This window comes from Trichomycterus rosablanca, chromosome 11, assembly GCF_030014385.1.
Source record: "Trichomycterus rosablanca isolate fTriRos1 chromosome 11, fTriRos1.hap1, whole genome shotgun sequence".
NCBI lineage: Eukaryota > Metazoa > Chordata > Actinopteri > Siluriformes > Trichomycteridae > Trichomycterus > Trichomycterus rosablanca.
This window is the reverse complement of record NC_085998.1, coordinates 12308425-12434949: the sequence shown is the minus strand read 5'-3', so window position 1 is coordinate 12434949 and position 126525 is coordinate 12308425. Positions and strand designations below refer to the sequence as shown.

Below are 126525 nucleotides of genomic sequence, written 5' to 3'. Positions count from 1 at the left end.
TCTTACATTTACTTTGACTTTATTTCATTGCAGACTAGGCTTCAAGGGCAGTTGTAGAAAATTGCTTAGACAATATACTGTCACAGTACTATAAGTTGCTTTGGATAAAAGCGTCTTCTACATGCTGAAAATGTCAATGTAAATGTAAATGCAGACACATGAACTTAAGATATCACCAAATGATACAAGCAAAGGTGAATGTTTGAAACTGACTTCTTTTTTTTTTCTTTTTTTTCAAATAAATCATTTAAAATGCTCTAAATCCACCATGAACTACTTCAAGAGACAAGTAAAGCTACTGGAATAGCTGCCAAAGTCCCTGTACCTAAGAATTATTTAAAATCTTTAGGTAGAACTTAAACATGCTGTGCAAGTCAAACAGCTTGTGGATATATTAGAAGAAGAAACATTCTCCAGGGACTCCTGGCTGGCTGCAAGCTGTGATATTTGCCAAGAGAGGTGATTCAAAATACTGACTAAGTAGAGTGTCCAAACTTTTGTTCATCCCTAAAGAATATTAGTTTTTTAAATATGAAATAATTGTGCGTTAACATTAGCAAAACTCATTTTAAGAATAATTTGCTGCAGAGGTTATGTTTATCATTTTATAAGAGGTGCCCAAATTTTGCATACACCATTGCAATGTTGATACCTTTTTTAACCTGCCTTTCTGCCTATTTCATACAGATACAGGCAGTCAGATATGCATGTCACATGCAGGCCTGTTAGCTATGTGCCAACGCTTAATAAAAATAGATATGATAGTATTTTTTGTATTGTTGGCATCCATCAAATAAACCTCTGGGAATTAAATGATTAAAATCACTAATACCTAATAATAAAACAGGCAAATACCTGCTAGTTTAAGTAGCTGCTAGCTGCCTGCCTGTTTTTGTATTTATTTATCTACATTTTATGGTATATGTTGATATAAATGGCTACTGTTAAACAAATCTCTTGAATTTATGATGTAAGTCAAGACTAAGTCAAGAAATCACTCACATGCAATGTGAGTTCAGAACTAACTTAAGTATTATTAAGTAAGTCGTAAAATGCACATGGTGTATAGATCCAAATTGGTGGGTGATTTGTTTTAAAGGAAGACTAGGCTCTGGTTTCTTCCCACAGTCCAAAAACATGCAGTCAGGTTAATTGGTGCTACAAAAATTTCCCTAAATGTGAATGTGTGTGTGTGTGTTTACCCTGTGATGGACTGGCGACCTGTCTGAGGTGTTTTCTACCTTTTGCCCATTGATAATGTACCCATTGCGACAGTGGTGAAACAGATTGTATGAATGAATGAAATTAACCTGTACTCTCTTTTGCTGTGGTTCTTTGCAGTCCTACAAAAATCATATATTTTAAAAATGTATCTATAACCCAATCAGCCGTAACATTAAAACCACCTCCTTGTTTCTACACTCACTGTCCATTTTATGAGCTCCATTTACCATAGAGAAGCACTTTGTAGTTCTACAATTACTGACTGTAGTCCATATATTTCTCTACATACCTTTTTAGCCTGCTTTTACCCTGTTCTTCAATGGTCAGGACCCCTACAGGACCACCACAGAGCAGGTATTATTTAGGTGGTGGATCATTCTCAGCACTGCAGTGACACTGACATGGTGGTGGTGTGTTAGTGTGTGTTGTGCTGGTATAAGTGAATCAGACACAGCAGCGCTGCTGGAGTTTTTAAATACCGTGTCCACTCACTGTTCGTTCTATTAGACACTCCTACCCAGTTGGTCCAGCTTGTAGATGCTGTAGTCAGAGACGATTGCTCATCTATTGCTGCTGTTTGAGTTGGTCATCTTCTAGACCTTTATCAGTGGTCACAGGACGCTGCCCACGGGGCGCTGTTGGCTGCATATTTTTGTTTGGTGGACTGTTCTCAGTCCAGCAGTGACAGTGAGGTGTTTAAAAACTCCAGCAGCGCTGCTGTGTCTGATCCACTCATACCAGCACAACACACACTAACACACCACTGCCACGAGAGTCCTGACCATTGAAGAACAGCATGAAAGGGTTAACAAAGCATGCAGAGAAACAGATGGACTACAGTCAGTAATTGTAGAACTACAAAGTGCTTCTATATGGTAAGTGGAGCTGATAAAATGGACAGTGAGTGTAGAAACAAGGAGGTGGTCATAATGTTATGCCTGATCGGTGTATTTGTACTATTACAATTTTAGAATTATGCAGAGGCAAAACAACTTCAAAACCTATAATGTGATTTTACAAAATCGTTCCAAAAGCCCCAAAATAATAACATAACATATGCAAACTGCCTAATCTCTGTTCTCAGAAAACAACATAACCTTGGGCCATTTTAAAATTATCAATATACGTAGTGGTTTACAGAACAACACCTGGTTTTAGGAGGTAGAAAAACATCCAAAATGATTGCCAGTAATTGCCCAAGTAAACTAATTATATAATCAGCCCAAAACATCTCTACCCTGTCTTGCTTGGACTTTTAGTGCAGTGCAATGCACTCTAATTAACATATGTATTCTGGAGCGAAGAACATTTTGCATACTGCCTGAACATTTTGTGTAGGCTACATGACACTATACCCCTAGCCATAAGCCACTGTCCAATTTTAGAATCTAGCTTTTGTAAGGCTATGTTTTAACCTTCTGTGTGACAGAAAGCCCCACCTGAGAAAACCTGACCTGAGTCAAATTTTCAAGTTCAATCTTGCAACTTTTGAGAAGCCAGATATTCTGTCAGACAGGAAAGCACAAATGCAAAAAGACACTGATGTATTGAGATAGTGATGTGTAGAGACAGACAGCCCGGGGTCAGACATGTAGACGAGGACCCATGTGGGCTACTCAGGATGACAAGTGTGTTCTGAAAAGGTCTTTTGAGACAATTTGGGTTATGATTGTCTCTGGATACTTGAGGAAATTTTCTGAGGAGGGCAGGTATTGATTGCATGATTGGACCCAGCTTAGAGAGGTTTTGAGAGTTAGGTGAAAGTTTTTATTCTTTCTAGAAAAAAAGGAAAAGCTCAACGCTTGGAGGTCGATAGCGGTGGAGGAGTTTAAATCAGAAAGGCATCAGAGAAAGACAAACCAGAAAAAAACTGCAAACAAAAAGTGAGTGAGGAGGATTGATTAGAGGGTTGACTGACCTGACCGAGAAACCTGGTCATTAGCGGAGGCAAGAACTGTAGTGCATCAATAACACCAGTCTACTGCTGTCAATCAAGTCTGGCTATCACACCACTTAGTCTTTAGCCCCTTTTACACATGGAGTTTACTGGGAAACCTGGCTGTTACTTGCCAGAAAGGGGTTAAGCATGAAGTCGAGTCAAATTTAAAATCCCAGGAAGCAATAAACGGTGCAATGGAAATGAACTGAGCCCCCTATTTTATATTTAATTGCACTGGATATTTTAAATATAGCATTTTTTCAGTTGATCTCTAAAATGTGATGTTAACCCCTTTGTCAACCAGATTTAATTAAGCAAATTACCCTGGGAACTTGGTGGATCAGCTGTTTTAATTTACTTGAAAAAATACCCAATTGTTGATGAGGTTTATTGATGTGATACAGATTTTTTACAGAATACATTAAAATGAATTTAAAGCATTTAAAATATAGTCACTAAAATACTCCCAATTGAAGAGACAGAAATTGTTGTGGTCTGGCAAGACTAAAGACTGTTGTCTGTTGTAGCTTAATTCCTCAGACAATGTACAGATGTGTTTTGCAAAACCTTACTTGATCAATCAGCCAGGAATATGCCTCAATTCTCCTTTTTTATTGTCACTTTTATTTTAGTTCTAATTAATAATCATAGATTTATAATACACAGTGGCTCATTGGGTAGCACTGTCGCCTCACAGCAAGAAGGTGCTGGGTTTGATCCCCAGGCGGGGCGGCCCGGGTCTGGCGCCCAGTCCGGGTTGTTACTTTGTGCCTTGCGCCCATTGAAAAGCTGGGATAGGCTCCAGCAACCGCAATTATATAACCGCAAAAATAATAATAATAATAATGGTAGTAAAAATAACAATAGTAATAATAGAATTAATAATAATAATAACAATAATTGCTATGAATGTAAATTGAACAAACACCATGTTCTATTTTATATTTCATTATGGCAAACACATACATGTGTACACATTCGCTTTCACAAGGAGCCTGACTAGGTGAAAGTCCCCCTGGCAGCATGCATTATTCTGATTTGTGGTTTTCATAACACAAGAAGTCCTGATTCCAATTGGGAGCGCTCCCAATTTTGTGGTACCTAATCTCGGCCTCACACCATTTGCTTTTGTGCCATAGCACTGACCCATGTGGGAGCGCTGCAGAAGTGCTGGTGCAGGCAGTAATGAAATGGGTGGCAGTGATTGAAGATTAGGTTTCACACTAACAGAGCCCAGGCTCACACACGACAGGCTGTAGGTGATGGATCTGTGTTTGGTGTCTGGCACTGCCGTCACTTGTTTATGCAGCCAAATTCATTTTCTGGCATGAGACTAGCAGTTGCAAATGTATTTTGGCCAATATGTGTTTGTCTCTGGTTGGGTTTGAGATTTAAATGGCATTTGGCAAAAGGGGAAGTAGTTACTTGTCTTATGCTGCTGTAAATCTGCTGATGTGGATCTAAAATCAGATTTGATTCCCATAAACAGATGACTGACTCGTCTGTTCTCCTGTTCATGAAATCCCAAACAGGATGGTGGTCTGAACCATGGTCTTTTTAGATTTGAGTAAAATTTGTGTTTTCATGCATAACAGCTAGAATAATCCTGAGAACCTTGGCTCAGTCCTTAGTCCTGTTCCACGTGTTTGTGTGAGTTTCGTCCCACCATTTGTTTTCTATTTTATTTATGCATTTTCTCCAATTTTCTCCAATTTTCTCCCACCTCCTCCAACCCGCGCGCAGCCCTTTGCGGAACCCTTTTTCACCTATGCACAGGCGTCTCTCTATCTGCCAATCAGGGTCATCCCGCCCTAGTAGAACCGTGTCTGCTGCAGGCACTGCCAATTATGCCCGCTAGATGGCGCCCAGCCGATCGGTGGCAATGCCGAGTTTCGAACCGAGGAGTTCAGAATCTCGGCGCTGGTGTACTAGCGGAATATCCCGCTGTGCCACCTGGGCGCCATGTCCCACCATTTTTATATTACTAATAAGCTACTCTTATTGCCATTTTGCCATGCTTTGTTTAAAATCAGTCACCTTAAAGTTATCACATAAATCCTGGTAATTTGTGGTAAAGAATCAGCTATTGTTTACGTGTAAGCCCACTAAAAATCACTACTAAAATCATGTTGCAATACAGTAGATTTAAAATAAAAGCAAGCAAGAAGTGGATTGTACCAGACAATAAGCTGTTAGTTAACACAAATCTATATGAAATGTAGGTGCATGGTTCACAGTATTTTGGAGGACAGTATTAAATGTTTTAACTGTCCTTTATGGTGGCGTTTTTTTATTATTATTATTATTTACACTTGCTAAGCAATTAAATAGATTAACTGAGACAGGCTGGCAGGCAGGATAACCTGACAACTAATTACCACTGTATATAACTTTAAGTACATCCAGGGCTTAATTCATCCTACAAAATAATGTAAAAGTTGGCAGAACCAGAACTCCTCTTCAAATTACACACCAGCGCCATTTAAAATTCTAACTCAAGTCAGTTTTAACTGAGCTGCAATGGAAGATCATTTAACAGCTGAATCAGTACTGCTTAGTTCACTCCACGGCTAGAATTGGTAGGGTTTGTTTTTTGCCTGCCCAGTGCATCTGATGTTTGTTAGTTACAGAGACTCCACGTGATTTTGATGGAGGGCTCAGATATGACTTTTCTTAGCTTTGTTTCTAAACCGTATATCACTAATCAATGTACATTTATGTAAACAGATTTTGTATTGTATCTACATATTTACAGTATATCTACTGTTGTTTTTTCTGCATTTATTTTACAATAATAATGAAATGGTTTGATTTAGTGTGTATTATTACTGACTTTTTACTTAGCACCATTAGCATCGATAGCATTATACTTACAAAGTCCTTTGTAAGCAGAAAGGCTAATTTTAATGTCTAGCTAGCATATATAAATCTAATCATTTGTTATTTTGTTTTACTACACATGTAAACTATGGGAAATAGCAATAAGTAGGATGTGCAGGTGTGGTGGGAACTGCACACTGCCCACACCCAGTCTGCGAATGGATGCTTTTATAAAACATAATAAAGGTATAACTGATAACACAAATGTTATTAAAATATTATCAAATAAAACAATTGTATTGTTAGTGGGCTTATTTTAATATTGCATAATTGCTTAAATGTTTAATCACTTGTGTTTTTGAAGGAAAAGTCATTTAATTAAAATGAAAAAAAGATAGAAGTTAAAGACAAAAACATGCAATTCAAACAGAGAAAATTTGTTGATGATTTCCAATCAATGTTACTCTGTGTTCTCTAACCATGTAAGATGTTATACACTGATCAGCCATAACATTAAAACCACCTCCTTGTTTCTACACTCACTGTCCATTTTATCAGCTCTTTGAAGTTCTACAATTACTGATTATAGTCCATCTGTTTCTCTACATACTTTTTTAGCCTGCTTTCACCCTGTTCTTCAATGGTCAGGAGTCCCACAGGACCACCACAGAGCAGGTATTATTTAGGTGGTGGATCATTCTCAGCACTGCAGTAACACTGACATGGTGGTGGTGTGTTACTGTGTGTTGTGCTGGTATGAGTGGATCAGACACAGCAACGCTGCTGGAGTTTTTACATACAGTGTCCACTCACTGTCCACTCTGTTTGACACTCCTACCTAGTTGGTCCACCTTGTAAATGTAAAGTCAGAGACGATCGCTCATCTATTGCTGCTGTTTGAGTTGGTCATCTTCTAGACCTTAATCCATGGTCACAGGACGCTGCATACAGGGCGCTGTTGGCTGGATATTTTTGGTTGGTGGACTATTCTCAGTCCAGCAGTGACAGCGCTGCTGTGTCTGATCCACTCACACCAGCACAACACACATTAACACACCACCACCATGTCAGTGTCACTGCAGGGCTGAGAATGATCCACCACCCAAACAATACCTACTTCGTAGTTGTCCTGGGAGAGTCCTGACCATTGAAGAACAGCATGAAAGGGGGCTAACAAAGCATGCAGAGAAACAGATGGACTACAGTCAGTAATTGTGGAACTACAAAGTGCTCCTATATGGTAAGTGAAGCCGATAAAATGGACAATTGTGTGTAGAAACAAGGAGGTGGTTTAAATGTTATGGCTGATCGGTGTAGGTACTAAGTGTTGTTTTATTGACAAAGAGGGGTTGCACAAGTTCACAAATGCATTTCTTTCAATATGGGATTAAGCTAATTCACCAGAAGGTGTTTTTACTCATCTTTACCAGGAGTGCCAATTACTGTGAAGGGAACTGTATGTAAAAACAATCCCTGCCTCTGATCACTGTGAGAAGTTCATATGGGTTTACACCAAGTACTCTTTTGCAGTAGATTTAAATGGGTAAGTAATTGTAAGTGTGGATTGGTGCCCCTCCAGGGTGTATTCCTGCCATGTGCAATGTGAAAGTAATGAATGAACTGTATTTTTATCCCTTGCTACATTTTCATACATAACACAAAAGGTTTTTCACTCAAAATGAAGCCAAGTGCTGCCTTACACTACAGGCAGCAGATTACCCAACATGCACATTATTTAATAATTGTAGGTATACACATAAGCATAGGTTATGGCATAGGTAGCTGGTGAAAGCAGAAAAGTGTAAGTGTGCCACTGAGAGAGCTCCTCTGTCTGCCTAATTACAATTCCCCCTTCGGCTAACCTTCCTATCATGCTCACCGACTCATTCCAAGTGAAAAGTCTTTGTTTTAGATTGTCAATTATAATTACCAAGGATTCTTCTGATGGCCTAGCTAAAGGGGTGTGTGTTTGTGTGAGAGATGCAGATTGACTCCTGAGGCAAACTGTAACAGGATAATGAGATTTTTGAGAGAGATGGGGGTAAACTCAGGCTGATAATTACTGCTGCAATGGTTCTTAAAAAAATATGAAGCAGCCAGTTGGTTTAATGTAGGTATGTTAACTTACACTGATCAGCCATAACATTAAAACCACCACATTGTTTCTACACTAACTTTATACCATATAGGAGCACTTTGTAGTTATACAATTACTGACAGTAATCCATCTGTTTCTCTACATACCTTTTGAGCCTACTTTTACCCTATTCTTCAATGGTCAGGACCACCATCAGACCACCACAGTGCAGGTATTATTTAGGTGGTGGATCATTCTCAGCACTGCAGTGACACTGACATGGTGGTGGTGTGTTAGTGTGTGTTGTGCTGGTATGAGTGGATCAGACACAGCAGCACTGCTGGAGTTTTTAAATACCATGTCCACTCACTGTCCACACTATTAGACACTCCTACCTAGTTGGTCCACCATGTAAATGTGAAATCAGAGACGATCGCTCATCTATTGCTGCTGTTTGAGTTCATCTTCTAAACCTTCATCAGTGGTCATCGGTGGATATTTTTGGTTGGTGGACTATTCTCAATCCAGCAGTGACAGTGAGGTGTTTAAAAACTCCATCAGCGCTGCTGTGTCTTATCCACTCGTACCAGCACAACACACACTAACACACCACCACCATGTCAGTGTCACTGCAGTGTTGAAAATGATCTACCACCCAAATAATACCTACTCTGTAGTGGTCCTGGGAGAGTCCTGACCATTGAAGAATATCATAAAAGGGGGCTAACAAAGCATGCAGAGAAACAGATGGAGTACAGTCAGTAATTGTAGAACTACAAAGTGCTTCTACATAGTAAGTGGAGCTGATAAAATGGACAGTGAGTGTAGAAACAAGGAGGTGGTTTTAATGTTATGGCTGATCAGTATATATATAACTATAGTTCTACACAATAACACCAAGAAGATGACTGGCAGATACAGCCCTGTTTACCTGTTTATAGGTTCTCTTTTTATTTAAAATGTAGACAAACCAATATTAATATTTAAGGGGGGTTAAACTTTCAAATATTGCAACCTGTATCAGTATTAATGATAACATTTTAATATCAGTGTATGGAACAAAGTTCACACAGACAGACTACAACCCAAGCTGCTAGAACTTGGCCACCTGAACACTATGCTGTATTACCCAGTTCCTTAATGTTGATCCTTGACAAGAAGGAACGCTGGTTTGAACAGGGAGTCAAAGAGACATCTATGTGAAGAGGGAAAGACCTTCCCTGAACCGAGGAAGGGGCCTGAGAGTACATCTATCACCATCTTACAACGCCGTAATAGGAGCTATACCCCAATCATGTGTGAAAGGCACACATGACCATTGTAATTAATGGTCATTGTGATTCGCATATGGACCTGATCAGTCGTTATGCAAATCGTCTGCATATAAGGTTGGGTTATTCACCACCAGCTCAGACTGAAGAAGTCACTTGGATGAGTGGCGAAACGTATCTCTACAACAAACTTGTGTCCAGATGAACTGATTCAACTTTGTGGAGTTGATGCAAAATGATTTGTTTAATAAAATGCAATATTTAAACCAAAACTGATTTTCTCTAGGGTTCCACTGCCTGAGTCACTAAATCACAACTGGCACAGATGGCTAAACAAGGTAAAAAGCACAGACATCGAATAAAATTTGGATCATAGTAAAATTTTAATGTAAAAGTCTGCTGAACTGGAACTGAAATACTGCAAGAAACTTGAACAATTTCTATAAAGACAGTCTGTTTATAACATGGTTTTAAGCTCAAGTGGACATCTTGAATTTCCTTCAAGGTCTTCTCTAGCATTTTGAAAAAAGGATAAAAATAATGATTCTAATCTAACTGAGTCATATGGGAAGACAGCACAGGGTGATTCATCTATAGCAGACAGGACTATCCCTCTATTCCTCCACTTTTCCTCGTTTTATCAGTTAAAAGCGTAGGAGTGAAATAAGACTGCCCATTGCCCATCTCAATAAGAGGGAAGCCAAAATGAAAAGCGTCATTTGTAGCCTGAGAAATTGAGTGAATCAGCTCAGATAAAGCAATGATGCAGACAAAATCTGCTAGTCATTTATTGTGGACTCCTCCATGCATAAGTTCCATATTTAGAACAAACCGCACCTGGACTCTTCTGGGCGTATGGATTCTTCTGTTTTAAAACGATAAAACTTTTAGGTATCATATGTTTAGCAACTACTGTACATACTTGAGCTGGGCAAAATATCAGGTGCTCAGGTGGCACAGCAGTAAAGTATGCTAGCTCACCAGAGTTGGGGTTTCGAATACATCGTATCGAACCTCAGGTCTGCCTCTCCGACTAGGTTGGGCGGCAGTATGAACAACGATTGGCTGTTGTTCAGGGTTAGGGGTAAGAAAGTCGGATCATAGGTCCTCATAACTGGTGCGACTGCGGCCCCTGCTGGCTGACTGATGGCGCCTGCACAGGGCTGAGGAATAATGCTGATGGGGGTGTGGCCCTCCGTGCACAGTGCCTGTCAAGTATATGAACTCGACTCGTGCAGGCAATCAGGGTAATTGGACATGACTAGCCTGGGGGATAAAAAATGGGGGAAAAAAGAGGGGAAAAAAAAAATATATATATGTATATATATATATATATATAAAAAATATCAGAAATAGATAAAAAAAAAATTTCTATTTTATTTATGCATTTTCTCCCAATGTAGTGTAGTTCATTTGTCTTCCACTGCTGGCGGATCCCTGATTGCAGTCGAGGTGGGTATTTTGCTGCTCATGCTTCCTCCGACACAGCGGAACCCTTTTTCACCCATTCATTCTGCACAGACGCCTTGCTATCTGCCAATCAGGGTACTTACACAGTGTTTAAAGACCTCGCCCACATAGTCCGCTCATACTGCCCTAGCAGAACGTGTCTGCTGCAGGCACTGCCAATTATGCCCCTTTAGATGGCACCCAGCTGACGGGTGGCAACGCCGAGTTTCAAACCAAGGAGTTCAGAATCTCGGTGCTGGTGTGCTTGCGGAATATCCCGCTGCACAAACTGGGCATAGATAAATTATTTTAAGTAGCTAATAGGAAGTAGGGCATGTCTTTTCAAGAACAGCTGTAATCATTCTACTCAATAAGCCGTGAATTGTTCGAGGTGGGATGTTCTTTATAAAGAAAATCAAAATTGTATTTTAATTGTATTTAAAAGGCATCCTTTGGCTTCCTCAAGACAAATCAATGAATCTATGCTTTCACGTCATTCACAAACTCTGCTTAACGACTGCTGGTTTATTTCTTACCTCCCTTATCATCGGTCTAAGAGCATTTTGTGAAATCGTACACAGTGAGCCTATCTAGGTACAATTTTCTGTTGTTGCATGAACTTTCCCGATGACCTAAAAGGCAGAAATAACTGCTACAGTACACAGTGAACAAAATGCTTAAAAAACAAGCAGACTGGCGCCCAGGTGGCGCAGCGGGATATTCCGCTTGCACACCAGCACCGAGTTTCTCAACTCCTCGGTTCGAAACTCGGTGTTGCCACTGGTCGGCTGGGCGCCATCTAGCGGGCATAATTGGCAGTGCCTGCAGCAAATACTAATTGTCCACCATATCTGCATGGTGGGGACCGGACTATGTGTGTGTGTGTGTGTGTGTGTGTGTGTGTGTGTGTGTGTGTGTGTGTGTGTGTGTGTGTGTGTGTGTGTGTGTGTGTGTGTGTGTGTGTGTGTGTGTGTGTGTGTGTGTGTGTGTGTGTGTGTGTGTGTGTGTGTGTGTGTGTGTGTGTGTGTGTGTGTGTGTGTGTGTGTGTGTGTGTGTGTGTGTGTGTGTGTGTGTGGGTGGGTCTTCATACTCTGTGTAAGGACCTTGATTGGCGGAAGACACGCCTGTGCAGAATGCAGGGGCGAGAATAGGAGGGCTGTACATGTCAGAAGAGGCGTGTACAGTGACGTGCTCTCCTTGGATGCAATCTGGTATCTCTCAGCAGCGGAAGACAAAAGCAGAATAATGTGCATCTTAAATCTGAACACAAGCATCTACCATTTTTGAACACTTGCGTATTATCAATGCAGTTGCACTGGCAGAGATATTCAAGGTAATTTGTATGGCTCCATTGATTTTTTCATTTATGTTGTTTAATAGTTTTGTCCCTAGATAACTTCCTTCACCATGATTGCTAGTCATTGCGTAAAATCTTTCCGACCAGTAGCAAAATTTTTATTAATGAAACCAAGTGCAGTTTGCACAAGAACAGTTTTGTCTTTTATTTGTAGCAATAAGGGCGGCAAGGTGGCTCAGTGGGTAGCACTGTCGCCTCACAGCAAAAAAGTCCTGGGTTTGATCCCCAGGTGAAGCAGTCCAGGTCCTTTCTGTGTGGAGTTTGCATGTTCTCCCCATGTCTGCGTGGGTTTCCTCCGAGATCTCCAGTTTCCTCCCACAGTCCAAAGACATGCAAGTGAGGTGAATTGGAGATACAAAATTGTCCATGATTGTCATTACATTGACATTAAACTTGTGAACTGATGAACCTTGTGTAAAGAGTAACTACCGTTTCTGTCATTAATGTAACCAAAGTGTGTAAAACATGATGTTAAAAGCCTAATAACTAAATAAAATATAGCAATAAAGTCTAAAACCTGCAAACAGTGGATTTAAAAAGTATTTAGAATGCTTAACTCTTTTACACATTTTATGTATCTAGTGTATTAGATTTTGAATGCTTATAAATGCTATTTTTACACATAAATCTTGTTCAGCCAAAATTATAAACATTTGTTTATAGAGTTTTTAGAAATGTAAAATTTAAATCCACTGCCAGTTTTTTTCAATACTGTGGAGTTTGTTTATTAGGATTTTTAACATCATGTTTGACACTTTGCTTTCCTGACAGGAACGGTAGTTACTCATTACACAAGATTCATCAGTTCACAAGATTATATCAAACACAGTCTTGGAAACCACTATAAAATCAAGTACAGCTGCAAGTCATTTTGGTTACTTATCCAAAAGTTTTGAACATCTGGATTTGGGCAGTTTTTCTCATTCTTATGTCAGATCCCCTTAAGTGTCTGGGAACTTTCATCTTCAGATATTCAAAGTCTTGCTCTGAAGCCATTTTAGTGTTGTTTTGGCTTTAGGCTTTGGGTCATTGTTATGTTTAAAGTGAGCTTAAGTGTTACCAGTCTCTTTACCCTGCTAAGAAACACCCCCATAGCATGATGCTAACACTACCCTGATATACCATAAGGATAGTGTTAGTCAGGTGAGGTAGAGACAGGTTATCTTTTTTCTGATGTTGGCCAGATTTTCTTACATGCTATTTAACAAACTCCAAGTAAGCTGCCTTTTAATTAACAGTGGATTCCATCTTGCAACGGCGGCACAGTGGCTAAGTGGGTAGCACTGTCGCCTCACAGCAAGAAGGTCCTGGGTCCGACACCCAGGTGGGGTGGTCCAGGTCCTTTCTGTGTGGAGTTTGCATGTCCCTGCGTGGGTTTACTCCGGGAGCTCCGGTTTCCTCCCACAGTCCAAACACATGCAAGTGAGGTGAATTGGAGATACGATTGTCCTTGACTGTGTTTGATATAACCTTGTGAACTGATGAACTTTGTGTAATGAGTAACTACCTGTTCTGTCATGAATGTAACCAAAGTGTAAAACATGACGTTAAATCCTCATAAACAAACAAACAAACCATCTTGCAACTCTATCATAAGGGCCTGATTTATAAAATGCTGCAGAGATAGTCCATCCAACAAGTTATCCTATCTCTGCATAGGACTGTATATTTTAGAATGACTGTTGAGTTCTTTATTACCTTCCTGACCAAGAACCTGCTGGATGCCAAATGTGGCCAGATGGCCAGCTCTAAGAAGGTTCAAGGTTGTGTCAAGCTTCTTCCATGTTAGAATTATTGATTTCAACAGAGTTCTGGAAACACCCAAAGCCTTTGTTGTGTTGGCTTGTGTTTTGTCTTGACAATGCAGTGTAAATTGTGGCCCTTATAGACCCAGGTGTGTGCTTTTCCTAACTATGCCTTATTAATTCAAACCGCAGTAGGTGGGTTCCAGCTGAGTTCTATAAACATCTCAATGATGATTAAAGCAAACAAGATGCAACTCACAATAATTTGAAGTGCCACAGCTGACTACTTTGGTGAATAAGATTAAATTCTGCATAATTATATCTATAGTTAATAAGACTTGACATTTTAGTTCTTTATTTTTGTGTGTAAACTTGAAGTTAATATTTGCATTAAAAGGTATTAAAGATGTTAAACAGCCAAGACAAATCTGGATGAATGGGTGTTTTCTCTCATTGTAAATAGGGTTTAGAAGTTGTTGAGTTACAAAAACCACCTGCTTTACAACTGTCATCTTACACTGACCAGGCATAACATTATGACCGGTGAAGTGAATAACACTGATTATCTCTTCATCACAACACCTGTTAGAAGGTGGGATATATCAGGCAGCAAGTGAACATTTTATCCTCAAAGTTGATGTGCTAGAAGCAGGAAAAAAGGGCAAAAAACTGGGTCAGAGCATCTCCAAAACTGCAGCTCTTGTGGGGTGTTCCCGCTCTGCAGTGGTCAGTATCTGTCAAAAGTGGTCCAAGGAAGGAACAGTGGTAAACCGGCGACAGGGTCATGGGCAGCCAAGGCTCACTGATGCACGTGGGGAGCGAAGGCTGGCCCGTGTGGTCCGATCCAACAGACGAGCTACTGTAGCTCAAATTGCTGAAGATCCATGGAGGCCCCACCTTGCAACTTAGAGGAGTTAAAGGATCTGCTGCTAACATCTTGGTGCCCGATACCACAGCACACCTTCAGGGGTCTAGTGGAGTCCATGCCTCGATGGGTCAGGGCTGTTTGGGCAGCAAAAGGGGGACCAACACAATATTAGGAAGGTGGTCATAATGTTATGTCTGATCTGTGTATATCTCAGCCAGTGATGGCATAGTTAACTTGAAAAAGTAATCTGATTTCTGATACTGATTACTCCTTTAAAAAGTAACTTAGTTACTTTATTGATTACTTGATTTTAAAAGTAACTAAGTTAGATTACAAGTTACTTTATTAGTTACATTTAGCAGCTGCCGTAATGCAACTGGAGCTGTGTAGGCGATTGAAGCGGAATAAGAAATAAGAAAGATAGCGGAAAACGGAGTCCTCTGTTAAAGATAGTAAGATAAATAAAATAAAATTTTTTAAAGACAAATAAATAACAAAAGGACGATAAATATCCAAAATTTTGGCGAGTGGGGTTTGTAATGAGTCTGTAACTATGGTGATATTACGTCATCACGTCCCCACGTCATCACTTGACGTTGGTAAGATGGCGGATGTAGTACGTATGTAAGTATGCAATTTCAGACACAGCTCGTTACTTAATTGTCGCATAGGCCAGACGTCACTCCCCGAGACGCAAGAAGAAAGCAAAAATATATTTTTTTACTAAGGAAAATAACAAAAATAGTAACGCACAGTAACTTGGATAAGTAACTTTAATCTGATTATTGGATTGGAAATAGTAACTCGTTAGATTAATTGTTACTGAAAAAATGTGGTCAGATTAGAGTAATGCTGACATCAGTGATCTCAGCTGACAACTGTCACATGGGCAAAGAAAAAGCTAAATAATAGACTTCTTACTTTTACTGCAGCCTTTAAGCCCATGGTGATGTAAAGCTTGCTTGACTGTGGACAGTATTGAAATGGGATGTCCAAATAGCTCATGGTCGGGTGTCCCCATACTTTTGGTTATATTAGGTATGTATATAGCAACATGTTGGGCGGAAATGCGTACTCACTATTAAATTTAAACAATATAGCCATGCTGACTAATGAGCATCTTAGTTCATTTCATGCCTCATGAACCCACAGGATATTAATTTATCTGATACTAAAAAAGTTCTAAAGTGATGTGCTTGCTTGAAAAAGTACAATATGAGAATATTTGGCCGTCATTATTTCAGTCCGTTTGGGTAAACATAATAAAACCTATTTTGAGCCTTGTGGTGTCAGTGAAGAAAAACAGTACTTTCCAGATATGCAGTGTTGAAAGGGAAGGACATCAGTTCTCTGACCTGTTCTAAATTTGTGAATCATTCTAGAACTTTTCACCTGTTTTTCTTATCCATGTCTACTTTCACTATTAAGCCCAATGTCTATATAAAACTGCCTTAAACCAAAGGTGTTTTTTTGAACCTAAGCATATATATTTTTTGTTACTTCTAGAATTTCCTGAGCCATTGATGAAACATCAGCAGTTCGGCATTAGTAAATATATATACTCACTGTCCATGTTATCAGCTCCACTTACCATATAGAAGCACTTTGTAGTTCTACAATTACTGACTGTAGTCCATCTGTTTCTCTGCATGCTTTGTTAGCCCCCTTTTATGCTGTTCTTCAATGGTCAGGACTCCCAAGACTACTACAGAGCAGGTATTATTGAGGTGGTGGATCTCTCTCAGCACTGCAGTGACAATGACATGGTGGTGGTGTGTTAGTGTGTGTTGTGCTGGTATGAGTGAATCAGACACAGCAGCGTTGATGGAGTTTTTAAACACCTCACTGTCACTACTGGACTGAGAATAGTCCACCAACCAAAAACAGCACCCCGTGGGCAGCGTCCTGTGACCACCGATGAAGGTCTAGAAGAATACCAACTCGAACAGCAGCAATAGATGAGCGATCGTCTCTGACTTTACATCTACAAGGTGGACCAACTAGGAGTGTCTAATAGAGTGGACAGTGAGTGGACACGGTATTTAAAAACTCCAGCAGCGCTTCTGTGAGTGATCCACTCATACCAGCACAACACACACTAACACACCACCACCATGTCAGTGTCACTGCAGTGCTGAAAATGATCCACCACCTAAATAATACCTACTCTGTAGTGGTCCTGTGGGGCTCCTGACCATTGAAGAACAGGGTGAAAGCAGGTTTAAAAAGTATGTAGAAAAGTAGATGTACTATAGTCAGTAATTGTAGAACTACAAAGTGCTTCTATATGGTAAGTGGAGCTGATAAAATGGACAGTGAGTGTAGAAACAAGGAGGTGGTTTTATTGTTGCAGCTGCTAGCCGCTGTCAAGTTTTACCATTTGTTCTGCATAATAATACTTTATGGCAAAATTGAATCTGCAGTGACTTTGTTTTTGGTGATTTAAATGCAGTACTAATACACGTTATCCTGTTTCTAACCTTCTAGGTACAAACACTACTTACATTATGCAAAAGTTGCCATTAGAACTGCAGATTTGGTCGAAATATAGGCTAAGTGAGCAACAATTTATTAAACACCATCTAACACTGACTGTGACATTTTAATATCTTAGATGTCATTTAAAGCTGATATAAAGTCTGTCAAAAGACAAAATGCAGAAAAAGAACAGTGACAATGTGTGTGTGTTTTTTTTTGTTTTACAGATGTGACACCTAGAACATCTCAGTGGTGGCTGTCGATAGTCAAAAATAACTGCAGACAGAAATGACAGACACAAAAGAGCTGTGAATATTGAACTAGCTCTGCAGAATACAAAGGAAAAGAAAAATTCATTTTTTCCCTAAAATGCATGAAACATTGAAAAAGCACAACAATACAAAACTGAAAAGTACAGGGACACCAACAGCCAACATTCATTCATTCATTAATCTATGTAGTCTGAATACTTCCTTATGATAAAACATTTTCTTTTAAACACACCAAGGCTAACTTCTTTGTAGTACTACGTAAAACCGAGTCAATTTTATTTAAATAATTGTATAATAATAATAATAATAATAATAATAATAACAATAATAATAATAATAATAATAACAATAATAATAATAATAATAATAATAATAATTATTATTATTATTATAATTATAATAATAATAATTTGTTTCACTTCATAACAATAATAATAATAATAATAATAATAATAATAATAATTTGTTTGACTTCATAATAATAATAATAACAATAATAACAATAATAATAATAAGTTTGACTTAATAATAATAATAATTATAATAATAATAATTTGTTTGACTTCATAATAATAATAATAATAACAACAATAATAATAATAATAATAATTTGTTTGACTTCATAATAATAATAATTATTATTATTATTGTTGTTGTTTTTATTATTATTATTATTATTGTTGTTGTTTTTATTATTATTATTATTATTATTATTATTATTATAATTATTATTATTCGATTTTCATCAAACAATTGGCACAAGGCATACCCTGGTCAGGGCAGCAATATATTGCAGGGATTCAGCCATTCCACCTTAGACATTCATGCCAATCCTGTCTGAGTAAACACCTGGCCAGCTGAGATTCAAACCCATCTAGCGTAATAGACTGCTGCACCATTAGAGTACCTATAATAATAGATACATACGAATAATAATAATTATTATTATTTTAAAACAAAAAAGAAATCGTAACAAAAATGCCCTCCACGCAATGACCTGACCGATGCAGTAACGTTTACAGTGTGATAGAGGGCAGTATAGGGTAGCGACTTGCCGGACTGACGCCAGTTTGTTAGGTTGAAGCATACTTTCCTACTATATAGTGTTTGTAGCCTGCAGCTCCATAGGTTTACACATTCTGTCTTAGTGAACTACTTAGTAATGTAGTATGCAGGAGTATTAATCCAATATAATTTGGACGCAGCTTTGTTATCCGTTCTGTGAGTTCGGTGAGAAATAAACCGAACAGAGAGGAATTATAAAGATATGTCTGAAGAAAGAGAAGCAGTCTCGGCTTTTTGGAAATTAAAACGTTATGGACGTTTTATACCAAAGTCCAAAAACTCTTCATGGAAGGTAAAACTTGAAAGTAAAAACTCATGGAAGCTAATTAGCTGGCTAACGACCTTTAACATAATTATTTCGTTTGACTTCATTTTACTTTATATTTAAAACGTTTTTAATATTTTTAGCAACTACATAAAAAAATATTTCAGTATATAAGTTCAACATTGACGACGGTGAAAGTCAAAAGTTTACATACACTTGTGAGGGACATGTACACCGATGAGGCATAACATTATGACCATCTCCTTGTTTATACACTCACTGTCCATTTTATCAGCTCCACTTACCATATAGAAGCACTTTGTAGTTCTACAATTACTGACTGTAGTCCATCTGTTTCTCTACATGCTTTTTTAGCCTGCTTTCACCCTGTTCTTCAATGGTCAGGACCCCCACAGGACCACCACAGAGTAGGTATTATTTAGGTGGTGGATCATTCTCAGCGCTGCAGTGACACTGACATGGTGGTGGTGTGTTAGTGTGTGTTGTGCTGGTATGAGTGGATCAGACACAGCAATGCTGATGGAGTTTTTAAACACCTCACTGTCCCTGCTGGACTGAGAATAGTCCACCAACCAAAAATATCCAGCCAACAGCACCCCGTGTGCAGCGTCCTGTGACCACTGATGAAGGTCTAGAAGATGACCAACTCAAACAGCAGCAATAGATGAGCGATCATCTCTGACTTTACATCTACAAGGTGGACCAACTAGGTAGGAGTGTCTAATAGAGTGGACAGTGAGTGGACACGGTATTTAAAAACTCCAGCAGCGCTGCTGTGTCTGATCCATTTATATCAGCACAACACACACTAACACACCACCACCATGTCATTGTCACGGCAGTGCTAATACCTGCTCTGTAGTGGTCCTGTGGGGGTCTTGACCATTGAAGAACAGAGTGAAAGCAGGCTAAAAAGGTTTGTAGAGAGACTACAGTCAGTCATTGTAGAACTACAAAGTGCTTCTATATGATAAGTGGAGCTAATAAAATCGACAGTGAGTGTAGAAACGAGGTGGTTTTAATGTTATGGCTGATCGGTGTATGTACTGTATGTGTCTAAATGCTTTAAATCTTTTTTTTCCTAAGATACCTGTAATTTTGAATGTGGGAGCAGTTGAGGTATTAAAGTATATTTTAAATTTTGCCTTTATTAAAGGTTTTTGAGTCCAGTGAAAGTAAAGGAAGTTTGGAGCTAAGAATCCTTGAATCTGGTCATCTAATCATCACGCAGGCTCAGGAACTACTGGTAAGCTCTGCCAGTGCCACAGCTTGGGTTATTCGTTTAGTGTTTACCCAGTACAATTAATACAACACAGTACAACACAGTTTACTGCAAACGTTTAAATACCCTTATTCAGATGTCATGTTTTGTTGATTTCCTAAATTAAATAATACTAGAAATAAGGGCTGGGCATTATGACCAAAAATTTGCATCACAGTATTTATTTAAGATTTGCGGTATATCACGGTATGTTTTTTTTATTTTTTTATTTTTTTGTGTATAACTGGGACTTTTTATTTGTCTGTGGCTTATTTTACTGTTATAAGTACATAGAATATAAAACATTTAATTTCACCATGTATATAATGAAGGTTTTGAGTACTATAAGCTTTGCTTAGCCCCACAAAATTACACAATATATGATGGACATGTGAAACAGTTGCGATCAATACAATTGTTATTGTGTATTTAATATTTAAGCATTGTACAATTACCGTTAGCTCTCTTTTTAACAAGTAAAACTGTTAAACTCCACTGTACAACTTGACTGGTCTGTTGTAGAAAAGCGGACGACTTTAAATATCTCCGATTCCGGTTCGTTTATAACGTTTGTTTAGCAACTGACCTGAAGTATTTTTGCGTCGTAAGACCTGGAATCCACTGTTTTAATAATTTCTCTAAAAGCTTCTTTCTCAACTGTCTGTACAGGAATCGTGTCCTTGCATATGTGGATTGTTATTGCATTTGTAATGAGTTGTTTGCAACAGCCGTGGCTCGACAAACCGTACAGTGTATATGAGAGTGTTTTAGTCTGTCCTAAACTGCCAACGCCTCATTTCTTTCGCAGTTCTTCCGATGCATATTTGGTCTTCCCATTTTCACCCTCCATCTGTTTTTTTTTTTTTTTTTTACCATATTGAGAAAAACCTCTCTCATCTGTTAACACTGTCATGCTAACGCTACCTGTGAGCTAACTCTTGAGCTGTACTTAATCTGCATGTTGCTCCCTAGTGCGCTAGTCCCTTTTAGCGGCAAACAATATTATATGATTTGCTGCCTTTTAAAGCCTACAGCTGTTGTATTAACTATGTTACAGTATGGCGGTATATGAAAAATCCATACCGTATGAGCAATCAAAGACGGTATACCGAATGTACAGTCATTCCGCCAAGCCCTACTAGAAATACTACTACTGTTAACCTCTAATGTTGACATAACATTTTGGTACCAATACCTGTAAAATTTTACAATAGTCTTAGGGATGTAACAATGCACCACAATACAGTTAATAACCGATTTAAAAATTCCACGATTTAAATCGATTTGACATGTAAAATGAATCGATATTCATTTTAAACAGCAGAGGGCACTGGTGCTATACACCTCGCCTGGTTGATGTCACTGGCGCTATACACCTGGTTGCCAAATTCGGGGGTTTTCAGCCAAATTGGGCTTAATTCAAAATTGTTTTGCATAGTTTGTACCTACCTCAGAAATAAAAGGACATTCATTATTGTGAACCCAGTATCATGAATCGCATCGCATCGTGGGTAGAGTGTATCGTTACATCCCTAGTCTCAGTACCAAATCAGTGTAAATGATGTATTTTATAATATAAGGGTGCTTAGGTGGTGCAGTAGTTTAACATGCTACCCCATGACTGCTGAGACCAGGGTTCACTTCACATAGAGCCATTGTAACTGATTTCCTGTTAGCCTTAGCCTTAAGCAGCTTAGCTTGCTGACTTGCTAAACATAAGAACAGTTTCATTAATGGGGTTTTAAATTACATACAGTGGGGCCAAAAAGTATTTAGTCAGCCACTGATTGTGCAAGTTCTCCTACTTAGAAAGATGAGAGAGATCTGTAATTTTCATCATAGATACACTTCAACTATGAGAGACAAAATGAGAAAAAAAAATCCAGGAAATCACATTGTAGGATTTTTTAATAATTTTTTTGTAAATTATGGTGGAAAATAAGTATTTGATCAATAACAAAAGTTCAACTCAATACTTTGTAACATAACCTTTGTTGGCAATGACAGAGGTCAAACGTTTCCTGTAAGTCTTCACCAGGTTTGCACACACTGTAGCTGGTATTTTGGCCCATTCCTCCATGCAGATCTCCTCTAGAGCAGTGATGTTTTGGGGCTGTCGCTGGGCAACACGGACTTTCAACTCCCTCCACAAATTTTCTATGGGGTTGAGGTCTGGAGACTGGCTAGGCCACTCCAGGACCTTGAAATGCTTTTTACGGAGCCACTCCTTCGTTGCCCGAACGGTGTGTTTGGGATCATTGTCATGCTGGAAGACCCAGCCACGTTCCATCTTCAATGCTCTCACTGATGGAAGGAGGTTTTGGCTTAAAATCTCACGATACATGGCCCCGTTCATTCTTCCCTTAACACGGATCAGTCGTCCTGTCCCCTTTGCAGAAAAACAGCCCCAAAGCATGATGTTTCCACCCCCATGCTTCACAGTAGGTATGGTGTTCTTGGGATGCAACTCAGCATTCTTCTTTCTCCAAACATGACGAGTTGAGTTTTTACCAAAAAGTTCCATTTTGACCACATGATATTCTCCCAATCCTCTTCTGGATCATCCATATGCTCTCTGGCAAACTTCAGACGGGCCTGGACATGTACTGGCTTAAGCAGGGGAACACGCCTGGCACTGCAGGATTTGAGTCCCTCTCGGTGTAGTGTGTTACTGATGGTAGCCTTTGTTACTTTGGTCCCAGCTCTCTGCAGGTCATTCATCAGGTCCCTCTGTAGTTCTGGGATTTTTGCTCACCGTTCTTATGATCATTTTGACCCCACGGGATGAGATCTTGCGTGGGGCCCCAGATCGAGGGAGATTATCAATGGTCTTGTATGTCTTCCATTTTCTTACAATTGCTCCCACAGTTGATTTATTCACACCAACCTGCTTGCCTATTGTAGATTCACTCTTCCCAGCCTGGTGCAGGTCTACAATTTTCTTCCTGGTGTCCTTCGACAGCTCTTTGGTCTTGGCCATGGTTGAGTTTGGAGTCTGACTGTTTGAGGCTGTGGACAGGTGTCTTTTATACAGATAACGAGGTCAAACAGGTGCCATTAATACAGGTAACGAGTGGAGGACAGAAGAGCTTCTTAAAGAAGAAGTTACAGGTCTGTGAGAGCCAGAAATCTTGCTTGTTTGTGGGTGACCAAATACTTATTTTCCACCATAATTTACAAATAAATTCTTTAAAAATCCTACAATGTGATTTCCTGTATTTTTTTTTCTCATTTTGTCTCTCATAGTTGAAGTGTACCTATGATGAAAATTACAGACCTCTCTCATCTTTCTAAGTAGGAGAACTTGCACAATCAGTGGCTGACTAAATACTTTTTGGCCCCACTGTAATTTATCATTACGTTCTCAGCAAGTTGCTTAATGCTGTCATGAGTTATTCCCACCATTAGGAGGCATTGTGAGTTATAGACTAACAAGTGACACACATTATGAAAAAGAACAACCATGTTTACAGCATTAGCACAGCAGGCTACAGTTGTTATTTAATATTTAATAACTACTCTTATTCTCTGAGGCCTCATGGACTTAAGGGGCCGCTGACTTTATTGTTGTTAAGAGATGGGAACTTAGTCTGGTTCCTAAAATTTTCACTTTTACAGTGGCACTGTGGTTCCAACTTAGGTTGGCACTACCCATACTGTAAAGAACCATTTCTTTTTGTATCACACACCAAAGTATATTTTTATATTGACATTCCCATTTCCTACTGTCTACATACATTAAATATTGCATTATGTAGGGTCCAGCATAATAGTTTTTCTACACTATAGGTAGTGCACCATGTAGACAGTTAGAGAAGTCTTTGCCCTGGATCTGTCATTTCATGTAATTGTTTTACCACCGCTTTATCCTGGTCGTGGTGGATCCAGTTTCCATGGAATTACTGGGTGCAATGCAGTGACACACCCTGGACAGGACACCAATCCATTGTGGAACGGCACTAACTTGTTTACTCCTCAACTGAAGTGTAAGAATAAGATTATGAGATATTGGCTCTTTATTGAAGGTCGGGACTCCCTGCTATACAGCCATTATTAGCAGTATGTGCAGTCCCATTGAACAATTGCCACCACCATGTCTTGCTTTTGGTAGAGAGTATGACTGATCACATGCTTTCTGTGACAGGTGTTCAATCCACCTATGATTTAAGGGGCACATAGAATCTGTAATAGCTTAGTGGGGTGTTGCTCTTCATCCAGAAACAGAATTACCTAAATCCCTTTCCACTTTGGCTTCTTAAGGGAATGTCAGACCACGAGCACCTCTGATATCCTCAGACAATGAGCTGGAATCATGAACAGTGAAGCACAATAGTCTCTGCAGCTTGGTAAGAGAGAGAACAGCTTTCTGATCTGTGGTGCCAAACAAGGCAACATGACAACAACCCAGAGTATTTACCAAACTAGGGACAGCACACATGAAGGGTTTAGGGGTTTCCGTGGTAAATGCAACATTCAAGCCATTAGGAGAATGACCTAGCGTCACACCTTTAGGTCCAGATAAATGATAGTTTCAACTACAGGCATTTGTTAGCCTGTCTTTTCTATTCACCTACCCTGATGTAAAATGGCAGGTACTATACAGAAATCTGCTGTCCAACTGTAAGGAAAAACGTTCTTTAAAGATGCTCACGTGGCTCAGTATCACTGCTCATCACTCATCACTGCTGTGATTTTAAGCTCTTAGGTTTGAATCTCAACTCTGCTACTGTCCAGTCTAGCATATACACAGACATGTTTGGCTATGTCTGAGGGTGGGTGTGGGATTGTGGCCTCTGCTGGCTGGTTGATGATGCCTGCACAGAGTCAGGGGAAAATAGCAATCAGTGTGTGACTTTCCACGTGCAATACTGGTCCCTGTCTAAAGCCGCCCTGTGCATGTAAAAAGAAGCAGTTGGCTACAAAACTCATATAGAAAGATCTCTGTGTGAGGTATGGCCCTACTTGGTCAAGGAATGGGTCTGCAGCTGTAGAGGACAACAAATGGATTGTTAAATAGTGGAGGGAATAAATGGGGAATAAATCTTTAAAGAATTTTATTTTTAAACTCCTCTTTTTTAATCTCATTTTAAAAAAATGACAAAACACAAAAAACCTTTATGCCAAGTGCTTGTTTTTGGCAAAAGAACGGAATGCACTGATTGACGCAATCATAACGTTATTTTATCATAAACCAACTGCCGCTGTTCATTCCATACCCATGACTTGCCTATATGGCTCCAATTAAATAGTGAATGTTATTTTGGTAAAAGGTAAAGAAATAATGCGTATACATAATAAATGTTTTATGGCTTGAGAGCTGCATGTAAAACTTTAGCCAAATCTTTTAATCCACAGCTTTGTTTAAAACACTGTGGTTTGTGGCAACAGGCCATTCATGATTTTGGAAAGCTCATTTTTGGCATCATTCATGTAGCAAGAGAGACTCAAACGTGTCCCTGTGCCTCCAGATTTGGCAGGTAACATAGACATTATGGATTATATGAATAGAAAGGGAAAGGTTTATTTATTTATTTTACCAAAACCTTATTTTTTTGGCATGAATATTATTGTTGGGAAGTGAACAGACATCAGTATTAACGAACTGGGAACTCTCCAGGCATCTTGTTCTTGCCATCATGGTTCCTCTCACTGTATCGTTAAAGCTCAATTTGTACACGATGTTTAATTTTGTTCCTCTGTTTATTCAGGAAGGATTTTCTCTTCTTAATGCTCAGAGCTTCCTGAAAATCCAGCAGAAATCAGACAGTTTGCTTGTGAACATCAAACTGAAGGTAAAACACTAAAAACATGCCATGTAGTGAAACACATTTGGCTTATCTCTTGAAATTACTGATATCAATTAATCCTATAAAGAGACTAAAAACCCAGAGTGTCTTTAATAAAATTAATGAAGCATTATTTGCTACAGTGAAATATTGGGTTTTAAATTACAGGTTGTATAATGTCTATTACTTATCAAAAATCTAAATAACTATTATCAAAATGATATTTGGTAAATGTCAATATTCAGCATTTAAAATATTTCACATCATTTAATTTTTCATTTTATTTTTATGTTTTACCACTGCTTTATTCTGGTCAGGATCACAGCAGGTCTGGCCTTCCTGGAGGCAGGCCACCAATCCATCGCAGTCCTCAGTAATGTCTGTATAAGTCCTCCAGTAATGTCTGTATATAGCTGTCCTACCATCCAATAGCACAGCTTGGGATTTAAACCCTGGATCCCAGTGGTAGTGGGCTTGAGTAATTTACACATTTAATATAAACACATTATTTTTTAATGTATATAAATATTAATATTGGCCACATCCCATGTGCTTTTGCCTTATAATAGCAAAACAGCCCAAGGGCTTAAAAAATAAACAACATTCACAATTTTGGCTGTGTTTCAAACCACATACAACTGTTCCTAATGGCATGCAACCAAAAACAACTAATGGGCTAATTACCTACATTCGTTTAAGATTAAAAGTAGTTTCATAATTACGAGGGGTATAAAATTTTACAATTTACATTTTGCTTTTTATTTACTTTGCTTAAAAAAAAGAAAGAAAGAAAATAGAATAATGAAATGAAATCATTAAGTGTTTGGTACTTTTACTGGCCAGTGTGTAAGTATGTTGACATCCAAACTAATTCTCACATATTTATTGGTGAGCCTGTTTGTGTTTGTATTACATCTGTAGAAATAATAAACAGAATCAGATCTTTCCAGGAGCAGACTCGGCTGTGTAGCAAGTGCAGTTTCTGAGTGACCTTTATCTGACAGCTCAAAGTCATATGTTGTATAACAAGTTTGTGGTTTGTTAATTAAGCCATTTTTTTTTACACAAAGTGGAAGACTACACGTAGAAATGATTGCTTGTGTGGAAATGTATTCAGTAGAAATGATAGTGTGTGTACATGTGCGGGTGTGTATTTCCACAGGAAGAAAGCCGTATGATAAGGCTGCAATTTGAAGGCAGCACCAGGTCTGAAGCAGTAGATTTATGCAGGGCTGCAGTACAGAGACTTCAGGAATATCTACCCACAGGAACCCAGGAATCAACTGGTCCTTCTTTAGCAGACACCAGTGGAATCTTTAACCAGCAAAAGGAGGTAAAAACATAAAATCAGTTGTATGGAATTGGAAATGACTAGATTAAGAGAAAAAAGAGAAAATATATAATAAATAAATGAATGAAACTCAATCGCCACAGTCACAAAGGTGCATTGAGCAGTTAATAAAAGAAACATATTCTCAAATGCATTGATGTTGTGTGGCAGCCAATGGTACCAAAACATTGTGCAGGCAGAATCCACTAAATATCAGCAAATGTCACAGTGTGTCAAGAAACCTCAGTTGAAAAGAGACAATCGGACAATTATAAAGGAAAAAGGAACTACTTCTTGAAATACCAAGCTGAAGGTTTTGGAAAGGCTCTGACAGCCTCCTGACTGAAACATTATTAAAAATCTATAGAGGTTGGTGCATGCAAGACAGCTCGAAAAGAGTCTTTGAAAATTCCTACAACAGAAGCAAAAAACCCTGGCTGGTTTAAAAAAAAAGCACTTGTAAGCTGTGACACTTGTTAAATTTGGTATTACTAAGAAAATAAGGTCCCTACTTGCCACTAGAGGTACAGCTTCACAAGTAATAATTAGTAATTATTTCATTTCCATCAACTGCTTTATTCTGGTCATGGTCGTAGCAGATGGAATAGGTGTAGGGTATCAATTAATGCTGGTGCTTTTTGTGTGTGTGATTTATATTGATACCTTTCCTGTACTGGTAAACTGTGCACCCACAGTAACGTCTCTCTAGGGTTTTTGACTTTGTACACTTCTATGTAGGGCAATAAGAAGCATGTATCTTTGCTTTCACTAGATGGTGCTCAAGAAACATTTAGCCAAAAGTGACAAACGTTCGAGGCACAGATTTTCATTTGATTTCATGAGCAGACTCATTTGACCATCTGGGATGTCAAATACATTACAAGTTTGTGGAGAACCAAACACATTTAGAATCTAATCCGAAATGCAATATTGTAATATTCTAAGAGACAAAGCAGGAGGAGATGAGCCGTTTCAATTAATAATGAGATTATTGATTGGTTGAGTTGCCTCTCAGCATGACACCCGCAAGTGGAACGAATTGATCTATTTCTGTGTCTCCTAAGACTCCCACAGCAGCACAGCAGGCCATCCATGACGTCATTCAGGAATCTCTGTCCATCAAGGAGCTTTCTCAGGTACTGCTGAAGACTGGCCACCTGATCCACAAGTCACTGCAGAATTGATCATCTGTTCACACTAGCACTTAATCGCTACCTTGAGGTGAAGGGTTTCTCTGTAATGTAATCATGACAGTGGAGGAGAAGAATAGCATTTTCATTTATATTCCAAGGGGACATTTCTTAAGTTTACCCCCTCAGTATGTGTTCTATTTATATATATAATATCATTTGTTCTTTCTTCAGTATTTCCTGGGTGAGCGTGGGCTGTCCCTACCCATGGCGTATCATCACTTTACTCTGCCTGCTGGTGATATGGAGGGTCTACTGCGCCTTTGTCTGCTTGACTCTGGCTTCCCTGCGTTTGTTGAAGAGGTAGAGAACAAGCTAAAAAGGCTGATCCAGGAGTAAGGAGTAAGGAGTATTGATGTCTAATCAATTATTTTAACCATTAGATTTATGTTATTTTAGATTACTTTAGATGATTGAAATAATTCATCAGGTTCCACAATTTTGTTTGTTCCTTCATTAATTTATCTTCATATTGTATCACCACTTTATTCTGGTCAGGGTCACGATGGGTCCGTTGTCCCCAGAATCACTGGACGCAATGCAGAAGCACACCCTGGACAGAATGGCAAATTATCCCCAGGGCTCGGCCATTTTACTTCACAAAACAACCCCACCAACACCACCCTATCCCACCCCCAGACATAGCCAGTTATGTCTGTTTGTAGACGCTAGTGTACAGTGAGCGCTAATAATTACTCATAATATCATTGCAGTAATATTTTAATTAGTGTTGTGAGTCAGGGCATTTAGACTACAGACACATTTTCCTCTTGTCGTCTTTGTCTGGCCTCCCCCCAAAAACATGCAGACGGTAGAATAGAGGCTCTAAATTGCAGTGAGTGAATGTTTAAGTTTAGGTTGCACTATGATAGATTGTGCAGCCCTGTCCAGGTTGTTTTTCTGCCTTCTGTGTATGATTCAGGGTGATGCTGGACCTTGACCATGAGCATAATGGAGCTGTTAGTAAGAATATTTTGTGTTTTACTGATACAGACTGTTACAGATAGAATTTAAGGTTTTATTAGTAAAAACCCCTTTTCTTACTGTCCCAAAATCACTTCTCATCCACCAATTACTAGGTCCACATTATGTCATTTGACTTATGTATTTAAACCCAGCCCAGGATTTGAATCCTGAAACTCATTCTCTTACCATTATGGCACATGAGCTGACTAGCTGAAGGGAAACGTATCCCCAAGTCATGTTCCAAAATGTTGTAAAAAGCATTTCACTAGAAGTAACTTGTTACATTAGCAAAAAAGGGGGAACAAGTTCATATTAACACCTACCAGCAAGCATACACCGACCAGCCTAACAGTAAAACCACCTCCTTGTTTCTACACTCACTGTCTATTTTATCAGCTCCACTTACCATATAGGAGCACTTTGTAGTTCTACAATTACTGACTGTAGTCTATCTGTTTCTCTGCATGCTTTGTTTGCCCCCTTAATGCTGTTCCTCAATGGTCAGGACTCTCCCAGGACCACCACAGAGTAGGTATTATTTGGGTGGTGGGTCATTCTCAGCACTGCAGTGACACTGACATGGTGGTGGTGTGTTAGTGTGTGTTGTGCTGGTATAAGTGGATAAGACACAGCAATGCTGATGGAGTTTTTAAACACCTCACTGTCACTGCTGGACTGAGAATAATCCACCAACCAAAATTATCCAGCCAACAGCACCCTGTGGGCAGCATCCTATGCCCACTGATAGTCTAGAAGATGACCAACTTAAACAGCAGCAATAGATGAGCGATCATCTCTGACTTTACGTCTACAAGGTGGACCAACTAGGTAGGCGTGTCTAATAGAGTGGACAGTGAGTGTAGAAACAAGGAGGTGGTTTTAATGTTATGGCTGATCAGTGTATGTACAGGAGCTGTTCAATAATCACACACGTTATAGCATGTAGGCTTTATGTCCAGTTCAGTTAAGCAATACAAACTACACGTTCATTCATGTTTTTATATCTTTATTTTAAAAAGAACAGTTGGTCTCACATTATTGTAATGGCTTTAGCTCCAGCAAGTGCCATCTTTAATTATTGGTCCAGTTGCACTGCAACACACTTATACATCATTATCTGTAAGAGTAGTCATGCAACTACAGCAGTGCATTTATTCTAGTCCTGAATGAATCCCGATGATCTCACAACATTAAAGCTTAGTCTGTAAAACAAACGCGCCCCACCATACAATTGTCATTAATTCTATTTGAATACATATTGCATAGGATAATAGCCATGCTATACAAGAATCATATCTAAAAACAAACAAGGTTGGAGGACATGGAAGTTAAAAAAGGAATATATCCTTTACTTTTTACAGATATGCTAGTATATTATTTGAACACTTATAGCTCAACCTGTACAAGACACCTAAGTAATTCTAGAAAATAAATAACTTTTATTCCTCTTTTAAAATTATTTAATACATACAGTTTTCCGTGATTAAATACTGTTCTGCCAGTCACAGCTAGGCTCTCATAGTCCAGCTTTACATAGAACACCTTTTGTTTAATTTTATGATCTAATGATAAACTGTACAAAGAATTCAATAAGTGGACTTCTTCATGAAAAAAAAAATGCACACACATACACATACATGGGTAATTCTCTTTGATGCAACACCACACAAAAAGATAACATTAGAAAAAAGGTGAAGTGTCATTAGATTATGTCACTGCATGCATTCGACACGATATGTAAGAAAAAGGATCACCTCTGCAGGATGACGTGGTAAAAAAAGAAACAAATCAGCACAGAGGAGTAAAAACTATGTGCACACCTTTTACGTGGATTTGATCATTTGTGCTCACACACACCATAAGACTGAATAAGGCATGCTTAAGACAGTCCTTATTGTTCTTTTCTGCCAGTGATATGCTGTCGTGGTTTCTTTCGCCAAGTGAGGCAGGATATGCTTTATTAGAAATGCAGGAGCTTTTGCTCTCCTTGGATACCTTCATACGGTCAAGATGTGCTGTCAGTCATCTGTAAAACAACATGCACAGGGAACGTATTTAATGCAGGAATGCTGCACTTGATAGGGATACCTTTGGTCTTTTTTTTAATAAAAATTTTCTCTAGCTTACTGGTTCCAATCCACCGATCAGCCATAACATTAAAACCACCTCCTGGTTTTATCAGCTCCACTTACCATATAGAAGCATTTTGTAGTTCTACAATTACTGACTGTAGTCCATCTGTTTCTCTACATACCATGCCTGCTTTCACCGTTCTTCAATGGTCAGGACCCCCACAAGACCACTACAGAGCAGGTATTTTTTAGGTGGTGGATCATTCTCAGCACTGCAGTGACACTGACATGGTGGTGGTGTGTTAGTGTGTGTTGTGCTGGTATGAGTGGATCAGACATAGCAGTGCTGCTGGAGTTTTTAAATACCATTTAAAAAAACTCCACTCACTGTCCACTCTATTAGACACTCCTACCTAGTTGGTCCACCTTGTAGATGTAAAGTCAGAGACGATCGCTCATCTACTGCTGCTGTTTGAGTTGGTCATCTTCTAGACCTTCATCAGTGGTCACAGGACGCTGCCCACGGGGCGCTGTTGGCTGGATATTTTTGGTTGGTGGACTATTCTCAGTCCAGCAGTGACAGTGAGGTGTTTAAAAACTCCATCAGCGAGCGCTGCTGTGTCTGATCCACTCATACCAGCACAATACACACTAACACACCACCACCATGTCATTGTCACTGCAGTGCTAAGAATGATCCACCACCCAAATAATACCTGCTCTATAGTGGTCCTGTGGTGGTCCTGACCATTGAAGAACAGGGTGAAAGCAGGCTAAAAAAGTATGTAAAGAAATAGATGGACTACAGTCAGTAATTGTAGAACTACAAAGTGCTGCTATATGGTAAATGGAGCTGATTAAATGGACAGTGTGTGTAGAAACATGGAGGTGGTTATAATGTTATGCCTGATCGGTGTATATTGCTTCATTATTTTGTTTGGACATTTTACAATAAAAAGCACACTGCATACCAATATGTATGTGGACATTACTTCTAATTCATTACCTTGGTTGTCAGGTAATGTACATTTACACTGATTAGACTTTTCCTTTTTTATGTTTTTACTGTCACAGTTCTTTACTGAAAGTTTATGAACCTGCCTGTTTGATCATCTGATTTGATCATAAGGATATACAGTGTATCACAAAAGTGAGTACACCCCTCACATTTCTGCAAATATTTCATTATATCTTTTCATGGGACAACACTATAAGACATGAAACTTGGATATAACTTAGAGTAGTCAGTGTACAGCTTGTATAGCAGTGTAGATTTACTGTCTTCTGAAAATAACTCAACACACAGCCATTAATGTCTAAATAGCTGGCAACATAAGTGAGTACACCCCACAGTGAACATGTCCAAATTGTGCCCAAATGTGTCGTTGTCCCTCCCTGGTGTCATGTGTCAAGGTCCCAGGTGTAAATGGGGAGCAGGGCTGTTAAATTTGGTGTTTTGGGTACAATTTTCTCATACTGGCCACTGGATATTCAACATGGCACCTCATGGCAAAGAACTCTCTGAGGATGTGAGAAATATAATTGTTGCTCTCCACAAAGATGGCCTGGGCTATAAGAAAATTGCTAACACCCTGAAACTAAGCTACAGCATGGTGGCCAAGGTCATACAGCGGTTTTCCAGGACAGGTTCCACTTGGAACAGGCTTCGCCAGGGTCGAGCAAAGAAGTTGAGTCCACGTGTTCGGCGTCATATCCAGAGGTTGGCTTTAAAAAATAGACACATGAGTGCTGCCAGCATTGCTGCAGAGGTTGAAGACGTGGGAGGTCAGCCTGTCAGTGCTCAGACCATACGCCGCACACTGCATCAACTCGGTCTGCATGGTCGTCATCCCAGAAGGAAGCTGACGCACAAGAAAGCCCGCAAACAGTTTGCTGAAGACAAGCAGTCCAAGAACATGGATTACTGGAATGCCCTGTGGTCTGACGAGACCAAGATAAACTTGTTTGGCTCAGATGGTGTCCAGCATGTGTGGCGGCGCCCTGGTGAGAAGTACCAAGACAACTGTATCTTGCCTACAGTCAAGCATGGTGGTGGTAGCATCATGGTCTTAGGCTGCATGAGTGTTGCTGGCACTGGGGAGCTGCAGTTCATTGAGGGAAACATGAATTCCAACATGTACTGTGACATTCTGAAACAGAGCATGATCCCCTCCCTTCGAAAACTGGGCCTCATGGCAGTTTTCCAACAGGATAACGACCCCAAACACAACCTCCAAGATGACAACTGCCTTGCTGAGGAAGCTGAAGGTAAAGGTGATGGACTAAACCCAATTGAGCACCTGTGGCGCATCCTCAAGTGGAAGGTGGAGGAGTTCAAGGTGTCCAACATCCACCAGCTCCGTGATGTCATCGTGGAGGAGTGGAAGAGGATTCCAGTAGAAACCTGTGCAGCTCTGGTGAATTCCATGCCCAGGAGGGTTAAGGCAGTGCTGGATAATAATGGTGGTCACACAAAATATTGACACTTTGGGCACAATTTGGACATGTTCACTGTGGGGTGTACTCACTTATGTTGCCAGCTATTTAGACATTAATGGCTGTGTGTTGAATTATTTTCAGAAGACAGTAAATCTACACTGCTATACAAGTTGTACACTGACTACTCTAAGTTATATCCAAGTTTCATGTCTATAGTGTTGTCCCATGAAAAGATATAATAAAATATTTGCAGAAATGTGAGGGGTGTACTCACTTTTGTGATACACTGTATCTTCAGCTTTGTGGGGACAATTTAAGAAAGGCTCTTTCCCATTCTAGTATACTCTCAAAGTGATGATGAGGTTTGATGAATCTGTTGTTGAAAAAATTCAAAAGCATGTAAAGAGCCTCAACCCCAGTGAACAATTTAGTAATGAATTGGAAAGTGAAAATTGATTTTCTAACTGAAATATAATTTATTTTTACAGCTGTTAGAAATGGGTGTGGCTAAAACAATGGATGTGGTCAATAAGTATACAAGGGGGGTCTATTAATATGTTCTCTAAAGTAAAATGTCTAATATAACATGTGGTGATGGTACTTACTTTATTTGCTCAGTTAGTATTGCGTTGTCTCAGGTTTTTGTCTTTGTGGTTGTTAGTGGAATTGGTTTTTCTGCCAGAGAGAATTAAAAACAACTTACTTAAATACTAAGAGTAGAAAGCCTGTATATGTTGGAAAAAGTAGTGTAGTGGTGAAGTATATTCACTTCATATTTGGTTAATATTAAGTACATTTATTTGATTAACCCTGTTTCTTATGTTTAAAAATGAAAAAATAAAAAGATTTAGTTCTTACGTTGATCCAGTTGGTTCTTCATCTTCATTCAGGTTATCAAATGAAAAAAAAAAGAGAAAACAATAAGAAATGTAATACAACTGAAGCAGTTTGATACAAATTTATTGCTTTTTCTTTATTGTTTATTTGCATTATGCATTGAATTTTTATTGTTAGTTGAATGCTAAATTAACATGTATTGACCAAGACATTTTATACTTTAGCTTAAACGTTCACAGCTGTAGTGCCAAAAAGAAAAAAAAAATCCAGTGCATCTGTAAGCAGTAATCGTATATATAAAGAAGTATACATGTTTAAATAGTGCACAAATGGGGTTCTGAAGGACCGGAGGCTAGCACAGATTTTCACACACACACACACACTTCACACACAAACCACCCCATCTGCTTGATGCAGGGTTTAGTAGGACAGAACAGGGAAATCACCACACTGTGCTGTACTCCAATTCCCCAGGGCCATAGTGGTAACCCTCTGTACTGAACCCTGCCTTCCTGATGAAGCCAATCATTTAATTATTTGAGCTGACATGTATAAATATTACTCATTAGAAATCTTCAGGCACACTGAGGTTTGGATGTGCGGAAGTGTGTTTTAATATGGAGCGTTCATCCACAGTCTGAGGGCAGCACTATTTAATAGTTCATTACACCACAAAGCTTATAAGGTTCAAAAACAGAACTGCAATGCTGCCACTCTTAGATAGACGCCCAAGCATTACTAATACATGGTTAACTGATATTTCAGCCTGAAGAAAATAAATAGTTTTCTAATTAAGTGGATAATAAATTGTGGGTTATGATTAAAATATTAATTCGAGGTTTGACTCTGAAAAAATAATTCATGTCCTTTTAGAGAATACAGTGGATTCAGTAAGTAGTCAGACCCCTGAAATTGTGTACACTTTATGTTGCAGATTTGATGCTAAATGTATATAATAGTATATAATGTTACCCATTCATCTACAATTAATCAATACTAACACTATAAACACATATTTTTGTCCTTCATGGCAGATTCTGTCAAACTCAGCCAGACTGGATGGTGTGGGTCTGTGAACTGTCATCTTCAGGTTCCTCTACAGAGGTTCAAAGAGATTTTAATAATAATACGTTTTATTTATGTAGCGCCTTTCAATATCTCAATGTCACTTTACAGAAGAGAGAGGACAGAAATACTTCTTCAGAAGAGACGTAAAAAAAGAAACAGTAGAGCAGTCATGCAAAGGTTACGGCACAGAGTTCCAAAGCTCAGGAGCTATGGCACTGAAAGATCTGCCACCCGTTGGGAAAAGTCTAGTAAGAGGCGTAGAGATGAGCTGCCACCAGAGGACTTCAGGGAGCGAAATGAAATGTAGGGATGTAAGAGCTTTCCAAGATAAGCCAGAGCCAAATTATGGAGGGCTTTAAACGTAACGAGCAGAATTTAGTATTTTATATGTGACATTACCGGAAGGCAGTGCAGTTTATTAAGAATAGGGGTGATGTGGGCCAATTTTTTGTTTTGACACTCACCACAGAGTTTTAAATGTTTTGCAACTTGATAGTTTTAGTAGGAAGACCCGTGTATAGAGAATTACAGTAATCAATGTGAGAGAAAATTAAGGCATGAACCAGTCTTGGCATCGTTAATGGAGAGTAAGGGTCACAGCTGGCACTGTTCCTGCCACTGAGAACAACCCCAGAGCATGATGCTGCTACCACCATCTTTTACCGTAGGGATGGTATTAGCCAGGTGATGTGCAGTGCCTGTTTTTACCAGACATAGTGCTTGCTGTGCTGTCCGAAGAGTTAAATTTTCATCTCATTATACCAGAGAATCTCACTGACCAAGGCCCTTCTTGACCAGGTGCCCAATTTGGCTGAAAGTTAGTAACAATCTCCTTTCATTTCAAAATCATTAAGGCCACTGGAATCCTAGGAACACTCAATACCTCAGATATTATTTTATACTCTTGCATTGACCTATGCCTTGCCACAGTTTGATTGCTGACAACTCTAAGAGCATGTTTTCACTTTATCATTTTAGGTTATTAGGTGTAGACTGATGGGTAAAATGGCAATGATATCAATTCAGAAGTAAATGGCCAGAGACAAGGGGTTTAAATACCTCTGACTCCACTGTAAATATACACCGATCAGCCATAACATTAAAACCACCTCCTTGTTTCTACACTCACTGTCCATTTTATCAGCTCCACTTACCATATAGAAGGTCTTTGTAGTTCTACAATTACTGACTGTTGTCCATCTGTTTCTCTGCATGCTTTGTTAGCCCCCTTTCATGCTGTTCTTCAATGGTCAGGACCACCACAGAGTAGGTATTATTAGGTGGTGGGTCATTCTCAGCACTGCAGTGACACTGACATGGTGGTGGTGGTGTGTTAGTGTATGTTGTGCTGGTATGAGTGGATCAGACACAGCAATGCTGATGGAGTTTTTAAACACCTCACTGTCACTGCTGGACTGAGAATAGTCCACTAACCAAAAATATCCAGCCAACAGCATCCTGTGACCACTGATGAAGGTCTAGAAGATGACCAACTCAAACAGCAGGAATAGATGGGAGATCATCTCTGACTTTACATCTACAATGTGGACCAACTAGGTAGGAGTGTCTAATAGAGTGGACAGTGAGTGGATACAGTATTAAAAAAACTTCAGCAGCGCTGGTGTTTCTGATCCACTCATACCAGCACAACACACACTAACACACCACCACCATGTCAGTGTCACTGCAGTGCTAAGAATCATCCACCACCTAAATAATACCTGCTCTGTGGGGGCATTGACGAACAGGGTGAAAACGGCTAAAAAAAGATAGGAAGAGAAATAGATGGACTACAGTCAGTAATTGTAGAACTCCAAAGTGCTTCTATATGGTAAGTGGAGCAGATAAAATGGACAGTGTGTGTAGAAACAAGAAGGTGGTTTTAATGTTATGGCTGATCAGTGTATGTGTATACACAAGGTGAAGACAGGGTCCCTTAATTTGATTTAGTAAGCCGACTGGAAAGTAGGTCAGAAATCACAATAGTATTTAGGCACTGAGCCTCTCTGTGATTTCATTATAAGCTGACAAGCATGTTTTCTAAATACAGATGTACCTAGGGATTAAAATGTTTTTGGAGAATTTTTTAACATTTCTCTGCCCTGCAGACAGCATTTCTTTAATACTTAGCACCAACTGTTAATAAAACATTACAGTTAATAGAATTAATCTTAAAAGCATTCATTTATTCATTCATTGTCTGTTTTACTCCTGTTTTATCCTATTTAGGGTTGTGGTGGGTACAATTCACTGAGCGAAAGATAGGAACACCCTGGACAGGTCGCCAGTCCATTAGAGGACCAACACACATTCACATCTGACTGCATGTCTGGACTGTGGGAGGAAACCCATGCAGACACGGAGCGAACATGTAAACTCCACACAAAATAAAAAACCCAGACCGCTCTACCTAGAAATTGAACCCAGTACCTTCTTGCATTGAGACGACTGTGCTACCCATTGAGCCACTGTGCCATGTTAAAAGCTGATCATCCAAAATGTTAATACCAGTGTCCATTCCGTAAGACATAAAAAGAGACTATTATGTACCACCCCCCACTTTGTGGCTTTACAGCCCCCAAGTCACTCCTCTCTGAAAAGGCGTTTAACATGATTTTGAAATGTGTTTGTGGAAATGTATGCATTTGTGCATTTATGAGGTAAGACATTGATGCATTGTTGGTCAAAACAGCCTGGCTCACACTGTCACTTTGTGCACAGGAGTAGTCATGCTAGAACAATATAGGCCCTTCCTCAAACTGTTGCCAGAAGAAATTATGTTTTATATAATTCATTTTATACACCTGTTAACAATAGCCATGTCCAAAACACCTGAACTTGGGAATTAGAATGGGTGGCCATATACCTGTGGCCATATAGTGTATCTTGGCCAACCCATCTAGGACAATGTGATTCCACTGGTATCGCACTGATATTTTGTTTAAACAGATGGCACAACATATGCTGTTATTTATTATTATAACCTGTTTACTACCTGATTTGTGTTTGATGGACATCTAATCTCCCGCTGTTCTGTTCAAATATAAAAACTGGTAGCCAACAGAAGTCTTGAAAAAAATCTTCCATCTGTAGCACTGTCTCCCAAAATGTTCTCATGCTGATTCCTCCTGTTCTAACCAGCTAAATCTCTGCTTCCTTCTGTAGCACTTATTTGTCACAGTCTGTAATCTGCCAGAGGTGAACAACTGGCCTGGTTAAGCCTTGCTTAGGGAACTTTCTGACCTCAAGATCTGACAAATTTAATCTTTGTAAGCACAGCTTGTTATTTATTTATACATGTATTTTTTCCTCAGCATAGACTATATCTGCATGTTGGAAAATGAACAGTTGCACAATGTTAAAATTGTATTCAATTAATGTATTTACACAAACAGTATGAAATATGGAATAATAAACCCTGTAACAATATATTCATCTTAAGAATCTTATAAGAATCAATTGGCTTCAGCTTCATTACTACTTGAAATGCTGTCTGCAAATCCTGAATGGTCTGTGGTGGGATTTCAGACCAGTCTCAAAGACGAATATACACTGATCAGCCATAACATTAAAACCACTCACTGTCCATTTTATCAGCGCCACTTACCATATAGAAGCACTTTGTAGTTCTACAATTACTGACTGTAGTCCATCTGTTTCTCTACATACCTTTTTAGCCTGCTTTCACCCTGTTCTTCAATGGTCAGGACTCTCCCAGGACCACTACAGAGTAGGTGTTATTTAGGTGGTGGATCATTTTCAGCACTGCAGTGACACTGACATGGTGGTGGTGTGTTAGTGTGTGTTGTGCTGGTATGAGTGGATCAGACACAGCAGCGCTGCTGGAGTTTTTAAATACCGTGTCCACTCACTGTCCATTCTATTAGACACTCCTACCTAGTTGGTCCACCTTGTAGATGTAAAGTCAGAGATGATCGCTCATCTTTTGCTGCTGTTTGAGTTGGTCATCTTCAAGAGCTTCATCAGTGGTCACAGGACGCTGCCCAGAGGGTGCTGTTGGCTGGATATTTTTGGTTGGTGGACTATTCTCAGTCCAGCAGTGACAGTGAGGTGTTTAAAAACTCCATCAGCATTGCTGTCTTATCCACTCATACCAGCACAACACACACTAACACACCACCATCATGTCAGTGTCACTGCAGTGCAGAGAGTGATCCACCACCCAAATAATACCTGCTCTGTAGTGGTCCTGACCATTGAAGAACAGCATAAAAGGGGGCTAACAAATCATGCAGAGAAACAGATGGACTACAGTCAGTAATTGTAGAACTACAAAGTGCTTCTATATGGTAAGTGAAGCTGATAACATGGACAATGTGTGTAGAAACAAGGAGGTGGTTTTAATGCTATGGCTGATCGGTGTATTCTGTTCTTTGCCGTACAGTCTACGCTCCAGAACTTTTCATGAAGGTTTGGTGATAGCATAGCTGAGATTCAGACCCGGATCTCAGTGGTGATGGGCTAGCATAACAGACCAGTGGGCCACCCAAATGCTTCCTTTAACTTGTAAAGCATCTTTTCATTGTGCATTTAGCAAGAAATGGCTGCTTGAACTAATCATATTAACCTGAAACCAGCAGCCTTAGCTTTGAAATGCACAAACTGAAGATTATTTTAATAAACACTACACACGCAGGTGTCAGATCATCTGCTATCTGTTTTTACTATTATATATTACTATTATATATGTATATTACTATGCTCATCGAAAGGGTAACTTCAGCCCACTGCTGGCTCACAGATGCCCTAATGTGTAGCTGCAAATGTCAAATTAGCATGCATCCATGCCTCATGACTAGCTTTTGAATACAGTGCTGTGATTGAAATGTCTAATCACACAATCTGTCCTTGTTACTAAGATTATTTGGTCTTTTCTTTTTGTGGTATCATCACTACAAAGGTGAGAAAACCACTGAGGTGACACAGCATATGCTTGCTTTTCAGTTTCACATTTATGATCGAGTGACTATAAATCTGACGCTTCGAGATCCTAAGCTAATCGGTCGTTTTATTATTACAAAGGCTGGGAGTGCTTGGTGTCTGATTCAGCACTAGGAGGGTCTGCAATAAATAATTACTGTCACTGTCCTCTTAAAAACGTCAATAGAAAATGTGTAAACACATTTCATGGACACGGAGGTTAAAACTAATTGGATATTAAGTCACCACAGCTGAAGGTTTCCCGCTTCTTCTAGTCACCTCATTAAGTAAATGCACATGCAGATCGTTAAGGCAATAGTTTTTCCTCCCCATCACTATTACCCAATCATGTAGTCAAGACATGCTTTGAGTTCTGAATCTTTTTGTTGTTGGGCTCAAACTACACGTCAAATGCTGCTTAAGTGTTTTCTTGTTTTCCTTTCAGGTACTTGTTTATTTATGGGTTGCCACAGCAGATCATTGTAGTCTGCATACCTGATTTGGCACAAATACTATTCCTGATGTAAACCACAAGCAACTAGTTACATTCTCTCGAAAGTGTCTGAAGGCTTTGAAATTGTCAACAGGAAGTAACAGTACAGTGCATTCAGACCCTCTGATTTTCTGCACACTTTGTGCTGTAGATTTGATTTTGAATGAAGATAATTGTCATGTTTACCCGTTAATCACCCATACTATCAATATGGCAAATTTAAAAAAAAATTCCCCGAGTTAAACATAAAAAAAACTAAGTCTCTTATTCACAAAAATTTTCAGCCCCTTTATTTTATACTGTTTTGAAACTTAGTGTGATTTTTCATAAGCATTGCACAACTGGAATTTGGCAATTTATAACATTCTTCATGGCAGATCCTATGGCAGAAGCCCCATTGGATCAGATAATCTGTGAGCATCTGTGACCCTTCATTTTCAGGTCTCTTCACAGATGTTCAACAGGGTTTAAGTGTGGGCTTTGGCTAGGCCATCTCAGTGTTGTTCTGGTTCTATGTTTCGTGTCATTGCCGAGTTAAAAGGCGAACTATCATCCCAGTCTAAATTTTCTCTCTGCCACTGAGAAACATGATGCTACCTCCACCAAGCCACGTGATGTGCAGTTACTTTTTATAACAGATGTAGTGCTTAATGTTACCCAAACTGTTCAATTTTTGTCTCATTAGACCAGTGAACCAGTGAGTTGTTTACATGCCTTGTAGCAAACTTCAAGCTTCTACAATTTCAAAACTGTTGAGGTTACTGTGTGAGGTACTTTGCACGTTCTACACTCATTTCTAGAATAATTAAAGCAAACAGGATGCACCCGACCACAACTTCATGCACAACTTCAAAGGGTCTAAATATGATTGTGAAAGAGATTTTAGTTTTTAATTTTGAAGCTATCAGACAGGAGAAGGAAAGGAAGGCTAAAGAGGTAGTTTATGGGTATGGTGAGGAATTACTTGTACGTGGTTGGGGTGAAAGGATGGGCAAGATCGAGATAAATCATCTGCCAAATATTTTCTGAATCCACCAATGTACTTGTGTATTTACTGTATTTTATCCTGCTACTTAATTTATTCTTATTACCAATTAACTGGTAATAACAGACTGTTTGACAGTATATATATTTGAAAGGTACAGAATGCCTCAAATCTGTATCCTGTAAATGCAAATGCAGTCAATTTGTCAAGACATTTGACAAACTCAAAAAGAAGACTGGTTCCTGGCACAGAAAACAAAAAAACCTCAAAGAAAAAAAGAGGGTGCAGAGCCGAGAGAAGCCTCAATGAAGTTGTTGAATGTAAATCATCACAGGCTTTGAATCTGCAGTCCTGTATTTTTCAAATATATATATATCCTTAATTATCACAAGTCATCATTTTTACTGACTGGGTATCTCCTTCACGGTATGTTTTAATTTACTTTATTTAAATATGTAAAAATGTTATTCTACATCCATTCTTTCACTAGGGCAAAATGCTTTGGGTTAAATGATTTACATGGGTAAGCTCTAACATTATAAAAATAATAAAAGCCTATAAAGCTTATTTAGCTTATTTAATAAAATACTGTACTTCTAACTAATCATAGAGACATCTCAACCAATAATGTACAAAACCCCATTTCTGGAGAACTTGGGACATTTTGTTGTTTAAGGGATTAAAAGTCAATCACATTAAGATTTCTTTGGATTTTGTATATTATTTAACAATGTTTGGACTGTAGATGGTAAATTTTCAAAACTGATGCATAATGAAATATTGGTGTGACTATTTGCTCATATGTTTTTTCACAAAGTGAAAAACCTCAACACTAGGGCTGGCTCGATACCACTTTTTTATGTCCGATACCGATACCAATACTGCCAATTGAGTATCTGCTGATACGATACCAATCCGTCATTTCTCCTGTCAAACAACTAAGCAGTAATAATACATCTCTCAATGCACCATGGTTAAACTAGCTATCTAAATAACAATGCTCAGACTGTGAAACGAATATTCTAAAGGAATAAATACAGAACCTACAACATCACACTTATGCAAAATCATGTTATGTCACGTTTTTAGATGATTAAAACCAAAGCGCGCTTAATAAAAGACTTTGCTGAATTTTGAAGAAGACATCTGTGGATAAACGGGAAACGGTGTAGTTTGTTTTATTTTATAACACTAATGGATTAATCGTTGAGGATGTGAGAGATCTCCAAGCCGGGATGAGATGAGTGGCAATAAACGTTGAGTTGTCATGTAATGTGATTACATATATATTGTCTGGCCCTTTGAAAATGTTAAGTATACAATGCTAGGGTATAGGGAGCGAGTGTGTAGGGAAGAGATTAGAAAATGATAGTCTCTGGCTGTGCTATGTTTGCACTGAGCGTAAATTGTGACGTTAAAGTAGCGTTCTCATGAAACCCCACTCGAATGTTTGAACATTGAATTATTTTACAACAGTCTGTTGGAACGTATCTTTGTGTGTTATTTGCTTTACACACAAACAATGGCCTTATTTACATTAAGTGTTATTTACGTTAAGTGTTATTTACATTAAACAAGAGTATCGGATCAGAATACACGTTTTTTACGTTTTGGACCGATACCGTGCCAGCCCTACTCAACACATACTTTTCGGTAACTACTAAGTTGTTCCTTAAAGCTCCTTTCATACTCTGTTATAACTTGTGAGAAGTTCCAAAACTGGTGATTTTGTTAATTACACAAAGTTCACATATTGCCCATGTAGGCATGTTTTGAGTTTTTAAGCATTGCATTGTAAATTAGCTTTGATATATTTATCAAAATTAATAAAGCTAAAAAAAGGTAAAACAACAAACAAATCCTTTTTTACTTACTGTTTCATTTTCAGGAAAGGTAGGATTGTAAACCGACTATGAAGCTTTGAAGTCGATTTCAGACAAAGGTGATTTGCTTCTTTAAAACGTTTCTGAAGTGCCTCCCTATGCACCATATTCGGCATTATTATTTAATTTTAAGAAAAACTGAGAACGTTACTAATTATAAATGTGAGAAAACTAGCCTGCAGTAGAACAACCTTGTTACTAAGTATGTGAACAAGACATTTACAAAGGAGAGAGAGCAGCAGGTTTAGCTTCTGTTAGAATGCTAAATATATGTGTGGTAGCTTTCCAGTTTAAAATGTGTGGTTTATTGAGAAAGGACTGATTGGTTTGTGGCGGCACAGTGGATAGGACTGTCGCCTCACAGCAAGAAGGTCCTGGGTGTGTGTGTCTGCCCTGCGATAGACTGGCGCCCCGTCCAGGGTGTTACTGTGTGCCTTGCGTTCATTGAAAAGCTGGGATAGGCTCCCTCCACCCTAATTAGATAATCGGTTAAGACGGTGAGTGAGTGATTGGTTTGGAAATAGATTATAGTGGAAAGTTCAAATACATAATAATATTCTCACACTGTCTGATAGTCTATGTAATGGTAGGTGACTTTAAAGGGTCAAGGATAGCACAAAAAAAATACATTTTTTGCATGTACCGCATGTTTTTTCCAGTATAAAAAACAATAAGTGGGCATTAAACTGTGCTAAAGTTTTTACATATTTTAATTATCCTGTATTTTTTATAATATATTTATAAATACTCAAAAATAAGTAAATACACTAATGTTAATCTATACATACAATTTTTTATTAAATTTTATTAAAATCAGGTTTAGTTATGAAATCAGGAAAGTAAGACAAGCTCTACAAAGAAAACACGGCTAGGAAGCTTAACTGTAAATACTGAAACGGAAGCAGTAAGGAAGTAACCAGCAAGTTGCAAGGCGTACAAAAGGGTGCAGAGAGAAAACAATGCTTGCTGACAGTGTCTTTTAAGACAAATGTGAGATTATTTCGATGTGCAATTTGCACAACGCTAAACTGCCATCTACAAGCTTTTCTATCCTAATAGTTAGGAACATACATCAAATCTTGAATTGCTTATCTGGATTAAATTTTTTGGGTTTGTTCTTATTTCTTTCAGTTAAGTCATTGGCAATTTCCAAACCAAACTGCCCTGATATTGAACAGCAATCAGCCTAGGATAATAAGTCGTAACACATGCTTTACTTAAGATCTGCAGAGCCAGCCACTGCTTTTTAAACTGTTTTCTTATATACACAGATCTAAATGGTTTAAATCTACAATGTTGCTCTGATGTATAGGTGACATAGGAACACCATTGCTGTCTTTGACCCCCAACCATGTATAGGTATGGCACTGTCTGAGATTGGGCAAATGCTTTCAAGTTGCATCGCTAGGAAATACTGGTTTTGATTTTAACCTTATTTGATGTTAAATGTGCCGCTGGTTAGTCTGCTACTTCTATGCAAACTAGCTCAAAACATTTGAGAAGCAAATTTGTTTTGTACAATTTCATGTGGATTTTTAAATGACATTGATTGTGTAAGGTTTGGCAGTCAGGGACCATGTTTATTCTAATGCAGTGAGGGCATTTTGTCAAATGTTGTTAGGAGAGACAGCTGTATTTACAGTATTACAGGGCTGAAATGTGTCAGACCACCAGCTAAATGTGTTTTTAAGTTTGTCTTGAGGGTTTAAACACCCTCATTCTAGTCAGAACTTGATACTTAACACACAAAAGCAACCAGAAGCAATATGTCTTTGATTATGAGCTAATATTGCAATATAATCTTCTATAATGTTCTTCCAGATGTTAGAGACTCTACCTTCTACAGTAAATTGCAATGGTTCAAGCTGTCCTTAAATGTATTATCTATCGTGCTAGTATTAAGCAGAAAAAAAAAAAGAAAGAAAATGTGTAACCTACCGTCTGGTTCCTCGTCCGTCTTTTTGCGTTTCTCGTAAACCACAATGATGACGACCAGAATGAGGATTTCTGCTAACACTCCCAGAAATGGCCAAAGTGGGGCCAAATGACTGCGCACTCGCAGGATCAACATTGATTCTTTAGTTCCAATAGCGTTTGAGGCGATGCAGGCATACTCGCCAGGGTCTGTACTGATGTCTAGATTGATAACGTTTAATTCTGTGTAATTGTCCTTGTTGAGGATGAAGAAACGTCCTGTACTGTTGTCGATGTCCTGGAGAATGAAGGTAATGTGTATTAGAAATACAAATTTAAACATGTACTTACTATCACTGGTACAATCAACTAAAAAAGTTATACTTTATATATCTGGGGATCCACCCAGTTAAGTTGAGGTCACTTGTAAAAGACATGCATGCCATGGCAGTCTTTCAATAATCTATGCGACACATGATTTATAATTAAAACAAAAATCATTCATTTGTAAAATTGAGTTTATTTTTGGTTTCCTGAAATAGTGTAAAATCTGCAGGATAATAAATATGCACACAACAACCTAAATTTCTAATTTGGTGTTGAAATAGAGCTGCACCAATTAAAGGTTACATGGAAGAGTGGTTTCTCTAAAGGTAGAGAAACGGAAGTCTCTAGAGGTTATTGAAATTTATCAAGGTCTTAGAGGCCTTCATGCCAGAAAGAAATCCCTCATTCAGCAATATCTTTGTCTATATGATCAGCATCAAACTTTCCTTCTTGTGCAGCAGCCTTTCAGTCGATGTGAAGTTCACTTGACTTTTTAATTTTACAGACTAAAAAACACATATAATGATGGTCTGGCTTGTTTTTTTTTGTTTTTTTTTTAATGCTATGAACTTTTAAGGGCTTAACTTTTCCAGCTGCATTATATGGCCAAAGGTATGTGGACATAAGCTTGTTGGACTATTTCAAGATCATGGGCACCAATATTTTTTTTAAATGCTATCCACATTATTTTGTGTTTGGAAATGCCTGTGTAGTCTAACAAACATTTATATTTCAGACACTGATTGGGCAAGAAGGTCCTGGGTTCGATCCCCAGGTGGGGCGGTCTGGATCATTTGTGTGTGGAGTTTGCATGTTCTCCCCGTGTCCACGTGGGTTTCCTCCGGGTGCTCCGGTTTCCTCCCACAGTCCAAAGACATACAAGTGAGTTGAACTGGAGATACAAAATTGTCCATGACTGTGTTCGATATAACCTTGTGTGAACTGATGAACCTTGTGTGTAATGAGTAACTACCGTTCATGAATGTAACCAAAGTGTAAAACATGACATTAAAATCCTAATAAACAAACAAACAGACACTGATTGGACAGGTAGTCCTGGTTTGCTTTCTAATCGACTTCAAAAGTGAGGGCTTTGTACAGGCTACTGAAGCTCTTCTTCTGAAGCCAAACTCTACAAACCACACCTTCATAGACCTTACTTTGTGCACAGTGGTGTATATAATCCATTTTTCATACCTCTTTGCAACTGGTGTGACTAAAACACCTAGACTTAATAATTAATACATAATTTAAAAAATTTAAGTCATACACTGCATTTTTAGACACACCCAACCACCAGTGTTTTGAATAAAAATAAAAAGATACAGTAGTTGGGTATAGCAAAATGGCACTGGCAGTATTGCAGTCATATTGGAGTGCAATTAATAAAAATGTCCAGCAGAGAAACTAGTTCACCTAGAAACTGTTGGCATTAATGTTTTCAGTACAGGAACAATCAGGAGAAGTAAGGTGTCCTAGTAGTGTCCCAAACTTTGCTTAAAATATGAACCTTCACCAGGTTCTGGATGGAAATGCCACATAGTTTTAATTAAATATATGTTCTTTATTCGGTCTTTGCTGAAAGTTATTGCAGTAGAAAAAAGTATGTGCAGTTGGTTTATTTTATAGAGCAATAAAACCAGGTGGATGTAATTAATTGTATTTTCTTTCACTTTATGAAATTAGAATTTGTTTTTTTGCTTTAATTTCAATAAACTTGCTTTTTATGTTAATAAATAACAATCTGTAATAAGGTTTATATTAATTGTCCCTCCACTGATGTGTTTATGAGTTTTTAGCTCTGTTTGTTTCTTTATTAGGATTTTAACATCATGTTTTACACTTTGGTTACATTTGTTACAGGACAGGTAGTTACAGGTTACACATGATTTATCAGTTCAAATTTAATGTCAAACACCATCACAACCAATTTTGTAATTCCAGTTCACCTAACGTAAATGTCTTTGGACTGTGGGAGGAAACCGGAGCTCCTGGAGGAACATGCAAACTCCACACAGAAAGGACCCGGACCGCTCCACCTAGGAATCAACCACATGACCTTCCTGACGTGAAGCAACATTGCTACCCACCTTGCCACTGTGCCTCTGTACTAAGGAGAATGGCAACCACGAAGAGGGAGCCACCATGCTGCCCATTCTCAGCTCTGTGTGGTCCAAGACAGTATCTCAGTTTGGTGCTGTACTAACAGTTGTACACAGCCAGTAACTGTCTGTGCTTCTCTAAAACTGTATTCTAGTTACGCATGTATGGTTTCTAAATACAACATACTGTATATCCTGCATAATATAATCGGCAGATAATCTGTTTTTAGTTTGCAGTCTGTGTGTGTGTGTGTGTGTAGCTGGACAGGAATACAGAACTATTTACTGCACTACCTCTAGCAGTTTCAGATCCTACTGATTTAAATCACAGAAATGTCACAACAAGTCAAAATTCTGTCAGTGAAGAGGCTTTTTCTGGATCAACAACATGTTTAAAATGATTTTCTGACAAGTAGCTCCTACTGCTGATGACTCTGACACTTCATTTCATTAACCACTTTATCCTGATCAGGGCCGTAGCGAGTCCGGTTCTATGGGGAAACACTGGCTGTAGGAGAGCAGGAATACCCTGAACTAGATGCCTATCCATTGTAAGGCTTCGGCCATACCGCCTTCCCACCCCTTCAGACACAGCCATGGGTTTGAATCTCAGCAGTGCACTTGGCCGGTTCAGTGTCTACACAGACTATGCTGATGGGCTGTGTCTGAAGGGGTGGGGCAGGAAGGATGGCCAAAACCTTACAGACGGCTGAAGCACCCGAGTGCCCGCTTCTGGTTAAGAAGAATGTAAATGAAATTACATTTACAATTTACATTTTATGTTTCTAATTATCTGATGGTAAAATTTCCTTTTTTGGATTCAGAATTTTCAGCAACTAAAACATTCTACTCCTCAGAACTAGTCTTTATTTAGATCCTTAACTATACTTGTTTTATAATGCGCGTAATAAAATAAAAACAGTTTAAACCCACATTTCTAAATCAATATAAATTACAATTTTACAGAAGATTCTACAGATCGCATATCAGGCCTTAGGGTTTGTAATACTGTGTGTGTTGTGGTGTGTATGTAGGTAACACTAGGATAGAACAACATGCTACTTACTACATATGATCCTTGGCCGACTTTTTTCCGCCATGTCCAGATGGGATGTGGGTATCCTACAGATTTGCAGTACAGGAGCGCACTCTCTCCTTCTTTTTTATTCTCACTTCGCTTGTGACTGGTGATTTCAGGAGCCGCTAAAAAAATAAGAACACAGTCCAGCATATTACATTTTGACACAGATTTTAGTGCATCTACTGTAGAGAAACTGTTTAATTCTCTCATACTGCAGATTAAAATAGTGTGTATTTTTACAGACATTGTACTTATATTAAAAAAAGAATTTAGTGGTACTGAGAGATTACTGACAAGATTATTACATGGAATATTATGGGTATGGTACTCATTTGGCGCAGCAGTAAAATTGCATTAGCCCACTACTACTAGGATCCATTGTTCGAATCCCCAGGGGTGCTACCAACCGATTAGGTGTCTACATACATGCATGATTGTCTATAATGGCGGAAGGGAGCATTTCAAAGCCCAGCAATAGAATGTAGTCCTGTTCTGATTTTGATACTGCATTGCACCTAGTGATTCCGGGAAAGCCAGACTCACTGCGACACTGCCCAGGATAAAGTGGTAGTAAAACATGAAAATGACTTAAGGAATGAATATTTTAGGCAATATTATTAAGCACTCAAGTAGCTGAATTATGCAAGCCCACTGCCACTGAGATCCAGGATTTGAATCTCATTAGTGCTATTGACAGGTTGGGCATCTACACAGACATGACTAGCCTAGCCATTGGTAGGGGAAGGCCATCCAGGATAAAAACTGTACAAAATCAATCATATGGATAAGAGCAATATACTGTGGCAACCTATAAATGTAGAGGAGCAACCAAGTTCCCAAGAGCTATTAACATACTTTGAAGGTTATAAAAAGGAAAGAAAATGTAAAAATTAAGCCAGACTGCCTAGGTCAGGTAAGCTTTCCCAACATGGTCAATCAACTAAATGGCTTTTGTTAAAACAACTACTCGAATACATCGTATCGAATCTCAGCTCTGCCTGCCGGCTAAGGCTGAGTGGCCACATGAACAACGATTGGTCTGTTGTTCAGATATGGGCGGGACTAAGCCGGATAGGGTCTCTCTCTTATGACTCTGCTGGCTGATTGATGGTGCCTGCACAGAGATGAGAACTTGAAACTACCTGTCTACGTGTATTTGAAATGCTTAATGCTAAATCATCAGTTTTACATACAGTCGTTACAACATTCTGTATTTCTTATAAATTGACATCTGCCATGTTGGCACCAACCTGAAGCATGCTTTTAAACACGACTCTACCAAGGACAACAGCTTTTTGCTAATCTCTAAAATTACGGTAATTCCTTTCGTGTAATTAAGCAGGATCAGGAAGAGACCTGGATTGTTGTGCGAGGCAAACATGGAGGACAAGCCAGGCGTGGCCTGGGACACAGCTGACATCACTGCTCTCTAATTATGGTGTACACGTGCCATCTGAGGATTGTGTGGATGCAGGAATAGGATGAGCTTAGCTGGGCATTATCCTCTCTCGCTTCTCTCCTGACAGGGAGTGAACCACCACCCCCTTTTTCTTATTCTAAATGGATACAACTTTCTCTGCTGCTTAGTGTCATTCTGGCTTCCCTCCAAAGCCGATCCCTAATGGAAGCATGTCTTGTGATCACTGATAAAAAGAGATAGGTAACATTGCTGGATGCTATTTAGAGAGAAACCTCATCCGGCTGGATTCTTTTTACCCCAAAAGGTGTAGTTTAAACCAAAAGAAATCAGCAAGACTGTCATGTATGGAGCAAAGGAACCAATATTCAGTAGAATAAAAGGAAACTGCATGAACAAAGCTGATCTTTTAAGACCCAAAGATATAAAATGTTATAAACTGTTTAAACATACATGAAGTCAAAAATTATTTTTATATAATTTATCTGCCTGGACTAAAATATTCATATGTTATTCCCTGATACTTGCATACATCTCCACGTGTAACATCAATCTTGTCAGGTGTAGAATTTAGATACAGTTTGTGATTGCCTATCAATAATCCCACACATTTTTGGACGAACAGGTCCAGTAATTTTGCTGGCTGGTGTTCCAGTGTCTTTTTTTAAATCAATTTTTGATCAATCTAGTCCTATCCAAATACCCAATCGTAATTTGTCTCCACTTCTGCAGACCTTCTGACCAAGGAGTCACAACCATCAAACGCCCCCTATGACACTTGTGCCACCCTTTACACACGCCCCTTCATGTGTCTGCATAAGCACCGGGCTGGCTGATTCAACAGCTAAGATTCAAACTGGTGGGCTAGGGTATTTTACCACTGTTCCACCCAAGCGCTGGTGTTCCGGTGTCTTATCATGCTTGAACAAGTCACACACACATTCAACCCAAGACACCATACAGTTGGCACGATTTTGTAACGACCCATTTTGCACACCACTGTCTCTTTTGATATCACTATTTATTTGTACTGCAAATCTAAGGGAGTTGCCAAACTGAATTAATAACTGGGTATACTTAGATTAGGCACGACCAGGCTTCATTACTACAGTCATGCAGAATCTAATTATCACTTAAATAGAACCTTTCAGCATCTGATGTAAACTAAAAGGTCTAATAATGAAGTTATTTTTAACTGTCAGTGTGATATTGTTTGATAGCTTTAAATTATAATTAAGATAAATCAAAAACATAAAAAAACATACAATTTCTTTCTTTTTAAGCCCAAAATGCATGCATTAAGAGCAGATTATCATCGAGGACAATAAACTCTTAGCTATTAGAAACACTGGGAGTAGATACAGGCCTTAATCCCACCCCAGCACACAAGCCTCCATCTGTTCCCTCAGAGCTGAGAGCTACAGAGCTAGATGTGCCAAGGACATCAGAGCCAGGGGGGTGGAGCGCAGGGTAGAGATAAATACACCTCACCTTTCTGCTTTTTGCCTCTGAGTTTGGAAAATGAATCAGAAGGTGTTACCTTCATGTATGGCATACATGTACTATATATCTATTTTAAAGATTATTAATTATTGTTATTGAGATAGAACCAATTATGTCAAACTGTTCTTCCATTGAGCTATATGTGCTAAAGTGAATCTACACTGACTAATACAACAATATGTTTATAAATTTAACATCATATTGTAAAATAAGCATTAAAGAGTAATAAAGTAATAAAGAGTAATTGTACGTCCGTTCTACTTGAATATAGAAAAGCTTCCTAATTCAACAGCTAACTGAACAACAAAATACAAAAAATGAGAATAATGGCTGCTAAATCACACTGGATCATCATTACACACTGAACATGATTTAATATTTTGAATCAATGAAAATTAAATTAAAGTAATTAAATACCAAACACTTTTAATTCATAAAGAATTAACTGATATAAGGTTGCCCAACATGACCAACATGTAAGAAAACACCCAAAGCTAGTAATTTTTACCTGTCTCACTCACACTATTCCAGATATGAGTAGCACTTCTTATGACAACAGTACAATTTCCAGTACCAAGCCTAATGCTAGTTTTAATTTCATCCACTTTGCTGGAAAGCCTTTCTACAAAACTTACAGAGTATGTCTGTAGGAATGTGTGCCAATACAGTCAATAGAATCAGTAAGGTTAGGTGCTAAAGTTGGAGCACCCGGCTCACAATTCAAATTTAATTCATCCTAAATGTGTTGAGTTGGGTTGAGACCAGGGCTCTGTTAGAATGGTTCTTGAACCGGTTCTGTTCAGGTTTCTTCGAACCTTGGTGTTTTGTAGAGAACCGACCCGCAGTTCCACCAGTTTTTGGAAACCAAGTGTGCGACTTCTTCTGTCTGTTATTACTGGTTATAAGTGCTCTGTACTGGGCAAATTCATCCGTCATTGTTTCAACAAGCCACGTTAAGCTTTAATACTGTCCGGGTCACTTTTACCACATCATATCACACAGTTCATCACTTTGAAAATATCAGCGAATATCAGCGGCAAACTGGATCAAAATGTAATCAGGTGAACTTTAAAAGATAAAAGTGGTTTAAATTCTATATAATTTTATAATGTCTCGTGTAAAAGCATCCAAACCTCTACACTGTGACACGCATCACGGTTCACGCTGAAAAACCGAGTATTCTGTGGTGCCAGATTAGAACGCTAGTTCACTGTCTGGAACCTCTTTTTTCGGTGGAAACATGTAGAACCGGTTCAAAATCAAGTTCATGAACCGGAACAGAGCCGGATCCGCGTCGGTTGAAAAGGGGTATGTGTAGGTAACTGGAGCTCCTTTGCAGACAGCTAGCCAAACCATGTCTTTATAGACTTTGCTTTGAGCTCAGGGGCATAATCATGCTGAAAGAGAATCATGGGGACTTCACAATGTTAAAAGCATATTATTTTTTATACCTGTTAGAAATGTATATGACAGAAACAATTATATTCAATAGTAATAAGGGTTGTCCATATACTTTTGGCCATGCTTTTGTATTTTTGGATGTTAAATGTCAGATTGTTGTCTTGCAAAAATAATGGACCTTATCTGGGGTTTTATCTGAGTCCTACATCAATGTAAACTAGAATGCTTTGGAAAGACTTCTTTGATTATAGTATTATTTAAGTAAAGGTCGTGTGGTTGTTGGTGAAATAAGAACTGTAGTGTGTGTTACAGAAACGTTCCTGAAGTAGCAGTCAGAGCTAAATGGACCTTCCCACTTTATAAGCTTTGCTCGAACTGTCCAGGCATGCTCAGTGTGCACTATGCTGGTGTCACAACAAATTGGCTTAAGTGTGCTCTGTTTCACAGGTCCGTGTCTGCAGGGGTTTATTTCTGTCTGCTTGTGATAGACTAAAGAACTGCATGTGCTTAATGTAGTTACCAGCTGAGTGGTGATGGCAATTTATTTATTAAAATCTGGTATGAGTTTGATCCGATGTGATTGTGCTACTTAATAGTAATAATTATGTGATGGAGGACAGCTGCTCTTTTGCCATCTTTTTATTCACATGGAAAAGACACTTCTGCATTTTTATAGTTTGTTGTTACTGTTGAAATGTGAAAGCCTTTTAATTAAAGATTTGTCACTTATTACATTGTATTATTATAATCTGATTATATCTGGTTAACTAAATGGCAAACTGGACAAGTAAACTAGTTAATCCAAACATTGTTATCATATAAAACATAACCACTGATTGCAGCTCTTAAATTTTATAGATGACCATACATAATATAGTTAATGTACACTGACCAGGCATAACATTATGATCACTGACAGGTGAAGTGAATAACACTGATTAACTCTTCATCATGGCACCTGTTAGTGAGTGGGATATATTAAGCAGCAAGTGAAAATTTTATCCTTAAAGTTAATGTGTCAGAAGCAGGAAAAATGGGCAAATGTAAGGATTTAAGCAAGTTAGACAAATTGTGATGGCTAGACGACTAGGTCAGAGCATCTCCAAAACTGCAGCGCTTGTGAGGTGTTCCTGGTCTGCAGTGGTCAGTATGTATTAAAAGTGGTCCAAGGAAGGAACAGTGGTAAACCGGCGACAGGGTCATGGGCGGCTTCATCTACAAACACTGGGTGCAAGACAGGGATACCCTGGACAGGGCACTAATCCATCTTAGACAAAGATGTTTGTGTAGGTGCCTGGGCAGCCAAAAGCACCAATGGGATTCGAACCCAGATCTCAGAGGTGGTGGTTTAGTATAACAGACCATTGTGCCACTCATGCACATTATTTTCATTTGCAATTGAATATACATTTAAATAGTAGAAATTAGCATAGGGTAATAAAAATAGGTTATACAACAAAGAATACAGACAGGTTTCATTTATAGCACATATCAAAGGATAATCTAGGTACAAAAAGGTAAAGAAAGTAACATTTCAATAAATAGATATTAAATACAAAAGCACAAAGTTCACAAAGACAAAAATGAAATATAAATGTATACAAGTTTTTTTATTATTTATGAGTCAAAACTTTCATGCATTAATTTAGTTTCCGCCTCGTCCCAATCAAAGTCACAATTGGTTCTGTGCCATCTGGAAACACTGAGCTAAAACTAGAACATGATTGACTGACTAGGGTGCCAATCAATTACAGTGTATAAAACACATATTGGCTTTATAGAGTCCTAGATACTGTGGCAGTTCATGGCTGGGAGTCCAAGAGAGCATGATTTGTCAATGACAAGCATTGTCTATCTTTCTGGGTCAGCACTGATTTACTCACAGCTAGAGCTGTATTTGACTGTCAAACTTTATTGCTCATATGAAATATTCTTACAGTTTCACTTTCATGATGAATTACATCATAACTTTTTCAGCTGTGTCTAATTTAGAAGCTATTTGATTGGTTGTTGTCTTAGTAATTCACCATGCAAATTGGGTTTTGATATGTGTAGCAGCTATTATATAAGCTATGATGTAGTGAAATCAGTTGTGGTTTTGGTCATGTTAGAAAAGATTTCTGACATTTAATCAAATGTAATGCATATGAGATTTTATATTTTGAATATCCTACCTTTGACTTCAATAGAAGCGTTGGCATTGGGAGCCATGTCAAAGGTGTAAACACACATGTATTCTCCTGCATCTTCTGCTCTTGGTTTCTTCAATCTGAAAAATAATTGAGATAATTATTGTTATTGATAAATTTATTTAGACATTTGGTGATATAATAGAGGTTTATAAGATATATGAGAATACAGAGAAAGCAAACTGCATATTTCTTCTGCACTATAAACAAGTCCAACCCTATTTTGCCATTGTACTGTGCATGGTGTGCCTTGGCAGAATCAGAGCGATGCCTGGGCACTCCGTGGAAATGCTGTTGGCATGATGCTGTCTGCTCGAGTCGTGACTGTCATTTGAAAATACTTGCATGCAATCTGACAGGATATTAGCTATTAGGCACATCATATCACACTATAAAAGCTCTTAAAAGGCCTATTGCTGGTAATCAAGATCAAATAATACCCAGGTAACTCATTATGTCAGTATATTTTTGGAAACGGTGGGGTAATTGTATATTATTATACTGTACATCACATCGTGTTTAAGAGGTTCATTATATTTAAGAAAATAATATTTTCACAAGCAGGTCACTAGAGAAACCTTAAGGAGTTCCACATTCTCCGCAAATGGCAAATATATTTCTTTCTTTTCTCATTTACAGTTATATTACAGTTATATTTTCTCATTTACTCCAAAATAAGTTGCATTCCTCATAAAAATGAGTAAAAACGTTTACCAAAAATGCGTGATTTTATTAAAAAAAGCAAATATTTAACAAAACCACGTCACAATTATTGGCAGCATTAAAAATTCATAAGAATAAAATGTAACTGACATGTTTGTATTAACAGTATATTTTAGACTGCACACATTAAAAAGAAACTCACGTTAGCTCTGTGTTCTTTAACCCTTTTCTTGTATTGGGGATTTCGTCATTGTTCTTCATCCAGAAGCTTTCTTTATGGGTGGTGTGAGAGTTGGTGAGGTTGCATTGTACAGTTACAGGAGGATTGTCTTCATGTGGCTTCTTAGCTGGCAAAATCTCCTGATCAGAGGCATTGATCTTTGGCTCTGCAACAAATTCAGATCTATAAGTAATCACAAAGGTGATAAATAGGTAAGAAGTTCATTGACACTCAGGCTCTTCTATTATTAACAAAGCTGTTGCTGACGCTGCACTCAATGTGTTAAAGTAACCAATTGGAACAAAACTGAGTTACAGCAAGTTTAGATTTCCTTTTATTTTTTTATAATTAGAAGGTCTAGTCTAAATTTCAGTTTCCTATTTTGGATTTACTGAAACCTATTTTAGATTTAATTAAAAGTACCCAGTTATCTTAACTTTTTATTCATTCATTCATTTTCTTATCCGCTTATCCAATCAGGGTTGCGGGGGGTTGCTGGAGCCTATCCCAGCTTTTCAATGGGCGCAGGGCACACAGCAACACCCTGGACAGGACGCTAGTCCATCGCAGGGCAGACACACATACACACACACTACACGCACACACACACATCCATTCACCTATAGGGCAATTCAGTGTCTCCAATTAACCTGACTGCATGTTTTTGGACTGTGGGAGGAAACCCACGCAGACACGGGGAGAACATGCAAACTCTGCACAGAAAGGATCCGGCCCGCTCCGCCTGGGAATCGAACCCAGGACCTTCTTGCTGTGAGGCAACAGTGCTACCCACTAAGCCACCATACTGCCTATTATCTTAACTATTTAATATTTAATGCTAATCTCTACAGTATTACAACAAAATAAACAAAAACCTTTTCAACACTTGCAGGAAGTGCTAAGACTACAACTGTTGTGATTCTTATGGTATTTTTGGCTACTGGTTAATAAATATGTAAGAAAACAAGCTGCCAAACTGATACTACAATATTGAAATATCACTTATACAGTGTATCACAAAAGTGAGTACACCCCTCACATTTCTGCAGATATTTCATTATATCTTTTCATGGGACAACACTATAGACATGAAACTTGGATATAACTTAGAGTAGTCAGTGTACAGCTTGTATAGCAGTGTAGATTTACTGTCTTCTGAAAATAACTCAACCAGACCAAGATAAACTTGTTTGGCTCAGATGGTGTCCAGCATGTGTGGCGGCGCCCTGGTGAGAAGTACCAAGACAACTGTATCTTGCCTACAGTCAAGCATGGTGGTGGTAGCATCATGGTCTTGGGCTGCATGAGTGTTGCTGGCACTGGGGAGCTGCGGTTCATTGAGGGAAACATGAATTCCAACATGTACTGTGACATTCTGAAACAGAGCATGATCCCCTCCCTTCGAAAACTGCTACCATAACGACCCCAAACACAACCTCCAAGATGACAACTGCCTTGCTGAGGAAGCTGAAGGTAAAGGTGATGGACTAAACCCAATTGAGCACCTGTGGCGCATCCTCAATTGGAAGGTGGAGGAGTTCAAGGTGTCTAACATCCACCAGCTCCGTGATGTCATCTTGGAGGAGTGGAAGAGGATTCCAGTAGCAACCTGTGCAGCTCTGGTGAATTCCATGCCCAGGAGGGTTAAGGCAGTGCTGGATAATAATGGTGGTCACACAACATATTGACACTTTGGGCACAATTTGGACATGTTCACTGTGGGGTGTACTCACTTATGTTGCCAGCCATTTAGACATTAATGGCTGTGTGTTGAGTTATTTTCAGAAGACAGTAAATCTACACTGCTATACAAGCTGTACACTGACTACTCTAAGTTATATCCAAGTTTCATGTCTATAATGTTGTCCCATGAAAAGATATAATGAAATATTTGCAGAAATGTGAGGGGTGTACTCACTTTTGTGATACACTGTATATATACTGTATACAGGTCCTTCTCAAAAAATTAGCATATTGTGATAAAGTTCATTATTTTCCATAATGTAATGATAAAAATTAAACTTTCATATATTTTAGATTCATTGCACACCAACTGAAATATTTCAGGTCTTTTATTGTTTTAATACTGATGATTTTGGCATACAGCTCATGAAAACCCAAAATTCCTATCTCAAAAAATTAGCATATCATGAAAAGGTTCTCTAAACGAGCTATTAACCTAATCATCTGAATCAACGAATTAACTCTAAACACCTGCAAAAGATTCCTGAGGCTTTTAAAAACTCCCAGCCTGGTTCATTACTCAAAACTGCAATCATGGGTAAGACTGCCGACCTGACTGCTGTCCAGAAGGCCATCATTGACACCCTCAAGCAAGAGGGTAAGACACAGAAAGAAATTTCTGAACGAATAGGCTGTTCCCAGAGTGCTGTATCAAGGCACCTCAGTGGGAAGTCTGTGGGAAGGAAAAAGTGTGGCAGAAAACGCTGCACAACGAGAAGAGGTGACCGGACCCTGAGGAAGATTGTGGAGAAGGGCCGATTCCAGACCTTGGGGGACCTGCGGAAGCAGTGGACTGAGTCTGGAGTAGAAACATCCAGAGCCACCGTGCACAGGCGTGTGCAGGAAATGGGCTACAGGTGCCGCATTCCCCAGGTCAAGCCACTTTTGAACCAGAAACAGCGGCAGAAGCGCCTGACCTGGGCTACAGAGAAGCAGCACTGGACTGTTGCTCAGTGGTCCAAAGTACTGTTTTCGGAAATCAAGGTGCCAGAGTCTGGAGGAAGACTGGGGAGAAGGAAATGCCAAAATGCCTGAAGTCCAGTGTCAAGTACCCACAGTCAGTGATGGTCTGGGGTGCCATGTCAGCTGCTGGTGTTGGTCCACTGTGTTTTATCAAGGGCAGGGTCAATGCAGCTAGCTATCAGGAGATTTTGGAGCACTTCATGCTTCCATCTGCTGAAAAGCTTTATGGAGATGAAGATTTCATTTTTCAGCACGACCTGGCACCTGCTCACAGTGCCAAAACCACTGGTGAATGGTTTACTGACCATGGTATTACTGTGCTCAATTGGCCTGCCAACTCTCCTGACCTGAACCCCATAGAGAATCTGTGGGATATTGTGAAGAGAAAGTTGAGAGACACAAGACCCAACACTCTGGATGAGCTTAAGGCCGCTATCGAAGCATCCTGGGCCTCCATAACACCTCAGCAGTGCCACAGGCTGATTGCCTCCATGCCACGCCGCATTGAAGCAGTCATTTCTGCAAAAGGATTCCCGACCAAGTATTGAGTGCATAACTGAACATAATTATTTGAAGGTTGACTTTTTTTGTATTAAAAACACTCTTCTTTTATTGGTCGGATGAAATATGCTAATTTTTTGAGATAGGAATTTTGGGTTTTCATGAGCTGTATGCCAAAATCATCAGTATTAAAACAATAAAAGACCTGAAATATTTCAGTTGGTGTGCAATGAATCTAAAATATATGAAAGTTTAATTTTTATCATTACATTATGGAAAATAATGAACTTTATCACAATATGCTAATTTTTTGAGAAGGACCTGTATATATATACTGTATATATATACACATATATATTTATTTGTTTTACACAGAATTACTATGGCACTATTATTACTATGAATTACTATGGCACTATTATTATTTATTAATTTGACACTAATTTTAGAATCAGTCATTCAGTGCATCTATTTTAAAACCATGTTTTTTAAGGATCTGAAAGCTCATGTCAATAAGCATTTGAATAAGTTGACACCAGGATTTTTGTCTAGGAGCTGAGCTTTTCCCTTTCTATTCCATGGTGGCCCTTCCATAGCAACCAGAATACCCAGATGGAAAAAAGGATGGAGAAAGGGGGAGTAATCTTTATACTCGCTCAACCTCCGTGATCACTTTTGCTATGGAGGAAGAGGGAGGGGATTAGGAGTGACTCCAATTAGCAATCCTAACACCTTCTCCTGGAGTTTAGCATACTCAACAGTCAAAGGAGATCTCAATGTCTTTCTTACTCGCTCTCTGTCTATTCCTCTCTCACCCTCTCTCTTACACTCACGTCTTCCTCGCTCCCTCCTGGGTGGCATCAACACACCACCTCTCATCTAAGACTGGGTGGCTGAGCATAAACCACTCAGCCTACGCATGCACAAAAAAATAAAGCCAAACAAATTTATTTATTTAGTAGAAATAGCTAAAGGAGCTAAGGTTAGGCTAATATAGTCTAATATATACAGTTGTTGTAGAAGGTCATTTGCTCAGAAAAACAGCTACAGTAAATTAAAACATTAGTTGTACCGTTGGTCTGTCACTATTACTAATCACATTTATATATATTGGTATATATAGTTTGTAATTAAGTATGGCAATTATTTAAAAAATAAGAATTAAACAGTAAAAAATAGTTAAATTCGCTTTTTGAGACACTTGGGAAGTCTGTATATAGGGGGGCAAAAAAGTATGCACTTTGAATATATATACACTGAATCTATTATTAGCCCTTAACAAATCATTTCAACAGGATTTAAGGATGTAAAGTCTTTTAAATACACAGATCAGCCATAACATTAAAACCACCTCCTGGTTTCTACACACACTGTCCATTTCATCATATAGAAGCACTTTATAGTTCTACAATTACTGACTGTAGTCTTTCTATTTCTCTACACACCTTTTTAACCTGCTTTCACCCTGTTCTTCAATCACCACAAAGCAGGTATTATTTAGGTGGTGGATAATTCTCAGCACTGCAGTGACTCTGACATGGTGGTGGTGTGTTAGTGTGTGTTGTGTTGGTATGAGTGGATCAGACACAGCAGCGCTGCTGGAGTTTTTAAATACCGTGTCCACTCACTGTCCACTCTATTAGACACTCCTACCTAGTTGGTCCACCTTGTAGATGTAAAGTCAGAGATGATCGCTCATCTATTGCTGCTGTCTGAGTTGGTCATCTTCTAGACCTTCATCAGTGGTCACAGGAAGCTGCTCACGGGGCGCTAGTGGCTGGTTATTTTTGGTTGGTGGACTATTCTCACAGCGCTGCTGTGTCTTATCCACTCATACCTGCACAACACACACTAACACACCACCACCATGTCAGTGTCACTGCAGTGCTGAGAATTATCCACCACCTAAATAATACCTGCTCTGTAGTGGTCCTGACCATTGAAGAACAGGGGTTAAAGCAGGCTAAAAAAGTATGTAGAGAAACAGATGGACTACAGTCAGTAATTGTAGAACTACAAAGTGCTCCTATATGGTAAGTGGAGCTGATAAATGGACAGTGAGTGTAGAAACAAAAAGGTGGTCATAATGTTATGCCTGATGGGTGTACATGCCACAGTGATTAGCTAATTCAGTAGAATCAGTAATAACACTACAGTTTTCATTATGATGTGTTTTAATCCAGATGTTTTATATTTATCAACGGCAAAAATATGCAAAAGCTGCACAAGGAGTGAATTGGGTCTTGAATTTGAAGTTGATCTTGTTCTTGGCACAGCTTGGTCTGGCTCAAGTGTGGCTTAGGATGCATTAATAAGAAACCTCTCGCAAGAATTCACAACAATAGCTGTCATAAGAGGAGATGTCCCAGATTCTGCACTTGATCAATATTATCTATTTCACATAGATTCAAGGGTCGGTATGCTGAGCCATGCCCGAATGAATAAGTGAATTGTTATTGCGGAGGTTTGCAGGCAGCACTGTGGGTGATATGTTATTACTGAATAATAGTCAAACATTTATTATAAAAAAGGCACAAGGTCATACAGGTTTATTTATTTGATACCAGATGCTTTACTGTCAGCATGCTTTGTGGCTGTTCTTACACTTGTAATACCTTGTGTCTTTTTTACTCTTCAACAGAACACAACAAAAATGCACAAAGCAACAACCAAAGATCCTAAGATGTTTTAAGGCTAAAAGGCCCTTGAGGCTAAATGTTACAGCCAAGGCACATTATTTCATGCTCTGAAGTGAATACAACAAAATAAGTCAAGTAAACCAAAAGAATACAATCCCAACATCCAATAAAACTAAGGATTAAGCTTTTTTTTAATGCCAGATAAAATATGACACAAGACAGAAGGGGCACAAAAACAAGCAAGAGAGACTGCAGACAAAAATTTGTTTGGGTATAAGAGGAAGGATGGGAGATGAATGTCAGTTCTTTGTACTCAATCCTTACATTTTAGTACCAAATCAGGACCCCCACAGGACCACCACAGAGCAGGTATTATTTAGGTGGTGGATGATTCTCAGCACTGCAGTGACAATGACATGGTGGTGGTGTGTTAGTGTGTGTTGTGCTGGTATAAATGGATCAGACACAGCAGCGCTGCTGGAGTTTTTAAATACAGTGTCCACTCACTGTCCACTCTATTAGACACTCCTACCTAGTTGGTCCACCTTGTAGATGTAAAGTCAGAGACGATCGCTCATCTATTGCTGCTGTTTGAGTTGGTCATATTATAGACCTTCATCAGTGGTCATCAGTGGTTCACCTGCTTATTGTGGAATGTTTTCAAACGGTGTAAATCAATGTTCTATCAGCTTTTTTACTCTTATTTTGTCCCTGCTCCAACTTTTTATGAGTGAGTTGCAGTCACTTCTTAAGTCATTTCTTTGTACTTTTGTACAAAAAAAGGTTCAAGAGAATTAAAAAATATGCTTCTTGCTTTTATTACATTTTACAAACTGCCCAAACTTTTTCCAACTGGGGGTTTGTATACACAGTGCATTAAAGATTTCAGTTTACTTATATTTAATTACTAAAATGTATATACCTTAGGATAAATAAAAATCAGCTAAGGTGTCCCAAATATTTCACTCTTATTAAAACAGTAATAATATACAGTAGTTAATAGTGCTTTGGACAGGGCAATATGAATTTGTATCATAACTAATATAAACCCAGAACTTTTTAAAGTATACCTGTGTAGGTTTTCCATCATATAACAGTCCCCATAAGATAGGAAGGGCATGTCAGGAGGTTGGGGAGAGGTTATAATTAATCAGCATACATCCAGTAATCAAGTACTTGTTATGTAACCTTCTAATTGATTGATGATAAAATACACAAATCCTGTCATTTGCTATTTTCACATCATATCACTATTTAAATCACTAGCTAGGAATTAAATGCCAATGATCAAAGTTAAATGACATTGTTCCTTTCCTTAGCAAATACAAAATCTAAGTTGTTTTAAGTATTTGTAATCTACATTGTCAGAAAACCTAAACACATCTTGTAAAAAGCTTTAGTAAACAGTGCTGGATATGAAATAAGATTTAGAAGTTAATAGTAAAACATTGGTTTGTAAACTACCCACTACAGCACAATTAGACCACTCACTCTGCAACACGGATATGGTGGCCTGAGCTCGGATCCAGGTGATGGCAGGATTTTGGCGCAGGTCATTGCGTCGCGGGTCGTTACTGGCCCTGCACTCATAGGTTCCCGAGTCCTCAAGTGTAAGGCGCGTGACACCCAGCACACTTACGCCATTGGTCCCGTAGGCCGTGGTGATGGAGACTCGCCGCTTCCGGGCACCATCCCACAGCTGCTTGAAAGAGTCAGCTCGGTTTATTTCGGCGTACCACCACTGGATCTCCGGCGTGGGGTTACCAACCACGTCGCAGTAAAGCTCGAAGGTGTCTCCTGTGAGCTTTGTCTCAGACATTGGCGATTTCACAAAGCCAGCTAGAGAAGAAGGAGGATTCAAAGTGACAGGAGGGGAAGGGATGAAAAGGGAGAAATAAATTAGGGAAGGGAGGGGAGAGGGAATGGGAAAGGCAAAGGAATGCAAGGGTAAAAAAAATGGGTCAGGTAAGGAAGACAAAAGAAGAATATTTAAAAGCAAATTAATATGCAGCATATATGAAGAATATAATTACATACAAGAATTAAAAGTGCAAGAGTGTAAATGCACTGTTCAAGTGATAAAATAAGAAGTAGAAACAGCATCTTTAATTCATCATGAAAGAAGGCTTGAATTGAAATCAAAAGCATTACCAACATTTTTAAATAAAGCCTAGTTATTAAAATCATTACATAACAGTATTGAGTGGTGAACCCTTTTTGAGATATTGTAGGTAAAATGACATTATGCATTAAAGAGTAATTTCACATTCAGTCCTCGGTAAAAATAAAAACTCATTAAAAGTAATGAAGGTAAGGAGGACAAAATGTCAAATTTTATGTAAAGAAACATAGCTCTGTGGCTCAAGTATATGCCCACTTCTGAATTATTTACTTGGTACCATTTTCTTGTCAGTACTACAAAAGCTTAATAGATTGTAAAAGAAAATTGAGGTAAACTCGAAGCTAAAATGGTAGAGTTATGGGCTAACGTACTTAACTACAGTGGTTGCGTTTACAAGAAGGTAAATGTCACTTGGTGTTTTCTTTGCACATTTAAAAGTAGGAACTGGACCAAACTAAAACCAATGGAAGTCTTAATGCTACTTATTTATTTACTTAATTAATTATTATTTTTATTGCCATTATTTAGTTTAACAATTAACTGAAATGTAATTTCTCAGAACTCAGAAGTTGTGACTTGCCATTTGACCATTTGTTCATTTGGATTTTAACGTCATGTTTCACACCCTGCCGCCTTTGGCCATTTAACTGTTACGAATTTATGAAAAATATTAACCATGCCGCTCAGGTGGCGCAGCGATAAAAACACACGCTGGAACCAAAGCTGGGATCTCGAATACATCTTATCGAATCTCAGCTCTGCCTGCTGGCTAGGCTAAGCGGCCACATGAACAACGATTGGCCTGTTGTTCAGATGGGCGGGACTAAGCCAGGTGGGGTCTTTCTCTCATGACTGGTGCAATTACGACCTCTGCTGGCTGATTGGTGGCACCTGCACAGAGATAAGAAAAGAGTGCTCTTAGGGTGTGTCTCTCCGTACACAACGCTAGGTTGCACTGCACTCATCAAAGTGTAGGTGATAAGATGCTGCCCACGTGTCGGAGGGGGCGTGGGTTAGCTTCGTTCTCCTCAATCAGAGCAGGGATTGGCATTAGTGGAGAGGAAGCATGATGCAATAAAAAGGGAGAAAAATGCATAAAGAAAAAAAAATATATATAAAAAAAGTATTAACCACAAAGGGCTGGTAAATTTCTTCTTTTTGCACAGCGATTTTTATTTAAATGATTTGTTAGGATAATGAAAAGATGGTATGTAACAAATTAGACACATACTCACATTGTGTGTAATGGAAACATTGCACCAGTGAGCCAGAATATTTAGTAGGGGTGTTTATTTTGTATTTTTGAGTCTATCTCTTTACTTAGGTCCATAAGAAAAATTAAAATATGACAAAAAGTTTTCAGTAGAAAAATATGGCATACTATTTGGTGATTTTTCCCCCATTTTAATAATGTGGTTGTTGTGGAAAATAACTGGTTATTTTTGGTGCTACTATTATCACAATGGCAAAGTTTTCACCATATGCAGCTACAAGATAGTAAGTACTTTATCCTTTTCATGGAATTCATTAATCCAGTACTAATACTGATATTGAAGTTAATACTGGCATAATAAGATAAACATAGTATCGGATTAGAGATGTGACTAGCCGTTAACGCTGATAGATCTAAAACAAGCTGAATCATGAACTCATCTTGCCACAGCACACTTTTCCACTGTCTTCCAGTTATTCTGAGCTTAGCTTGGGTTCAGAGAACTCGTCAGCATTTCTGCATAGAATTAATTTATTGCTTTCTCTTTGCATAATAGAGCCTTAGACTGCATTTCTTGATGCAGCCGCATCTTGATGCGTGCCACAGCATGGCTTCATAGACAGAAAGTGCATGTGTCTGCAGTCTAGATATGTTTCCTATTGAAAAGTGTCACTGCATCATGAAAAAGAGACTAAGCCAACAGCGACCACAGACTGTTCACCAGCGAAAGTCTTGTATCAAGCAAGAATTGGCAAAAACTGTACCTGCAATACTGCAGCAATTAGAATCCTCAGTTGCCAAACCATTAAAATGTATCTAATATTAAAACTGTATTAATAGTAAGGCACCAGCTGTATGACTAAACCTGCAGCGCTGAACCATATTAACAAAGGCGGAACCACACTGTAGGTAGAATCTACAAAATCAAAAGGGAAAAATAATTACTAAGTGGGAGAGCTGAATGATAAGAGTAATACAGCTTGCAATGTAGAAAACAAAAAGACCCAAAAGCAGAACTCAAGAGTAAAAAAGACTTCCCTATTGAAGAAGAAAGACTACATACCATGCACCAGGAAACACAGAAAAATCCAGGTATAATCTGGAGAACAACTGCACCAGCTACTCGATCCACCAGTGAGTTACAACCCAAACACTGGCCAGAAAACCAGATAGGGAAACCCAGCAACCCTGCAGCAGCAAAAAACACAAGAAATGTGCCAGGCCACCACTGGACACAACTCAAGTCTAACATGGGACTCCTGTGACAATAACACTGAAATGCTTGTAAAAAAAAAAACACAAGAAAGCTGGCATGCCCACCGTCTGAGCTCTCGGAAACTAAAACAATGGAAAAGTATTTTTAAAAAGACCAGTGAAAGAAGCCTGGCAGGTCATTAAAGCAGAACCAGCTAAATGAACCACAAACAGACACACAGGGAACAGGACAGGAAGTCGGAGGACTCAGTGATGAGCTGAGTTACAAGGGCACTTACAAAGAGCCACCCCCAGGTGAAGCAAATAATGCATTATGAGATGAAGAAAATGCTTTTAAAGTGCAGTTTAAAGAGAACTGCACTTTCCATCAGTATGTGCCTTCATCAATCTGCCAGCCAACATGGACACGACAGGTGGATTTATACAGATCAGGCATTACTATACTAATTACTATACTAATTATGACCACCTTCCTAATATTGTGTTGGTCCTCCTTTTGCTGCCAAAACAGCCCTGACCCGGCGAGGCATGGACTCCACTAGACCCCTGAAGGTGTGCTGTGGTATCTGGCACCAAGATGTTAGCAGCAGATCCTTTAATTAACTCCTGTAAGTTGCGTGTTGGGGCCTCCATGGATCAGACCTGTTTGTCCAGCACATCCCACAGATGTTCGAATGGATTGAGATCTGGGGAATTTGGAGGCCACCACTGTTCCTTTTTTTGACCACTTTTGACAGATACTGACCACTGCAGACTGGGAACACCCCACAAGAGCTGCAGTTTTGGAGATGCTCTGACCCAGTCGTTTAGCCATCACAATTTCGCCCTTGTCAAACTCGCTCAAATCCTTACACTTGCCCATTTTTCCTGCTTCTAACTCATCAACTTTAATAAAATGTTCACTTGCTGCCTAATAACACCCACTAACAGGTGATGTGATGAAGAGATAATCAGTGTTATTCACTTCACCTGTCAGTGGTCATAATGTTGTAACACAATGTTAAACACGATTCTGTTTTAACTTTTTGGAGTGTGTTGCAGGGATTAAATTGTTAATTTGTTAATATTTACAAATATATATAAGTACAATTAAGTTGGTCAGTGAAAACATTGAAAAATTTTTTTTTAATACCTTTGTTAGTTTAACCCTTTGATGCACAACCTGGGTCAAAAGTGACCCAACTGAGTTTTTATTTTCTATATCTTTGCAATAAATTAATTTTGTCATTCAAGCTTCCATGAATTCCTCAATTAACTTGTTTTTGATCATCACAAATCCTTATTTCAGTTTAATATTTTTTACTTTTTTGATAAAAATAATTTTTGTATCACTACCCTTCTAATGCACAACATGGGTCAAAAATGACCCTTATGTATTTACTATGGAATTTGACAGGAACTACTGACATTTGTAAGTGTTTGTAGTCAAAAACATATTTACTGATCTTTTGAAAGACAACCAAAGATTAGGCCCTTGAATCTTGAATATATCCAATACTATTTGCTTGCTAGCTGTTTACATATTCTAGTATAGATAGCTTTTATTAGCTAAGACAGTAAATACATGAATGTGCATGTGAAAATATTCTTGAATGGATGAATATGGGTCATTTTCCACCCATGTTGTGCATTAGAAGGGGTTTGCTTAGCTTGTGCATCAAAGGGTTAAAAAAAAGATTCAAGAGACACAATAATCACAGATTACATTTTACATGTATGTAATAGTGTCCCAACATTTCCAGAATTAGGGTTTGTTTTACAATAATAATAATAATAATAATAATAATAACACTGCCGTTGTTGTTATTATATCACTCATTCAAAGTTTTAAAATAATTTTAATTTTGTGAACTGTAAATCTTACCATTAATAGATATCCATATCACCTTGATTTCTTTATAATATAGTACAATCAAATCCAAACAGATGATAGGTATATTATTTATTAAGACTCAGCATCTATCTATTATGAAAAGCAAACCTGTTTTCGAGTGCAGTGATTATCGTACATTAACTGCTGTCAGAGAAAAACAAGGTCAGACTATGCTGGAACAGAATGAGTGCCTGGATGACTGGATCATCTGTTACTAGTCACGGCTTAGTGTAATGCTTCTCATTGCCTGAATCACATTTGGCATCTTATCAGTTAGTGAAACATCACTCTTTTCTCTTTTCTGTGACAGCAGATATTACATTTACATTTTCAGCATTTAGCAGATACTTTTATCCAAAGCAACTTACATTATACCGTCTAAGCAATTGAGGGTTAAGGGCCTTCCTCAAGGGCCCAACACCGGCAACCTGGTAGTGGTGGGGTTTGAACCAGCAACCTTCTGCTTCTACTAGTCGAGTACCTTAACCACTAGGCTACAACTAGGTCTCATCATGTCATATTAGTAATGTTTTGTTTGCATGAACATTTTGTTAGTTATTGATTTAGTGATCTTTCTAGTTTTATTACATTCTGGTCATTTACCTATTGTTTTACTATTGCATTACGCCTTTACTTTGTACTTATAATTATTTTAAAACTATACAAATACAGAAAGATGTGATTAAAAGAACTAAAACAATTCAGACGCCACAGATAGTTGGCAGTTGTTTATTTGAGATATTTATGATGAGAAATAATTACCTTTTTGCAGCATTATAGTTCAGCTTTAGCCGATTAATTTTGCAAACTCTTCTTCCATAAGGTAGGCTAACTAAGAGGCTAAATACTTTTTCACACATGGACAGCTGGTCTTAGCTTTTTTCCATTAACATACACTATATTGCCGAAAGTATTCGCTCGTCTGCCTGTACATGCATATGAACTTGCAGCTATTAACAGCTTCAACTCTTCTGGGAAGGCTTTCCACAAGGTTTAGGAGTGTGTTTATGGGAAGGTCTGTAGCGATTGACTCTGCACTATGGGCCTCAGCATCCACTGACCCCGCTCTGTCATTCTACATGACCTACCACTACATGGCTGAGTTGCTGTCATTTTCAATCGCTTCCACTTTGTTATAATACACTGTCAGTTGACTGTGGAATATTTAGTAGCGAGGAAATTTCACGACTGGACTTGTTGCACAGGTGGCATCTTATCACGGTACCACGCTGGAATTCACTGAGCTCCTGAGAGCGAGCCATTCTTTCACTAATGTTTGTAGAAGCAGTCTGCATGCCTAGGTGTTTGGTTTTATATACCTGTGGCCATGGAACACCTGAACACCTGTGATTGGAACACCTGAATTCAATTATTTGAATGGGTGAGTGAATACTTTTGGCAATATAGTGTATAAACTGTATTTAGTGTATTACATATTCAACTTTTGTTTATTTTTATTACATTTAATCTACATTAACCGATTTATCCTGATTAAGAGTGTGGTGAGACCGGTTTACCCTAAGACATTGGAAACAAGACGCCCAGCACAGCTGGGATTTGAACCTGGATTTCAACAGTGGTGGACTGGCGAGGTAGCTCTCTGCACCACCCTAGCAAATTTTGACAGATCACAAACAATTTTGACAGATATGTCATACTGTTTCATGGTACAGAACTATAATACTGTATTTTTGCCGTGTTGGCATATTTATGACATATATTCAAAAGAATTCAGAAAATGATGAGTGAAGTGCAAAATTTAACATTAAAGGAAAGTCTTTAGGTAAACCTTGTGTTTATTAGATTTACTGCTTAGCAGAACAAAACTAGCTTGTCAGCACTTTATGACAGTAATAAGAGCAGTGTTTGGCATTCATTTACCAGTGTGGAGCTTTTCTCAGTTTGAAAAACATACTGTACTAGGCCCATTACACCATATTCCTGACAAAAATTTCTCTATAAAGGTCAGCAGGGACAGGTCAGTGCTGGTTGGCTTAGACTGAGAACGCCAATAGCAAATAAAATAGGCTTGCCTTACCATCAGTGAAAAAAACATATGTGCTCTGGTCTATTTTGGACTAAATGAACTATGTGGAAGATATTGCTCGGCTGATGCTTTTACATTCTTAAGCTCAAATCTCAGTCATTGCTATAAACCTGGCCAGGCATCCAAACAGGCACAGTTGGCGATGCCTGAGAAAGGAAAGTTTCATTGTTGTTGTACAATAGCAAGCCCTGTCTGGGCACCTGAACTAGTGATGGACTTGTGGAGTGCATTATGTGACTTTTTGTATGTGATATAGGTCTTGGTAAGACTCCACCGCTAACAGGTGTAAAGATTTGTTTGATGACGTGTCCACATCTGTATGATAGTCTCAGCTCTCCTTAGCCAGTGAGGGAATAGTGCTGGCTGCAACGGAATTGCAATAGGGGAAATAGGAAAATAATTTAGCCTAGGAAAACACTACCATGTACAGGGAAGGCTAAGTTTCATTAAATATATGTAATATTACAATATATTTTGCAAATTTTATTTATTTAATAACCTGCTTTGTCACATTTAGAAACTAGCAGTATTTAAAAATGCTAGTTGTTAAATGTTCTTTTAGCACATCTTGTGCATCTAACTTGGAACCATTAATTTGTACATTTGTAGAAACTGCAATGTATGCCATTCATGACTGTATGAAATATAGCTGATTGTAAAATCTGCCTGTAAGGACTTTGAAAAAGAAAGCTATTGTATGATCATGAGGTCACTGGCCTTGGATAGATTAGTTGTTGTATGGGGGCACAGCAAAAGTTAGGAATTAATGAATGGCTGACATAACTCCCAACCAGAGATGTTCACAAGTCACAAAATACGAGTCCGAGTCAAGTCACGAGTCTTTAGGCTAGAGTCTGAGTCAAGTCACAAGCCTTAAGACTAGAGTCCGAGTCAAGTCATGGGTCAATATAATATACACAAAACATATATTGGAAATGTAGCGTAGAAATAAACAAATAATATGTAAGTTCAGATAAAAACTGTATTTTGCCGTTTTACTTTACTAGTCATTGTGCAAATGAATGTAATTTCCGTAACAAGAAGGTTCCAGTTAAAAGCTTAAACTGATACGTTTTGTTTTCATTGCAAATCAAAAGCGCACGATAAATCACAGAACAGCGGCCAAAATCCCAAACACAGCAAAAAAAATCATAACCACTGCTTACCTTAGCTTATGTTCTTCCAGATGCTATTACATTTATAACCGTGTGTCCCATTAGGAATATAATCCGTTATTTTGTAAATGTGCTTATAATTAAAGACCTCCAAACTTTTCCCCGGTTGTGAAGTAAAACACTAACTCATTAGAAAGCCAATCAAGCGTTTCATTGATACATCATCTGTGTGACGCAAACTGAATAAATGCAAATAACAGCATTTCATTTCTCTAAAAATTTAAATCAGAAGGTCTGATTGGTTCAGAAAGCGGTTCTTACAATCATTAGTGCCAATTCTGTAGGAGCGTTCCATTCACCCCAGTTGTGAAGTGCACTACGTAGGGTATTCCACCATTTTAAGTGAGATTGCAATCCAAAGGTAATGACAATGTTCAAATGAAGTGAACTTCAAACTGTGTAGGGAGTAGGGAGCGACGCTTCAGCACTACGCCGGAAGCTGGCTGTAACATTTACCCATTGCGTGCATTGTGGGTTAAGACGGCCGTAGCGTTATTAAAGAGCAGAATATTTATAATAATAATTACATATAATCACGCTTAATTAATGTTAACACATGCTGCCACTAGGGACTCGTTTGTTTACGAGTCATGAGTCGAGTCCGAGTCATTTGAAACGAGTCCAAGTCGAGTCTGAAGTCGCTATATTTTAGTTATAGTATCACATTTGGAGACTTGGGGTATTGTAATATTAAAAGCAGCAAAATACAGCAAGGCACAGGGTAAAGAATAAACAATAGAGGAAATGCAAAATGGGGGAAATATTAAAAAAGAGAGGCACAAGTAAATTTAGTTTATATACCCAATAAATGCTTCAGGAATGGAGCAGGAATTTTCATCTGTGCTTATAGTAATAAAATTTTGTTGATATGTTTTGACATTAAGAGGTCTTTGCAGTTGATAATGTTGGACCAAAGTGAATTTAAAAATACCCTTGCACATAAGAACTTTAAATGTTACACCATTTGATGTGCCAATTCACCCATGTCAGCACAAGCGTATTTATTATAACAACTAAAATAGCAACTAAAAACAAACAGGAAAACTGGCTTATGACCAACTACATTAGCAACAAGCCAGTATTATACCAACAAAATCACATTTGTGCTAAATTGATAATAACTCCTTAACCTTCTTAACTTTTAGCAATTCTGTAGTAAACACTGGCTAATTCTAATAGATGATAGTAAACACATTACCACCAAAAGTAAGATTCTGCAATTACACTGCAATGGTAATTTGCTATTCATGAGTGTTAATAGCCTGCAGTACAGCAGAGGTCTTCAAGTCAGATCAGAGACGCCATGAGCTTTACTTCCGTATCTCCTTTCCCAGAAGGGAATATTAGTTGTCCTAAGAACAGCAAATCACTGCATTAGGCCTCATGCTGCCTCTGACAGAGCAGGATTACTGAAACCAAAATCTCCTTTCTACAGCACAGACTCAACCAGCCTAACTGCTCTCCACAGCAATCAAACATCTAACGTGTGCATTTATGTACTCAAATGAAAGTATTTTTCTCATGTTAGAAATCCCAATCCCAAAGTGAATTGTCTGTATTATTTTTCAACCGTGAAACATAGAAGAATGTTTAAACTAAATACATCAATTTTATTACTTTCCTCAGCTTTCAGTTGACTCACTTGGAGAAGGGTCTAACTGCCATCCATATACATTAGCCTACAAACACCCAAATTGGTTGTCGTGCATGATTGACAGGGTAGACAAAATGTAATCTCTTCCAACCAGAGAAACATGGCCAAGTGGCTCCTGGCTGGCCCATGGCATTGCTGTGACGTCAACGTCAGAACAATATAGGAACCCTTTTCTATTGTGCCACTTGGAAACCCCTATGACATTATAACATTTAGTTCTCAGCTTAACAAATATTTTGGATATGATTAGCTTGTCCTCACCATACTAAGAAACACGGGCTCACAAATACAGAAGGTGCATACTGTTACATGAACCTAGACATTGGGAGACACATATCAGAGGAGCCATAGTGCTGGCCCAAAGCCTGAATAGATAACTGGGATGTATCAGGTAGGATGTCTGATGTCCAACTGTACTAAATCAAAATACATGGACGAATGATCTGCTATGGTGAACCCTAACAGGAACAGCCTGAGGGACTCATTCATTCAATCATGCATAAAGAAGGCTGCTCTAGTACAAGCTTTCTGTAATCTGTCTATCTCCTTGACTGCTCCCGTTAGGGGTTGCCGGTGGGTCGTGATCCGCATTATTGATTTGGCACAGTTTTTACGCCGGATGCCCTTCCTGACACAACCCTACCTATTTATCCGGGCTTGGGACCGGCACTACAATGCACTGGTTTATGCATTCTAGTGGCTAGGTATCTATAGGACAATTCAGTGTCTCCAATTAGCCTGGCTGCATGTTTTTAAAGAGCATCCAGAGGAAACCCAAACAGAACATGCAAACTCCGCACAAAAAGGACCTGGACCACCCCACCTGGGGATCGAACCCAGGACCTTGTTGCTGTGAGGCGACAGTGCTACCCACTTAGCCACTGTGCCACCCTACAAGCTTTCTGCAATCATTTTTTATTTAATTCCACATCATTGTTCTATTCCCGTCTCAAGACAGATGCCAGTCTCACTTGGCAATATTCTAATAGAATAGGAACATTGGCAGGCCTTGTTTAAGACACACTTCAGTTTAATAAAAGCTTTTAACATACTATGCATGTGATCTTTGTTAATTTATAATTAATTAAAAATTGATCAGCTTAGGACAACCGATCAATTCATAACATGTATGAGCTAAGTTAGTTATATTGGCTATCCAATTAGTATATTGAAATTTAGCTTCATGAACTAGCCAGTACAGCATTGAGATTTTGTTAGCAAGTTCAAACCTTCCCTATTTCAACATCGCTGCACCTTTTTCCACAGAGTAGTTCTATAAAAACATGGTTTGATAAGCTTGGCATGGAGGAATTTCTGTGGTTTGCACTAAGCTCGGACCTCAACCCTTTTGAACATTGGAATATATAGGAATATATACATCAATCGTAACTTCGCCCTGCAGTGCCTTACCACACAAATACTCTTTTGACTGAATGAGATTTCTACAGGCATGGAGAGAATACACAGAGCATAGTGTGTTCCACCTTCTTTGTTAAAATGCACTAAAAAGAGAAATTCATCATAGGGCATCCCTCTTTTACACTTGGGTGCAATTTATAACAGCCTCTCTATGTACTGGAGTGTTACTGGTGGATGAACTAACCCATAGTAAACAGAGGAATCCCACGTAAAGAAAACCCAGATAAAGACGGGCTCTGTTGTCCTTGGCTTAAGTTAGATCCATGACTCTGGTCACTTTCAAGTAATTATACATGTTCTTGTCTGTTATTATACATGTTCACGTTTCATCTCAAAAACATACATAAGGTGGAATAGTTACTTCAAATTGCTTCTTTGTAAGTAAGTGAGTGGGTGAGTGAGTGACTGATTGCATAAATCTGTGATGCCTTGAGATGGATTGACTTTCTGTCCAGGGCGTTGCGGTTGGTGACAATAAATGCATGATAATTCACGCCTTTTGAGCATTAACAGTTCAGTGAAATATAGATGATCACAGAGAAAGCAACTCTATACAATTAATTAAAAAGAAGTAGCCTTTGTCAAAAATGATTCTAAAGCCACAGTTGTGTGCTATGTGTCTCTGTTCTAATAATAGTAACATGCAGCGCAATGGACCAAAGCTATTTACAGTCCTGCAGATAGCTGTTGCTGAATCTGGCCCTCTGAGGACCATCCAGCTACACCATGCAGAATCGGTCCTGCTTGACTTCTCCCACACATGCTGATTAAACTGTTTTTAACAATCAGCTTAGTTCTGCAGCAAAGCTGTCACATTAATAGCCCCCTCAGATGATATCGTTTTTTGAGGAACAAGACAGGTCACATTACATCTGCCACAAACATGCATGACAAGCTGATGAATAAAATAGAAAATCATATGTCGTATGACGTGATGGTGTTGGAGAAGATGGGATTGTTATTTTTGTTTTGATTTTCATATGTGTATCATGAAGCTAGTTGAGTTGTTGCTTGATTCCAGTCTTTAGTCCTTGTAAAGCTTTACAGTAAGTTGATAGGATAAAAATCAAATGGACTGTTAACCCAGTATGCCTAGAATACAATGCATGCTTGCAGGATATGAGTGTAAGCGCTCCTGAAATTGTGTTTGTTCCTCATTTTGGACAGACCTTTATTATCTATCTGTCTGTCTGTCTGGCCGGCTGGCTATAGTGTAGTAGTGTAGGGAAAATTGGGACATTTTGTACAATGCAATAAAAAATGCAAAAAATGTGATTTGTTTATTCCCTTCAACCTTCATATAAATGACAAACATAAAGAAAATATGTCTAATTCATTCACTGAAAACATATTAGGATTTTAAAAATATAAACAAATTTAGAATTTGATGCCTGCAACACACTAAACGTGTGTGTGAGTGTGTGTGTGTGTGTGGGGGGGGGGGGGGGGGGGTATAAAATTTAATATTCCTACCATTTAAACCAACCCAACAACCCAAGATCAGTTTCATTTTGCAAACTGCTATTCTGCTGTATGTACAGAAAAATGCCAAGGACCGAACCCAGGATCTTACCTGCTGGGAAGGACTCACTCTATGGGATGCACCACTATGCTTCCCTTACCCCTCAGTCTGATTCATGAAAATGACTATATCAGTAATTACTTTTTTACAAATGACCATTTTTACGCAATTAGCACCATGTGGTATAATATGACAAGATCAGAATGACTCCACACAGAATGAGCGCTGCAACCCAACATTGACTGTATTTATGCAACGTACAATCATTACACAAGCCAAGCACCTCGGGGTCAACGAAGCAAATAGTACACCAATGGTAATGCTTCACCAATCCTAGGTGTTTTTTTAACATTAACTGTAAATTTCCCTGTAAGAAACTATTATATAAAAATGTAAATGAATGACACACAGCATATGTACCAACCTACTCACAACCAAAGATATATTTTTGATGTACTACCATGCTGACTAAGGCCAGGCTACATAAATTGTTTACTGGATGACTTTTAATGATGCAAATTATTATAACAGCATTTAATTAATGCAAATATGATGGCATATGCCAAGCATCTCAGTTAGATTCTTGTTAATGTCAACTTATGGCAAGCTGCATAACCAATATATATTACAAATGCAAGGAATAGGGAATCCCCTCTGGTTCTGTTTACCTGACACATATTAGAATAAAGCAGATATTTTATCCATTTTGTCAACTAAAAATAGATGATGTTTTCAGGGTTTTATTGAAAATATAATAATTATAAATAAACACCAAATTAAACTACCATCCAGAGCAACCCATGGCAAACAGGACAATGTGTAGTAATAGTTCAGAAATAAATGTTTTGCAGTATTGATGTAAATAAGCTATTTTCTGCAGGGTAAATTCCTACTTACCGTTTTGTGAAGACACGTATTGCAGAATTAGGTTCACGATGAGCACAGAGGTCGTCAGCATCACTGTACATGAGTACATGGCTGTTTTTGGGTCGTGGAGGATGTAAGCGGAGAGGTACCAAAATCGGAACGCATAAGAGACGATGGAGATGCGCAAATATGAGCGCGGATGAGGGCCAAAACACCCGGTCGGATGTTTCGGATGTCGAATTGATAAATAATTGACGATTTAAGCGATGAAGCAGCAAAGGCTGCAGGAAGTAGAGATGCTCAGGGAAGCGGATAGACAGCCATTTGTATATGTCACAGCATTGCAGAGGAGAAAAGCTTATGGATGTCAGCAGCCAGGAGTCGATCCCAGAAAGAGTCGATTCTTTGAATCCATGGATTGGGAATAAAGAGTCGGCTCTCGAGCACTGGAGTCGACTCACCACAGTGACATTGATTCGCCCACAGAGGACGTGGAGTGAGTGATGTGCTCAGCAAAATAAAAAATCTCTTTAATTAATACTGCCAGTAAAAAAACAAGATTCAAATAAAAGCCATGTTGCATAATGTGACATCAGGAATGAAATTAGGAAAATATTTGTTTAAAAATATCAATTTAAATTTTCAGCATTGAGCAGACGCCTTTATCCAAAGCGACTTACCAGTGGCGTAACTAGGAGCTCATGGGCCCCAGTGCAAAAAACATTTTGGTCCCCCTCAACAAATTTCACATATATACCATTTTATTCCATAAAAATCAGTGTTTGCTATATATATCCTGTTTGGCTTGCCATAATACGCGCAGCCAATGGGAGGGCAGTGAGGTGGGTGGTTGAGTTCATGTCATGGAGAGCCCCCCTGCCATGGGCCCCAGTGCACCTGCCCCCCCCCCCCCTCCTGTAGTTACACCACTGCGACTTACAGTACTGTGACAGTATACAGCCTAAGCAATTGAGGCTAAGGGCCCAACAGCAGCAACCTGGCAATGGTGGGGCTTGAACCAGCGACCTGATTACTAGTCCAGTCCCTTAACCGCTAGCTAGGAACTGCCCTACAACAGCATGTTGTATATTTGATATCATTATATCGAATTATCAAATATATTCGAATATATTAAATATATCAAATATATTTAATATAATTTTTTTTTTTTGCTTTAACTGATCTATCCTGTTCACAGTAAACATTTTGCACAAGAAAATACACCCTGCACAGGGTGGTAATCCATTACAAAGCACCACACACATCTACTCACTTTAGTACACCTTAGGGCAATTGAGAATATCCTAGCCACCGTCTGCATATTTTGTGAGATTAAAAATAAACAGAGTACCCAAAAGGAAACCCAAATAGACTCAGGGAGAACGTACCAAACTTCTCACAGACAGTGACTGGAGGTAAGGATCATCCCCAGGACTCACGCTGCTGTGCAGCATTCACTCTGTCACACCATACCACTGTGCAAAACAGAGGCTACCAGAGGCTATTGTAACTTTCTCAAATTTAAGCCCATGTAGCAATATCAATGTTATAATGCTTGCTTACAAAAAGTACTAAAGATATGAAATAAGTATTCTTTAATTTTTATTAATAATGTGCATGGACTCTCTAAAGTTGCCTTAGTCACCTCCTGACACCCCATTTATATAGTTTTGATATAACCACTGGTGAATAAGATCAAATAAAACAATTTTAAAAGAAAAAAATGTTGAAATTGTTTAGTGATAGATTGTAAAAGTTAAAATAACCTTCTCCTGGCTTAGGAAAGTTTGACTTCTTGTCTTTGTGTAGCGGGGGTTTTTTTTCAAGAGCTTTGGTTTCTTCCTATGCATGAAAGAAAGATAGATAGTAAGCATGTGAATCTTACCAAATATGTTGTAAAGCTACCACAACCCTGACCTAAATACACATGGGTTAATGTCATTCATTTTATAAGGAATGGAAGCAGGCACCGATACTTACTTGTGCTTTTTGAAAATGTAGAACAGCCAATCGAACATATTTATGTTTTAGAAGGTAGGAGAAAACCCGCCTTGACCACCCTGGGTGCCACTTGGTGTGCTCCTGTATAAATTGACTTATGTTTCCTGCTGTTTAAAATAAAAATGAAACGTTTCAGAGAAAATATAAGCTTCAGAGAAAGTGTGGAAATTGTGAAATAGTTGGTCATCTAGTTGAATGTCTCATTGTTAACGATATGTGCAGGACATGACATTGACACCGTTTTGGTATCACCACTAATATTACTATAGTTGTGGTAAAAAAGAACATTTTAAAAGAAAGCACATTTATTTAATGTTTATGAATAGATTAGGACAACTAAATAGCCCTCACTTATGTACTCTTATAGGAAATGTTGAGGCAGCCAAAGTAGCCAGAAGAAACTTACTAAGCCACAGAAACAGCATGCAAAACAGTGACCAGATGAGAAAATAGAACTTAAGTCCAAGACAGGGGCGTAACTCCAGAGGGGGGAAGGTGCACTGGGGCCCATGGCTTGGCCTCCACGATCTGAACTCAACCCCCCACCGCACTGCCCCCTCATTGGCTGCACTCGCCAGGTTGTTATTATTATATTACAATATATAATAATATTAAAATAACTAAAAATGTGCATTGAAAATACCAGAGTCAGAAATTTGAACTTAAAGTCTATTGTAGATGATTTTGCTAAGCGCAAGGCAGGCCGCATAAACTTCTAAGTAAGTACCTTTAATTAATTCTGATGAGCTATCAGCATAAGCATATACAGCATATATATATCCAGAAAAAAAAACAGGATTAAAATAAAAACCTTGTTGCATAATGTGACATTAAGAATGAAATAAAATTTACATTTTCAGCATTTAGCAGACCCCTTTATCCAATGCGACTTACAGTACTGTGACAATAAACAGCTTGAGCAATTGAGGGTTAAGGGCCTTGCTCAAGGGCCCAACATCAGCAACCTGGCAGTGGTGGGGCTTGAACAAGCGACCTTTTGATTACTAGTACAGTCCCTTAACTGCTAGGCTACAACAGCCCTACAATTATATAATTACATTGAATATATCAATATATCTTTATAACTGTCTTTATAACTGTCTATATGTATATGAAAGGAATTCAATAGTTGAGGGGGCCCAAAAATCCAAGACCAATGTTCTTGAACCTATTTTTAAAATCTAATAGAAAATTTGGCTCAAATTTTGACTCGTTTGTTAGAATCGACTCATTTGATTTCAAAGACATTGACTGAGTCGATTCTTTATTTTTTCGAATCAAACAGCCTTAGATGTTAGTCCTCCCGTGTTTCTCCTCCTCTTTACGCGCAGAAATTTGCGCAGATAACCGGTGCGCAAAGTTTGCGCAGAAGGACATGCGCGCAAATAGGTCAAATACGTGCTATGCCTTAAGTTTGAGCAATATTAAGTCACTTCATTGTTTTTTGTCTTCATATTTAAGATAAAAAGTACTGTGAATATTTGCGTGTTATTTTAAGCAATGTTTAAGAAAATAAAAACATAATAAAATATGTTTAAGAAAATAAAACCAAAATTAAATATTTATTATATGCAAAAAGAATTCAATTCATTTACTTGAGCTTGATTCCACTTAATCACAACACTGTAGATGTATTGCACGTAAGTAATTATGCTGCATTACCCTGGCCTTGTCATGAATAACTACCCCTATAGTCCTCTATCAAGGTGACCCTACTGTATTATTAACATGTGCTCTTACCCCTTTATGCGGATGTGCATACAGATTTTGCGGGTTACTAACTTTCTAGTTGTACGATATTAAGGTTAACCTGATCACTTGTATATTGTGATCAAATTATGTAATCAGATTTCACAGTAAAACAGGTCAAATTCATGCTCGCTCTGTCATCCGCCATCGGTCACGAATCATCATTTCACACCCACAATGCGCCATCTTCTGGTCAAACGTAGATATTACACAGGTTACATTTCTCTTCTCATTGAAAAAAGTCGGTAGAAATAAATGAACTATATACACTATATTGCCACAAGTATTCGCTATCCTGCCTTCACACGCATATGAGTTTGAGTTCATCCTGAAAAACTTACTATATAGAGGCACTTTGTAGTTCTACAATTACTGACTGTAGTCCATCTGTATCTCTACATATTTTTTAGCCTGCTTTCACCCTGTACTTCAATGGTCAGGACCCCCACAGGACCACCACAGAGCAGGTATTATTTAGGTGGTGGATCATTCTCAGCACTGCAGTGACAATGACATGGTGGTGGTGTGTTAGTGCGTATTGTGCTGGTATGAGTGAATAAGACACAGCAATGCTGCTGGAGTTTTTAAACACCTCACTGTCACTGCTGGACTGAGAATCGTCCACCAACCAAAAACATCCTGCCAACAGCGCCCCGTGGGCAGCGTCCTGTGACCACTGATGAAGGTCTAGAAGATGACCAACTCAAACAGCAGCAATAGATGAGCAATCGTCTCTCACTTTACATCTACAAGGTGGACCAACTAGATAGGAGTGTCTGATAGAGTGGACAGTAAGTGGACACGGTATTTAGAAACTCCAGCTGCACTGCTGTGTCTGATCCACTCATACCAGCACAACACACACTAACACACCACCACCATGTCAGTGTCACTGCACTGCTGAGAATCATCCACCACCTAAATAATACCTGCTCTGTGGTGGTCCTGTGGGGGGTCCTGGCCATTGAAGAACAGGGTGAAAGCAGGTTAAAAAGTATGTAGAGAAACAAATGGACTACAGTCAGTAATTGTAGAACTACAAAGTGCTTCTATATGGTAAGTTTTTCAGGATGAACTCAAGTTCATATGCATGTGAAGGCAGGCAATATAGTGTATTTAAAGAAGGAGAGAACATGCAACACAACACAGAAGGAACCCAGACTGTTCCACATGGGAATCGAACAGTGCTTATTATTATTACTATTATTATTATTATTATTATTATTAAAACAGTTGGGGTCTGCCTTTTGAGGGGTTTTCACATGTTTTTCAGTGTCTGTGAGGATTTGCAGTGGAAGCCTAGTGGATAAAGCTTTGGGCTATCAACTTAAAGGTTGAGAGTTCGAATCTCAGCTCTGCCATGCAGCCACTGTTGAGCCCTTAAGCGTTAAAATATTAATCATGATTAAAAAAAATGTATCGAGATTATTTAAATTTTTTTTATCAAACTATTTTTATTGAGCTGTTTATGCCACATAAATAGGTGTCTCTGTGGTAATTGGCACTGCTTTAACACAGCAACATTGTGTTTATACTGTAGCGATAATACGAGTCTTTTCCAGTTTGCGGTCGTTGTTACAAATGACTCAAGCTGCTGCTGATACATATTGCGAAATATCAGGTATTTTAAATAATAATTTTGTTTTTTTTAAAAAGCATGAGAAATCATCACTAGACAAAATTAGGGTTATTAATTGACGCTTTAATATCATCTTTGGTCAGAGCACGCATTTGTCTCGTCAGGCGTCCGCGCGCACAGATACACGTTACTGACAAAATGAGCTCAGACTCAGTCTCACTGTATTTCAGAGGAATTCAGATGGAAAGCAAGAATTTCTGAATCAATATTTAACAGTGTATGTATCTTTTCCCCAGATCTAATTAAATATGTCAGGCAAAGTACCCTGGTTGAGCCTGCTGAGGAGTGTGGTGAATAAAAGTCCGCTGAAATCTAACTTTGTTATTGGTTTCATCATGATTCTCCTGGAGAAGATGGTGGAGATGGATTTTGAGTGTCCGTGCAAACCTTACTGGAACATTGCATCTGGAATTTGTTACTTCACCATCCCGGCGTTGATCACGTTAGTGATCATGGTGATGGCACAGTCCTGCATTTGCAGCTGCAGCCGCTGCCGCTGCAGTTGCAACTGCTGCTTAAAATGCTGCTCAAAATGCTGCTCAAAATGCTGCTGCAAGCAACACCTTTCCAGCATCATGGCCGCAGCTCTCTGGGTAATCGTGTTGTTTTTGGATGGACGGTATTATGAATGCATCCAGACGAACTGGGATGGCGACTATGTAAAGAAAGATCAAGATCCACCTCATAACTGGTGTAAACCATTTGATGAAAAAGATTCTACTGTCTGGCGACACCAATCTCAGTTTTACATCGCTCAGTCTCAGGTACTTTTCAAAAACTATATTTTTTATCAATAGCACAAACTAGATTGTATAGTATAGTATATACTGAGACACATAAGGAAGCATTCTTGCCCTTTTATTGTTGAGGCAGTGGTGAAACAGACAATTAAAGAATAATTGTTGCAAGTGGAATTTTTGCATGATACAAGACTTTAGATTGGGTCACCATTGTAAATGGAAGCCAAATGTGTATATACAGTATATAATATTTTAATATATTGTTATTTAATTTAATATATAATATTGTAAAATAATTCAGGGAATCTGAAAAAAATCCTGGTCTGTTTAAATGGCATGACCAAAAAACACTGTTGAATGTGCATGTCCCTCACACCCTTAGCATTACAAATGTGTGCTACTGTTATGACTGTGTAAATACCAACATCTTTCATGGTATGGGGTGCATCAGTGTCAGTGAATAGAAGAATCAGACAATGACATTTACAAACTATTGAGAAGCTGAAGTTTTGTATCAAGCAAGAATGGAGAAATTCACTTGCAAAACTGTGTCCTCAGTTCCCAAACAATTAAAAAGCCTCATTAATAGGAAAGGTGATGTGATAAACTTGCCTCTGTCCCAACTTTTCGAGTGTTGCAGCAAAAATCTTTATATTTACAGAATTAAATTGATCAGTGAAGACATTGGGAATCATTTCTTTATACTTTGTCATTTAATTAACCCTTAAGAGATCCTTTAATATTCTAACGCATTTGTACCTAAGGACAAAAAATGGCCACTTCCCAAAAACTGCTGTAAAAATATTATACATTAATATTTTTTTTCCCACTTTAAACGAGTCAAACTTTTATATCTACTTCTGCCTGAAACATACATATCAAATATTACTTGTATTTTTGGCATTTTTAACCCTTTACAGTCCAGTCTGTTTACATAGCACCACTGTTTTTTATCCCCAAAAAAACCAAAAACTAAAATAATTTCCATAAAATACATTTCAAGGAGCATTTGATTCTTATTATTAGGCCCTGAGATGGTACAATGATTGGCAGCAACATTGATTTTAATGCATTTTTATTTATTTTTTTGCAGTGTCAGATTTAAAGAAAAACTCACACTCGAGGTCCTAAGGACGAAAAATGGCCACTTCCCCAAAACTGCTGTAAAGATAAATATTTTAGAGCTGGTGGATGTTGGAGACCTTGCGCTCCTCCACCTTCAGTTTGAGGATGCCCCACAGATGCTCAATAGGCACCTTTACACTCAGTTTCTTTAGCAAGGCAGTGGTCGTCTTGGGGGTGTGTTTGGGGTCGTTATCATGTTCAAATACTGCCCTGCAGCCCAGTTTCCGAAGGAAGGGGATCATGCTCTGCCTCCGTATGTCACAGTACATGTTGGCATTTATGTTTCCCTCAATGAACTGTAGCTCCCCACAGCCGGCTGCACTCATGCAGCCCCAAACCATGACACTCCCACCACCATGCTTGACTGTAGGCAAGACACACTTGTCTTTGTACTCCTCACCTGGTTGCCGCCACACACGCTTGACACCATCTGAACCAAATAAGTCTATCTTTGTTTCATCAGACCTCATGACATGGTTCCAGTAATCCATGTTCTCAGTCTGATTGTCTTCAGCAAACTGTTTGCGTTGTCCCATGAAAAGATATAATAAAATATTTACAAAAATGTGAGGGGTGTACTCACTTTTGTGAGATACTGTATATAAATTTCTTCGGCAGCTCTTGTTAGGGGTTGCTGGTGGATCGTGGTCCACGTTATTGATTTGGCACAGTTTTTATGCCGGATGCCCTTCCTGACACAACCCTCCCTATTTATCCATTGTATCCACTACAATACAATTTATGAATCCTAGAGACTAGGTATAGGACAATTCAGTGTCTCTAATTAGCTTGGCTGCATGTTTTTGGACTGTGGGAAGAAACCAGAACACCCGGAGGAAACCCAAGCAAAAACTCCTCATATAAAGGAATCGGACAGCGCCACCTGGAGATCAAACCCAGGACCTTCTTGCTGTGCGGCGACAGTGCTACCCACTTAGCCACCATGAAGTACATCTATATGATAGGTCTATATTGTATGACAGGTATATACACAAGCTTCTCTAAAAGGTGTAAAGATGCTTAGATTTTCTTAATGTACCAGCCAGCTGCAAATTTACACAGAGAGCATATACAGAGGATCACACTATTCTCTTGCATTTTTCTCATCAAAATAAATTTAAATCATTAATATGTATCAGTTCAACTCATTACAAGTTATATAGATATTTCTTTTAGTCACAATTTTCACTTTGTGTTTCAGATCATCGGCATGGGACTGCTAGTTTTTGACATGGTACTTGCAGTGTGTGTATTCTGCTTGACACCACAAGACACCCTGTCCAAAAATAAAGAAGAGGGAGGACAAAAGCTTGTGACTATTAAGTGTAATAGCCTGGTAATAGAGGGGAGGAGCCTTTTGGTTAAGGCAGAAGGATGTGAGGAGGACAGGGAGGAAATAAAGATGGCGGAAGGTCTCATGTAGTTTGGAACTTGGATTCTTGAGCTTCTGTCTTGGCACAACCTACCTTACTCCAGGTTATTTAGTTGACACAAATCATTTTTTTTGTCTTTGTACTGTTTGTAATCAAATACAGTTTAAAGAGAAATTCTAGGGGTGTCAATAATTGTGGGTTTTGTTAAAAATTTGCGATTTCTTGAGATAATATTTTTTCTCTAAACAAATTCACATCTTTTTCTAGGGGTGCCAATCATTGGGGACTAGACTGTAATCCAGTTTTGAGATCTCCATTTCCAAACAATAACTGTTTTTACTCATAATTACCAGGGATGCTTTTTAACACCTGCACTCACTACCAACCAATGTTTTTCACTGTTGAATCCAAAATACATGGAACACTTTTTCATAATAATTTTACAGAGTGGGCCATAAGTTTTCATACATAGGAAAAATAAACATTTTTATATAATATGCTCTACATGCCATTGTTTTCAAAACACATTTCAATACATGTCTGCCACTGCTGCTGAACATGTATTAGCACAGCTGGAGTTATGCTTGTTATGGCATTGGTGATACGTTCCTTAAGATGATTTATGTTTCGTATCTTTTCCTGATACACCATGGCCTTCAAATGCCCCCAAAGATAAAAATCAAGTGGGGTGAGATCTGGGATTTTTTAGGGTATCTGAAATATAAAAAATATGTTAAAAACCATATGCATGTAAACTTATGGCCCACCCTGTATATTTCATAATATTCTTATACATTATTCACTATATCATGATAATTTTATCAATTATAGTAACATAATTACATATGGTTACAAACTTTTTGGATTTTTTAAAAATGAAATGTACATGTATTTTCCTTTTTTTCTTTTCAAAACTATACCTGCTTGCATTTTAATGTCATGCCACAAATCTGCCAGCTGTTGGCAAAGTAAGCTTTCTGTTTTGCTAAAATGTGTAATCTTACAGTGTACCCTTACCCATTACTGTGTTTAAGTGGACATACAATGACATAAAAATTATTCAGAGTAATTGTGATGATGTAAGTACTGCTTACACATCACCAAGTCTGGTGGTATGAACGATGAGGGGACTAGACTAATTTGTTAATGTAAATAGTATAAATAAATAAATAAATAAATAAGTACCTTACCTGTTTTGGTGGGGATGGTCCAGAGGTCGGTGCTGGTTCGGGAAATGGGTAGAAGGTACCTGGAGAGAGAAAAGAACAGAATAAATAAAGTTAGCTGAATTTTTTATTTAAGTTATGCATTGTGTGTTATGAATGAAAGTGTATAATTAATGATATGGCCATATGTATGTGTTGTGTTGTTTGTGTTTAAATGTTCCCTCTAATGTCTCGTTGTAGGAATGGCTGCCACGTCGTAGAGGGGAGGGGCCTTTTTTGTTAAAGCATGAGGAAGTGAGGAGGGAAGGGGTAAAAAGAAAGATGGCGGAAGGCCTCATGTTTTGAATAGTACTGCTTTATGGTGAGACAGCTACATAAAAAGCTTTTAACTTGGGTAACTGCCTTGCAGTTGGCTAAAGCTGATGGGGGTTACTAGGTCAACCAGCTGTGGTTTTTAACCTTTAATGTGTCTGTAAATATCCCTTGTGTGTGCAAATAAAGCAAAGGTGTTGGAACTTGGACTCTTGAGCTTCTGTCCTCATTCTGTCTCCTGCTCTTGGCACAACCTACCATATTCCTTTTTACAGTAATCCATAATCATTGTTTTTCTATCTTTCAGATAAACAAGATATACAATAAACAATAAAGACTGATCAAGCTGATCTAATGTCCAGTCAAAAAAGAAAAAGCCCTTTTTTAATAATCAGATAAAACAAAGATATACATGTTGAATTTAATTTGATCAGTTCTAATTGTATTATATCTATTAAAAATTTAAACAAATACAAATCTAAGCAAATAAATCCTTTGACCCAGCCGATTCAATTTGTGTTTAAATGTGAAGGGTTAAATTAAAGAAGCCCCTTTATCTCCCTATTTTGTCAGTAAAAATATGGGTCCAGCTATAAATTTTAAGAAGGCCAGAAGAATTTGATATAATGAGACCAATTTTAAATAACGGTAAAACTGACAAATCATACCTTCCCTTTAAATGGGTGGGTTTTATTATCACTAACTTCATCACAAGTTCCACCCACTGTTGGGACACGTGTAATATAGAAATGTCAGTAGAGATGGTTTTACACAGACACATTTATATGTAACACAAATTTGAGTATAGTGAAGTCTCACACGGACCTGCAGTTATGGCTATTCTTGTGTTTAATTAATAAATAGTAAACTAAAGTAATTAAAGTAAGCAAAGACAACTGCTTTAACTGTCTATTATGTTTACTAAAGAGCATAAGAGAACAGAATAATAAGAGAACTCAAGCGCTGCTGGAGTTTTTAAATACAGTGTCCACTTATTGTCCACTCTATTAGACACTCCTACCTAGTTGGTCCACTTTGTAGATGTAAAGTCAGAGACGATCACTCATCTATTGCTGCTGTTTGAGTTGGTCATCTTCTAGACCTTCATCAGGGGTCACAGGACGCTGCCTACTGGGCGCTGTTGGCTGGATATATTTTTGGTTGGTGGACTATTCTCAGTCCAGCAGTGACAGTGAGGTGTTTAAAAACTCCATCAGCACTGCTGTGTCTGATCCACTCATACCAGCACAACACACACTAACACACCACCACCATGTCAGTGTCACTGCAGGTCCACCATCCAAATAATACTTACTCTGTAGTGGTCCTGGGAGAGTCCTGACCATTGAAAAACAGCATGAATGGGGGCTAACAAAGCATACAGAGAAACAGATGGACTACAGTCAGTAATTGTAGAACTACAAAGTGAGTCTATATGGTCAGTAGAGCTGATACAATGGAAAGTGTGTGTAGTAACAAGGATGTGGTTGTTTTGTTATGGCTGATCAGTATGGCTGATTTGTGGCTAGTGGAATTAATTTGTGGCTATGCGGCACAGTGGCTTAGTGGGTAGCACTGTTGCCTCACAGCAAGAAGGTCCTGGGTTCGATCCCCAGGTGGGGCGGTCTGGGTCCTTTCTGTGCGGAGTTTGCATGTTCTCCCTGTGTCCGCGTGGGTTTCCTCCGGGTGCTCCGGTTTCCTCCCACAGTCCAAAAACATGCCACCAGGCTAATTGGAAACACTGAATTATCCTATAGATACCTAGCCGCTAGATGCACAAACCAGCGCATTGTAGTGCCGGCCCCAAGCCCGGATCAAATAGGGAGGGTTGTGTCAGGAAGGGCATAAAAATTGTGCCAAATCAATGTGGATCATAATCCGCCGCAAGCCGACCCCGCAACCGAATGGGACAAAGGAAGAAGAGGAAGAAGAAGGAATTAATTTGTGGCTAGTATACAATTGCAAATACTCCACACTTCACTAACAGTATCGTTGCAACCTCTCAGTAAGGCACTCCACCAGTCCAGTCCAGGCACTCCAATTAAGGAAATTATTAAATGAATAATTCTATTTTGCAACATCACATCTATGCTATTATGCAAAGTGGATGTGTATCCCACGTTGGCAGTAAGGTAGCACATGCTACAAATGATCAAGCCAAACGTACTCAATATTATGGTATATCCAATAATTGTTTTACTTATTGTGTGCATATTATTAACCTTTTAGAATTGTTTTCTATGCACGTGTTATATAAACGAACTACTCAAACAATCATATAAAAATGTATTTGATTTGGACTGGTTTTTGAGTTTTGGACTCAGAGGAACAGGTCCTGGGAAAATTGCCATAATGTTATCAACAAGTCTTGGGACACATCCTTTTTCCTGTGTGGATAAAAACACTTAACAAACTATTTTGGTACCTGGACTTAGATCCCTTTCTCACGCAAAAGGGTGGCCAACGCACACACTTAAGGTTTGTATAAAAGATGAGTAAATGGGTTATAGTCCTCTGAGGTGTGTATTTATCACCAGATCTAATTAAGTATGCCAGACGGAGGATCCTGGTTTAACCACCTGAGGAGTGTGGTGAATGACAGTCCACTGAAATCTAACCTTGTTATTGGTCTCATCATGATGGGCTTGGAGAAGCTGGTGGAGATGGATTTTGAGTGTCCGTGCAAACATTTACTGAACATTATATTTGGAACGTGTTACTTCGCCATCCCGACGTTGATCACGTTAGCGATCGGTTTTTCTTTAACCCTGTAAGCTACTACAGGGTTTTTTCAACCCAACTACATTTTTTCAAGCCAAACATAATTTGTCAGTGGGAGTCTTATAGGGTTCATTTTTGATTAATAAATTGACTAAAGAGGCATAAAAAGTGTACAGAGCAACAGCTGGGCTACACTCTGTAATTGCATACCCACCAGGTACAGTGGACCCTTGACTTATGAATTTAATTGGTTCCAAAGCACTGTTCTTAAGTCAAACTGTTCGTTAGTTAAACCTTATTTTTCCCATAAGAAATAATGTAAACAGAATTTATCTGTGCCAGACCTCCCAAACCACCCCCTTACCTAACCTTTCTAATGTCTTAAATGGTCTTTTTTGTTATAAATACAAGTTTATTTTCCCTTGAATCCTAAATTATAGAATAGACATTACTGTAATAAACAATAATAAACAACAATACACAGTAGTAGTACTGTACGTGTACTGTACTATACACTATAATACATTTCCTTCTTTTTTTCCCTTCTTTTTTTATAAAATGTATCTACCAGAAACTACAATAACTCTCACATTTCTCTATTATTTCCTTCTTTATTTCAACAGTATTGTATTTTGTAGGTGTAATTGCACGAAAGAAAGAATACTTTACTCAGCGATTTCCTTCTTCTCTCTCACTCCCCTCTGTCTGATACACAGAGACAGCTACTGGCAGGAGTAATTATATGACACAACAAATAGTGATTTTTTTCATTTTCTCAGCACTGTGCTTCCTCTGCAGCTTCTTTGGGGACATTTTAATGTTGAATTTTACAAAATATTAAGAAAACACTGGAAAAACATAGTCCGCTGTCCAAATGTTCGCTCACTGTATATATATAGAGAGAGAGACGGTTGGAGTGAACTTGTTCGCGAGGACACGTGTTGAAAAAGATCGTTCATAACCCAAAATATTCGTATGGTAAACTGTTCGTAACTTAAGGGTCTACTGTACATCATATTATAGGTGTATATTGTATGACAGGTATATACACAAGCTTCTCTAAAAGGTGTAAAAATGCTTAGAGCTTTTTCTTGTACCAGCCAGCTGCAAATTTACACAGAGAGCATATACAGAGGATCACACTATTCTCTTGCATTTTTTTGCATTCTTGCATTTTTTCTCATCAAAAGAAATTTGAATCTTTAATACAGTATTTATCAGTTCAACTCATTACAAGTTCTATAGATATTTCTTTTAGTCACAATTTTTAACTAACTTAAAACCTTGTGTTTCAGATCATTGGCATGGTGCTGCTAGTTTTGATCACGATACTTGTACTGTGTGCATCCTGCTTGACACAGCAAAACACCCTGTCCATAAATGAAGAAGAGAGAGGACAAGAGCTTGCAACTTTATAGGGAGCAGTGGAACATAACAGCTTATTTTTATTCAAAAATTTATTATATATCTATGAAATTGTCCATGAAAATCCTGAGAAACTATGACAACAAAAAGACAAAATTAAAAGTTAAAAATGCAGCCATCAAATTGCGAATACATATACTAGTATATACACTGATCAGCCATAACATTAAAACCAGCTCCTTGGTTTTACACTTACTGTCCATTTTATCAGCTCCACTTACCATATAGAAGCACTTTGAAGTTCTACAATTACTGACCGTAGTTCATCTGTTTCTCTACATACTTTTTTTAACCTGCTTTAACTCTGTTCTTCAATGGTCAGAACCCCCACAGGACCACCACAGAGTAGATATTATTTGGGTGGTGGATCATTGTCAGCATTGCAGTGACACTAACATGGTGGTGGTGTGTTAGTGTGTGTTGAACTGGTGTGAGTGGATAAGACACAGCAATGCTGATGGAGTTTTTAAACACCTCACTGTCACTGCTGGACTGAGAATAGTCCAGCAACCAAAAATATATCCAGCCAACAGCGCCCCGTGGGCAGCGTCCTGTGACCACTGATGAAGGTCTAGAATATGACCAACTCAAACAGCAGCAATAGATGAGTGATCATCTCTGACTTTACATTTACAAGGTGGACCATCTAAGTAGGAGTGTCTAATAGAGTGGACAGTGAGTGGACACGATATTTAAAAACTCCAGGAGCGCTGCTGTGTCTGATCCACTCATACCAGCACAACACACACTAACACACCACCACCATGTCAGTGTCACTGCAGTGCTGAGAATGATCCACCACCTAAATAATACCTACTTTGTGGTGGTCCTGACCACTGAAGAACAGGGTGAAAGCAGGCTAAAAAAGGATGTAGAGAACTAGATAAACTACAGTCAGTAATTGTAGAACTACAAAGTGCTTCTATATGGTAAGTGGAGCTAATAAAATGGACAGTGAGTGTAAAAACAAGGAGGTGGTTTTAATGTTATGGCTGATCGGTGTATATATAGTATACATATTAAACAGTGAGATTATTTAGTTGACAATATTAAAATTTGTATTTGTACTGTTTGTTATCAAATACAGTTTAAAGAGAATTTCCTGGGGTGTCAATAATTGTGGGTTTTGTTAAAAATAATTATTTCTTAATGAGAAATATTTTTCTCTAAATAAATTCACTAACAATTTCTTCTCAATATTAAGCCAAAGGATAAATTTCTTATAACCCTATTTAAATATTTTTCTAGGGTTGCCAATAATTGTGGAGGGGACTATTATCCACTTATTATTATAACAATTGGAGATCTCCATTTCCAAACAATAACTGTTTTACTCATCATCAGGATGCAATAATTGTGTGGAGAACTGTAATACTAGGACTATGGGAACGTAGTCTAAAGGAGTTTTAACACCTGCACTCACTATCAACCAATGTTTTACTGATGAATCCAAACACCAGTGATAAATCCAAAATACATGGAACACATCATGTAATTTAACATCAAGTGTCACTTCACTAAGTTTCATGTTGGTCACGTACATTTGAAGTGCCCAGTGCTAGTGAAGTAAATTGTTAAAAACTTTGAGATGAAGTTTGTTTGTTTATTAGGATTTTAACGTCATGTTTTACACATTGGTTACATTCATGACAGGAACAGTATCATTACACAAGGTTTATCAGTTCACAAGACACCTGTTACGTTGTTCATTACAATGTTTCAATAAAAGTTCTGAAAATGTAAAAAAATATATATGTGGTTAAAATGTAAAATGTATTTGTTAAAAGTAAAACTTATTTGTGCTTTGAATTAAAATGCATGAATAGTGTTTTATTTTTACCCCAATCTAGTCGTATTCAATTACGCCATTGCGCTTCCTCTACTGTTTTTGATGTCCACTCCTTATCAAAGAGAGCCGTGCAGTAACTAACTGCTTCTTTTTCACCTGCATAAGGTGGATTCATATGGAAATCCGTATCACGCACAGAGATTATCCCCAGTTTCTGTGCAGGCAGCATCAAACAGCCAGCAGAGGTCATAATTACACCAGCCATGAGGAATCCCATCAAGCATTTGCAAAAAAATTGCTTTGGAAATTGCACGTTTTTTTACCTGTATTGTTGAAAGTATGTTGTCTTCCCAAAAGTCGGTTCAGGTGAGGACTTTATTGAAGAAACATTTCAATATAACTCTCTCCGTGCACTTTACCCCAGCTGCCATTTGCCGATCCTTTTTCGTTTGGTTGCTGAGTGGGCAGTAAAAAGTCGTTCTAGTCCTTTGCCGGTAGGTAGCTTTGTTGTCTTCAAAGATGAAAGCAGCCTCCTACTCACTGTATCGCACTAAAGCCAGAATATAACCTTTCTTTTTCTTCACGCAATTTGTTTTTCACTTTTCTGGCATGTTCAATAAATATTTTTTTTATTCCAGTTACTTCTGAGGTACTAAAAGCTCCGTTTTTGCCACCAAGCTGGTCCTACGGCAAGAGGACAGTGATGACCACAGCAGTATACTAGGTTCAGGTCATTATTTATCATTACATTGTTACAATGAGACGTGTACGTGTTGTAATTCAACATACACTGAAATGGAATGTCTGCCTGTAATTGTGTCCCCACTGCTGTTGAGACCATAACACGCTCATACCATGACAGTTATTGCCTTTTACTTTGTGTTAATAACTATTTGGTTGGTTCTTTTTTGCTTTGGTTTGTAGATTATGATACTCATAATTTTCAAAAAGAATTGAACAATTAAAAGGTGGACTCATTAGACCGCATCAGGACATCTCCGTAAAACTATTGCATGTTAGCCACTAGGCAGATAGAAGATTCATGGTCATAGGGGTCAAGAGAAAAAAACAATGAGATGAGGGTCAAAGTGCAAGGTGAGTTTATTTAGTCCAACAAGTACTCCAACAAGGTGATTATTTTTAACAAATACAAGGCTCATAGCAGCCTGAACTACCCGGTTGTAGGTTATATTCTCTGTCCATCGAGAAATCACAAGTAAGTTTATACACTAGTACCAACTCAGATCCTGAACATTTGACTCATTCGAATCAATAAGGCTCACCCAAATCCACAACTTAACAAACGGAACTGTCGGCCATACGCTTGCTTATTTTATCTTTTAGATACAAAATATAATCAAACAGCATTTTTAAAAGCAGTATTATTTACCATTAAGACCATTTTCTATTTCAAAGAAATAATGAAACATGCCTAAACTAGGATGTGTAGTCCAGTATGACATAATTCACATGTGTATACAAAGGTTGTTTCCTAAATACCGCCACCACCACTTAGCAAGCATGTGTTTAGAACACTATAGATCAGACACAAACAGATCTATCAGACACGTGACATTATTTCTGGCTAGACATGGATTCTTACTGAAGGCATGATTAATTATAAAATACATACTCAACACATCTAGTACACTTAGAAAATGTGCAATAATCTCCCAAAATGAAAGTGCCTATTTATTCTTATTTTACAACCCCTGTCTGTGTTCACTGTATCACAGTTTTCACAGGGCCCTTGAGCTGCACACCATAACAGAACAGTAACAAACCATCTGTAATAAAGTATTTATTTAACACAACATATTTTTGAATGTCATTTTTTTTCCATGTTGATTAAAAATGTTGGTAAATCTAGCTATTTAATTTAAATGTAAGGTATGTGTTTGCACTGGAAAATGTAACAATAAGTATTGTTGTATTTAATCCAGAACTATTTACTAAAAGGGTTTTAAAAAAAGTGTGGAACAGATTTTGGACTGAGCAGTTGCTGCCTGATCTAAACAGAATGAATGGAGAAGCTATTGGAGGCCACAGTTTCTAAATAGCCACACACATAGTAAAACTGGCACCACACACTGGATGCAAAAAGGGGCAACATTTAGGATTTAAAAATCAGTAATTGTTCCAGTTGAAGCTGGTCTGACGCAATTCATTGATGCTACTGCACTACACAATGTATAAAAGACAAAAGTTTGGGTGCCCAGGTGGCTAGCACCCCAGCACCAAGATTCTAAATTCTTCGGTTCGAAACTCAGCATTGCCACCGGTCGGCTGGGCACCATCTAGCGAGCATAATTGGCAGTACCTGCAAGAGACATGCTTCTGCTAGGGCAGGATGACCAGACTATGTAGGTGGGGTCTTCAAAAAACGCTGTGTAAAGACCTTGATTGGCAGATAGAGAGGCACCTGTGCAAAGTGCATATGTAAAAAAGGGCTGCGCGTGGGTCGTCGGAGGCATGATCAGCAATATACCCACTTCAACTGCAATCAGGGATTCCCCTACCAGCCAAAAACAAATTGACTACACTAAATTGGGAGAAAATTCAAATTCATTTTGGACTGAGCAGTCGCTGCCTGATCTAAACAGAATGAATTGAGAAGCTATTGGAGGCCACAGTCTGAAAGTTTCTAAATGGCCACAGACATAGTAAGACTGGCACCACACACTGGATGCAAAAAGGGGCAACATTTAGGTTAAACATTTAGGATTTAAAAATCAGTAATTGTTCCTGTTGAAGCTGGTCTGACATGTTTCATTGATGATACTGCACTACACAATGTATAAAAGACAAAAGTTCATGCTATAATTATTTTTAATTGACTACACTATTAAAAGGAGATGGTGGCTCAGCGAGTAGCACTGTCGCCTCACAGCAAGAAGGTCCTGGGTTTGATCCCCAGGCGGGGCGGTCAAGTTTGGGATCAGCCAGGCGCCAACACATAGGCAAGACTAGTTGCACCTGCATGAGGGTAAAGTTCATTGTTGCAATACAATTGCGACCTCTGAATTGCTATCTGATCAAGGCACCTGCACTAGCAATGGATTATTGGAGGAGCTAAGCGTGTTTTACCAAATGTGATGGAGCAAATGGTTTACTAATCATGATCAATGTGTACAAAAGGATTTATATTTAAATTACGCTGCCAGATAATGACCAAATCATTATACTGCTTGTTAATGTAGTTATTACAATTTTGCTGTGTCAAATCAGTCCTGCTTAACTCTTGTTTTCATACACGGCCTGCAACATACGTACCGAATAATTGCAAAAATAACAAAAACTGAACCCAACGCAACCAGGATTAAGAACGCTACAACATCAACACTGTAATATATGTACCAAGGCATTTTGTAGGACTCAGTTCGCAGATGTGAGGCACCTTTGTGCCTCATTACAAACTCAATCCAGAAGATGGCATTGTCAAGTGGATGAACTGGTTTGTCTTTAATGAGACTAGACAATCTCTGCATGTTTATACTATATGATGGATTGTCAAGAACTTCTTGTATAGCCTGCAGAAACACCTCCTCATTAATTGTGGCTATATCCAGTACCTGAGCTACACCTTTATATTTCATCCTTGAGAGATTGTCATGTTGGTCAAAAACTAGAGGTAGTCCAACTATCGGCATACCATGATAAATTGCCTCTAAAAGTCCATTAGTTCCCCCGTGGCTCACAAAAACTTTGGTTTTGGGATGTCCGAGAAGATCATTCTGTGGCAACCAGTCCACCAGTTTGGTATTGTTGCCAAGAGTGGTTGGTCTTTTACCTGAGTATCTCCAGATCACTTTTTGAGGAAGCTTGGAGAGACCAGCAGCCATTTCATCAGCTATATCACTAGGGAGCTCGCCAACCAAAGTTCCTAATGATACAATAACAACTCCGTGCTCTCCAGAACTTTCCACAAAGTCCTTAAGATCATCCGGGAGAGCTTGTGAAGGTTTGCATTGAAAGCAGCCCATGTAAACAACGTTGGGCATTAATGGCCGAGGAAACTCAAAAACAAAATCAACTCTCATAAGCCAGATGTCGGCTGCTTGGAATAATTCAAAATAGCTAACGTCTGGACTAAAGTATCGGCTACACAAAGCACTGTAATAAGGACCTACAATGCGCTTATACAGAAAAAGTCTTACATGGTAGAAAAGCATGTTATAGACCCTTTGAAAAAACGTCATTTGGTCCGTCAACATGGATAACGGAAACGGAACGTAGGACAGCGGTGAAGGTGCAATTGTGAAATGCGCTTCTCCATGAATAGTCCAACGGACATTGAAAACCAAAGGCAGGGTAAGATAATGCGCTAGCACAACTCCACCACCGTTCGCAGGGTCTGTAAGCATCAAGTCGTACCTTGCATTCTTGATCGAATTGATCAATTTTTCATCCTCGATAATATGAATGACCATTTCGCATATATTCCTATGCATCTCTGAAAATCTATCCTTCAGTTCCATGTCCAAGCTGAGTCGAGTCCAAAAAGAGCTGCCTTCCCGTCGAATCTGCAACTGTCTGGAAACAAAGATGTTAAAGAAGGCCTCATTACCGCCCACTGCAAAATCAACGGTTATACAGTCATAGTGGTCTGAGTGTTCCTTAATGTACCAGCTATCAGCCGGTCGAATGACAGTAACATGGTGGCCTTTATTGTGCAGCTCCTTAATCAAGATATTCATGTTAACCCAGTGGCTGCCATCATGAGGAAACACCAGGATCTTTCCACAGTGGGTAAGGCCTGCCAATATAAGGGCGATGGTAATCTGAAAAGCAGCATGAATCATGTTTGTAAAATGTCCATTTGAAGCAAACGGAAGGCTGTCTGAAAGGCAGAAAGAAGTTATGATTAGCATATTTAAACACATTAATGTTTTACTTCGGTTACATTCATGACAGGACAGGTAGTTACTGGTTACACAAGATTAATCAGTTCACAAGTTTAATGTCAAACACAGTCATGGACAATTTTGTAGACCTTCTTGTTGTGAGGCGACAGTGCTATCTACTGAACCATCACTTTTATTTAAGGTGACTTACAAATGTGATCGTATACAATGCAACCCTCAGTTTCATGGACTGTATTCAATAACAGTAATCACTTTAAATAAAACGCCTGCTACATTCTATAAAAGTAAATCTTATAATGGCTATTTCAGATAAGACAATGTACAATGTTTCAAAGCACAAGTCATCTCAACCTGGTAAATAATGAGGAACTAAATGTGTTTGACCACTTGTAATATATTCTGGACAGATTCACTGGTACAGACACACTAGCAAATCCTGTAAGTATGCACCATATATTAAAAATGTCACGTATAAGCCCTTGCGTCTAAAAACATGCAAACTCGACACAGAAAGGACCCGGACCGGACCGGACCGCCCCACCTGGGGATTGAACCCAGGACCTTCTTGCTGTGAGGCGACAGTGCTACCCACTTAGCCACCGTGCCGTGAATCTTGTGTAATGAGTAACTACCTGTTTCTGTCATGAATGTTACCAAAGTGTAAAACATGACGTTACAATCCTAAAAAAAATACATTTTCCCCGGGTTTACCAGCTCGGTGGGTGCAACCTGCCTACGTGTTTACGCCAAGGCTGTTCACATTGTTCGAATAAATGCATTTTATTACATCCTCGAGAGATAAAACAAAAACAGCTTAGGCGCGAAATTTTTAATATATGGTGCATACTTACAGGATTCAACAGTGTGTAAAGCCCGCAAAACTAGTACTGGGCCTCGTCAGAACACAACACGCGTTCGCGACTCCAGGCTAACTGGCACGAGATCTGTTTGTTGACTGTCCTGCGCGCGCGCTTCTCGGTCGAGCGCTCGCGTCACTGTCTGCTATGGAACGCCAAAAGGCTCAACCCTAGGGGGGCGTTCCCATGAGAAGCGAAAATCGTCGCTTTGCTCAGGGCTTGTCTTGAATATGCAACCGTCAAATCCACTCTGAAAGCATCCACATACATATACACCTCCTTGTTTCGACACTCGCTGTCCATTTTATCAGCTCCACTTACCATATAGAAGCACTTTGTAGTTCTACATTTACTGACTGTAGTCCATCTGTTTCTCTGCATGCTTTGTTAGCCCCCTTTCATGCTGTTCTTCAATGGTCAGGACCCCCACAGGACCACTACAGAGTAGGCATTACTTGCCAACAGCGCCCCGTAGGCAGCGTCCTGTGACCACTGATGAAGGTCTAGAAGATGACCAACTCAAACAGCAGCAATAGAGGAGCGATCATCTCTGATTTTACATCTACAAGGTGGACCAACTAGGTAGGAGTGTCTAAAAGAGTGGACAGTGAGTGGACACAGCATTTTAAAACTCCAGCAGCACTGCTGTGCCTGATCCACTCATACCAGCACAACACACACTAACACACCACCACCATGTCAGTGTCACTGCAGTGCTGAGAATGATCCACCATCTAAATAATACCTGCTCTGTAGGGGTCCTGACCATTGAAGAACAGGGTGAAAGCAGGCTAAAAAAAAAGCATTCAGAGAAACAGATGGACAACAGTCAGTAGTTGTAGAACTACAAAGTGCTTCTACATGGTAAGTGGAGCTGATAAAATAGACAGCGAGTGTAGAAACAATGAGGTGGTTTTAATGTTATGGCTGATCGGTGTATGTTTAGCTGTATGTATGTTTCCTTACTGTTTCACTTCTAAACTTGTGTTATAGCTCAGGGTGCTGAGAACAGCTTTTTCAAGAGAGTCTAAAACGCTTATTGTAAAAAAAAAGCTTAACTTCAGTAATGGAATTCCACGGCCCTTGTTTTAGTACGTCACATTAAACTTTGTTCATGTTAAGCATTGTTCGTACTGCCTGCGTTGCTTTTACTGTGTCATATCAAACAATTCACTCATTGGAGGCGCTTTGAAAAGGTCAGTGGCAAACTGTGTTAAAGTGCAATCAGCTGCAGCAAGTGCGTTCACGAGCCCATTATGGCAAAAGTGTGCGGTGCGAGCCACTTCAGAGCATGAGACATGTTAGAACTGTGGGAAGGCTTTTTGATTTTACTACTATACTATACTTTACATACTATTGTAACACCTGCAGAATTTGGCTTAGTATTGTCACATTAAGCATATGTCGCTCAATATGTGTACATTTCTTTCAGCTTTATTCAGAGTCTTACTGTCCTTACTCGTACTATGGTCCCTAATACATTCACATACAGCAATGAATATTGTCTTTGGAATTTTACACTGGCTAGACGCTTCCTCTTTGGCCTGGAAAATAAATTGTCAGTATGTCCATAAACAATCTGAAAAGTCGATTAATCAGACTTCAACAGCATACAGTTTACTTAGGCCTACATGTACAGCATTTAGAGATGACTTACAGATACTGGTGAAGTTCAGCTGCTGTTATCAGCATAGATTGGAACAATAATATTGGCCCATTTAAAAATAACAGGAATAAAGAGGAGAGCAGAACCAAGCACAGAGACTGATAAGAAGGCCCACAGGAAAACTCGATCCAGCACTTGAGCCACAAACTTCCAGTCTTGAACAACCTAAGGAAAAACACACGATTGAAAGAGCATGTCCACAAAAATACAAATTTATTTAATTGTCTAATTAAAAATTATAATTCCTGGTAAAATTGATATAAACATGAATTTGTGCCAACAGCCATTGTGAAGTATGTTTTATCATTTAGTGTAACAAATATTCAATAACAGAGACAACAAAAATTGAAAATTACATAGATACACACACAGATACATACATACATACAAAACCACCATTCCAAAAAATGTTGAGACAGTATGTGAAATGCTTAAAAAAGTAGAAAGCAGTATTTTGCAACAATCGTCTTGTCAAAAAACACAACATTTAATGTGTAACTTTTAAATGTTATAGTTTTACTGTAAATATACATTCATAACATGTGCCTAAAAAGTTGGGACTAGAGCATGTTTACCACAATCATTTGAAAACTAAGGATACCAATTGATCCCGTCTTTAGCCTGACAACAATACCAGGCCTTTGTTGTTGTATTTTGTGCATAAAAATGCCTCATGGTTTTAGCATGAGATGTTTAAACTGTAGGAAGGTCAGTGTACTTTTTGATTTTACAGTCATGCTATGTAACACCTGCAGAATTTGGCTTGGTATTGTTACATTAAGCATGTTGCTCAATATGTGTACATTTCTTTCAGTGTTATTAAAGGTCTTACTGTCCTTACTCATACTACGGTCCCTAATACATTCACATACAGCAATGAATCCTGTCTTTGGAATTTTACACTGGCTACACGCTTCCTCTTTGGCCTGGATCAGACTTCAACAGCATACAGTTCACTTAGGCCTACATGTACAGCATTTAGAGATGACTTACAGATACTGGAAAAGTTCAGCTGCTGTTATCAGCATAGTTTGGAACAATAATATTGGCCCATTTATAAATAACAGGAATAAAGAGGAGAGCAGAACCAAGCACAGAGACTGATAAGAAGGCCCACAGGAAAACTCGATCCAGCACTTGAGCCACAAACTTCCAGTCTTGAACAACCTAAGGAAAAACACAAGATTAAAAGAGCATGTCCACAAAAATACAAATTCATTTTTAATTGTCTAATTAAAAATGATCATTCCTGGTAAAACTGATATAAACATGAATTTGTGCCATTGTGAAGTATGTTTTATCATTTAGTGTAACAAAAATCAATAACAGAGGCAACAAAAATGGAAAATTACATAGATACACACACAGATACATACATACAAAACCGCCATTCCAAAAAATGTTGAGACAGTATGTGAAATGCTTAAAAAAGTAGAAAGCAGTATTTTGCAACAATCGTCTTGTCAAAAAACAACATTTAATGTGTAACTTTTAAATGTTATAGTTTTACTGTAAATATACATTCATAACATGTGCCTAAAAAGTTGGGACTGGAGCATGTTTACCACAATCATTTGAAAACTAAGGATACCAATTGATCCCGTCTTTAGCCTGACAACAATACCAGGCCTTTTTTGTTGTATTTTGTGCATAAAAATGCCTCATGGTTTTAGCATGAGACATGTTTGAACTGTAGGAAGGTCAGTGTACTTTTTGATTTTACAGTCATGCTATGTAACACCTGCAGAATTTGGCTTGGTATTGTCACATTAAGCATGTTGCTCAATATGTGTACATTTCTTTCAGTGTTATTAAAGGTCTTACTGTCCTTACTCATACTACGGTCCCTAATACATTCACATACAGCAATGAATCCTGTCTTTGGAATTTTACACTGGCTACACGCTTCCTCTTTGGCCTGGATCAGACTTCAACAGCATACAGTTCACTTAGGCCTACATGTACAGCATTTAGAGATGACTTACAGATACTGGAAAAGTTCAGCTGCTGTTATCAGCATAGTTTGGAACGATAATATTGGCCCATTTATAAATAACAGGAATAAAGAGGAGAGCAGAACCAAGCACAGAGACTGATAAGAAGGCCCACAGGAAAACTCGATCCAGCACTTGAGCCACAAACTTCCAGTCTTGAACAACCTAAGGAAAAACACAAGATTGAAAGAGCATGTCCACAAAAATAAAAAAAGCCAACACTATATATATTTCTAAGATTTACATTTGACAAAAAGCAAAAATGGTCACCAGTAACATAAAAATAATATTCCCGGACATCTTCTTACCTCTCTGACTTGGTTCTCCTTTACCACATGAAGAGTGATGTATCTAATTGAATCCAGTGCCGACTGCAGATTGTGTGCTGAACTAAGCAGATGGTTGCCCCCAGGTTTTGAACTCTTTCCACCATTTAATTCTGCTGTTCCTGACGAGGCGTAGCGGTCCACATGGCTACGCATGCAGAGAAGCTTGGGCAGACTGTGTAGGAAGATGCGGCGGACCCAGGGTGCCATGTCGTTATGCGTGGACGAAGAGCGGTGGTGAATGTTGATGGCAAAGACTGTGATGATGATGGACAATGTGACAAAGATCATAGTGAAGACCAGATACTCCCCAATGAGTGGAATCGCCTAGAGAAAGGAAAGCAGGGGCTGTCAGGTTCACTTATAACTATCAAAGTTACAAGAGTCTTTATAAAACATTTTTATGATTAAAAGGGAAATTTATTTAAGGTAATATTGGTAATAGGCTAACTGCATTATAAAATATTAGAGCTTTATGCAAATTCATGCAATGTAGCACTGGTTGGAAAAGTGGCATAAATGTGTGGTGTGGCAGCCACTGGTACATAACATTAAATATGAATTTACCCAATATCAACAAATTTTGAAAGCCAATGTATCACACTCAATCAAGAAACTGAAGCTGAAAAGGTTGGGTGCCCCAAAAATATCTTGGAATCAAAAGCCAGTGGACTAGTTTTTGCAAGCTTTTATACACCATAGAGATAAAAATATTGGGACACCCCTTTTAATGATTAAATTAATGTGTTTTAGCCACAACAATTGCTAACAAGTGTAGTAAATCAGTTTTATGTGCTTCCAACTTTGCAGCAACATTTTAGGGAAAGTTCTTTCCTGTTCCATTATTACCATGTCCCTCTGCACAAAGCAGTATCTATAAAAACATGAAGAAATGCTTTGTGTAAAGAAACTCCAGTGATCTGCACAGAGCCCTGACCTTAACCCTACTGAACAGTTTTGGAATGAACCAGAACTGAGACACACGTCAAAGTCTTGTGAAAAGCCTTCACATAGTGGTCCATCTATTTTTATACTATCTACTTTAGGGTGGCACAGTGGCTAAGTGGGTAGCACTGTCACCTCACACCAAGAAGGTCCTAGGTGGGACGGTCCGGGTCCTTTCTGTGTGGAGTTTGCATGTTCCCCCCATGTCTGCGTAGGTTTCCTCTTGGTGCTTCGGTTTCCTCTCACAGTCCAAATACATGCAAGTGAGGTGAATTGAAGACACTAAATTGTCCATAACAGTGTTCGATATAACCTTGTGAACTAATGAATCTTGTGTAATGAGTAACTACCGTTTGAATGAATGAATGTAACCAAAGTGTAAAACATGACGTTAAAATGCTAATAAACAAACATACATCCACTTTTGAAATGGGATGTCCAACAAGCTCATGGTCAGGTGTCCAAATACTTTTGGCCATATAGTGTGTATGCCAAAGGGGGAGTTTATTAATTATGAAGTTGATGTGTGCATTAAAATTAATGAAAAATGTAATTAGTTTCTGATCGCTTCTGATAGCACAGCTGTGATATAAACTTGAGAGCGTAAGATCCCAAGTACTGGACAAGTGTGCTAGAACCTGTGCTGTACCATCCAAGCACCAATGTGTCTAAACTTTGATAATATAAAAGCAGTTGTCAAGCTCTAAAATGAAAATAGTAACCTTACTGTGTAACTATATTACATAATACTTTTCTGTTTTGAACCTGAATTTAGAACTTAATTATCAAATTAGTTAATTAATTGTAGTTAGTTAGTTAGTTAATTAATTAAATAAATACATTAAGTCAATGAAATTCCTCTTTATGTGTAAGATTTATACTACAGTGGTTTAACCTGTTTATATATTTGATTACTGAGTATTAGATGTTGTGACTTTGATTATGGAAAATATTAAATGAATTGAATCGTTAGACACACACCTTGGACGAGGACGGGATGATCTCCTCTATCACTAAGAGAAAGACAGTAAGTGAGACGAGAACTGAAGTACAAAGAGAGATCTTCTCTCCACAGTTAGAAGGAAGGTAGAAAACCAGCACAGTCAAAAAGGACAGTCCAATACAAGGAATGATAAGGAAGAGCGTGTAAAACAGTGGAAGGCGTCGGATGATGAAGGAGTAAGTGATGAAGGGATAGGAACCAGTACTGTCCATCCTTAAACCTCGACTGCCTGTAGCTGTTACAATCTCCCATTCACCATTATCAAAGTAGTCTCGCTTATCCACATGGACGTCCTTTAGGATTATGTCTACCTGAGAAAGAGAGTAAAAATGAGTCAGAAAACTGGACAGATACAATACACCAAATGTATATGGACACCCTATTTCAAAACACTCATTCACTTTCTTAACCGCTTATCCAATCAGGGTTGCGAAGGGGTGCTGGAGTCTATCCCAGCTTTTCAATGGGCGCAAGGCACACAGTAACACCCTGGACAGGGCGCCAATCCATCACAGGGCAGACACACACACACATTCACATATAGGGCAATTCAGTGTCTCCAATTAACCTGACTGCATGTTTTTGGACTGTGGGAGGAAACCACCCACACAGACACGGGGAGAACATGCAAACCACACACAGAAAGGACCCAAACCACCCTTCCTGGGGATCAAACCCAGGACCTTCTTGCTGTGAGGCGACAGTGCTACCCACCGAGCCACCGTGCCGCCCTATTTCAGAACAATGGACAGTAATATGCAACTGCCCTTGAAGAAATTTCTGTCTATTTGCTCACATGATTTTTTTTAAGGTCAGACATCAATTATGGTCAAGGTCGAGGTTAGTACAGGGCACAGGAGTTCCTTCAAACCAAAGTAATTAAATCATGCCTTTATGTGCCATATTTTTTCAGTCATGCTGGAACAGTGAAAGAAATGTTTTTACACTCCTGTTAGTAGTGGTCATCACTTGGACATCTATGTCTACATGGTCTCTGATTACACCTAAACATTACACCACTATGTGTTTACAAAATAATCGATTGTACTTTGTCATTGGTCCATACTATGCAGCTGTAACAGCCTTTACAGCTTAAACTGAACTTTCCATTAAATATTGGGACATAACTGCATCTTCACATTATCATGTCCAAAGTTTTAAAATAGGATATCCATCCAGCTCATGATCAGGTGTCCACACTCTCGGTAATATAGTGTTTATATGGTATAACTATCACTGTATACATCTTTACAACTGCTAAACATATTTAATAATGATCATTTTTATAGTATGTTTTTGATACACAGTAAAATTATAACATTATCAGTATAGCGCAAAGTATTGTCCACTCCTACCTGTGAGCCATCATAGGTCCAGGAACCAAACTTCATGGAGCAGTTCTGAAGATCAAAAGGAAAGAAGGTAACATCTATTGTGCAGGCAGATTTGTAGTTAGCAGGGGGTGTCCAGGAGATCGTGCCATCATACTTTACCACTGCTTTAGTAGCTGTGGCCTCAAAATTTCCATCTGAACTGTTAAAGAATACCATTCATTCATCACTTCCGTAAAGCTAATGGGAACACATTTTAATCTTGAAAACAGTATTTAGTTCTCATATGAAGCAAAAGAAAACACCTATACTGTTTACTCATATAAACATATTTTTAAAAACAGATTAGCAGACTAGCTTTAATTGAATGCAACACATTATCTTGTCTCAATCACCTTACACACTTTTTGTGGTCTTTATTTTGGCACCATAAATTGGCCCATGTATTGTATGTTTGACCATATATGATATTTTACAATCCTAGTCCAACCTAATATTAAAAGCCTTAAATTCTGCACTAATGTTTTATGGTATCTGGTCCATTTACTAGTTTCAGTAAACCTAAGGATGTGGTAGGTAATAGTGGTACATACTTATCAAAGAGAACAATGTCAGGAATCCAGATGGAGTCTGATGGCACTCTAATAGATGTTATACCCAGGTAGTGTTTAGGGTTCCATCTCAGCTTTGTGTCAACCCATTCCTGATCACAAGACATAAAATTAAAAGTCTCAGGAACAAGTTAAATTGTTAGCAGAGGTAAACAAGAACATGTTACTTACGCTGTTACATTTACTTAAGTGACTTTTAATTTGTGGCTATTATTTGATCATGTGTAAAATGTTCTTTTAGTCTGTCACAATTCTTATATGTTTAAGTGTATTGCTACGATATACATTCTACAACAGTGGTCCCCAACCTTTTTTGCACCACAGACTGGTTTCATATAAGATATAATGTCATGGACTGGCGAGGGCGGGGGGGGGGATTTTAAATAGAATAACTATAGAATGGAAAATCAGTGTAAATCCTAAACTTTTTTCGATTCAATGAGATGCTGCTCCCACCTAGTGGTGATAAAAGACAATAACACCCAAAGAGTTGTAGCAACCTCTAATTATTTATTCTTTCTGTGCGGCCTGGTAATAAATGACCCACAGCCCGGTAGTTGTGGACCACCGTTCTACAATATTGTAACGCTGTACTCTTTAAGTTTATGTAGTAAATTGACTTGGACAAATTTTTGATTTAAAAACATTCTTGTGTGTGTTGATAATGTTACTTTGCTTTGGGAATGACAACAACATTTTATTATTCCACATCTTTTGTTTTCTTTATTAAATTTGCTTGATAAATAACAGTACTGGAATATTTTTGTTAAGGTATCACAGTGTGGTGTTGGTACTAGCAATGTAAGAGTAAATTGGGACAATGATTACTACCTTTAACCTGTCTTACTTTGTCACTTCTCTTTTTCTGCCTGGTTAGCCATTTCTCTGTGCAAACCACGACCTTTTACCCTGTTTGGATTGCACTGTATTGCCAGCAGAAATAAGCAGATACCATAAAACTGTCAGAACAGGAGGAAGCAATTTGAGATTAAGGGTAGGTCTGTGCAACAAACATGCCACTGTGCAACAGAAAGAAGGAAAGAAGAAAAACGTGTTTGAATGTCGTCCTTCTGGTAACTGCCTTGGGATCTGGTTACATACCATATGCAACACTAAATCAGTTCAGAAAAAGTAATAGGTGGATAAAAGTAATGTAAGGTAATGTAATTACCTGCTTCATCCAGACATTGGTGGTCATCAGCTGGTTCTTCTCATCCTTGAAGCAAGATCATAACAAAATTAGATATTACCTCTGGTCAGATTAATACCTATGTCACATCTGTATTATATATGTAAACTAAAGTTTGGAGGAAATACTTTTAATGGCATTGTAAATGTGTTTTAAGTTAGTAGAATGCACAAACAGTTAACAGAAACATGATACAGCTGAACATGAAGGTTTACACACCCTTGTAAAAGACATGTCATGGCAGTGATGGCAGTTTACATTATTGTCTTAAAGGCTGATGTGCAAAAACAAGTCTCTGCTTGACCATCAGAGTTTGTTGATAGTCAGATAAATTCATAGAAAGTGACTTTCTTGCACAGCTCATTCTTATTCTTTGTAGACGTTTTGAGTTTAATGACAATTTGGGTTTCTTTTTCCAACCTTAGCAAAGAGACCACGGATTCCTGTGCTTTGTAATAATCTTGCTGTATAAAGTTGCTGTATGTATACTTTTAATTTAGTAGATTCTGTCATAGTTTTAGAATAAACTAATTTAAATATTTCAAAACTCAAATCATAAATGTTTTTGATGAAAATAGTACCTGACAATGGCAGGAATAATTAAAATCCAAACACTGTGATATACAGTACATGTTTTCTCCAAGTGTATGTAAACCTTTCACCTCTTCTACTACTTAAATGGCAAACCTAACTATTAGTAATCATGATATGATATTTACCACATCTACCAGCTGCGTGATGGCCAATCTGAATTTAACCCGTACTGTCCCATTAAGATGTTCCACTGGTCGCACCCATTTCTGGTAGTTGCTGAACAGATCTTTGAGAAGCTTGTCCTCAGTTTTTGCATATGAAGACAGCTTTGGTGGAGCTAAGATTGAACAAAAACAAAAACATAATGTACGTACAGAGTAAGGGTGAATGGTAATGGTTCTGTAACAGATACATTTATCAGACCAGACATTTAGGAGCTTTCCTTACTGTCTCTAAGTTAATAAAATTCTGGCTATAACTGTTGCTAATTATTCCAAAGGCTTTAGCTGACATTGAGGTTAGAGCCCTGTGCAGGCAAGCCAAGTTCTGCTACCAAACTCAGCAAAGCATTTCTGTATGGACTTCACTTTGTTCACAGGTGCATTGCCAAGCTAAAGTAGAAGAGTACCTTTTCAAAACCATGGCATTTTGGTACATTTTATTCTATCACTAATGTTCTTTAAGTTGATTACATGGCTTCATGGTTGATTTTTTTCATCTGTTCCTAATATAGCGTAAGTGTTTTTCTATTAGTGACAACCTTAACCCTCACAATACAAATATCACGGTGGCTCAGTGGGTAGCATTGTCGCCTCACAGCAAGAAGGTCCTGGGTTCAATCCCCAGGTGGGGTGATCCGGGTCCTTTCTGTGTGGAGTTTGCATGTTCTCCCTGTGTCTGGGTGGGTTTAATTTAGAAGCTCTGGTTTCCTCCCACAGTCCAAAGACATGCAAGTGAGGTAAACTGGAAATACAAAATTGTACATGAGTAACTGCTGTTTCTGTCATGAATGTAACCAAAGTGTGTAAAACATGACGTTAAAATCCTAATAAATAATAATAAATAAATAAACAATACAAAAGTATGTACTTTTAGTGTCATACCATACAAATTCTTTATCAAACATAACACAAAATTTACCAGTTAGTGTTTCAAGGTACACCAGACTATTTAACAGTCAGTATATAATTTTGCATAGTTATTCTTACAGAATCAGTTGCTCATGATTTGAAAGATCCAAGAAAGATATCACCCTGGTTATTACCAGTGAGTTATATGTCAGATTCTTTACTCTAAAATAGCAATCTGTTTGTTTGTGTGGAGTCAGAAACACCATCATTGTGTTCCCTTAATCTAATTTAGCTACACAAAGCAAATAACAGCAGGAAGCAGAATATGACTTAGAAAGCTGAATCAGATTACTGAAGGAGCTAAATGAGTTATGAAACTAGATTGTCTAAAATCTGGATGTCTAGCATTGATTAAAATGATATCCATCATCTGCTGTTGTTGTATTGTTCTTAGAAAATGAACGCTTTACACGGTATGTTAAAATTTTGTAGACTTGAGCCTTGGTAATAATGATGTTTCACACTGACAAGCTGAACATGCTATTTTATATACAGTAAATGCATGTGCTTACAATATACGGTTGCATGCTGTGTTTAACTTTCTCACAAACCAACTGTAGATCTGTTTCAAATATTCATTGTGCTTCAATGTAGAACTCCAATTGCAAAATAGGACAGTAAGTAAAATACAAATACAAAGCAGTTATTTGTGATTTGTCTTTTACAGGTAAGCAATTAGAATAGCACAAAGAACATATATTTAAAGTATATTAAAAAGTCTGAACAGGGACAAAACACCAGTTTTGGAACTTTTCACAGGTGATGCTATTATAATGTGGAAAAAAGTAACATCAACTAAAGGGTTCAGTCATTAACAAGCAAGGATGGGTTGAAATACCACACATTAGATGTGACATAATTCATTTTAAAATAGATGTTTTATTGTGAGTACTTTATACAATATATGGCCAAAAGTATTTAGTATTTGGACACATGACCATTAGTTTGTTGGACATCCCAATAAAAAAAAAATGATGGTATTAAAATAGAGTGATCTCTATGTAAGCTTTTTTTTTAGCTATAATAATAGCCACTCTGAGAAAACTTCATACAAGACTTTGAAGTATGTCTATGGAAATTTGTGCCCATTCTGTTGAATAGGCATTTGCATGGCTGGGCACTGAGGTTGGTCAAAAGTCTCAACTAATGTTCCAGTTCATTCCAAAGCTGTGTAGCTGTTTATGAAGCTGAGGTCAGGGCAATGTGCAGGCCACCGGAGTTTCTTTAAACCAAGATGTTCTGTATGTATTCATAGATCTTGCTTTGTACACAGGGGTACAGTCATGTTGGAACAGGAAGGAGCCTTCCCTAAACTGTTGCTGCAAGCATATAATTCAAAGCATGTGATTTTCTTTATATAACTGGCGTATTACACATGTTAGCAATTGTTGTGACTATTCTGTATTTTAAAGCAAGGGCTTTGGGTACAGCATTCAAAGATCCACTAGGGGGCAACAAGATGCTGCGGCAACAGCTCTAAGACTTAGGGTAAACTTATTAGGTAATAAATATAGAATGTTTACCAAAAAATAAATAAATAAAATAAGATTAGGTTTTAATGTATTTTGTAAAGTAACTGCCAGAAAATGCTTTATAAAACATTATAATACATTATTTTTGATTCCTCAATTGCCCAACCTAGCAGCACATATGTTAAGCCACTACCTAACTCTGACCCTAAGAAACAAGGTGAGATGCCTTTTGTTCATCATTTACTTCTGAGAAAGATGTGGTGTGTGAATTACAGCTGTGTAATATATTAACCTGTTTACAGTCTTTGACTATCCTTGCAACACATACATTCCTCTTGAACTATAGATCTCCCATTTATGTGCCTACCCAATTCTCCAGTCAGCCCTCAACCGTTAGCTCAAGCAACCACACATCAATAATTGTGTTTTAGTCAATATGAGAGCAGTTAGCAAATATATTTTGCCTCCGGGCCTTATTACTCTTAACCTTTACATGATGTTACAAGGGCACAGGGGCAGCACGGTGGCTAAGTGTAAGGTCCTGGATTCAATCCCCAGGTGGGGCGGTCCGGATCATTTCTGTGTGGAGTTTGCATGTTCTCCCCGTGTCCGCGTGGGTTTCCTCCGAGTGCTCCGGTTTTCTCCCACAGTCCATGGACATGCAAGTGCGATGAATTGATGTTAAAATTCTAATAAACAAACCAAGGCCAACCTTCCAGAAAGCTGGATGTATCCTAAAATTTCTTTTTTTAGGAAGAATGTAGAGATCTTAATCAAACCAGCTTCTCATTTGATATTACATTGCAGCTGAAACAGTGCAGTGTACTTAGAGGCCAGTGAAGAATTTTTACACTATTTGTTGCTTAGATTCATCAGCAAATATAATACATTTTAATACTTTTAGTATATACACAATATTAAAAGTAAGCATGTACCTCTTGTTGGCTTAACCAATCAACACTGTTCTCATAGTGAGTCTAATTACATGGGTAACTCAGTCCACTGTCTTAAATTATTTTTTCAAGAATTAAACCATTAAAGAATAAATAACAATAAATGTGGAATTGTAAGGCTAATCTGTAGCTCACTTTAAATCATCCCAGGTTTTTATGAATCAAATTCATATTTACACTATTACATAATAAGCAAATTTATTTTAGTCTTTTTAATTATACAAACATCTGCCATCAAACAGATTATCTACAGAGCAGCCCAACAAAATAAAATTGAATTTGATGGTAAGCATTATGTTCATGACGTCAGAAGTTTCATGTATTTGTCTCATGTATTTTTAAGGCTGAGTTTCTAGAGAAATGCAGTAAAGATGATCAAACACACAAAACCATAAAACCAGAAAGTGTTTTTACACTAACTCCTCTGAACGCATTATAGGAAAGAAAAAAAAACCCAAAACTGTCCAAAAATAGCCTTTGGTTGGACTGTTTTTGTAAGAAAGATAAGGTAATTTATGGTATTTAAATAGGATATAAACACAGGATGCAGTACAAAGTCTCAAAAACAGTAGGGCACAGAGTGTATTTGTTCAGTCAATTCTATTAATAAATAACTGGCGGGAATTGCTGCAAATATTTGTAATACTGTTTGTTTGTTTATTTGGATTTTTAACGTCATGTTTTATACCCTTCATTTACATCCATGGCAGAAATGGTAGTTACTCGTTACACAAGGTTCATCAGTTCACAAGGTTATATCGAAACCCACGCAGACACGGGGAGAACACGCAAACTCCACACAGAAAAGACCCGGACTGCCCCACCTGAGGATCGAACCCGGGACTTTCTTGCTGTGAGGCGACAGTGCTACCCACTTAGCCACCATGCCAGCCCAGGTTTTTACAAGGACAAAATAGCATATAAACACAGGATGAAGTACAAAGTTTTAAGGCACATAGTGTGTTTGCTCAGTCAATTCTATTGCTTATTAATTTATCTCAGTAACTGTTTCAACCCAAAAAAGTGTTTTGTCCATCACAGGGCATCACACATCCACTCATTCACTCAATTCCTTATATCCCTAAGCCAACTGGAGCAGCCAGTCCACTTACTGTCAGGTTAGAAAAGATATACAGGAGAAAATATATACAGACAATAAGAGAATATGCCAAACTAAACACAGGCAGTTAGAAAGTGCAAAAACCAAAGCAAGGTTCATAGAATTTTGTCCCACTCACATAAAAATGCCTGCTTTTTTGTTTAACTACTCTTAGTATTAAAAAATGGAAAAGGTCACAAAGTCCACTTCATTTCCAATTTATAACACTGCAAAACGTGGAAAAGTTCAAGGATGGGGGGTGTAGGTAAAGATCTATGCATGTCACTGTAGCTCTGTTCTGTTTGGAAAACAGTGTAACATCCCATATGGTTTGGAGGCAAGGTTAGATGAACTTACCTAAAGAGGAGCAGAGGAGGCAGGAGCAGGCTAGCTGAACCAGACAAAATGTGACTTCAGTCTGTAACATGATGCCCTTAGTAGATTTATGAATTTACAGGCACTACTGACCTAAACAAACTGCATACAGACATACAAACAAAAGACACATAAGAAATGAGGTTTCATGTCTCATGTAACACTTCATATATAGAAATCATGTACACATGCTAAAAAAAATCATCAAAACCTGTGAATACAAAAAAACATCATGACAGTTTATGGTACAAAAACAGAAATTTATAGCTGGGCATAAATTCACAACAAGTAAAACATTCTGCCTTTACTTCCATAAAATGTCATGCATTATGTGGTCAGCATGCATGTTACATACAGGGTCATGCATTCAGATGTTCAGGTCCTATTCACCTCCTCCAAATCAGGCTTTTGTTTTCATGTCAGCCAGTCTGTTGCAAGGTAATTCTCTGGTCTCACATCACACATCCTGTGATCCTGTGGTTCCTTCTCTCCTCCCACATCCTGACACTTTTTTTTCCCCCAAGCAAGACAAGACAGCCAATCAGAGCCAATATCTTTTTCTCTAGTAGGGAAAAATGCCTGCCATCTCTTGGTGAGACAGGGAGTTCTTTTTTATTGTTCTTTTTTTATTGTTTGAATTCACACAAGAATGGCCATTTGGCTGTAGTGCATATACTGTACATGTGGATGAATACATGCATGTACCTAACATATGCTGTGTAAACAAAGTAAAGTGGACACCTGACAATAGGCATCATGGAAATCCCTTTCCACTACCCAAATTGCTGTTATTTCATCCATCACTTTGTTTTTGGTATTGCTCATTATTGCCTTCTTAAAACCTACCCACACAATAAATTACTGTAAAAAGCAAAGAAATATATACCTTACACTTACATGTTGTGATTCGATTTTGTTGATTTGCTGATCACTAATCAAAGGAGCTGTGTCGTATCAGAAAAGAGCTGATTTGAAGGGCTTTGTGCACTGATGCAGTTCAGTATGCTGTGTTGTCTCTCTAGAGTTAGGAAATGCATGCTGAGGAGTTTACAGAGCACCTCTGCCAGCTGCTCTGGATAAAAATATAAAAATAGCCAGTAAATTTAAATGTAGCTAATAACACATTTAGAGACATTTACTAAATATGTTGTCAGCTGTTTGTAAAATGTTAATAATTTAAAATCGTTATACATAATTTTATGTTTGAAGATCATTCACTGGTATTTTACACCAAACCTTAGAAGACAGAGAATTCTATCTTGTATAGAACACTATTTTACAAAGCCAAAAACACAAATAGCATAGTAATGTTTATTGTTTTATTAAACACATAATCAATTCATCCTGTACAAATTTTCAACATACAGCTAAGAACTAGAACAAGTGTGCATTGTTTTTTATTGTCATTTATTTTACTGAGAATGCAAAGACATTTGGTCTACAATCTGTATTTCTCTAGTATCTAAGGCCTTTCAAAATTGAATTATTTCAAATTTTTTCATTCATTCATTCATCCATTCATTCGTTTTACCTTAATGCAGTGCCGGCTTTGTTGACATTCAATTAATGTATGATTACAGCTCAACATAAAAAAATGATCCAGTAAAAATTATTTCTTCTCAGTATTTCTTCTGTTACTTTACTGACACAACATTTTGCATTTTACTGTCATTTATTTTCCATTTCAAAACAGTGCTTTTAAAAGGTTCATAAATGTTAAGATTGAAGATTAAAAACTACAGTAACTTTAGCAGTTTCCAAATAAAACATATTTCTTTCTAAGTAACATTTTTTAAATATTTATCATAATTATTTGTAGGTATTTTACCATTATTACCATGCGATAAATAACAGGGTATGTCCAAGTGTCCACTTTTCCACACATTTCCATTAATGTCAAAACTATAACTGTGTATGAAGAACAGCAATATTTCATTAGTAATTTAGCAATGATGCAAAGCCGGAGTGGAGCACAATGCAGATTCCGTTTGCTGATGGGGACAATTCTGTCATGAAAAATAAAACACATAAAAATGTGTTTTGAAATCAATCAAATTACAAAAATGTTAAATAAAACAAAGATTGATGACTTACAATTTTTAATACAAATATTGCTCTGGTGACTTCCCTGTGCCCATGTTATCAGGGGTAGTTTGATGGCACCTGTTAGATTATACACAAGAATTACAATAGGAAAGTCTTTAAAGCACTGTACAGATAGAAAATACATTTTTTAAAGCATTATGAAATCTTAGAATTATATTTACAAAGGACAGTTCATTATGCCAAAGTCTGTTACATCATGCTGATAGAACATTCTTCTGAATGGACAGATATAAATAAAGAACCACTAAAATGCAGGTCTGTTGTTATGTAGAATCTGCTGCAATACAAGTGTCACTGTCCACAGACAAGCAAGCTTAACATCACCATACTCTTTAAAGGCTGCCATGGAAGAGCAAACCCAGTGATAGGGCAGTGGTGACTAAGTGGTTTAGGTACTGGACTAGTGATCAGTCCAGGTCCCTGGTTTAATTACTTCCCAACTGTTGGACCCCTGAGCAAGTTAATGATATAGGTTAGATTATTATATAGATATATACTGTAGATTACTGTAGATTATAATACATAATTTACCTGATATAAATGCTGCGGATCCTCCGGATCTGCAAAGAAAAAACAAAAATATATTTACAACTTTACCATCATGGTCAATTCATAGGTTTTATATTTGCTGAAATATGTCAACATTTAGCCCAATAATAGAACATTAGAATATTAAATCACCATTGTAATGCCTAGATCATCCTTATAAACAACACATTTAAACATCAATTACCCTGTCACAGTAATTTGGGTAATTTTGTTGCATTTAATATAAACTGGTTAAAGGTTCAGAAATTGAGCATATTGTTTGAGAAACTAAGCTGTTATTTTAGTGTAAACATAGTGGCATAATATCAGGTCTATATTAAATGTTTCTTAACTCTACAATTAAGCATATGTTAACCAGACACCATATATATGTAAAACAGAAATAGATGTTTGACTGGTCATGTTTATAGGGTGTACATAGGATGTGGATTGATTAATGATCCCCCATATACAGCACAATCATGTAGTGAAAAGAAGTACATTTGGAATTTACTGCATACAGAAAATATTAAATGTGGTAAAACCACACATTTATACAACATTTTAACTTCAATAAATAAACAGTCATTAAATCCTTGTAAAACAATTAAAACAATAAAAAAAACACGTAGGTTTAATTTAGTAATATGGCTTGACGTTATTTTTGTGAATAAACAGTAAACATGAAGTGCACTTTGCCATGGTGTCGTTCAAAACTGCTGTAGAGAAACAATTGTTTTATAAGACGGTAATTTCATGTTTCAGTAAATAAGCATAACGTAATGAAGAAAAAACATAAATTTAATAAAAGGTTTGTGATTTTCATAGATGGAGGCTTACCTATCTCAGAATACTCTCTCCATTCATTATTAACACTGTCACATAAGTGAGTTAAACAAACAGATTACATTCAATTATTCAGACAAAAAACTTTATGTAAAAGATAACAATGTTTTAAATATGTATAATCATGGATATATATATATATATATATATATATATATATATACAGTGTATCACAAAAGTGAGTACACCCCTCACATTTCTGCAGATATTTAAGTATATCTTTTCATGGGACAACACTGACAAAATGGCACTTTGACACAATGAAAAGTAGTCTGTGTGCAGCTTATATAACAGTGTCAATTTATTCTTCCCTCAAAATAACTCAATATACAGCCATTAATGTCTAAACCACCGGCAACAAAAGTGAGTACACCCCTTAGTGAAAGTTCCTAAAGTGTCAATATTTTGTGTGGCCACCATTATTTCCCAGAACTGCCTTAACTCTCCTGGGCATGGAGTTTACCAGAGCTTCACAGGTTGCCACTGGAATGCTTTTCCACTCCTTCATGACGACATCACGGAGCTGGCGGATATTCGAGACTTTGCGCTCCTCCACCTTCCGCTTGAGGATGCCCCAAAGATGTTATATTGGGTTTAGGTCTGGAGACATGCTTGGCCAGTCTTATCACCTTTACCCTCAGCCTCTTCAATAAAGCAGTGGTCGTCTTAGAGGTGCGTTTGGGGTCATTATCATGCTGGAACACTGCCCTGCGACCCAGTTTCCGGAGGGAGGGGATCATGCTCTGCTTCAGTATTTCACAGTACATATTGGAGTTCATGTGTCCCTCAATGAAATGTACAGTGTATCACAAAAGTGAGTACACCCCTCACATTTCTGCAGATATTTAAGTATATCTTTTCATGGGACAACACTGACAAAATGACACTTTGACACAATGAAAAGTAGTCTGTGTGCAGCTTATATAACAGTGTAAATTTATTCTTCCCTCAAAATAACTCAATATACAGCCATTAATGTCTAAACCACCGGCAACAAAAGTGAGTACACCCCTAAGAGACTATACCCCTAAATGTCCAAATTGAGCACTGCTTGTCATTTTCCCTCCAAAATGTCATGTGATTTGTTAGTGTTACTAGGTCTCAGGTGTGCATAGGGAGCAGGTGTGTTCAATTTAGTAGTACAGCTCTCACACTCTCTCATACTGGTCACTGAAAGTTCCAACATGGCACCTCATGGCAAAGAACTCTCTGAGGATCTTAAAAGACGAATTGTTGCGCTACATGAAGATGGCCAAGGCTACAAGAAGATTGCCAACACCCTGAAACTGAGCTGCAGCACAGTGGCCAAGATCATCCAGCGTTTTAAAAGAGCAGGGTCCACTCAGAACAGACCTCGCGTTGGTCGTCCAAAGAAGCTGAGTGCACGTGCTCAGCGTCACATCCAACTGCTGTCTTTGAAAGATAGGCGCAGGAGTGCTGTCAGCATTGCTGCAGAGATTGAAAAGGTGGGGGGTCAGCCTGTCAGTGCTCAGACCATACGCCGCACACTACATCAAATTGGTCTGCATGGCTGTCACCCCAGAAGGAAGCCTCTTCTGAAGTCTCTACACAAGAAAGCCCGCAAACAGTTTGCTGAAGACATGTCAACAAAGGACATGGATTACTGGAACCATGTCCTATGGTCTGATGAGACCAAGATTAATTTGTTTGGTTCAGATGGTCTCAAGCATGTGTGGCGGCAATCAGGTGAGGAGTACAAAGATAAGTGTGTCATGCCTACAGTCAAGCATGGTGGTGGGAATGCCATGGTCTGGGGCTGCATGAGTGCAGCAGGTGTTGGGGAGTTACATTTCATTGAGGGACACATGAACTCCAATATGTACTGTGAAATACTGAAGCAGAGCATGATCCCCTCCCTCCGGAAACTGGGTCGCAGGGCAGTGTTCCAGCATGATAATGACCCCAAACACACCTCTAAGACGACCACTGCTTTATTGAAGAGGCTGAGGGTAAAGGTGATGGACTGGCCAAGCATGTCTCCAGACCTAAACCCAATAGAACATCTTTGGGGCACCCTCAAGCGGAAGGTGGAGGAGCGCAAAGTCTCGAATATCCGCCAGCTCCGTGATGTCGTCATGGAGGAGTGGAAAAGCATTCCAGTGGCAACCTGTGAAGCTCTGGTAAACTCCATGCCCAGGAGAGTTAAGGCAGTTCTGGGAAATAATGGTGGCCACACAAAATATTGACACTTCAGGAACTTTCACTAAGGGGTGTACTCACTTTTGTTGCTGGTGGTTTAGACATTAATGGCTGTATATTGAGTTATTTTGAGGGAAGAATAAATTTACACTGTTATATAAGCTGCACACAGACTACTTTTCATTGTGTCAAAGTGTCATTTTGTCAGTGTTGTCCCATGAAAAGATATACTTAAATATCTGCAGAAATGTGAGGGGTGTACTCACTTTTGTGATACACTGTAACTCCCCAACACCTGCTGCACTCATGCAGCCCCAGACCATGGCATTCCCACCACCATGCTTGACTGTAGGCATGACACACTTATCTTTGTACTCCTCACCTGATTGCCACCACACATGCTTGAGACCATCTGAACCAAACAAATTAATCTTGGTCTCATCAGACCATAGGACATGGTTCCAGTAATCCATGTCCTTTGTTGACATGTCTTCAGCAAACTGTTTGCGGGCTTTCTTGTGTAGAGACTTCAGAAGAGGCTTCCTTCTGGGGTGACAGCCATGCAGACCAATTTGATGTAGTGTGCGGCGTATGGTCTGAGCACTGACAGGCTGACCCCCCACCTTTTCAATCTCTGCAGCAATGCTGACAGCACTCCTGCGCCTATCTTTCAAAGACAGCAGTTGGATGTGACGCTGAGCACGTGCACTCAGCTTCTTTGGATGACCAACGCGAGGTCTGTTCTGAGTGGACCCTGCTCTTTTAAAACGCTGGATGATCTTGGCCACTGTGCTGCAGCTCAGTTTCAGGGTGTTGGCAATCTTCTTGTAGCCTTGGCCATCTTCATGTAGCGCAACAATTCGTCTTTTAAGATCCTCAGAGAGTTCTTTGCCATGAGGTGCCATGTTGGAACTTTCAGTGACCAGTATGAGAGAGTGTGAGAGCTGTACTACTAAATTGAACACACCTGCTCCCCATGCACACCTGAGACCTAGTAACACTAACGAGTCACATGACATTTTGGAGGGAAAATGACAAGCAGTGCTCAATTTGGACATTTAGGGGTGTAGTCTCTTAGGGGTGTACTCACTTTTGTTGCCGGTGGTTTAGACATTAATGGCTGTATATTGAGTTATTTTGAGGGAAGAATAAATTTACACTGTTATATAAGCTGCACACAGACTACTTTTCATTGTGTCAAAGTGTCATTTTGTCAGTGTTGTCCCATGAAAAGATATACTTAAATATCTGCAGAAATGTGAGGGGTGTACTCACTTTTGTGATACACTGTATATATATATATATATATATATATATACTGTATATATATATCCATGATTAAGGTTCAGAACTTACTTGGTTTCATTTTGAATTTCGCCTGTCAAAACAATTCATAAATAAAAAGCAAAAACAGGTTGTGTTATGTTTTGTGGTTTGAAAAATTAATAATGTATATAAATAGATAATAGATAAAAATATAATAGATTTATACCTTGGTCAAGACTCTCTACACTTCTTGTTCTAGTGTCACTTGCAATGGATCTGTTTAATAGTAAATATTAACAGTACAATGTTTATGAATGTGTATAAATAAAAATAAATAAATAAATACATAAAATAATCAAACAATTAAACCTTTCACTGTGACATTTAAGGCAGCCCACTAAGGAAAAGTACAATAAAATAAAGGTTAAAACTAAAAGGAATATTGTTAAGCAAACTGCAACAACAATAACAATAATAATAAAAGTAAAAATTACCTTGATTTTTAATTATTCCCCCGAGTACCAAAGAGAAACTAATTATCAGGAACAGGGCAGATCCGACAATCACAATTTTCTGGGTGTTAATGTAGTATTCTGTCAGATAAAGACAATGAAATGTCTAGTATAATACTGAATTTTTAATCCTTTTTTCAAGATTTTACTGTAATAAATGTTTTATATGCCTGCTCATAGAATCACTTGCTTTATTGTAAACTATATTTACATTGATGAATGTTAACAGAATGTTAATGAATGTTAAAATTATGTGGGATTAAAAAGTGTTTTAAAAGATTCAAAAAGTATTTACATATAGATTACAGGAAAAATCACTGAGCTATTACAGAGTACATTTTAATTTCACTCCACCACAAGATATAAAATACCAATCTGTGGCCTGGGTTGACTTGGACTGGTAGATTTTTTATTGAACATTGGGGAGCACATAACCTAGCAATTTAGCAATCTACACTGAGGCCTTGAGAATCCTTAGGTTGCAGTGGAACCACTGTCCTGTAAAACCAGTTCTGGATTGCAGAATGGGTCTTCTCTTACATAATTTTTGATTAAATATTTTTACCATTTGTTACTTGTCAATGATTAGGACCTAGCATATAACAGTGTTTATGTAAATATATATGATGGAGCACTTTAAAACTGGAAGAAGAAGAGGAAACCCCACACAATTTTTAAACATCCTTAAAACTGCTGCCCACGTCAGTTTAATATTGGGCATTTGGACCTGTCTACCACAGTTAGTAAACTTGACCGACAAATGCTAAAAAATATTAAAAAGCACAAACACATCTGATCCGACCTCCCAACCATGAACCATGTAGTTACATTTGTACAAAATAATTTAAAGGTGGGTTGGATTACATGGTATATAGTGATTGCCGTCTGCTAAGGTGTAAGTGCATGGCTATTTTATCAACATACATAAAAACACTCTTACCAGCGATGTAAAGACTAGCTTTATTAATGCCATGTGCTTTTTGAGAAAGAGGGCATGTATTAGATGCCAAAACACAAAAATATGTTCCAGCATCTTGCATCTTGACTTCTTTTAGGGTAAAACTAGTCTTGTTTTTGTTCACATCCCAAAGGTTAACCTGAGTAACAGTGCCATTCTTGCACAGATAGGCATAAATATCCTTCCAGGTGTTCTTTAGTACTTCTGAAGAAGTACATCCAAATTCAACATCAGTACCTGGGTTAGTCCATATTGCTGATGATGCTATCTTAGCTGGGACAAAATAATCTGCACAGAAGGAAGCAAATAATCATGGTAAGTCATTTATATGCATGCATATGTTGGTAAATTTCTAATAATAAGCTTTGTACAGATAGAATAAAGCATGAAAAACATGGAAATGTTGCACTTCTGTATCTTGTACTTTGCTGCCAAAATAACTAATAAAGTACATTCTGACAACCATGATGCCATTTCAGTTTTCTGTCCACCAGTCGAGAGTTTCTCATTTTTTATTAAATTTTGTTAGTAAATAACTACAGTTTGGCTGCATTTTTTATTTTAGGAGAACACCTAGCTCTAAAATTTATAGGTGCTTAAGGTTTTTGTAATATTATTATCTAAAATAGGGTTTTACTAAAAGTATGAATGCAGTTAACATTCATTGCATTCATTCATTCATTGTATGAATGCAGTTAACCAAAACTAGTAAATACTTAATGTTAGAGCTTTAGGGATAGATTAATAGTAGCATTCTTACCCTTCACTGTAATAAAGATTGAATTAAGACAATTTTTTGCAACATATGTAGAATTCAACATCTTTTCTGAAAAGACGCAGCTGTAGTTCCCTGTTAGGTCCTCTGCAAAGTCCATAACAAATAGGACATCCTTACAGCTTTCTTTCACATCGATCACCCTGCCATTTCTGCAAAGGTAAATAAAAACTGACTCCGATATTTTCTTAAGCCCATATGTGCTGCATTTGAATTCTATGTTGCATCCTTTTTCATCAACATAAATCTTTGCTGCTTTCATTTCTTCACCTGCAAAGAGAAACTAAAGTCACATTGGATCTTAAACAAATATACTTTCCATAAATATGAACTTTATTCATGTTATTATAATGCTATAGGACTTCAGTACACTTTAGATAAATACATACCATGACCTAGAGATAAACGATCTACCAGGATTACTGTTAAATAAAAAACAAATATTAATAATTCTTATTCAAGCTTAATGTAATGTAAGTGTATTTTTCTTGCTGATTATTACTTACTTAACATGACCATTAATGTAGGCATGGCGGCTCTTGAACAAAGTGTGTGTCCAAAGATGTCTTTCTTCAGAAAGCAGTGTTACCACAAAGCTAAAGGTCTTCAAGCAATATATAGCCAAGATTCACCACTGTACCCTTGAGACAGACAAGGCGTGTGTCATGAAATAAAAGACAGATGTCTAATTGTAACTGTTAGTAATACATGCTACAAATCCTGATTCATTTTTCATTAATCAGAGATGAAGTCAAATTCTCACATACACAAGTCTTGGGATTTTGATGAATTTTATTTATTTTTAATAATAAATTAATAAATTTTATGTGGCCATATAAATAAGGCTAGAATGCTAGTTTTCTGCAGCTACTTTACTTCTTTCAAGCCATTCAGAGATGGATTTGATTGGCTTTTGTGTTCTTTTTGGTTAGAAGAACCAAATAGATGGATGACATTTTTGCCCAGTACCTTATCTACCTTAACTAAGGCAAATGAGGCCTGTAGTTCTTTAGGTGTTTGTTTGGGTTCTTTTGTGACCTCCAAGATGAGTCGTTGATGCCTTCTTCGTCACATTTTGGATGGTAAGCCCATCCTGGGAAGATTCTCACCACTGTTCCAAGTTTTCTCCATTTGTGGATAATGGCTCCCACTGTGGTTTGTCGAAGTCCTAGAGACTAAGCAATAGCTTTGTAACACTTTCTGGACTGGTGAATTTCTTGATGACTTTCTTTTGCATATGTAGTTGAATCTCTTCAGAATATGGCATCATGTGCTGCTTTTTGAGAACTTTAGCCTTCTTAACATTGTCAGACTGGTTCTATTTAAGTGACATCTAGATTCATCAGGTCTGGCAGTAATCATGCCTGGGTGTGGGTGGTAAAATTGTACCTGATTCTTAATTACATTAATGTACTGGTTAAAGTAGTAGCTAGGGGAACAAATACTTTTTTTCCTCAGTAAGTGAAAACATCATTTAAAAAAGCATTTAATGTTTACTTGTGTTGTCTTTGTTATATTAAATGTAGTTTTATAATCTGAAATATTTAAATGTGACAAATATGCAAAATATAAAACAGTAAAAAGTGGAAAAATATTTTTTTCACAGCACTTTAAAGCAATGCACTATGTACCATAGAGTAGCACACTATAGAAAGTAACATACTGTATGTGGTGCTTAGTGTTTCTGGTCCAGTACTACAGACTACACCTACACCACAGTTGTAACAATTATGGGCTAAACTGGACAAGAGGGGGCGGACACAAAAAGTATTTGTTCCCCTAACATGCAGAGATGTTTACAAAACGTAACAAAGTTTAATGATAACAAAAGACACAAGACAGGTAGCACAAAACACACTAGACATGACCTAAGCTAATGCCAAATGCTAACACTAATCTAAACATGAAACATGAACCTAACCAAACCTAAGCCCTAAGTGTGCTAGGGCTTTTTGTGTTAACAGGCTAACACAAAACATTAACACGACTAACACTAAACAAGATTATTATTATTATTATTATTAATAATATTATCATCATGACAAAACCAAACCTGACCAAAACATAAGCATGAAAACAAAACCAACATGACAAAGTCTCCAGCTGACTGATCCCAAGCTCCCTTCTTAAATTCCATGAGCTTATTAGGTACAGCTGTGGCTAATTAGCAGGAGACCAATCACAGACTGAGAGTGCTTCTGGAGAGAGGGGCGTGGCACATAGGCACTCCAGGAACACAAAGGAGCTGAATCCGTGACAACAGTAAAGTCTGTTTGGTTATGTTATTTACAGTGCTTATTTGTTATTATTAATTCTTATTGTTTTAATTATTTTATTATTACTGTTATTAATAAAGTAATAACAGAGTTCCCTGTCTGTGTTTGGAAGTTTGTAATGGTGAGGGTTACAATTTAGCTTGGCAGGTTTATTAGTTAAGACATCATGGTTTTAACTCTTAATCAAGCATTAAGATTTATTTTGATATAATACAATAATAACATTTGCCTTTAAAATAAGGTTTTGCGATTGCTATTACTCTTATTTCTTGCTCCTTATTGCATTACCTTTCATTGCCTATTCGACATCACATTGTTTACTACAGTGTCTGTTCATATTTTTCTCAGTGTCTGCATATACCCTAGGTAGCTTGCATGTCTTATCTAACCACAAGATACTGTTAACTGATTATATATAGCTGTATGTTGTTTTCTCCACTGTGTTGGTATTTAGCATACTCTCAGTTTTGTTCTGATCCAGCGTGGTGTACCACAGGAAGACTGAAACTTTATTCTCAAGTTTTATTTTTGTAAAAGAAAAATGCATTGTTTGTTTCACATGCACATGAACAAGCTAGATCATGCATGAGTTTTGTTATAGTGTAACAGATATAACATAACATTAAGACCACCTCCTTGTTTCTACACTCACTGTCCATTTTATCAGCTCCACTTACCATATAGAAGCACTTTATTACCACATAGAAGTGCTTTGAAGTCATACTTTTTTAACCTGCTTTCACCCTGTTCTTCAATGGTCAGGACCCCCACAGGACCACCACAAAGCAGGTATTATTTAGGTGGTGGATTATTCTCAGCACTGCAGTGACAATGAC

General features: G+C 38.2%; 4 protein-coding genes across 9 annotated transcripts; 1 reads left to right on the top strand and 3 right to left on the bottom strand.

Annotated features, from left to right (window-relative positions):
* Nucleotides 1–18703: 18703 nt before the first annotated feature.
* rec114 (REC114 meiotic recombination protein) lies at nt 18704–38430 on the top strand. Of its 4 annotated transcripts, none has more exons than XM_063005164.1 (7): nt 18704–18857; nt 20008–20097; nt 25821–25904; nt 27061–27231; nt 28293–28364; nt 28593–28760; nt 38030–38430. In XM_063005164.1, the coding sequence occupies exons 1-6, from the start codon at nt 18768–18770 to the stop codon at nt 28755–28757; spliced, it is 672 nt and encodes a 223-aa protein (XP_062861234.1). In that variant the 5' UTR covers nt 18704–18767; the 3' UTR covers nt 28758–28760; nt 38030–38430. The 4 variants fall into 4 exon arrangements, with proteins under 4 accessions (XP_062861234.1, XP_062861235.1, XP_062861233.1 ...); XM_063005165.1 differs by lacking the exon at nt 38030–38430 and adding an exon at nt 35767–35852; XM_063005163.1 differs by lacking the exon at nt 38030–38430 and having other exon boundaries at nt 28593–28857.
* Nucleotides 31208–77963, bottom strand: nptnb (neuroplastin b). Its single transcript, XM_063005162.1, has 9 exons — nt 77903–77963; nt 64257–64604; nt 56902–57085; nt 56022–56116; nt 49512–49648; nt 46041–46314; nt 34754–34775; nt 34501–34570; nt 31208–31410 (listed from the first exon to the last, which is right to left on the bottom strand). The coding sequence occupies exons 1-8, from the start codon at nt 77961–77963 to the stop codon at nt 34510–34512; spliced, it is 1182 nt and encodes a 393-aa protein (XP_062861232.1). The 3' UTR covers nt 31208–31410; nt 34501–34509.
* A 17032-nt stretch (nt 77964–94995) lies between these two features.
* Nucleotides 94996–101336, bottom strand: LOC134323607 (UDP-glucuronosyltransferase 2B31-like). Of its 2 annotated transcripts, none has more exons than XM_063005158.1 (2): nt 101292–101336; nt 94996–98752 (listed from the first exon to the last, which is right to left on the bottom strand). In XM_063005158.1, the coding sequence occupies exon 2, from the start codon at nt 98712–98714 to the stop codon at nt 97137–97139; it is 1578 nt and encodes a 525-aa protein (XP_062861228.1). In that variant the 5' UTR covers nt 98715–98752; nt 101292–101336; the 3' UTR covers nt 94996–97136. The 2 variants fall into 2 exon arrangements, with proteins under 2 accessions (XP_062861228.1, XP_062861227.1); XM_063005157.1 differs by lacking the exon at nt 101292–101336 and adding an exon at nt 99629–99696.
* Nucleotides 101337–102790: 1454 nt separating this feature from the next.
* chrna5 (cholinergic receptor, nicotinic, alpha 5) lies at nt 102791–114314 on the bottom strand. Of its 2 annotated transcripts, none has more exons than XM_063005161.1 (8): nt 114245–114314; nt 109419–109570; nt 108682–108726; nt 107493–107602; nt 106924–107101; nt 105547–105879; nt 103603–103947; nt 102791–103459 (listed from the first exon to the last, which is right to left on the bottom strand). In XM_063005161.1, the coding sequence occupies exons 1-8, from the start codon at nt 114312–114314 to the stop codon at nt 103301–103303; spliced, it is 1392 nt and encodes a 463-aa protein (XP_062861231.1). In that variant the 3' UTR covers nt 102791–103300. The 2 variants fall into 2 exon arrangements, with proteins under 2 accessions (XP_062861231.1, XP_062861229.1); XM_063005159.1 differs by having other exon boundaries at nt 109419–109595; nt 114255–114314.
* Nucleotides 114315–126525: the final 12211 nt, after the last annotated feature.

Bases quoted from the DNA above. Each gene is read 5' to 3' on its own strand.
- rec114 (XM_063005164.1), top strand. From the start codon at position 18,768: ATGTCTGAAGAAAGAGAAGCAGTCTCGGCTTTTTGGAAATTAAAACGT. The intron at 25,905-27,060 runs GTAAAACACTAA...GTATTTCCACAG, and splicing joins TTGTGAACATCAAACTGAAG to GAAGAAAGCCGTATGATAAG. The intron at 28,365-28,592 runs GTACTGCTGAAG...TTCTTTCTTCAG, and splicing joins CCATCAAGGAGCTTTCTCAG to TATTTCCTGGGTGAGCGTGG.
- nptnb (XM_063005162.1), bottom strand. From the start codon at position 77,963: ATGCTGACGACCTCTGTGCTCATCGTGAACCTAATTCTGCAATACGTG. The intron at 64,605-77,902 runs GTAAGTAGGAAT...CTTCTTCTCTAG, and splicing joins ATACGTGTCTTCACAAAACG to CTGGCTTTGTGAAATCGCCA. The intron at 56,117-56,901 runs GTGAGTTTCTTT...ATTATTTTTCAG, and splicing joins TTAAAGAACACAGAGCTAAC to ATTGAAGAAACCAAGAGCAG.
- LOC134323607 (XM_063005158.1), bottom strand. From the start codon at position 98,714: ATGATTCATGCTGCTTTTCAGATTACCATCGCCCTTATATTGGCAGGC.
- chrna5 (XM_063005159.1), bottom strand. From the start codon at position 114,314: ATGTTACAGACTGAAGTCACATTTTGTCTGGTTCAGCTAGCCTGCTCC. The intron at 105,880-106,923 runs GTAGGAGTGGAC...TCTCTTTCTCAG, and splicing joins GGACCTATGATGGCTCACAG to GTAGACATAATCCTAAAGGA. The intron at 103,460-103,602 runs GTAAGAAGATGT...GTTTTTCCTTAG, and splicing joins AGGAGAACCAAGTCAGAGAG to GTTGTTCAAGACTGGAAGTT.